The following is a 124,304-nucleotide window of genomic DNA, read 5'->3' on the forward strand; positions in this document are numbered from 1 at the left end:
TTTCTTTCTTTCTTTCTTCTTCTTCTTCTTCTTCTTCTTCTTCTTCTTCTTCTTCTTCTTCTTCTTTTTTTTTTGCGATACTGGGGTTCCTGGAAACCCTTCTACCTCCGGGCTACACTCCCAGACCTATTTTATAGGTATATATGTATATCTATCTATCTATCTATATATATATAATTTTTTTTGGTGGGGGTGAAACCCAGAGGCTTTCAACTTCCGGGCTATACTCCCAGACCCATTTTGTATTTTATTTGGAAACAAGGTCTCACTAAGTTGCTGAGGCTGGCTTCGAACCTGCGCGATCTTCCTGTCTCAGCCTCCCAAGCGCGGGGATTACAAGCCTGTGACACCATGCCTGGCTCTATTTTATATTTTTATTTGGAAACAGGGTCTCTTAAGCCAGCGAGGCTGGCTTCAAACCTGTGCAATCCTCCTGTCTCTGCCTCCCAAGTGCAGGGATTACAAGGGTGCACCACCACGCCCGGCTGCCCCAGCCCTATTTTTATTCTTTCATTTGAAACAGAGTCTCACTGAGTTGCAAAGGGCCTCACTAAGCAGCTGAGGCTGTCCACGAACTGTGATCCTCTTGTTTCAGCCTCCCAAAAGATGGGATTGCAAGCATGGGCCGCCATGCCTGGCTCCACACCCCCCTTTAAAAACAAAAAAACAAAACAGGATCTAAGTTCCTGAGAGCCTCATTACATCGCTGAGGCTAGCCAGAAACCTGCAATTCTCCTTTCTTATTTTCCCAAGTACTGAGATAACAGATATGGGCCAGCAAGCCTGGCTAATGCTGATTATTTCTAAAGGCTCTGGGGGGGCCGGGCGTGGTGACTCATGCTTGTAATCCCAGTACTTGGGAGGCCGAGACAGGAGAATCGCTGCCAGTTTCAGCTACTTAATGAGGGCCTCTGCAATTTAATGAGACAAAAAATAAAAATATAAAAAGAGCTAGGGATATATAGCTCAGAGGTAGAATTCCCCTGAGTTCAACCCCTAGCACAACAAAACAAAGCAAAAGTCTCTGGGGCAGGTCCTGCGATTCCCTCTCCTAGCTCGTGGTGTCTGCGAGCACCACGTGTTGTTCTTTGGCTTGTAGACTGACACTCCAACTTCCTCTTCCTGCTTAGTAACTCCTTCCTCATTTATGTCATATCTTCCTCTGCTTTTTTTTTTTTGACAAGGACACCTGTCATAGGGGCTAGGCCCATCCTAAATACAGGATGATTTCATCTCCAGATCCTTAACTTAATCACATCTGCAAAGATGCTTTTGCCACATCTGCAAAGATGCTTTTGCCAAATAGGGTCACATTCACAGGTTCCCTATGGATGGGGGCTCTGAGAAGTGCACGGTCAGCACACTGTATCGTTCTTGAGCGTAGCTTTATGGCTGGAATTCTCTCTAGTTTTTCTGAAGGACAGAGTTAATGGCTTGTTTGGGTCAATGTGTTAAGATGTGTACATTTTTGTTTTTGTTTTTGGTGGTACTGGGGGTGGAACCCAGAGGCTTTCTACCTCCGGGCTATACTCCCAGACCTATTTTTCATATTTTATTTGGAAACAGGGTCTCACTAAGTTGGTGAGAGCCTCACTAAGTAGCTGAGGCTGGCTTCGAACCTGTACGATCCTCCTGTCTCAGCCTCCCAAGCGCGGGGATTACAAGTGTGCGCCACCACGCCCGGCAAGATGTGTATGTTAAAAGTTAACACGTACTGGGCGTGGTGGCGCAGGCTTGTAATCCCTGCGCTTGGGAGGCGGAGACAGGAGGATCGCACAGGTTCGAAGCCAGCCTGGCTGGTTTAAGAGACCCTGTTTCCAAATAAAAATACAAAAATGGGTCTGGGAGTGTAGCCCAGAGCTAGAAGGGCTTCCAGGAACCCCAGTACCACCAAAAAAAAAAAAAAAAAAAAAAAAAAAAAGTTTCCAGATTATGCCTACTCCCACCTGAGATGTACAATTTCTGTTTTCTCTTGTATCACTGATTAATCTTGCTTAATGTTTGCCAAACTTATGAGTGAAAAAAATGGGTGATTTTAAGTTGCTTTTCCATGATTATTAGGGACATTAAGTTTGTGTGTGTGTGTGTGTGTGTGTGTGGAATAGAGGACTGAACCCAGAAGAAGTCTACCTCTGATCTACACCCCCAGTCCTATTTTTTATTCTTTATTTTGAAACAGGGCCTCATTAGGTTGAGGAGAGCCTCACTAAGTAGGTGAGGCTGGCCACAAATCTGTGATCCTCCTGCCTCAGCCTCCCAAGTACTAGAATTACAAGTATGCGCCACCACGCCTGGCTTAAACATATTTTAATTAATTAATTAATTTTTATTTTTGGTTTTGGGGATTGAACCCAGAGCTCTGACCCGGGCTCTTTTTTTTTTTTTTTTTTTTTTTTAAACAGGGTCTCACTACATTGCTGAGACTTGCTTTGAATCTGTGATAAACCTGTGATCCTCCTGTCTCAGGTGATCCTCCTATCTCAGCCTCCCACATACTGGGATTACAGGTGTGGGCCATCCCACCCAGTTGAAATTAAGCATTTTTTAAAATAAATTGACCATTTGGATATCTTATTTGTACATTTCACCTTTTTTTTTTTTTTTTTCTGTGCTGGGTGTTGAATATGGATCATTGTACCTCCAGGTTACACCCTCAGATCTATTTTTATTCTTTATGTTGAAATAGGGTCTCGCTAGTAGCGGAGGGCCTCACTAAGTAGCTGAGGCTGGCTTCGAACCTGTGTGATCCTCCTGTCTCAGCCTCCCAAGCACGGGGATTACAAGCATGCGCCACCACGCCCGGCTCATTCTTTATTTTGAAACAGGGTTTCACTGAGTTGCAGAGGGCCTCACTAAGTAGCTGAGGCTGGCCACGAATCTGGGTCCTGTCTCAGTCTCCCAAATGCTGGGATTACAAGAGTGTGCCACCATGCCTGGCTCACTCATAGTTTTAAACCCCATTTTATTATTATTTTACCGGCACTGGGGATGAAATCCAGGGGCATTCTACCTCCGAGTTACACCCCCAGCCCTATATTTTATCCTTTCTTTTGAAACAGGGTCTCACTGAGTTGCAAAAGGCCTCACTAAGTAGCCGAGGCTGCTGGTGAACTGTGATCCTTCTGTCTCAGCCTCCCAAATGCTGGGATTACAAGCATGGGCCAACATGCCTGGCCTAAACACTGTTTTTAAAAAAGTCCATTTATAGAAAGCCTTTTATCTTAGAGAAACAATGTGTTTGCCATATGTTATGTCAATTCTGTTGTATTGATTTTTTCTACTTTTTATAAAAGTTCCCCTTTTTATAAAAGAATAAAAATGTCATCTAAAAATTTCATAAAATTTACATAGACAAAATTTTTTTTTCTTCAGTGATTCTGGACTTCCTGTCTTCAAGTTTTTGCCTTACGATAGTATTATACCTTGAAATTTTTTTTCCTATAGAGCCGGGCATGGTGGAGCACACTTGTAATCCCAGAGCTTGGGAGGCTGAGACAGGATGATCGCACAGGTTCGAAGCCAGCCTCAGCTACTTAGGCTCTCAGGAACTTGGTGAGACCCTGTCTCCAAATAAAATATGAAATAGGTCTGGGAGTATAGCCCGGGGGTAGAAAGCCCCTGGGTTCCACCCCCAGTACCGCAAAAAAAATATTTTTTTTCCTATAGTGCCAGGCGTGATGGCACATTCCTGTAATCCAGTACTTGGGAAACTGAGGACGATCACAGGTTGTAGACAGCCTTAGCAAAACCATGAAAAAAATTTCCTCTATTTTTTGGTACTAGGGACTCAGGGCATTCTGACTTTGAGCTACATCTCCAGCCATATTTTAATTTTTGAAACAGGGTCTTGCAAGGACAATGAGAGTTTTACTACTTGCTGCAGCTGTAATGGAACCCTGGGGCATTCTACCGCCCAGCCACACCCCCAGCCCTATTTTATTTTTTATTTTGAAACAGGCTCTCGCTACGTTGTGTTGCTGAGGCTGTCCTCGAAACTCCGATCTTCCCGTTTCAGCTTTCCGAGCACTAGCGTTAACAGCCGCGCAACTCCACGCCCCGCAAAATTTTGGTTTTCAACGAGTACAATTTCAGCGTCTCGTTAAAGCAAGGACTATTGAAAATTCCTGGATGTGGTCAGACAACAGGTAAATACAGCAGGCAGAAAAGGCTGGGCAAAACGTAGGGCTCTGCAAACGAAGGTTAGCTGTCCTTATCGCAAAACAAACAAACAAACACCAAACATCCAGCGAAGGAATGCGGGCTGGACTTTTCCATTCAGCAGAGGCGCAATGCAGGACTGAACAGCCATCAGCTCGAGAGGCAGCCGACCCAGCGCCCCCATCCGCAGACCCGGCGCGCCAAGCACAGGGGCGGTGGAGACGTGGAGAGCCGGGGAGTCCGTCCCGCGCCGCGGAGCGCAGTGTCTGGGCCGGACGGCCCGCGAGCATCCCGCGGCGGCGGGCCTCTGCGGCGGCGAAGGCGGCACAGGTGCGGGGCCGGGGCTTCTCGGCGCCGCAGTCCTGCGCGAGCGGCGGGGGGGCGGAGCTAAGGCCGCGGCCGCGGCCCGCAGGGCGGGGGCGGGGCGGCGGGCGGCGGCGCGGGATTGGCTGGCGGCGGCTCGTGGGCGTGGCCTGCCGGGAGGCGGGAGCGCGCGCGCAGGCGCGGGCCCGGCGGCGGCGCGCGCGTGCTCCGTGTCTGTGCGGCGGCTGCGGCGGCGGCGCGGGCCATGGCAGTGGGCGGCGGGCGGGCGTAGCGCAGCGCGGGGCGGCGGGCGGCGGCTGGAAGGAGCGGGCATGGGGGCGTCGGAGCGGGGCGGCCGCTGCGGCCTGCGCTGCTGACCTCGCCCCCGAGCGGGCCGGCGGCGGAGCGGCGGGCGCCGGCAGGTGAGCGGCGGCGCGGGACCCGGATGCGGCGGGCGGCGGCGGCCCGGGGCTGCTGCGCGGCCCGCCGGGCTTTGGGGCGCGCGGAGGGCGCGGGCGCGGCGGCGCCTCCCCAGCCTCCCGACGGTCAGGTGCGGGTTAGCGCAGAAGTGCCTTTTTAGGGGCGGGGATGCCGGGCGCCGGCTAGGGGACCTGTCTTACCATCCCCAAAGCCGACGCGCGCCAGTCCTGGGTCCTTAGTGGGGATCAGACTCTGCGACTCGGGGTGATGGCGAGGATGGGGCGCCGAGCGGCCAGGAGCAGCCCTGCGGGGCGGCTCTGCGTGGCTCCTGCCGGCTCCGGGCCCCCGCCGGGGCTTGGGGGCGCTTTGACTTCCGAACTGCCCTGCTGTTGCAATAACCTCAACTGTAGTTGCTTAATATTGGAGCCTGTTATCTTACAGTGGCCGAAGTCGAGTTCTGTAGTCACTTCCTAGAACCTGTAGTGTGTCTGTCTCTCTGTCTGTCTCTCTCTCTTGGGAAGGACGGACTCGAAAACCTGTCTCAGGGTCCCAGTTGGAATCGCAGCTGTAAGGAAAACCCAGCGATTTCAGGATTTGCTCAGGATGGAAGGTGTTGGGACGCAGAAACTTGGAGGGCTTTGCGGTTTCCGTAATCTTAAGTGGCACTTCAACTGGGTACAGAGTATAAACACCGGGAGAGTATGGAAACTGACTCCTTTTTCTGCCTTGCTACATCCGAAGGGAGTGACAAGTGCTTTTGTAAACATTGTGGGCAGTGTTACTGTCTGGTGAAGTCATCACAATTAAATTAGAAGAGTACTTATTTTGAAGCGCTGAATGCATGTTTGGAAAGAGGATTCCTAATAAAATCATCTCCAGCGAGTCAGAGTTCTCAGCAGTTCATTAATCACTTGGGGATTTTCATGCTACATTGTAAGCTTTTATGGTAAAAGCAGAACTGTGTAAGTCTTAAAAATGTAGCTTAGGAAAGAGCGGTCAGGATAAGGATCTTATACTAGTTTCAAAATGCAGGTGTGAAACAAAGTAAAATTCTTTTTTTTTTTTTTTTTGGTAATGAGGATTGAACCCAGGAGCATTTCACCATTGAGTTACACCCCCAGGTCTATTTTCTGTTTGTTTTTTTAAATGTGGAAACACATTTTAAGAAGGGCCTTACTAAGTTGCAGAGGGCCTTGCTAAGTTGCTGAGGCTGGCCTTGAACCTACAGTCCTACTGGCTCAGCCTCCCAACTGCTAAGATTATAAGTGTGTTCCACTGGGCCCGGCTCCAAGTAAAAATTATTATTTTTTTCGGGTCTGGGGATGGAACCCAGGGGCATTCAGCCTCCGAGCTACACCCCCTGCCCTATATTTTTTCTTTATTTTAAAAGAGTCTCAGTAAGTTGCAGAGGGCCTCACTAAGTAGCTGAGGCTGTCTGCGAACCACAATTGTCTGGTCTCAACCTCCCCAATGTTGGGTTACAAGCATATGCCACCACATGCCTGGCTTTTAAAGTAAAAAAAAAATTATTATTTTTTTTTGGTGGTACTAGGGTCCCAGGGGCTTTTCTACCTCTGGGCTGTACCCACAGACCTATTTTATACTTTATTTGGAAACAGGGTCTCACTAAGTTGCTGAGAGCACTCAGTAGCTAAGGCTGGTTTTGAATCTGTTCAATCCTCTTGTCTCAGCCTCCCAAGCGCTGAGATTACAAGCGTGCGCCACCACTCCTGGCCAAAGTAAAAATCTTAAGGCTTAAAACTGGAATTGTATTCACTAAAGTCAAAATGATTTTAAGAAGTAATCTTTATACCTCTGATTCACACTAACTAGGACATTCTGCCATAAAGGTGTTTTTTAGAAGTAGAGAATATCAAGTTTGTAAACAATCCCCCCCCCCTGGGGTCTCACACCCAGCCCTATATTTTATTTAATTATTTTTGTATATGTGGAACTGGGAATTGAACTCAGAGGCATTCTACCTTTGAGCTACATCCCCCAGCCCAGTTTTATTTCTTATTTAGAAACAGGGTCTCTCTAAGTTGATGAGAGTCTCAGTATTTGCTGAGGCTATCCTCCAACCTGTAATCCTCCTGTCTCAGTACTGTGATTACAAGCATGCACTGCCATGCGCAGCTTCAAGCTGGGTTTTGATTTATTGACGTTTCCCACCTCTTGCCTTTCGGACTTTTTTTATGACAAAGATTCAACTCAAGACCTTGCACGTGCTAAGCATGTGCTCTAACTACTGAACTGCAACCCCTCGCTCTGCATTCCTGCTTTTCTTACAGACTCATACAAAGGCCTTTGTTCCTACTTGCTTTGTGAATGTCAACAAGTTTTATGGAAAAAAAAATTTAAATGAACCCTGTGTTGAAATTTTACTCTTCCTTGAGATCTTCTCTGTTGTAGTTTAGGTTGCTGAACTCAACAGTGGAACCACTGCTAGCCCCTGTGGAAAGGCGGGGGGCAGCAGTCTTGCCGGGTGTGGTGGTGCACGCCTGCAATTCCTGTACTCGAGAGGCTGAGACAGGAGCATTGCAGGTTTGAAGACAGCCTCTGCGAGTAGTGAGGGAGTTTTAATTTATGGAATTGGGATATGTACGTAGTAAGACCGTTTCAAAATGAAAAATAAAAAGGCTGGGGGATGTATCTTGGAGGTAGAATGCCCAGCACAATGGGGGGGGGGGATGTTCCACAGGGACTAGACCTTAATGGCTTCCTCATTTTTTTTCTTTTGTTGACATTACCTTTTCACCTTTAATTTGAAAGGTCTTATGTGTGGTACTGGGGATGGAAGCCAGGGGCATTCTACTATGAGAGGCACCCCCAGTTCTAATTTATCTACCTACCTTCTTTCTTTCCTAATTTATTTAATTAATTAATTTTTTTGTGTGTGTGTGTGGTACTGGGGGTAGAACCCAGGGGCTTTCCTACCTCCGGGCTATACTCCCAGACCTGTTTTATACTTTATTTGGAAACAGGGTCTCACTAAGGTGCTGAGAGCCTCACTCAATAGCTGAGGCTGGCTTCGAACCTGTGCGATCCTCCTGTCTCAGCCTCCTAAGTGCAAGGATTATAAGCGTGCTGTAATTCACCACACCTGGCTCCTTTTTTTTTTTTTTTTTATGTTGAGACAGGGTGCTGCTAAGTTGCTGAGGCTGATCTCAAACCTGCGATCCTGCTGCCTCAGCCTCCCAAGTACTGGGATTACAGATGTGTACCACCGTGCTAAGCTTTAATTCCCTTTTAAAAAAAAAGAGACAGTGTGGCACTAAGTGGCCGAGGCTGGCCTCAGACTTGTGATGTCTCCTGGCTCAGCCCTCACAGTAGCTGGAATTACAGGGGTGAGCCACCATGCCAAGCTCCCCAGCTTCTTTTTAAACTCTTGTCTTGGCACAGAGCCTGTTAGTTGTTGAGGCTTCACCATTTAGGTCCTCCCGCCTCAGCATCCTGAGTAGGTGGGATTGCAGGCTTGTGCCACCACACCTTGCTCCTATTTAGAGATACCTTAAATGACACGTGTCTGGGCTAGGGATATAGTCGGTGGTGGTAGAGTGCTTGCCTAGCATGCTTGAGGCCCTGGGTTCTATCCTAAGTACGGGGGGTTGGGAGACAAGTAGCACGCTTAAATGAAGCTTTTATTAGCTGAGCGTGGTGGCGTATGCTTGTAATCCAAGTACTTGAGAGGCTGACACAAGAGGATTCCAGGTCCATAGCCAGCCTCAGCTATTTAGCGAGGCCCTTTGCAACTCTGTGAGACCCTGTTTCAAAATAAAGAATGAAAAATAAGGCTGGGGGTATAGCTCAGAGGTAGAACGCCCCTGGGTTCAATTAGCAGCACCACCAGCAAACCAACGAAGTAGAAGAAGCTCTTGGCTTCCGTTCTTCCACCTATTCACAAGAGCAGTCTACCCCATTCCTACCCTGCTTAAGCGAAAAGTCTAGCGGCCATTCTTCCTTCATCTTTTGGTCCCTGGTTATGAGATCATCCTTAGCAACATAGATGCTCAGTAATCCAGCAAGACTCTGTTCTTTATTTTCTAATTTTGTGGCACTGGGAACTGAACTCATGGGCATTCTACCTCCAAGCTACAACCCCTGCCCTATTTTTTATTATTTGGAAACAGGGTCTCGCTGAGTTGCGCAGGGCCTCACTAAGTAGCTGAGGCTGGCTGTGAACCCTGATCCTCCTGTCTCAGCCTCCCAAGTACTGGGATTATAAGCGTGCGCCACCACACCCTTCTCCTCTGCTTTCTTATAATCAAGGCCTGTCTTCCTGCCTTGCAGCCATTTAGTTCAGTTTTACCATTTAGAATGGCTCAAAATTTGAGCTGAGTGCTGTGTCACACACCAATTCTAGCTCAGGAGGCTGAGGTAGGTGCATCCTAAGTTTGAGGTCAGCCTCCTTAATTTAGTGAGACCTGACTTAAAAGAAAAAATGGAGTTGGTTGTGATGATGGCTCACAGATTTGAGGTCAGCCTCAGCAACTTAGCAAGACCCTTAGCAACTCAGTGAGATTCAGTTTCTAAATATCAAAAAGGGTTGGGGTCTAGCTCAGAGATAGAATGCTCCTGGGTTCAGTCTCCAGTGCCCCCACCCCACCCCCACGCACACCAGGGCTGGCGATACAGCTCGTGGTGGACCCCTGGATTCCATCTCCAGCACAGAAAAAATATATAAATAAACTTGTGCATTTCCTCTTTAATCTTGCTTATGTCTCATAGTGCCTTCATGTTATCTCTAGGTTAAATAATCGGAACCACAAGCTTCTGGCCGGGAGAAGGAAAATGAAGTGTGTGGTTGGGATGTGTGTAGCGCAGTAGCTCTAGCTGACAGTTGCTGCCATAGCGCAGATCGCTGTCTCGAATTGAGGCTTTCTATGAGTCAATAGACTTGTTTTTGCTTCAGACGACTAAGGATTTTAATTAAAGGACATATATAAAAGGGAAGTGACCTTGAGTTTTGTAAAAATTACTTATAGTAATGAATAATGTTTACTTTTTTGATGTAGCTGGGGAGTTTCTTGTTCTGTATTTACTAATGGAATATAGAATAATGCCCCCCTCAGTTTTGGGGGTATTGGGGATCGAACCCAGGGCAGCTTTATTACTGAGCTATATTTCCAGCCCTTTTTGTTTTAAGGCAGGGTTTTGTTAAGTTGTCCAGACTGGTTTTGACTTAAACATGATCCTCCTGGCCCAGCCTCTTGAGTAGCTGGGATTACAGGCCTTCAGGACCACACCAGCTTCAGAACAATACTCCACCCCAAAGAGCTCCCTTGTACACACAGTCCTGGCCTCCATTCCTAAGCCCTGGAACTACTTGCTTTTAATTTTGTTTTATTTCCTATTGAGGATTTAACCCAAGGGTGTTCTACTATGAGCTATATCTCTAGCCCTGTTTAAATTTTTATTTTGTAACTGGGTCTCCCTAAATTGCTGAGGTCCTCAATTAGTTGCTGAGGCGTCTCACATCTGCTATCCATCCTTCTGTCTCAGCCTTCCAAGTACTGGGGTTGCACGCTTGCACCACCATGCCCAGCAATTTACTCTGTGTGTGAATGTGGGGGGGTTTACTGGGGATAGAACCCAGAAGCATTCTACCTCCAAGTTACACCCCTAGCCCTATTTTTTAGTACTTATTGTGAAACAGGGTCTTATTGAGTTGCAAAGGGCATCACTAAGAAGTAGCTGAGGCTGTCTGCAAACCCGATCCTCCTGTCTCAGCCTCACAAATGCTGGGATTACAAGTGTGTGCCACCAGGCCCGGCTTACTTGTTCTTATTAAAGAGAAACTTTCTCGTTAGTAGAGTGCCACAACTGGAATGTATATGTAATTCATTAACCTAATTGTTGGCTTCCTTCTATTCATTTATTTATTTATTTTTGGTTATGGGGCTTGAACCCAGGGACATTCTGCTTCTCAGATACACCCAGTGCTTTTTAATTTAATTTTATTTATGTATTTTTGCAGTACTGGGGATGTAACCCAGGGGCATTCTACCCCTGAGCTGCACCCCCAGCCCCATTTTTTATTCTTTATTTTGAAACAGGGTCTCAGTGAGTTTCAAAGGGCCTCACTAAGTAGCTGAGGCTGTCCACGAACCGCGATCCTCCTGTCTCAGCCTCCTGAATGCTGGGATTACAAGCGTGCGCCACCACACCTGGCTACTTTTTTATTTTGAAACAGGATTTCACTAACTTGCTGAGGGTTTAAGTTGCTGAGGTTAGTCTCATACCTGTAATCCCCCTGTCTCAGCCTCCCAAGTATAGGATTATAGGCTTGCTCTACCACACCTGGCGGGGCTTCCTTGTGGAAATATAAGTGAGAGCATGCCAATTCTTGACATGATGGGTTTATATGCAATAAAATAATTGACCTTGTAGACCCAGGCATGTTATAAAGACTTCAAATTAAAAACAGATTGTCATTTAAGTTCTGGAACTTGCTAAGCTAGGCAGATCCCATAATTTAAGGTATAATAGGGACCAGCTAAGAAATTTAGAGGACATGGCTGTGAAAAAAATCATATATAAGTTGGGTGTGGTGGTACATGCCTGTAATCCCAGAACTTGGGAGGCTAAAACAGGAGGACCCCAGGATAAAGGGCAGCCTCAGTAATAGGAAGTTCTTGTTCCCAAATAAAATAGAAGCTGGGCCTGGTGGCTCACGCTTGTAATCCCATACTTGGGAGGCTGAGACTGGAGGATCGCAGGTTCGAGGACAGCCTCAGCAAGTAGTGAGTCTCTCATCACCCTAGCGAGACCCTTGTTTCAAAGTAAACCTAAAATAGTCCTGGGGTGTAGCTTGGAGATAGAATGCCCTGGGCTCAATCCCCGGCACCAAAAAAGGAAAATAAAATAAATAGGGCTGGGGTGTAGCTCAGAGGTAGAATCTCTGTGGATTCAACTTTCAGTACAAAAAAATAAAAAAGAGAAATCATATATAGATGATTTCACGTGCCCTATTGTCTTTTGGTAAACTGGGGTTGGCCTGTTCTTTACTGCTAGCCAGGGCAGCCAGAGATGAGCCTGGCCAGGGGCTGCGTCCACAGGCTAGGCTCCTCCTCCTCTCGCCCCGTGGTCGCCCCGTGGTCGCCGGGCTCTGTTTATTCCAGCACTTAGTTCTAGGCACTCGGCTTTCTGGGCCCGCGGGACCCTGTGCTGGCTCTCCTTCCAGGTGCATTGCACGTGTCGCTGTCCATTACCTTGGGGCAGCCTAAAGCAGGTAATCTGGAAATTCTGTTACGTCCTCAGGAAGTTCACAGATCCTAACCCCGGCTTCACTGGAGCCCTGGCTCTAGGGGCTTTCTCTTCACCCGTCTTTCCAGTGATGTGTATCTCCTTATTTCTTTACTTTTGAGTGTTTTATGCTTCTGCAGTACTGGGGATTGAATCCAGGGCCTTGCTCCTGCTAGGCAAGTACTATGCCCCTTAGCTACATCCCCAGCCTCATTTCCTTACTAATTAGTTAATTAATTAGGTACTAGGAATTGAACCCAGTGAAATTCTATCTCTGAGCTACATTCTCAGTCCTTCTTATTTCTTATTTTGAAACTGGATCTTGCCAAGTTACTAAGGCTGTCCTCGAACCTGTGACCCTCCTGTCAGCCTCTCAGTACTGGGGTTACTAGTTATGCACCATTGTGCCCAGCTATTTATTTATTTATTTATTTATTTATTTATTTATTATTTCTACTGGGGATGGAGCCCTGGGGCATTCTCCCTCTGAGCTACACCCTCAGCCCCGTTTTTTATTCTGTATTTTGAAACAGGGTCTCACTAAGTTGTGGAGAGCCTCACTAAATAGCTGAGGCTGGCCACGAACCTGCCCTCCTTCCTCCTGCCTCAACCTCCAAGTACTGGATTACAAGTGTGGGCTGCCATGCCTGGTGGTACTCTCCTGTCTTGTGGCATTGCTGGAGCAGGACTCTGCAGCTCCAGATCCTCTGTGCTGCCAGCAGAGGGGGACTGAAGCATCCCTGGCCCTGCAGGTTGGTTCCTCTGGGGTTCTGGGAGACCACCAGGCAAGCGTTTATTTGCCTTCAAAGGAAATGCGATCCTGATGATCCCTGCTTGCAACAGGAGGATTATGTGGATTAAAAGAAATCCGTGGGTAATCCAGGAGCTTTGTATTAAACTATGGTTTAACCACATTCCTGACCACAGTTTGTCCTTGTATTCCTAATAACTAATTTATAATATTTGCAAATATACTCTTCCTGTCCTGGAAGTGATGGCAGTTGTGAAGTGGAGGAAGCTTGGAAGGGTCCGAGGAGTTGGATAATCGGCTGGTTTTGCGGAGGAGTCAGTGCTGACTGGGAAGCTTAACTGGCTTGTCAGACCTTGAAGACCTGAATTCCATGCATTCCTCACCTGCCAGCCACTGGCAGGCCTTCAGCACGGGTCCAACTCCATCTTGACACTTCGGAGCAGTTACCAGTTTCAGTGATTGCGTTTTTATGATCAAATAGCCAGCATTTCAGATGATTAGAATCAGAATTTAGGCCAGTTTGGAGTTGGCTTTACTGTTCGTTTATAAAATCGGATTGAGTTTTCATAGGAGTTGAATAACCTGAAGGCTGGAACATAAGAGATGCCCAGCTTATGTTCAGTTCACTACGGGAATCTCAGAAAAGATTCACATTGTAACGCAGGGATTGATTTCTATTAAATAGTTAAAATGTCATTTAAGGGGTGTGTGTGTGTGTGTGTGTGTGTGTGTGTGTGTTTGTTTTCTCAGTGCTGGGAATCAAACCCAAGGCCTCAAGCATGAAAGGTAAGGAGCTACTATTAAGCCCCAGTCTCAAAAAACTAATTATTTGTGATACTGGGGATTGAACCAGGGGTGTTCTACCTCCGAGCTACATCCCCAACCCTATTTCATTATTTTATTTTATTTTATTTTTTTGGTGGTACTGGGGTTCCTGGAAGCCCTTCTACCTCCGGGCTACACTCCCAGACCTATTTTATTTTTGGAAACAGGGTCTCTTAAGCCAGTGCAGCTGGCTTCCAACCTGCGCGATCCTCCTGTCTCCGCCTCCCAAGCACGGGGATTACAAGCCTGCGCCACCACGCCCGGCGCTCATTATTTTATTTTGAAACAGGGTCTCACTAAGTTGTAGAGGGTCGCACTAAGTTGCTGAGGCAGATCTCTCAAACCTGTGACCCCCAGTCTCAACCTCCTAAGTATTACAGGGTGTGCCATGACAACCAGCATAAAAGTATTTATTCTTAAATACAAGATAGTATTTAGATACTGTTAAAATGAGTGTTTTCATCATTTATAAACCATTACAACTTGCTGCTATTACAGCACATGTGGGCAAAGTTAGTTGAACATGTCCCTGCAGTTGCATATTTTAAATTTATTTTTAATATTTAGTGTTAATTTATTTTGGGTACTGGGAATTGAACTTAGGGGCATTCTGCCTCTCAGCTATACTTCTAGCCCTATTTTATTTTTATTTGGAAACAGGGTCTCAATAGATTGATGAGAGTCTCACTACTTGGTGAAGCTGTCCTTAAACCTGCGATCCTCCTGTCTCAGGCACCCAAGTACTGGGATTAAGCGTGCTCCACCACTCCCTGCTAGTTGTGTACTTTTTACTTTTTTTTTTTTTTTTTTTTTTTTTTTGCGGGTCTGGGGATGGAACCCAGGGGCATTCGACCTCTGAGCTATACCCCCTGCCCTATTTTTTTTATTCTTTATTTTGAAACCGGGTCTCACTGAGTTGCAGATGACCTCACTAAGTAGCTGAGGGTGTCCGCGAACCATGATCCTCCAGTCTCAGCCTCCCGAAGGCTGGGATTACAAGCGTGTGCCACCATGCCCGGCTAGTTGCGTACTTTTAGAAGTTAGGTTCCGACTGGGCGTAGTGGCGCACGGTTGTAATCCCCGTGCTTGGGAGGCGGAGACAGGAGGATCGCTGGTTTAAGAGTCCCTTTTTCCAAATAAAATATAAAATAGGTCTGGGAGTGTAGCCTGGAGGTAGAAGGGTTCCATCCCTAGTACCACCACCACCAAAAAAAAAAAAGTTAGGTTCCATATATATGAACTATATAGACATCATGCCCCTTAATAGAGATTCATTCCATAGAATTTTTTTTTTTTTTTTTTTTTTTTTTTTTTTTTTTTTTTTTTAGTGGTACTGGGATTGAACCCAGGGCATTCTACCTCAGAGCTACACCCCCAGCCCTATTTTTTATTCTTTTAATTTGAAACAGGGTCTCACTAAGTAGCTGAGGCTGACCATAAACCTGCAATCCTTCTGTTTTAGCCTCCTAAGTACTGGGATTACAAGTGTGTGCTACCATCCCTGGTGTAGTTTTTATTTTGCAACAGGGTCTCACCAAGATGCTGAGGGCCTACATAAATTGCTGAGGCTGCCCTTGAACCTGCAATCTTTGTGTCTCAGCCTCCCACATGCTTTGATTAGGGGCATGTGCACAACACGGCACATTTTATTGTTAATATTTTTTTTAGTAAGTTTTGTATTTTAGCTTCTCATTCTGCCTGCAAGTAGTGTCTACTGTTTTTGTAATTTGTAAATGATGTCTACCTTCCTTTGTTTTGTGTGTGGTACTGGGATTGAACTCAGGGAGTTCTACTTCTCAGCTATACTCCCAGCCCTATTTTATTTTTATTTGGAAATAGGGTCTCGATAGGTTGATGAGAGTCTCAGTACTTGTTGAAGTATCCTGGAACCTGGGATTACAAGCATGCATCACATGCCTGGCTCAGGCAGTTATTTTTGAATTGATTTTGGGGTGTGTGTGTGTGTGTGTGTGTGTGTGTGTGTGTGTGTGTGTTTATGTTGTGTTAGGGATTAAACCCAGAGCCTTAAGCATGCTGGGCAAGCACTCTACCGCTGAGCTGGACCTCTAGTCCCCTCTGTCCCTTTCTTTGTACTGGTGGTTAAACCAAGGGGCATTCCATCTCTTGAGCTATACTCCCAGCCTATTTATTTATTTATTTATTTATTTATTTATTTATTTATTTATTTATTTATTTATTTATTTATTGCGGTTCTGGGGATGGAACCCAGGGGCATTCTACCTTCAGGCTACACCCCCAGCCCTATTTTTTTTGAAACAGGGTCTCATTGACTTGCAAAGCGCCTCACTAAGTAGCTGAGGCTGTCTCAACCTCCCAAATGCTGGGATTAGAAGCATGCGCCACCATGCCCAGCTTATTTATTTATTTATTTATTTATTTATTTATTTATTTATTTTTTGTGGTACTGGGGGTGGAACCCAGAGGCTTTCTACCTCTGGGCTATACTCCCAGCTCTATTTTACCTTTTTTTTTTTTTTTTTTTTGGTGGGTCTGGTGATGGAACCCAGGGGCATTGGACCTCCGAGCTACACCCCCTGCCCTATTTTTTATTATTTATTTTGAAACCGGGTCTCACTGAGTTGCAGAGGGCCTCACTTCTCCGGACTCAGCCTCCCGAATGCTGGGATTACAAGCGTGCGCCACCACGCCCGGCTCTCCCAGCTCTATTTTATACTTTATTTGGAAACAGGGTCTCACTAAGTTGCCGAGAGCCTCATAAGTAGCTGAGGCTGGCTTTAAGCCCGAGTGATCCTCCTGTCTCAGCCTCCCAAGCGCAGGGGTTACAAGCGTGCGCCACCACGCCTGGCTTATTTTATTTATTTTGAAACAAGGTCTTACTAAGTTGCTGAAGGCCTTGCTAAATTGCTGTGGCTGGTTTTGAACCAGTGATCCTCTTGTCTCAGCCTCCCAAGCACTGGGCTTACAGGTGTGTGCCACCACGTCCGGCTTGGTAGTTTCTTTAGTTCTGTGTATTCTGGGTATTATTACCAGCTTTCCTTTTATGGCTTTTTATCATTTAAAACTGTGGCTACCTATTAGAAAAGCTACTAGAAAATAAAGTTAGGAAAACTCCCCTGAGTGTCTTACTGCATTTAGTATTAGCAGGCTGGTGATAGTAAACATTTTTCGGGTGTTTACTTAGGAGGCAGGCTGGGCTGAGTGCTCTGTATATTATTATGTCTTCTAACAACTCCTTAATGAAGGTGAACAGATGAGGAAAGAGATGGAGAGTGGAGAAAACCGGTTGGGTGCAGTGGCAGACACCACATCTGTAATCTCTGCTGCTCGGAAGCCTGAGGCCAGAGGATCCCAGGCTTGAGGTCACTGGGCAACATCGTGAGACCCTGTCTCAAACTAACAAGCTCGGCGTGGTGGTGTGGCCTGTAATCCCAGTACCTGAGGCTGAGCTGGGACATCACGGGTGAGACCTTGTTTCCAAATAAGAAATAAAATCAGGTTGGGGGTGTAGCCTGGAGGTAGAATGCCTCTGGGCTTAACCCCTAGCACCAATTAAATTAAATAGGGCTAGGAGTGGGTAGAATGCTTCAAGATTTAGTCATCTTTAGTACCAAAAGAATATAAAAATAATAAATAAAAAGCCTAAAGGTAGAAAGCTTCTGGTTTCAATCCTCACTACCAAAAAAAAAGAAAAAAAAAAAAAAGAGGAAACTGGTTTCAGAAGGAAGCTAACCTATCAGATGGCACAGAGCTTGTAAGGGGCAGTAAGGTTTCAACCCTGGCTCTGACCCCAGACTTTGTGCTTTTCATCCGTTGTTTCATACATTTATTTCTTAAGTCCTAAAGGTTGAAAACGACTATGTAAGTTTAATGTTTTGAGTTTTCTAGTATAATAACAATGGGCTTTGTTTTACAGTATCTTTGTATTTGGAAATAGGAAATAATTTTCCAGTCATTTAGCCATTAACTCCTCCACCCCCACTAGTGGGGCTTGAACCCACGGGTGCTCTTCTACTGGGCTACACCTGGCCTTTTTATTTCTTACTTTGAGACAGGTCTCGCCAGGCGGCCCGGGCTGGCCTCTAACTTGTGATCGTCCTGTCTCCTCTTCCCGAGTTGCAGGGAGTAGGGATGACAGGCACGGGGCCTCCATACCCAGCCTATTAACCGTCACTACTCTTCAACTATTTTATGTGGATGTGATCCAGTTTTAAGAGTCAAACAGTAGATGTGCTGTGGCTTTGTTTGCACATAGATGCTTTCGCCCCCTTGCCTTGTCTTTGTAGTTTTATTTAAACCTATTCACTTTTTATATTAAATTTAATTTTTAGCCAGGCATGGTGGCACAGTACTTGGGAGGGTAGGACAGGAGGATTGCAGGTTGGAGGCCAGCCTCAGCAACTTAAAACCCAGTTTCAAAATAAAAATAAACAAATAGCTCTGGGTGAGATAAAAATGTCCCTGAGTTCAATGCCCAGTACCAATAAAATTCTTTTATTTGTTTTTGAAACAGGGATGCACTCTATTGTTCAGACTGATGTTAAATTCCTAGGCCCAAGCGGTCTTGTTTCAACCTTCCCAATAGCTGGGCCTATAGGCAATGGGCTTGACATGTATGTATGTATGTATGTATGTATGTATGTATGTATTTTAGGTACCAGGGATCCAACTCAGAGTCCTGTGCCACTGAGTCCCAGTCCCAGCCCCTGCTCCCTACGCTTTTGCAGAGCTAGAGATCAGAGCCTCTGTCTGCTAGGTATTGTTTCTTTTCTTTTTAGAACTGTGGATTGAACCCAGCACTGTTCTCCCCCGAGCTACACTCCTATCCTTTGGTTATTTTTTGTTTTGAAGCAGAGTCTTATGAGGCTGAGGGTGGCCTCAAACCTGCAATCTTCCTGTCTACTCCTCCCAATACTAAGAATACAGGTGGGGGCCATCTTGCCCAGCCATGTTTTCTCTGTATGTATATGTGACTAATAAAAAGGCTTAATGTATTACCTAGCATAGTTAAGTGTTCTAGTAAAGCTTCTACAGATCATCTTTACAATTTTCAAAAAGGAAATTAAGAAGCTGGGTGTGGTGGTGCATACTTGTAATCCCAGTACTTGGGAGGCTGAGACAGGAGGCCAGCTTCAGCTACTTATGAGGCCCTCTGCAACTTAGTGAGACTCTGTTTCTAAATAAATAAAATAAATAAATAAATAAATAAATAAATAAATAAGGAAAGACGGGCGTGGTGGCACACACTTGTAATTCCAGCATTTCGGAGGCTGAGACAGGAGGATCGTGGTTCACGGACAGCCTCAGCTACTTAGCGAGCCCCTTTGCAACTCACTGAGACCCTGTTTCCAAATAAAGAATAAAAAATAGGACTGGGGATGTGGCTCAGAGGTAGAGTGCCCCTGGGTTCCATCCCCAGTACTGCAAAAAAAAAAAAAAAAAGGAAACCGTGTTATTTTTTCCTGTCTCAGGTAATTGGTTGGGTACATTTTGAAACATATCATTCAGCTTGATCCTAAAATATTGGCGATAGAGGAAGTGAACATGAATTTACTTTTGAATAAATGACCCAGTACACTGTACTGTGTTATCCTTTTACTAGCTTGGGTTGGGGCCCGGGAGTTTCTTCTAGAGAGGTTTAAGTGATTCTGATACTTGCCGAGCAGGGGCATTCTGTTTCTGGGCTCTACCTCCAACCCTATTTTTTATGTTTATTTTGAAGCAGGGTCTCACTAGGATGACGAAAGTCTCACTGCGTGCAGCCTGCGATCCTGTGCACGCTGGGCAGGGACTCCCAAATACTGGAATTATGAGCGTGTGCCACCATGCGTGGCTACTACTTGCTGAAGTTTGAGAATCCTACAGATACACATTAACTGAATAAATTTAAAAGAGCCCCCCTTTTTTTCTGAAACAGAATCTCACTAAGTTGATAAGTTTGGCCTCAAACCTGTGATCCTTCCTATCTCAGATTCCCAAGTGTTAGAATTATAGGCATGTGCTGTTGTACCCGGCTAGAGAACATTTATTTATTTATTTATTTATTTATTTATTTATTTATTACGGTGCTGGGAATGGAACTCAGGGGCATTCTATCTCCAAGCTACACCCCCAGCCCTATTTTTTATTCTTTATTTTGAAACAGGGTCTCAATGAGTTGCAAAGGGCCTCACTAAGTAGCTGAGGCTGTCCTCAAACCGCGATCCTCCTGTCTCAGCCTCCTAAATGCTGGGATTACAAGCGTGCGCCACCACGCCTGGTGTACAGAGCTTTTAGAAGATGATGAGGAGCCAGGTGTGGTGGCGCACGCTTGTAATCCCAGTATTTTGGAGGCTGACAGGAGGGTCGCAGGTTTGAGACCAACCTTAGCAAGTTACTGGGGCTCTAGCAACCTAGTGAGACCCTGTTTCAAAACAGAAAATACAAAATGGCTGGGGGGTATAGCTCAAGGGTAGAATGTACCTGGGTTCCACCTCCAATACCCACCCCCCACACACAAAGAAACAAAAATTAAAAAATGGGAACCTTGAAGCTGGGTGTGGTGCTGCAGGACTGTGATCACAGCAACTCCTGAGATTGAGGCTGAGGCAGGAGGCTCATAAATTCAAGGCCAGCCTGGGCCATTTAGCTAGACCCTGTCTTATAAGAAATAAGAAGGGAGCTGGGCGTGGTGGCATGCATTTGTAATCCCAGCATTTGGGAGGCTGAGACTGGAGGATTGTGGTTCACAGATAGCCTCAGCTACTTACTGAGGCCCTTTGCAACTCAGTGAGACCCTGTTTCAAAGTAAAGAATACAAAATAGTGTTGGGGTGTAGCTTAGAGGTAGAATGCCCCTGGGTTCCATCCCCAGCACTGCAAAAATAAATAAGTAAATAGATAAATAAATGAACAAAATAAAAAGGTCTGGGGATAGAGCTCAATGGCAGTGCTCCTGGGTTCAGTCCCTCTTAGTCCTACCCCCAGGGAAGCTGTCTGGTGGGAAGAGCCTGGCATCTTGCAGGAACTGACAGGAGTTGCAGCCTGAGAAGAGAGTGAGGAGGGAACAGGTGCGGAGCCCGGGTCTCTAGGAGCCAGGTCGGCAGCCATGGCCACCAAGAGTAGCCACAGTGAGGGGCCGCAGTTGGCGTCTGAAGGTGCTGGCATTTCTGTCCCATGAGGCATATTAGCTCAGGTTCCAGATGTTGCTTTGGGAGGGAAGAGTTCCAGCTGTGGCCGTCTCATGCCGTATGGGTGGGTGGGTGGTTGTCCACGTGGCCAGGCAGCCCGTTGTCTAGGTGACTGTCAGCTTCTCGGCTCAGGTTATGGCTTATGTTCTACGCGGAAGCTGCAAACAGTGCGAGTCCTGTCAACAGAGTCACATCGATCATAGATGAGCACTTCTTAGATTCACAAAATTGTAATATGGCAGAACGTACCACAACAGTTCTTAGTTCAGTTTTACCAGATGCACCATTATGTTTTTTTGTTTTTTCCAGAATTGAATCCAGGTGCACTCTACCACTGAGCTACATTCCGGCCCTTTAAAAAGTTTATTTTGAGTCAAGCTTGGTGGTATAGGCTTGAAATGTCAGTACTTGGGAGACTGAGACAGGAGGAGCTAGGTTCAAGGACGCCTCAGCAAGTAGCAAGACTCTTACCTACCTAGTGAGATCCTGTTTCTAAATAAAAATAAAATAAAGCCGGGCGTGGTGGCGCACGCTTGTAATCCCAGCATTAGGGAGGCTGAGACCTGGAGGATCACGGTTCGAGGACAGCCTCAGCTACTTAGTGAGGCCCTCTGCAACTCAGTGAGACCCAGTTTCAAAATAAAAAGAATAAAAAATAGGGCAGGGGGTGTAGCTCGGAGGTCAAATGCCCCTGGGTTCCATCCCCAGACCCGCAAAAAAAAAAAAAAAAAAAAAAAAAAAATTAAGGCTGGGAGTTTAGCTCAGGGGTAGAAGGCCCTGGGCTCAATCCTGTTTCATTAAAAAAAAAAAAAAAAAAAAAGTGTGTGTGTGTGTGTGTGTGTGTTTTTTTTTTTAATTTTGAGCGGCCTTCCTAAGTTGCTGAGGCTGGCCTTGAACTTGGATCCTCCTGTCTTCAGCCTACAGAGTGGCTGGGCGACGGTCCCGCCATTCCTTGCCCATTATTATTCTTTGTATCACTGCCAGCCCAGCATCACATTATATATGGTTGTCAGATTGCCATAGTCCCCTGTAACCTGGAGCAGTTTCTTTGCCTTTCTTTGTCTTCAGGCTGAGGCAGGAGGATGGCAGGTTTGAGATCATCCTTAGCAAAATAGACTCTCAGCAACCCAGCAAGACTGTTGATTTATTTTATTTTATTTTGTGGCACTGGGAACTTAAGAGCATTCTACCTCCCAGCTACATCCCTATCCTTTTTTGATTTTTATTTTGAGACAGGGTCTCACTAGGTTGATGAGAGCCTCACTATTTGCTGAGGCTGTCCTTGAACCTGTGATCTTCCTGTCTCAGCCTCCCAGGGTGTGGTGGCAAGTCCTTGTAATCCCAGTACTTGGGAGGTTGAGATAGGAGGAACACAGAGTTTTGTTGTTGTTGTTTTTTTTTTTTTTTTTTTGGTGGTACTGGGGTGGAACCCAGAGGCTTTCTACCTCCGGCTATACTCCCAGACCTTTTTTGTATTTTATATGGAAACAGGGTCTCACTAAGTTGCTGAGAGCCTCACTAAGTAGCTGAGGCTGGCTTCGAACCCGTGCGATCCTCCTGTCTCAGCCTCAGCGCAGGAATTACAAGCGTGCGCCACCACACCTGGCTGAACAGAGTTTTAAAGCCAGCCTCAGCTACTTCCTTAGGCTCTCAGCAACTTAGACCTTGCTCCAAACAAAATCTAAAGTAGGTCTGGGAGTGTAGCCCAGAGATAGAAGGCCCCTGGGTTCCATCCACAGTACAAAATAAAACCAACGAAAAACAAAACCACACACACAAAACAGACCAGAAATACTGTAATTACAAGCAGGCATGCGCCGCCACGCCCAGCTAAGACTGTTTAAAACAAAAAATAATAACCAAGTGTTGGGGCATACCTGGAACCCCAGTACTTGGATGCTAAGACAGAAGTATCGCCGTTTAAAGCCAGCCCCAGCAACTTAGCAAGGCCCTCAGCAACCTAGTGAGACTCTGATTCCAAATAAAAAGTAAAATAGGTCTGGGAGGGTAGCTCTCAGGTAGAATACTCGGGGTTCAATCCCCAGTACCCCTCTCCCCAAAAACACCTAGTAAAAGTTTAAATGACTGTCTTGCTTTTGCAAAATGTGGTAATGTATGAGCTAAGAAAATTATTTTAATCATTGCTACTTTCACAGTAGAATGCCTTTGGGTTCCAGCCCCAGTACAAAAAAAAAATTTTAAAAATGTAGTAACAGTATTTGCTATCTTGTTTCTAAATTTTCTAAAAAATAATTGTATTCTTTGCCAATATGATAGAGATCACCAGTGTGCGATGTTCAAAATTCAGACCTTTGGAATGTCACGTTGTGCGGAGAGGTTGGGACTTTCCTAGGTAAACAGCTGCAGAGACTTCCTGAAGTGCGTGACAGAGAGCCTCTGGGTTTGAGAGCTTTATTTTACAGTTGTGAATGAAGGCCCAGAGAAGGAGGCTGTCACTCTAGCGCGTGCAAGCTGCAGTGGCTGTGCACGCGCGCGCACACACACACACACACACACACACACACACACACCCAGGAGTAGTTGAGCCAGAGCCTTCTGTATGCTGTGTAAGCGCTCTACCCTTGAGCGAAGTCCCAAGCCCAGGGTTTTTTTCAATTCCCTTCCTCTCTTCTCTATTTATGGATGTATCTATCAAACCTGGGCCGTGCACGCTAGGCAAGTGCTTTGTGGCGTGCTGTGTCCTTTCCTTCTTTTTTTTTCTTATTTTAACGAGATGGAATCTCAAGTACATGTCAGTTTGTGCTCACGCATCAGTCCCCGGCTCCCTCCCTGACACCACCTTTTCTCTCCCACCTTTTTATAAACAGGTTAATGCTTTCCTGGCAGAGGTGGATACCTTTTGTTTAATCAGAAGACTAGAGCAGCAGAGTTTATTTACAGTTTCATAGAACTTAGGATCTGCTTTCCTTGTGCCCTCAGGGCTGAACTTTGAAAATGTCTGACCTGGTATTGTCATGCCAGGTATGAATGTATTCTTTATTCTACTTTGGCATTGTATTTTTATTCATTCATTGATTCACTTATTTATTTTGTGGTACTGGGGATTGAACCCAGGGGCATTCTAGTTTGGAGCTAGACCAAAGCCCTGTTTAATTAATTAATTAATTTATTTATTTTTTGCAGGTCTGGGGATGGAACCCAGGGGCATTTGACCTCCGAGCTACACCCCCTGCCCTATTTTTTATTCTTTATTTTGAAACCGGGTCTCACTCAGTTGCAGAAGTCCTCACTAAGTAGCTGAGGCTGGCCGAGAACTGCGATCCTCCAGGTTTCAGCCACCTGAATGCTGGGATTACAAGCGTGCGCCACCACTCCCAGTTTATTATTTTATTTTGAAACAGGGTCTCACTAGGTTGATGAGAGTCTCACTACTTATTGAGGCTGGCCTTGAACCTGCCATCCTCCTGTCAGTCTCCCAAGTACTGGGATTACAAGCATGCGCCACCACGCTCAGCCTGGATTTTTCTTTTTGTTTTATACATTTCTGTTAGCTAAAGAATTGGCCATGGAAGAATCTGCTTCATTCACATGTACCTTCAATATTACGGCATGAAAATATTTTTCTATATTTGCCATTTATTCATAGTACATTTATTGAGAGAGTCTGTGGTGTGTGTGGGGGGGGGATGTAGTACTGGGGATTGAACCCAGGGGCATTCTAAGTCCATGCTCTACGCCCAGCCCTATTGTGTTTTCATTTTGGAATAGGATCTTGCCAGGTTGGTAAGTCTCAGTACTTACTGAGGCTGTCTGGGAACCTCCGAACCTCTTGTCTCAGCCTCCCGCGTACTGGGATTTTAGGTGTGTGCCACCATGCCCATCTAGGATGTGCTTTATGCCAGTGTGAGGTGCTGGGGATGCAGAGTTGAAGAAGGCTCTTGACTCAGGGGCTTCAAGGAGCTTTCGGAGACAGGAAAGTAAACAAAGCTGGTAAGGTGTGTAAGTACAGATGAGAATGCCTGCCCAGGTCACTGCGGGAGCAGAGAATGGAGCAGTGATTGATTCTCGACGTGTGGAGTGGGGACCCCTAGAGGCCCCTGAGCTTGCCTCGTGGGGGCCGCGAGGATAACTTTCATGATGACCCTAAGACGTTACTTGTCTTTGTTTGCTCTCCTCTCACAGGTTCACAGAGGGATTGGGCAGCTGCAGTAAAACCTCCATCTCTCAGTAGATGGTAATCCAGTGTAGTTGTCTATTAAGCCAGACATTAAGGACATTTACAAAAATATGTTACTTTACTCACTAAAGACTTCGTTTAAAAAATATAGCTTCTAAAAATGTTTAAAAATGAGTTGCTTTCATATAAAAATTTAGAGCTGGGCATGGTGGCACATGCCTGCAATCTCAGCTACTTAGGAGGTCTAGGCAGGAGAATCCCTTGAACCCAGGAGTTTGAGGCCAGCCTGGGAAACAAAGCCAAACTGTCTGAGAGGAAAAAAGAAGAAAAAGGATGTATATCTCTGTCTCTATATATGTATAGGCTGGATGTGTAATTCCAGCTACTTGGGAGGCTGAGGCAGGATGATTCCAAGATCAAGGCCAGCCTTAGCAACTCAGACCCTGTTACAAAATGCAAAATAGAAAAAGGTCTGGGAGTTGGGTGTGGGATTGCTGATTTGAGGCCAGATTTACCAATTTAAGAAGACTCTTAGCTATGTAGCGAAATTCTGTTTCAAATAAAAAGTAAAATAGGGCTTGGAGTTTAGCTCAGATGTAGAACTTCCTTGGGTTCAATTCCCAGTACCAGAAAAAGAAAAAGAAAAGCTGGCCATGGTGGCATACGCTTGTAATCCCAGCATTCAGGAGGCTGAGGCCGGAGGATCACAGTTTGTGGACAGCCTCAGCTACTTAGGCCCTCTGCAACTCAGTGAGACCCTGTTTCAAAATAAAGAATAAAAAATAGGGCCAGGGGTGTAGCTCGGAGGTTAAATGCCCCTGGGTTCCATCCCCAGACCCTTAAAAAGAAAAAGCAAGCAAGCAGCCTTGGAGGTGTGGTGCGGCGGTGTAACACCATTGGGTTTAATTTCCAGTATTAACATGCGCACGTGCGCGCACACATCTCATAATGGAAATAGCCCGAATGTCTACTAGTAAATGGGTAAACAAAATGTGGTTTAGCTATACTATTGAATAATTCAGTAAGAGTAAAGAAATTCTTTTAAATAAATGCCGTATCACAGATGAAACTTGAAAACATTATGCTAAGTGGAAGGGCCAGCCATAAAAGACTGTATTACTTGGTTTCATTCGTGTGAAATCTCACACAGGCAGATCCAAAAAGCAAGGTGGATTCGGGATGGGCCAGGCTGAATAGGATGGGGAGCTGCTGAAGACCAGGAGTCTCCATCCAGGGTGACGGACGTGTTCTAAAGCTGATAGTGATGGAACATGTACAACCTTATGAACATACTAAAACCCACTCAAGTGTGCAGTTGAAAAGGTCTCGTAGCCAGGCATGGTGGCGCACATTTGTAATCACAGCACTTAGGAAGCTGAGAAAGGAGGATTGCAGGTTCACAGCCAGCCTCAGCAACTTAATGAGATCCCACTTCAAATAAATAATAAAATAGGCTGGACATGGTGGTGTGCACTTAAACCTCACCACTTGGGAGATTGAGACAGGAGGATTGCAGGTTTGTGGCCAGCTACTTTGTGAGGTGAGGCCCTATTTCAAAATAAAGAGTAAGTGGGGATGTAGCCTCTGGGTTCATGTGTGTGTGTGTGTGTGTCTGTCTGTCTGTCTGTCTGTCTCTCTCTCTCTCTCTCTCTCTCTGTCACACACACACACGGCTGGTGGTATGGCTCAGGGGTCTCTTGTCACACACACACACACACACACACACACACACACACACACACACGGCTGGTGGTATGGATCAGAGGTAGAATGCCCCTGAGTTAAATCCCCGTTTACCACATACACATAAAAAGGTGATATTTTGGTATATGATATAATTTGGCATGTGATAATTCATGTACTCACAATCACCTATTTTTCTATGTTTTAGATACCAGTCTTTTATCAGATATGATTAGCAAGTTTTTTAGGGGGTTAAATGTAGGGTATCAAACAGGCTAGGTAAGTGTTCTACCACTGAGTTATATCCCCAGTCCTTTTTATTTTAAGATAAGGTCTTGCAAAATTGCCTTGAATGTGTGATCATTCTGACTTAGCTTTCCAAGAACCCGGGATTACAGATGTGAACCACGACATCTGAGGAGCCCTGCTCTTCAACCTGTATATGTATAGGCTTCAACCTATATTTTAAAACATGTAGGATTGAGCTGGGCGTGGTGGGCACGCTTGTAATCCCCGCACTTGGGAGGCGGAGACAGGAGGATCGTGCAGGTTCGAAGCCAGTCATGCTGGCTTAAGAGACCCTGTTTCCAAAAAAAATATAAAATAGGTCTGGGCGTGTAGCCCGGAGGTAGAAGAGCTCCATCCCCTGTACTACAAAAACAAAAACAAAAACAACGTAGGATTGAAAACAATTTAAATATCGTCTAAGGACTGCATTTTAATTTTTCCCATTTAGATTAATAGTTTCTGTTCAACCTTTTTTTATAGTGTGTCCTCTAATCTGATAAAGTCTTCCATGAAAACATCACTTTTAAAAGAATGAAATGGGAAATATCATTTTGAGGTATGTATCATTTATATATATATATATATATATTTTATGGCACTGGGGATTGAACCCAGAGGCATTCTACCCCTAAGTTATACCCCCAGCCGAGTTTCTTTCCTCCCTTCCTCCTTCCCTCCCTCCCTTCCTTCTTTCCTTCCTTGGAACTGAGGATTCTATCCTCTGTTCCCCTGAACTCAGGGGCATTCTATCTCTGAGCTACACCCCCAACCCTATTTTTTTATTTTTTATTTTGAAATAGGGTCTCGCTAAGTTGCAAAGGCCTCACTTAAGTAGCCGAGGCTGTCCTCGAACCTATGATCCTCCTGTCTCAGCCTCCCAAGTACTGGGATTACAAGTGTGCTCCATCATGCCCACCTTTTATTTCTTCTTTGGAAGCAGGATCTCCCTAAATTGCCAAGGCTGGCTTCAAACCTGTGATCCTGATCCTTCAGTCTCAGCCTCTCAAGTGCCAGGACTACAGGCATGCACTACCACGCCCGGCTCAATTTTATATTCTTAACTACTATTACTGTTTAGCAAGTTAAATAGGAAGGAATGTGTGACTACTGGTTAGATAATAAGTCTTTTAATTAACATGTAAGGTAGGGTGCGGGGGATTCTATCCCTCACTTTAAGATAGTTTAATGTTAACGGGACGGGGTGGTACATGCTTGGAATCCCAATACTTATGAGGCTGAGTTGAGAATTGCAGGTTTGAGGACAGCCTCAGCAAATAGGGAAACTCGTTAACCTAGCAAGACCCTGTTTCAAAATAAAAATAAAATATAAAATAGGGCTGGGAGAGTAGCTCGGAGGTCAGAATAATCCTGGGTTTGATCCTCAGTGGCCCCGCCTCCAAGAAAAAGGAAAAGATAGTCTTATGTTTAGATTGTACAGAGTTCTGGACAGAGCTGCATGAAGGAAAAGGAGGGTCAGTTGTGTGAAAAGCTTTGCAGACAGGCTATCTGGGAACAAGATACAGGTTTTGAGTTTGGCAGTCAGGAGGTGCCGATCGCCTGGCTGGGTGTGTTCCAGGAAGACGCGTATGGATGCGCTGCCTGTGGTGGATTGGAAAGTGAGGCGGTGACAAGCCATATTTCAGTATTTCAGTTCTCAGGTGTTTTTGTTTTTGGTGATACCGGGGATTGAACCCAAGGCCTCCCGCAGGTCAGGCAGGTGCTCCGTCACTGAGCTACATTCCCGGCCCTTTAATCATTTAAAAAATTTTTTTTTGAGACAGGCCTTGTTAGCAAGACCTTGCTGGCCTTGAACTTTCCATCCTCCTGCGTCAGCCTTCAGGGTTGCTGGGATCTGTAGGCATGCTATCATTCCCGGCTCCCCTGAGTTTATTCACTGAAGCAGTGTGTGTGGGGTGTAGTTAGGGTGCTGAGGTTGTTCCTCTGAGCACTGGAGTTGTAGTTGGGGCGACTGTGCATCCTGGTTCAAATCTCTTACAGGTCGGTTATGCCCAGTGTTTTTTTTTTTTTTTTTTTAGTACCGGAAATGGGACCCAGGGACATTCTACCTTTGAGCTACACCCCCAGCCCTATTTTATTTTATTTTATTTTATTTTATCTTATTTTATATTTTATTTATTCTTTATTTTGAAACGGTCTCACTAAGTTGCAAAGGGCCTCACTAAGTAGCTGAGGCTGGCTGTGAACCTGCGATCCTCCTGTCTCAGCCTCCCAAGTACTGGCATTACGGGCGTGCGCCACCATCCCTGCTAAGCCCAGTGTTTCATGCTCATTTTCACTCTCAGTTCTACTGGTTTAGACAGTAAAGACCACGGTCCCCTCCAGTTATACTGTTCACAACACACACGTGTTCCTGCCATGGTCATCTGGCTGGCTAGGAATTTGGCACTAGCCAGTAGTATATTTTAGGTAAAAAGGAATGATCCATTAAATAGTTTAAATATTAAAAGAAAATGATTAATTTCTTACCGTAAGGAGGTAAAAAAAAGTTTAAAATCAAATACATGATCAAAGGGCACTACCCTTACAAAGGAGTAGCAGCCCTTCTGCTTGGACATCAGAGGGTTGGACGAGAGGAAACACTTTCAAGGAATTTTTAGGCAAAGAGGAAGAACGCTAGGATTCCTTATTCTCGTGTGTGTGTGTGTGTGTGTGTGTGTGTGCACACGCGTGTGCGCACGCGTCTGTATGTTGCTGGGAATCTGAACCTAGGCCTGGAAAACTACCACTGAGGTCTAGCTCTAGCCCTTTTATCTCACTTTTTAAAATAAGATGACGTAGCTGGGCGTGGTGGTGCATGCTTGTGGTCTCAGTACTTGGGAGGCTGATTCAGGGGGATCCCGGGCTCAAGGACAGCCTCAGTAAGTGGTGAGTCCCTGCTGTAAAATAGAGAATAAAGAAGAGAGTCCAGTGTGGTGGTGCACACTTGTAACAGGAGGATCACAGGTTTGTGACCAGACTCAGCTACTTAGTGAGGCCCTCTGCAACTTAGTGAAACCCTGGTTTGAAGTAAAGAATTAAAAAGGGGGGGGGCTGGCATGGTGGTCACTCTTGTAATTCCAGTGTTCGAGAGGTGGAGATCAGAAGATTGAGGTTCGCAGACAGCCTCAGCTACTTAGTAAGTCCCTTCCCAAGTCAGTGAGACCCTGTTTCAAAAATAAAAAGACTAAAAAATAGGGCTGGGGGTGTAGCTTGGAGGTACAATGCCCTTGGGTTCCATCCCTGTACTGCAAAAAAAGAAAAGAAAAGAAAAGAAGAAAAGAGGCTGGGGAGATAGCTTGGAGGTAGAATGCCCCAGGGTTCAGTCCTCAGTACCACATATGCACAAATAAAATAAAATAAGGTTGATCAGAGGGGCAAAAGGCATTTGGGAAAAACACTATGCAATGATCAAATTGACAAGTATTTATTGGACACTTGTACTGTGCCAGGCACTCTTGTAGGCAGAGTGTTCTCTAGAGCTAATTACTGAAATGAACAAAGGAAATACCAACTTGAAATCAATATGGAGAGAAAGAAAATAGGCTGGTTGATAGTGACTGGTTGACTAGCCAGGAAGTGACATTAAAGCAGTGTGGGAGACAAGCACCAGCCACTGGAAGGTCAAACTAAGTAAAAAGCCCAAGGTGGACATGGGCTGGATGTGTCCGATGCCTGGAAGGAATCCCAGGTGCCTCACCAGGGGAGGCGAGGGCCAAAATGTCACGAGATAGAGGCTGCCAATCGGCAAGGCCAGGGCAGCCCTGTGGCTGTGGTAAGGAATTTAAACCCAAGACAGGACTGGGAGATCTTAGGCATAAAAGTACGAAGTGTTTTAAGAAGCCCATAGGCCGCTTTATTGAAGGCAGCTCACAGGCGCAGTCAAGCAGGAAGTTCTGCTAGCGGCACACTTGGCCAGGGCAGAGATGATGGTGTCAGTGTAGAAGAAAGATTGCTGAGCAGTAGGAAAACCTGGGTTGAGGTGACCTAGCAGGAGATCGGAAGCAGAGTGAACGAACGTATTTGCCAGCATAGAAATCCACCATGCCTGGATTTCTTTTTTTTTTTTTTTTTTTTTTGCAGTACTAGGGATGGAACCCAGGGGCATTCTACTTCTGAGCTATACCCCAGCCCTTTTTAAAATTAGTCAATTAGTTTTTATTTTTGCAGTATAGTGGGGACTGAACCCAGAGGCCTTCTACCATTGAGTCATGACTCCACCCCTTTTTATGGTCCAATAATCTTATCTCTTGGTATAGACCCAAAAGAATTGCAAGCAAGGACTCAACTAGTCTTTTTTCTTTTTTACGGGATGGGAATGTAGCTGCATGATGCTATAGAGAGGTTTTTGAAGCCTCCCACCTTGTTTACAATTAAGGGACATTTTCTAGGGTGAGCCATATTATTATCATCACCACATTTTGGAAGTTGGAGATTGAACCTAGGGGCTTTGCAATTTAGGCAAGCATGTGCTCTGCCACTCAGCTGTCACTCAGATATACCCCTGACTGATGCTGTTGATATGCCAACTTTGGCAGATATGTGAGTTCTTTATTTATTTATTTATTTATTTATTTATTTATTGGTATTGGGGACTGAGCCCAGGGACATTTTACCTCTGAGCTACAACCCCAGTACTCACCCCACCCTCCTTCCTTTCTGGAACAGGGTTTTGCTAAGTTGCTGAGGTTGGCCTTGAACTTGTAATACTCCTATTTTACCTCCCAAGTACTAGGATTACAGGTGTATGCCTATCACTACACCTGGCCTAAGTGATATGTTTTGTTTTAGTACTAAGAATCAAACCCAGGGATAGTCTACCTCCGAGGCATACCCCCAGCCCTTTTTTATTTTATTTTTTTTAGTGTTATTTATTTTTATTTATTTATTTTTTGCGGTACTGGGATGGAACCCAGGGGCATTCTACCTCTCAGCTACACCTCCAGCCCTATTTTTTATTCTTTATTTTGAAACTGGGTCTCCCTGAGTTGCAAAGGGCCTCACTAAGTAGTAGCTGCGGTTGTCAACAAACTGTGTTTCTCCTGTCTCAGCCTCCTGAATGCTGGAATTACAAACCGGCGCCACCACACCCGGCTTTTTTTAAATTTTGAGAGAGGGTCTCTCTAAGTTGCGCAGGGTCTTGCTAAATTGCTGAGGCTGGCCTTGAACCTATGATCCTCCTGACTTACCTTCCTAGGTACTGGGATTGTAGGTGCACTACTGTGCCTGATAACATATTTTCATTTGTAAAAGCTTTATTTAGAAATTCTTTCTCTCTCCTTTTTTGGAGCTAGGAATTGAGTTTGGGGATATTTTACCCCTGAGCCACACTCACAGCCCTATTTTATTTTTATTTATTTATTTATTTATTTTTTTGTGGTACTGAGGGTGGAATCCAGGGGCTCTTCTACCTCCAGGGTATGCTCCCAGACCTATTTTATACTTTATTTGGACACATGGTCTCCCTAAGTTGCTGAGAGCCTCACTAAGTAGCTGAGGCTGGCTTCGAACTTGCGTGATCCTCCTGTCTTAGCCTCCCAAGCGTGGGGATTACAAGCGTGCGCCACCACGCCTGGCTTTATTTTTATTTTGAAACAGGGTCTTACTAGGTTGGTAAGAGCCTTACTACTTGCTGAGGCTGTCCTTGAACCTGTGATCCTTCTCCCTCAGCCTCCCAAGTACTGGGATTGTAGGCTTGCATAGGATTACCATGCCCGGCTCTTAGAAATTTCTTACTATGTTACATGAACTCTATGAAGAAACCAGGTAGTATAGTTTAAACTTGCCTTCCCGTTCTTACCAGCTCTTTTTAGTGTGCCCCCCAGCCCATTTTACTTATTTTATTTTGTTTGTTTATTTTTTTTGGTGGTACTGGGGTTCCTAGAAGCCCTCTACCTCCGGGCTACACTCCCAGACCTATTTTTACATTTTCATTTGGAAACAGGGTCTCCTAAGCCAGCGCGCGTGGCTGGCTTCCAACCTGCACGACCCTCCTGTCTCTGCCTCCCAAGCGCGGGGATGACAAGCGTGCGCCACCACGCCCGGCCTGCGTGGAGTCCTCAGACCTGTGCTTCTCCTTTCTCAGCCTCGAGCGCTGGGTCTCCGAGCGCCTCCGCCCCTGCTGCTTCAGTGCTTATTGCTTTGGGCTTTTTCATTAACATGATTGGATGTTTATGCAGTGAGAAATAATGCTCATAAAGAAGATGCGCCGAGTGCCTGCTGTTTCTTGTCCTTTGATAATGTGATTTGCTATTTGCTTTTGCTCAGAAAATAACTGTGTTCAGATTGTCATACAGTCGGCCACAGACAGTCAGGACATTGTGAGAGCAGCTCGGCCGTCTGCAGAGCGTGACCTTTCGGAACTGTTGTTTTTTCCTTCTGTGAGCTTCTCAGCCTTTGACCGCCATATGATAGAGGAAGTAACACACAAAGGCAGCTTTGGTGGCTGCATTATTACGCTCAGAAGAAAGCATGTTCAGTGGCCACATATACTATTAAATGCATCTTTGTTTATGTGGAAGATTATTAGTTTTCTTTTTTTTGTTGTTCTTTTGGGGATTGAACAAAGTGCCTCTCTGTGGTGTACAAGTGCTCTACCACTGAGCCGCATCCCAGCCCTAGAATTAGTCATTATATACTACAGTGTTTATTTGTGTGTATATGCAGGGGAGGTCACTGGGGGCTGCATCCAGGGCCTCGCTTTTGCCAAGCAGACATTCTGCCACTGAGCTTTATCCTCATTACTTACTTACTTATTTATTTATTTATTTTTATTTTTGTGGTACCGAAGATTGAACCCAGAGGTATTCTATCTCCAATCTCTACCCGCAGCCTTTTTAGATTCTTTTGTTCTTTATTTATTCATTTATTTATTTTTGTGGTCCTGGGGATGGAAGCCAGATGCTTTTTTTCTATCTCCGGGCTACATTCCCAGACCTCTTTTATTTTATTTGAAAACAGGGTCTCACTAAATTGCTGATAGCCTAAGTAGCTGAGGTTGGCTTTGAACCTGTGATCCTCCTGTCTCAGCCTCCCGAGTACTGGGATTACAAGTGTGTGCCACCTACCCAGCTTGTTATTTTTTTTAAAACAGATCTCAGCCAGGCGTGGTGGTGCATGTTTGTAATTTTAGCATTTGGGAGGCTGAGACAGGAGGATTGCATTTCATAGACGGCCTCAGCTACTTAGTGAGGCCCTTTGCAACTCTGAGACCCTGTTTCAAAAATAAATAATAGAAAATAAATAAAAAATAAAACAGATCTCAGGTGGGCATGGTTGAAGCACCCTTGTAATCCAGTACTTGGGAGGCTGAGACAGGAGGACTGCAGGTTTGTGGCCAGCCTCAGGTACTTAGCTAAATAGTGAGGCTCTCCACAACTTAGTGAGACCCTCTTTCAAAGTAAAGAATAAAAAATAGGGTTGGGGTGTAGCTCGGAGGTTAGAATGCCCCTGGGTTCAATTCCCAGTACTGCCAAAAAGAAGTAGAGGAAGGGAGGAAAGGAGGGAGGGAAAAGAAAAGATATCTTGTAGGTCTTGTTAGGTTATGAGAGTCTCACTAAGTTGCTGAGAGGCTGGTCTCAAACCTTTGATCTTCCTCTCTTAGCCTCCCAAATGCTGGGATTACAGGTGCATACCACCATGCCCAGCTTTTTTGTTTGTTTATTTTTGTGGTACTGATGGTTGAATCAAGAGGCATTCTACCTTTGAACTAAACTCCCAGCTCTTTTTAAAAAAATTTTTATTTTGAGACAGATCTTGCTAAATTGCTACATTGCTGAGGCTACCCTGGAACTTGTGATCCTCCCGTTTTAGCCTCCCAAGTACTGGGATTACAGGTGTTGCTGCCATGCCTGGCTTATTTTGAGGCAAGCTTTCCTAAATGCCCTGTCTGCCCTGGAACTTGTAATCTTCTCGCTCAGCCTCCCTAGTAGCAGGGATTGCGGGTGTGCACTACCATGCCAGTACTGGCAGAGAGTGTATTTTAAGTTGTAGATTTATAAAATGTATAATACACGCTGGGCACGCATACTTTCTGAATAGTGAAATGGCGGATCTACACTTGACCTCATGCAGTGGGTCACCCTGAAGAATCACCTTCAGGCTGCACGCATAGAGGTATAGAGGAAACGTGGGTGAATTTTAGACTCATGTCCCATTCCCAAGACATTCCACTTTGTGTATGTAAACAGGAAAAAAAACTGGGAAAGGCTTTGATTTGGCTTGCTTCACACACCAGAGGTCCTGGGTTCTCTACCAGAATAACAACAGAAACAGAACGAGAAACCTGAAATTCTTCTAGTCCTAAACACTTCAAGTGAGGGATGCTCAACCTTTGTTTAAAATTAAATATAAAATTGCTTATGTCAGTTTCAAGAAGGATCTAGAAATTTGGGGTGAGGGCAGTGGGGACTGAACTCAGGGCCTCACACATGTGATCTCAGCCCACTGCCCCTGAGCTGTGACTCCAGTTCTCTTACTTTATTCTGAAAATAGGGTCTTTGTTTGTTTGTTTTGGTGGTACTGGGGATGGAACCCAGGGGCCTTCTACCTTCAGACCTATTTTATATTTTATTTGGAAACAGGGTCTCTTAAGCCAGCACAGGCTGGCGTCGAGCGATCCTCCTGTCTCCGCCTCCCAAGCGAGGAATTACAAGCGTGCGCCACCACGCCCGGCTTGAAAATAGGGTCTTGATAAAGCAGTTGCCCAGGCTGATCTTGAATTTGGGACCCTCCTGCCTCAGCCTTAAGCAACTGGAATTACAGAAATTTGCTACTGAGCCTGGTTAGGATCTATATTTCTCATTCAAAAATGTAAGGACTATTAATGAATAGAGCATAGTATATAGCTCATGACTACAATCCATTGTTTTTGTGTGAAAAGATCTTGGAGGCTGTTCCTCTGCTGATCTGAGCGCCCAAGGGAAGGTGCTTTAAAACTTCAGACAGGGGCTATGGGTGTAACTCAGCGCCGGAGTACTGCCTAGCGCACCTGAGCACAAGGGTTCAGTTTCTAGTACCACAAAATAAAGTAACATAAAATGAAGGACGGGCCTGGGCAAAATGAGTAAGCGCCAGCCTGATGCTGAGCTGTAATCCTTATTTTATGTGTGTGTGTGTGTGTGTGTGTGTGTGTGTGTGTGTGAGAGAGAGAGAGAGAGAGAGAGAGAGAGAGAGAGAGAGAGAGAGAGAGAGAAAGACAGACAGACAGACAGACAGGGGATTGAACCCGGGGGCATTCTACTTCCGAGCTACCCTCTCCCAGCCCTATTTTAGTTTTTGTTTTGAAACAGAGTCGACAGGTTGATGCGAGTCTCACTATTCACTGAGAGAGCTCTCAAACCTGTGATCCTCCGGCCCAGCCTCCCACGTACTGGACTGCGATGCCAGCGAGCCACACCCCTGGCTTTAGTCCTTCCTTTACCTCGGCGGCTTAGCTCTGCAATGTGCTCCTCTAGTCACCGTTTAGCAAGTAGTTCCCGGGAGCCTTTTCGTGTCAGGCATGGTGGGGTCCTTGAGGAACTCGGAGCAGATCACCAGCGGAGCCGGGACGGAGGTTAGCAGGTCGCAAACTCTCGCCCTAGCCCGCGTCGCTCCCTCCTGGAAGCCAGAGGCCGCCAGGGCAGGAGGTGGCAGAGACTGTCAGGGAGCGTGCTACAGCACGAGCGGCTGCGAGGACGAGAGAAATCCTCGGTGGGGTTCGGTGGTCACAGCACCACGCCCGCGGGCTGAGCGCGAAGGGACGGGCCTCCTTAGAAGAGGCTCCCCACGCGGCCGGTGGCCTCGCTCTGCCATCACGACCCGATCCTGCATGCGGACTGCAGATGTAGGGAAGGTGAGCAGGATTCAGACCCCAGCAAAAGTAAGCAGACCTTTGTGTACTAGCGCTGGCCAGGCCCGTCTCGGCGCCTCCATCTACCAGGCCTCTGCCCTTCCTCCCAGGGACCTTTAGCTAAATTTCATGTTATTTTCTTACCTTTGTTTATAACTTCACCACCTGGGATTGTACCCCTAAATGATACTCAACTTTGTTACTTATAATTAAGTGAAATCATATTGTATATATTGTTTCTCTTAATTAGGTTTCATTAATGACGATGTATGTAGTTATACTTTGTTAATTTTCCATATTACAAAATATTCATTGCAGTTTGTTCACCTATTAATGTACATTTGAGTTGTTCCTAGTTTTTGGTTATTCTAACCAATTCCCCATGCGCCGGCGTGGGGAGCCTCTACTAAGGAGGCCCGTCCCTTCGCGCTCAGCCCGCGGGCGCGGTGCTGTGACCACCGAACCCCACCGCGGATTTCTCTCGTCCTCGCAGCCGCTCGTGCTGTAGCACGCTCCCTGACAGTCTCTGCCACCTCCTGCCCTGGCGGCCTCTGGCTTCCAGGAGGGAGCGACGCGGGCTAGGGCGAGAGTTTGCGACCTGCTAACCTCCGTCCCAGTTTTTTTTTTTAAATCCTACCTTAAACCTTCATGTACATTTGATATCCTTGGATAAAAGTTTTCCTAGAATATATACCTACTTGATAATGGAATTACTGATCGTAAGCTCTTTTCGTAGCAGGTTGAATAAGTTTGTTCTGTTGCCAGCAGTGAATCTATGAATCTCTGGGTTTGGGGAGGGGGAGTACTGGGGATTGAGCTCAGGGGCATTCATCTTCATGCTACACCCCAGCCCTTTTTATTTTTGTTTGCACATAGTGTCTGTGTGTTGCTGAGTCTGTGCTGCTGAGGCTGTCCTCAACCCTGCGATCCTCCTGTCTCAGTCTCCCAAGTACTGAAATTACAGACATGTACACCCTTCTCAGTGAGGCTTTAATTTATGTTTACTTGGTAGATAACGACAATTAAAAAAAACACATTTTTGAGGTTTCTGGGGTTCACTGAATTTTTTCTCATTTTTTCTGTTGGATTCACACTATGTGTGTATGTTTGTGTGTGTATGTGTGTGTGTGTGTTGTGTATGCATTTAACCCAGGGATATTCTACCTCAGAGCTACACTCCTGCCCTATTTTTATTCTTTATTTTGAAACAGGGTCTCACTAAGTTGTGGAGGGCCTCACTAAGTAGCTGAGGCTGGCTGTGAACAGCCATCCTCCTGTCAGTCTCAGCCTCCCAAATGCTGGGATTATAAGCTGCGCCACCAGCCCAGCCCTATTGTGTTTTGAAACAAAGTTTTACTAAGTTACTCTGTGCTAACCTCAAACCCTAGGTCCTTCTGCCTCAGCCGTCCAAGTGCTGAATGTACAGGCGCGCCATGCCGGCTGGACTCATATTCTTTACTATTCATTTTCGCTCTGTAACTTCTAAAGGTTATTTTATCTGTGTGTGTACGTTTTTCCTTAACCTTAATACTTCTCATTGGCTCTCTTCTTGTTCTTCTCCATCAAGAGCAGCACTTCCTCTGGCGGGTGTGCCCAGTACCTTCTGCTCTTTTTCTGTCTCTGTGTTCTGGTCCTGATGGTCTTTGAGTTGCTGAAATTAACTTCCCAGATCTTCACACACGTTCTTTCTCTCTCTGCCTCGCTCACTTCAAGTCAAGATCGTATTCGCTGTGCCTCCTTGGTTCTTTCTGAGAATGCAGTAGTCCCAGTTAGAAGATATGATGAAGACAATGACAGCCATCTTCCATGAAGCACTGTCAGCCTGTAATCCCAGTGCTTGGGAGGCTGAGACAGGAGGGTCACAGGCTCCAGGGCAGCCTCCGCAGCTCAGAGAGCCCGTTAGGAATGTAGTGAGACCCTGCTTCAAAATAATAAAATCCAGAAAGGGCTGGGGGTGTAGGTTGAAGATTGATTGCCCCTGGATTAATTCCTAGTACCCAAAAAGAAAAATCATTGCAAGACGGACGTGGTGGTGCATGCCTGTAATCCCAGTACTTGGGAGGCTGAGACAGGAAGATTGCAGGTTTGTGGCCAGCCTCACCTACTTAGTGAGGCCCTCTACCACTTAGACCCTGTTTTTAAAATAAAGAATAAAAATAGAGTTCCCCCCAGGGTGGGTAGAACCTAGGCAGAATGCCCCTGGGTTCATTTCCCAATACCACACACACACACACAAAAGAATCATCATGCAAAGTAGCAAGGAAGAGCTGCTGAGCTCAAGCAGGAGCGGTTCGCGGGGGCCAGAACGGTGGTTTCTTCAGTGTTGTTTCCCACGCTTCTCCAACATTCTGTTTCCTGTTGGGTAGAAGAGGAAAACGCTGGAGTGGACTGATGCGGCGGAGGGAGACGGTGCGTGTTAGTGATGGCCTTGCCGGGCCTCGGCCCGGCACGGGCACGGCGCACGGGCGTCCGTGTCCCACTCTGCGGCGGTTAATTCGTTCGGTCCTCACTGGCAGCGGTCCCAGCCGCATTGCTCTGTCTGTCTTATAACCTTGCACCGTCTGACCAGTGCGAGAAGGATGAGATGTGCTGTCTGCACACCATTTTCCTTAAAAGCCCTGACTGGAAGCCGTGGAGACCTTTTCCACTCAACCTTCCAGGAGAGTTCAGTCATGGCCACCTCTGCCTGCACTGGACATTGGATGTGTGCTCTGCCAGATGCCCAGCCCCAGCTCCGTAGCTGGCAGAGGAGACACAGTCTCTGCCAGACTTCGACAGTCATCCTATTTCTGTATGTCTCAGCTTCAGATTTGTCAGATGAGGCATCTAAAGATTTTAGCACACACACACTTCCTCTGAGTGATTGCGTTCCAGTGATGGGAAGTGTTTCTATCCGCCTTGTTCTAATTCAGGTGTTTTTGTTTTGTGGTACTGGGAATTGAATCCAGAGCATTCCATTTCTGAGCCCTTTTTATTCTTATTATGGAACGGGTCTTGCTAGGTTGCTGAGGCCGTCCTCAACCTGGGCTTCTCCGGTCTCAGCCTCCCGAGTGCTGGGATGACAGGCCTGCACTACCACACCCGGCTTCCAGTCAGTTTTGAAGGAATATCAGATGCTGCAGGCAAATCATTTGGGGCCTGTGTTATATATAGTAGACTTTTGAATCTGAGCGTTAAACCTTGGGTCATTCTACCTCTGAGCTATGCCCCCAGCCCTATTTTATTTTGAAATAGGGTATTGCTAAGTTGCTGTGGTGCTGAGACTGGCCTGGAAACTGCAATCCTCCTGTCTCAGCCTTCCAAGTACTGGGGTGACAGGCATGTGCCACTGTACCCAGCTATCTAATAGATTTTAATCCTTTGAGTAAGTCCCCATACTTTCCAGATGGTATTGGTTTTAAAGCTAAAAGTAAAGTCAAGCGGACCTTTAATAGTTACTTTTACTTTAAGGAGAAAAAGTATAGGTTGGTTTTAATAGCTAGATTCAATCTGGAAACTTTTGATTTTTCTAAGCTATTATATTAGTGGTGTAAAATAGAGCCTAATGTCCTTTTCTAGCTTATTTGCCCTTATTCAACAGTTCATTTGTGAAAATAAGCAGTGTGGGTGGTATGAATAAGTAAAATGAAAACCTTCTTCCCCAACAAAGCAGCATTTGAGACGATATGTTAAGAATTAGGAGAAACAAAAATTGTGCATTTTAAAAAGATATATTTGAGGTTTTGAAACAAAAATAGGGCTTATTAGATTAACTATAGGATAATGCTATAAATTAAATGCAGGCAGTATTCAAAGGCTGAGTTTAAAGTGTAAGCAGAAAGGTTTTGGGTCTGAGGGGAGAGGACTTGGGACAGGAGGGGACACGGTACGTTCCAGCCCTGTCACCCCCATGAGCGGGCCGTAGCGGGCCGTTTCCGACAGCAGCTGTCCTGCTGCCTCGACACATCAGGCGACTGCCTTAGTCCATTTTCAGTTGTTATAATAAAATACCTGAAGCTGGGTAATGTTGAAAGAAGATATTTTGCTCACAGTTTTGGACACTGAAACTTGAAGATCAGGCAGCCGATCGTTTTGGCCCGGGGCACGGCGCCCTTGGCTGTGTTGCCAGCGGCTGTTGGCATCGGTGCCGGAGCACCTGGGAGGGAGAGGTGACCCGGCCAGACCGGAAACCTGAACACCAGGAGAGCAGACTAGCTGCCTTGTAACAGCCGACATACAAGACATCACCAGGGCCCCAAGAAAATGCCGTCGGCTCCTCAGACAGTGGCCCCCAGTGACCTCCCGCCAGCTCAGCCACCTCTCCACCTCGGCACAGTGGGGGCTCAGCTGCAAACACAGAGCCCTCGAGGGGCGGGCTGCACCCGGACCACAGCAGCGAGGGCCCGGCCCCGCTCTGCCATCCTCCCACCTCGAGAAGTTCAGGCTGGGCGCCTACCTCTTTCCCAGTCTCCCTCCCTGTGGCCCGTCGGGGACATCTTCATCTCCCCGCGCGTCCCCACAGCAGGCTGAGGACCAGCGGCCTCTCAGTGAAGCGGCCCGACGGGCGCCCACATCTTGCAGAAGGCTTCGTGCACCGCGGCGGGCTCGGTGCAGAGCGGGCGGCCCTCTCCTTTGAAAGCCTCCACCAGCTGCGTGACGTGGTGTCTTAAACGGAAGGACTACTTGCCCCTCGTTTACCGCCAGTAGTAAGGGGAGAAGTGAAGCTGCTCAGCCATTTTGCCATTCCTGACTGGACGGCTCGGGGGAAATTGGTCTCCACAGGAAGACTTAAAACCGACAAGCAGACAGTAAACACATGTGCAGGCCAGACTTGAATCCGTGTGCCGAGGAGGGCTCCTGGAACGGCTTGGGAGGAGCGCCAGCCTTTGTAGGATGCTCTTTTAATTTTTGTGTATTATAACTTATTTTCAAAATGACAGCAGACAGAAGTAACCGAAAGGTTCGGAGCCCGGAATAGAGCTTTTCTACAGCTGTGAGCTGTTTAACATTCTGCTCGTGTCACTGTTCGCTCTCCAGATGGCTTTCTGGCACTGGCTCAGTTCCTAGATGTGAGGCCCGTTGGTTCCTCAGCAGCAGCACCACGCACTGTGCCGCGCGGCCCCGTGCTTCACCGCCATCCCTGGCTCCTGGTGTCCTTGTGACCAGAAACCACTCAGAAAAGACTTGTTGGCATTCAAAGGCCCACGCCCCAGAGCCTGTCAGGTACAAAGGAGCCGTCAGTGAGACAGCGGACCTTTGTCTCCGCGTGATAGGTGCGAGAGTAGGTCGGAAGAGCACACTCCTGTGATCCCGTCTGCTCTGGAGGCTGAGGCAGGAGGATCACAAGTTTGAGGCTATTTTCACCAACTTTGTGAGAACTTATCTCAAAATAAAAATTTTTGAAAGATGGGCACCAAGCCGGGCGTGGTGGGCACGCTTGTCATCCCCGCGCTAGGGAGGCAGAGACAGGAGGATGGCGCAGGTTCGAAGCCAGCCACGCGCGCTGGCTTAGGAGACCCTGTTTCCAAATAAAAATGTTAAAAAAATAGGTCTGGGAGTGTAGCCCGGAGGTCGAAGGGCTTCCAGGAACCCCAGTGCCACCAAAAAGAAAAAAGAAAGATGGGCACCAGGTGCAGTGGTGCACACCTGCGAGGCTGAGACAGGAGGTCAAGGATTGCTGCAGCAAGTTAGCAAGTCTTTTAGCAGCCTAAAATAAAAAAGGGCTGGGGTGGAGCTCAGAGGTAAATGCCCCTGGGTTCAATTTCTAGTACCACACATACATAAAAAGTGTGTCCAGTGAGCCAGAATTATTTAGATATTTGCTTTGTGTCTGTTGCTACCTACAGTGGCAGAAAAGCAAAGCAGAGACGCTTTGCATAGGAGCGTGCTGGTGGTGGGGCTGGTGCTGCTGTCTGCAAGAGACACCGGCAGCTCCAGGTGTCGGCAGTGCCCTTGTTCCCTGAGGGATGGCAGTGCGCTTTGCACTGGGTGCTTGCTTTACAGTAATTTATTGAACTGTACAGCTATATGTTCAGTATTTTCATATATACATATATATATTTGTGGTACTGAGGATTGAACTCAGGGGCATTCTACCTCCAAGCTACACCCCTAGCCTTATTTTTTTTTTTTTGGCGGTACTGGGGTTCCTGGAAGCCCTTCTACCTTTGGGCTACTCTCCCAGACCTCTTTTATACTTTTTTTATTTTTGGAAACAGGGCGGCTGGCTTTGAACCTGCATGATCCTCCTGTCTCCGCCTCCCGAGCGCGGGGATTACGAGCGCACACCCTGGATTTGATCCGTAGCATCACAAAAAAGAAAAGTAGGAAGAAGATGCCATAAGAATATTACTTCGCCTTCTGTGTGTTTTGCCATCTTTGGAAATTGAGAAGTGTGTGTGTGTGTGTGTGTGTGTGTGTGTGTGTGTGTGTGTGTGTGTGTGTTGTGTCTGAAATACAGCAGAGATATAGGGAAGTGCCCAAAACATAAACGTTGGCGCATTATTCTGAAACGAGCACTTGCCTCCCTTCCTGGTACTAGGGATTGAACCCAGGAGTTTTCTACCTCCGACCACACCCCAGCTCGTTTGTATTTTTTGTTTGGAAACAGGGTCTTGCTAGGTTGCTGACAGTCTCACTAAGTTGCTAAGGCTGCCTCAACTTCCCAAGTACTGGGATTATAGGCATCTGCCACCATGCATGCTTCCTTTCTTTATGTTAACAGTAAGAATTAAGCCGGGCGTGGTGGCACACGCTTGTAATCCCAGTGCTTGGGAGGCTGAGACAGGAGGATCGCACAGGTTCAAAGCCAGCCTCAGCTACTTAGTGAGGCTCTCAGCAACTTAGTGAGACCCTGTTTCCAAATATAAGATAGGTCTGGGAGTATAGCCCGGAGATATAAGAGCCTCTGGGTTCCACCCCCAGTACCAAAAAAAGAAGCCGGGCGTGGTGATGCAGACTTGTAATACCAGTACTTGGGAGGCTGAGACCAGAGGATCTCAGGTTCACAGACAGCCTCAGCTACTTAGTGAGGCCCTCTGCAACTTAGTGAGACTCTGTTTCAAAATAAAGAATAAAAATAAAAATGGGGCTAGGTATGTAGTTTGGTGGTAGAATGCCCCTGGGTTCAATCTCCAGTACTACAAAAAAACTTGTTACTTGACATTAGGGGAGTCCTCCGGCCTAAGTAAGTTGGGGGCGTTCTGTAGCCCGTGAGCACACAGTCTACAGTGGGGCGCAATTGGAAACAGCAGTTTGGCAGCGCCTATAGACGGCCGCGCCGGCGGGGCGGCGCAGTGAGGCTGCGCGGAGGCCCGGGCAAGGCCTGCTTCAGCCTCATCGTGACCAAAGCCAGCTCCCAGCTGTGCCGGCCTGCAGAGCCTGCGCAGAGCAGCCAGCGAGGCAGGCACAGCTCCTTCTACTTTATTCTTTTATGGAGAGATACATGTACTGAAAATAGAGATGGAAGTTAAACTCCAAGTGAATAAACTAGAATGTTCGAGTGAAATCACTCCATTCTTCCTAGTGGAGGGAGTTGAGATCTGTCTGTGGCCTGTCATGTCTGTGGTGGTCAGAACTGCTTGGCTTTCACCTAACTGTGTCACTTTGAGCGCTGTTTATATTTCTTAGACTACATTGAAGGCCACGTAATTAAGTTTTTCCCATTAAGCATTTTTTTTTTTTTCCGGTACTGGGGCTTGAATCCAGAGGTGTTCTACCTCTGAGTTATACCTCCAGCCCGATTTTATTTTTATTTTGAAATAAGGTCTTGCTAGGTTGATGAGAGTATCACTCCTCATAGAGGTTGTCCTCGACCCTGCGATCCTCCTGTCTCAGCCTCCCAAAGAATGAGGCATGCGCCACCATGCCAGCTCCAAGCATGATTTAAACTTCACTTTCAGTATCCAAAATAATTGTTCTCCCAGCAAATTCTAGAGAATTCTTCATTAATTTCCTTATTTAGCCATAAATAGGATTTGTTGAGGGCCTGTTCTGTGCTTAGGGCACATGGAGTAGGCTCAGGGAGATGTCCAGGGATGCGGACAGTCAGAGCATTTCCGGAGACCTGGAGGCGCAGATATCCTGAGGAGGGAATTAGATGATGGGGGGAGGAGAGAAGAGGACCGCCTGGCAAGCACCAGTTCGGCGTGCCTGGACTAAGGATCATGCGTTGCGTGGAATGGCCGGTTAGGGGATGGAAGGGGCTCGGTCCTGGTTTCTTCTCGTTGTTTTATTTTGCAGTGCTGGGGTTGAATTCAGGGGTGCTTTGTACTAAGCTACATCTTCCGTCTTCTAAGTCCTGTATTATGAGAAGGTGGCCTCACACTTGTGATCGCCTTGCCTCGCTCTCCCCGGCTGCTGGGATTACAGCTGTGCACCACCCAACTTGGCTGTTGATTTATTTAATGGTCCCGGGATTGAACCCAGCTCCATCCTACCTCTGCGCTGTACTGCTGACTCTTTTATTCTAAATTTTGAAACAGGGTCCCTTAGGTTCCGAGAATCTCACTGAGTTGCTAAGGCTGGTCTTGAACCTGCAGTCTTCCCATCTCAGCCTCTCAAATAGTGGGATTATAAACACACGCCACCATACCCAATTCCATGATTTATTTTAGACAAAACCATTTTTTTTTTTTTTTTTTTTTTTTACCAAGAAATCCTTAAATCTACTCAGACCTTTTTCCTCTTATCTCCAGAAGTTTCGGATTGCGGTGTGAGGTCTTCCGGCTCTGATGGAATCACTGCCCAGGTCTCCATGCCGAGGGGGGCCTTACCTTTTCTAGCAGTGTGGGAGAGTGAGGGCCCAGAGTTTTTGTTGTGTAGTTTCATACTTCTCTGATACCACTGTTACTCACTGACTACCTTGGTTTCACTTGTGAGAGTCTTGCCAAAGACCTGCATTGGAGAAACCGGAGGCGCGTCCAGGTCTGTCATTCTGTGACCCACGGGTGGAGTTCCGTACGCCTGCGCAGTCTTAGATGCCGGCTCCTGGTTTTCCGTTCAGCGTTGTTGGTAGCTCTTGGTTGAGATGTGGTGCTTGCTGGGACTTGTTCCGGAGCTTCCGCCCTGTCTTCCGCCTTGCCTTTGCATGGCGTGTTTGCATATGGGCAGAGCATGGTCTGTTTTTGTTTGTTTGTATTTTTTTGGTGGTACTGGGGTTCCTGGAAGCCCTTCTACCTCCGGGCTACACTCCCAGACCTATTTTTTTTTTTTTTTTGGAAACAGGGTCTCCGCCTCCCAAGCGCGGGGTTGACAAGCGTGCCCACCACGCCCGGCAGAGCGTGGTGCAGGTACTTACGAGTGCCTACCACTTGCAGGTTGAGAAGCTCCCCATTGAGAACTTCCAGAGGCTGCTCCAAAGGGAGTCGCCTACAGGAATTCTTGGTCTACATTATGACATCTGTGGCGGCTGCTCGAGTGTTGTTCTTGTCAATGAGATTTATCAGTTAAAAGTTCCTAAATACATAAGAACATGTTACTATGCTGTAGTGAGAAGCAGCCCCTTCCTTTCTTCCTTCCTATTGAACCCGGGGCATTCTACCTCCAAGCTCCACCCCCGCCCTGGATTGTATTGTTTATTTTGAAACGGTCTCATTGAGTTGCAGAGGGCCTCACTAAGCAGCTGAGGCTGGCCATGGACCCGTGGTCCTCCTACCTCAGCCGCCCAAGTACTGGGATCACAAGCATGTGCTGCCACACCTGACTTCAAAATGGTGATTTCTGGTTAAAAAACAAAACAAACAAAAAAAGAACTCATCCTCATCAGTAGTTTGTTTGCTGTGATTGCATTAGTCCAGCAGGTTGTGTGTTTGATTTTCCTCCCCGTTATTCATCAGTTTTCAAAATCGCATCTCCAGTAATGACCAGTGAAGGATTTGGTGTTTTGTATCACTATTAATTTTGGGGGGAGGTACTGAGGATGGAACCCAGGGTCATTCTGCCTCTGAGCTATACCCCAGCTCTATTTTTTATTCTTTATTTTGAAACAGGTCCTCACTGAATTGCAAATGGTCTCACTAATTAGTATCAGAGGCTGTCTATGAACTGTAATCCTCCTGTCTCAGCCTCCCAAATGCTGGGATTACAAGCATGTACCACCACGCCCACCTACTATTCACTTTTTTTTTTTTTTTTTTTGGTGGTACTGGGGGAGGAACCCAGAGGCTTTCTACCTCCGGGCTACACTCCCAGACCTTTTTTATATTTTATTTGGAAACAGGGTCTCACTAAGTTGCTGAGAGCCTCACTAAGTAGCTGAGGCTGGCTTTGAACCCATGTGATCCTCCTGTCTCAGCCTCCCAAGCACGGTTACAGGCATGCGCCACCACGCCCAGCCTAACTTTTTTTTTTTTTTTGTACTGAGTATAGAACCCAAGGCATTTTACCTCTGAGCCACACCCCTAGCCCTTTTTTTTAAATTCTTTATTTTGAAACAGGGTCTCACTGAGTTGCAAAGGGCTTCACTGAGTAGTAGCTGAGAGGTTAGCCGCAAACCATGATCCTCCTCTCTCAGCCTCTCAAATACTGTGATTACAAGCATGCGCCACCACGCCCGGCGTATTAACTCATTACCGGAGGATCGCAGTTTGCAGACAGCCTCAGCTACTTAGTGAGGCCCTTCATAACTTAGTGAGACCCTGATTCAAAATAAGAATAAAAAAATAGGGCAGAGAGTATAGCTCGGAGGTTGAATTGCCCTGGGTTCCATCCCCAGTACTGCAAAAAAAAAAAAAAAAAAAAAGCCGGGCGTGGTGGCGCACGCTTGTAATCCCCTGCGCTTGGGAGGCGGAGACAGGAGGATCACGCAGGTTCGAAGCCAGCCGCGCTGGCTTAAGAGACCCTGTTTCCAAATAAAAATGTAAAAATAGGTCTGGGAGTGTAGCCCGGAGGTAGAAGGGCTCCCAGGAACCCCAGTACCACAAAATAATAATAACAACAACAATAATAATAATAATAATGATAATAGATTTGATATGTTTTCAATTCACGAAAGTCATTGTTTCTAGTCCCCAGCAATGCTTCACGTTGATTCGTGTCTCTTGACCTCGTACCCATTAGTGGAGTGTAAATCTTGGTTATTGAGAGAGACCGAGGACAGGCAGTGGGCAGACGCTGGGGTGACCTCGGGGGCACGCAGCGTCGAGCTGCATGTCTAGCCCTTTTGATTTGAAGTCAGGGCTGCTTCTCTGGTCTCAGCCTCTCTAGTTGCTAGTATTGTAGGCATGCGCTACTGCGCCTGGTTCTTGTTTATTTACCTTTAATGCCTGTGTCTTTTCAACTGTTATTTTTGTGTGTCCTTGAAGGAAAAACTCAAGGAATAGGTGAGACTTAGGTTTGACAGAGGAAGGGTGCTCTTGTCGGGGTAGAGGTTTGTTATGAGGAATGTTCTTCATGTGAACAAGGTCTAGAGTAGGAAGATAGGAGACCCTCGTGGGACAAGGCCCTGGGCTAGGAGCCACGGGAAAGCAAAGACAAACAGGGCGGCGCGCAGCATAAAGGGCACTGTTGGCTCATTGCGGAGTTTGGTCTTCTTAGGTGAAGGCGGTAGGTCACGATATCGACAGGAAGCTAGTCTCGTTGATCCAGGGCTCTCTTGATTGCCATTTCCACCGGAGTTGACAGAAAAACTCAGCCTAAGAATCGAATACTTCCTAAATAAAGTCAGGAGGAAGTCCGGAGAATGGTTGTTAATTGAAGGTCTTAAAACTCTAATCCTTTCAGCCGGGCGTGGTGGCGCACGCTTGTAATCCCCGCGCTTGGGAGGCGGAGACAGGAGGATCGCGCAGGTTCGAAGCCAGCCGCGCGCGCTGGCTTAGGAGACCCTGTTTCTAAATAAAAATATAAAATAGGTCTGGGAGTGCAGCCCGGAGGTAGAAGGGCTTCCAGGAACCCCAGTACCACCAAAAAAAAAAAAAAAAAAAAAACTCTAATCCTTTCAGATGTCATATTTATCTTGCGTTTGTATCAGTGTGGTATGTGTGATTTTTGTAGTCACAACTAAAGTTTGTTTGTTTATTTGTTTGTTTGTTGGCACTGTGAATTGAACCTAAGAGCATTCTACTTCTGGGTACACCCCCAGTGCTTTTAATTTTTTGTTTTGAAACCGGGTCTCACTAGGTTGATGAGAGTCTCACTGAGTTACTGAGGCTGTCCTCGAACCTGTGATCCCCTCTCTTAGCCTCCCAAGTACTGGGATTATAGGCACTTGTCATTTAGGGTTTCATTAATTTGCTAAGGCTGGCCTCGAACTCCGGATCCTCTTGTTTTAGCTTCCTGAGTACTGGGGTTGTAGTATGTGTCACCATGTCTGGATAAACAAAGTGTATTAATTGATTGATTGATTGAAACTGGGGCTTGAACCCAAGGGCATTCTATCTCAGACCTACACCCCCAGCCAATTTCAATTTTATTTTGAAATGGGGTATCACTAAATTGATGAGCATCTCACTGTTTGCTGAGGCTGTCCTCGAACCCATGATCTCCTGTCTCAGCCTCCCCAGTGCTGGGATTACAGGTGTGTGTGCCACCATATCTATCAACGTATCTTTAAATAATTTCTGCTTAGTGACTTAGCTCTTGCTTTTAAAAAATCACATTATTTAGCCGGGCGTGGTGGCGCATGCTTGTAATCCCAGCCTTAGGGAGGCTGAGACCGGAGGATCGCGGTTCGCGGACAGCCTCAGCTACTTAGTAAGGCCCTCTGCAACTCAGTGAGACCCGGTTTCAAAATAAAGAATAAAAAATAGGGCAGGAGGTGTAGCTTGGAGGTAGAGTGCCTCTGGGTTCCACCCCTCAGACTCGCAAAAAAAAAAAAAAAAAAAAAATCCCATTATTTAATTGATCTCCTATTTCATATTGACTCTGTTCAAATCTGAGGGCTAATTATAGATGGGTGGGCTTTAGAAGGCCTGCCTGCCTGCCTGCTTGGCTAGCATTTTTTCCTGGTCTCGGATATTGAATCTAGGGGTGCTTTACCACTTCAGCTGCACCCTGGACCTTTTTATTTCGTTTTTTGAGACAGAGTCTTGTTAAATTGTTCAGGTTGGCTTCAGCCTTGTGTTTCTCCCTCCTGTCTTCCTGCCTCAGACTCCTGAGTACCTGGGATTATGAGTGTACACCACCATGTACACCACGAACTCTCTCTCTCTCTCTCACACACACACCCTTTAATCTTTTCCATCTGAGACGGTTTCTGGCTATGTTTCCCAGACTGACCTTGAATTCCTGGCTGAAGGGATCCTCTTGCCCTCAGCCTCCCAAGTAATTGGGACTGTAAGCCTGAACCACCATGCAGAGTTAGCCTGCCTGCCTGCCTGCCTGCCTGCCTTCCTCTTTCTCCCTTTCTCTCTCTCTCTCTCTCTCTCTTTCTTTCTTTCTTTCTTTCTCTCTCTCTCTCTCTCTCTTTCTTTCTTTCTTTCTTTCTTTCTTTCTTTCTTTCTTTCTTTCTTTCTTCTGGAGATTGAACTCAGGCATTCTACCTCTGAGCTACACTTGCACTCAGCTCTATTCTATTTTTTATTTTGAAACAAAGTCTCAGTTAGTTGCTGAGAGCCTAGTTAAGTTGTTGAGGCTGGCTGTGAACCTGTGATCCTCCTATCTCAGCCTCCCAAGTACTGAGTCTGTGCCTTCAAGCTCAGCCATCCCCAGACCTTTCTATGTTTTCTTTTGAAACAGTTTTCCACATTGCTGAGGCTGTCCTCAAACCTGTGATCCTCCAGTCTTAGCCTCCCAAGTACTAGATTCCGGGCGGATGCCACCACGCCTGGCTAGCTTGTCTTATTTTAAGGTAAATTTGGCTAATTCTGTCTTCTCTGCCTTGTTTTCCGTTTCTAGGGCCCCGTGGTTATGAATGCGCTTCAGCTTCGCAATGCCTCCTGCTATGGCAGACATCCTGGACATCTGGGCAGTGGACTCTCAGATCGCATCCGATGGCCTCATACTTGTGGACTTTCTTTTGCCCACTGGGATTTATATCCAGCTGGAGGTGCCTCGGGAAGCTACCATTTCTTATATTAAGGAGGTATGTTCTTAGATTTTCTAAAGATTTAGTTTCCTCTTCTTTCTTTGTGGTAGGAGGTGGTACTGGGGATTGAACCCAGGGGCTACACTCCAGCCCTAATTTAACTTTTTTTTTTTTTTTTTGGTGGTACTGGGGTTCTTAGAAGCCCTTCTACCTCCAGACTGCACTCCCAGACCTATTTTATACTTTTTACTTGGAAACAGGGTCTTTTAAGCCAGTACAGCTGGCTTTGAACCTGCGCAATCCTCTTGTCTCTGCTTCCCAAGCCCCAAGTGTGGGGATTACAAGTGTGCGCCACCATGCCTGGCCTATTTTAATTTTTTGGTGGTACTAGGGGTAGAACCCAGAGGCTTTCTACCTCCGGGCTATACTCCCAGACCTTTTTTTTATATATATATATTTTATTTGGAAACAGGGTCTCACTAAGTTGCTGAGAGGCTCACTAAGTAGCTGAGGCTGGCTTCGAACCCATGCGATCCTCCTGTCTCAGCCTCCCAAGCGCGGGGATTACAAGCGTGTGCCACCACGCCTGGCTTAATTTTTATTTTGAAATAAGGTCTCACTAAGTTGCTGAGGACCTCGCTAAATTGCTGAGGCTGGTCTCAAACCTGTGATTCTCCTGTCTCTGCCTCCAAGCTCTGGGATTACAGGTTTGTGCCACATGCCTGTCTAGGTTACTTTCTAGATCACTGCAGAGGGAAATGCCATTTTATTATAGGAAATATAATTAATGTAAATCATATGGTAAATTTGAGAGAAGTTTAACCTTTTGGTAATTTCACTTTAAAATTTTTGTGCATGCCTTGTCTTTTATGGACATAGCAAATATGCTTGCTCTCATTCATGTTTTTAATCTGTATAATAGCTAAATTAAGAAAAATTGGCTTATGAGAGTTTGAAGTACAAACTCCTGACTTTGGACGTACCTCTTAACTTTTTTCCAACCTTGTTCATTATGGAGACATGGGAATTCTGAAACTGCATGGACTTTGAGTGAAAGGAAACCACAGAGTCAGTTTAGGCGTGGTCTGGGGACAGAGCACTATCGTTTTGTAGCCACCAGTGACAGCTGTGGATGCGGCTGGCTGTACTGGGCACCGCTGGACTGATACCTTCCTGCGTATTTATTTATTTATTTATTTATTTATTTATTTATTTATTTATTTTGGTGGTACTGGGGTTCCTGGAAACTCTTCTACCTCCGGGCTACACTCCCAGACTTATTTTATAAATTTATTTGGAAACGGTCTTGTAAGCCAGCGCGGCTGGCTTCAAACCTGCGCCATCCTCCTGTCTCTACCTCCCAAGTACAGGGATTATAAGTGTGTGCCACCACGCCCGGCTAATTATTAACTTTTTGTGTTACTGGGTATTGAATCCAGGGCACTCTGCCACTGAACTACCTCCTCAGCCCTTTTTATTTGTTTTAATTTTGAGACAGGGTCTCATTAAGCTGCCCAGGCTGACCTCGAATTTGCCATCCTCCTACCTCTCAGCCTCCTGGGTCCATGGGATTATAGGCACGTGCCACCACCCCCATTTTTTTTTTTTTTTTTTACTGTGAAATTGACATAAAATTTTACCATTTAGACGTTTTTAGGTACACTTTTCCATTGCTGTGCCGCCATTATCACTATCCGTGTCTGGCGTCTTCCCTTTTCTTCAGCTCCTGATAATCTCTATTCTAATTTTTACTAATTTGAATATTGTAGCTACCTTTTGGAAGTAAAATCATACCACAAATATTTATCATTTTTGTGTGACTTATTTCACTTAGTTTGCCATGTTTGAGTGTTTAATTTCGCTTATTTTTGAAGCAGAATAATATTTTATTACACGTATTCTTACCATATTTTTTTTTTTTTACCTATCCATCTGATTCAAGTGTGGTAGACATTTGAGTTGTTTCCAACTTTGGGCTACTGAAAATAATGCTGCTGTTTATATTCATGTATAAATATCTTTTCCAGTCTCTGCTTTCAGTTCTTTTGTTAAAAGTGGGATTTGTTGAGTTACACTAATTCTCCGTGATGTTTGTTTTCTGGCCCTCGGCGCCCCTCCATGCTGAGGCTGGACACCAGGGCCTTCTGCACGCGGCCAGGCCTGCCGCTCACCTACACCTCTGTCCTCTGCCAATCCTGTGCTCTAAGTTTTTGAAGAACTTCTGAACTGTTTTCCACGTAGCTGCCCATTTTACATCCTCATCAGAAAAACATAAAGGTTTCAGTTTCTCTCTAACCTGGCCGGCACTTGTTATTTATTTATATGTTTAAATAGCCATCCTAATGAATGTGAAAGAGTATCTCAGGTACTAGGTGTGGACCAAGGACCTTTTGCCTCTAGGCTATAACCTCAGCTGTATTTTATCTGGAAACAGGGAGTTCCTGAGGCTGACTTCAAACTTGGGATCCTCCTGTCTCAGCCTGCCAAGTACTGGGTTTACAGGCGCCTACCACCTCGCCCAGCTCAGTGTGGTGGTTTTTTTTTTGTGTGTGTGTGGTACTGGGGTTGGAACCCAGGGGCACTCTACCTCTGAGCTGTACCCCCAGCCCTATTTTTTGTTCTTTATTTTGAAACAGAGTCCCACTGAGTTGCAAAGGGCCTCACTAAGTAGCTGAGGTTGTCCTTGAACTGCGATCCTCCTGTCTCAGCCTCCCGAATGCTGGGATTACAAGCGTGCACCGACACGCCCGGCTATTTGTTTTTTAAAAAGCAGTTTCAGTGTGTTTGGGATGGCTTTCTGTGTATTTCCTTCAAATGTATTTCTTTGTGATTTTCACAGATCGACAGTACTCTGTAATCCACTTAGCCAGTCTCTCTGCTAAGCATGTGATTGGTCTGGGGAAGGATTTACCCACAGGGCTGCCCTGGTCATCTGTCACTCCTGCCGGTGTTCCAGCCCAGATGAAACCTTATAATTTCCTCTTGCAGATGTTATGGAAGCAGGTCCACAGTTACCCAATGTTCAACCTCCTCATGGAAGTCGACTCGTACATGTTCGCCTGTGTGAACCAAACCGCCGTGTACGAGGAGCTCGAGGACGAGACGCGGCGGCTCTGTGACGTCAGGCCTTTCCTTCCTGTCCTCAAGTTAGTGACGAGAAGCTGCGACCCGGGGGAAAAGTTGGACTCAAAAATCGGAGTCCTCATCGGAAAAGGTGATTGAAACGGGGCCTCTGTTGTTACATGAGTAGACGTGTAGTACGTGTGTTCTCAGACACTGCTTTTCAGCGTGTCGTCCACACACCGAGACTGGTGACCGCTTCGAGGCGGGGTGAGGACAGAATTCAGAGTGAGTGTTAAGTACCTTCTTCAGCAGCGGGATACTGTCACAGCATCCAGGGCTTATGTTTTCTGTGTCTTTATTTTAGCTAATGATTTGTTTTTATTTTTTAAAAGTATGGGTCTTTGGTAAGTTAGAAAGGTAACAAGTGTTTTCCACTCTGGTAGTTTGATATCTTTTCTGAGATTCCTAATTTTTATGAATTGTTCCTGTAATATGAATGTATTCTGTGGACAACTCTATAAGTCAGTTTGATATTTTCAAATAAAAGCGTGATGTTTAATTCATGCTTTTGACAAATTTTACCTTTTATCTGAAATTATCTTTATTAGAAGGGTTTTTTTGTTTTGTTTTGTTTTGTTTTAAGCTGGGCGTGGTGGCGCACACTGGTGATCCCAGCATTTGGGAGGCTGAGACCGGAGGATCGCGGTTCGTGGCCAGCCTCAGCTACTTAGTGAGGCCCTCCGCAACTTAGTGAGACCCTGTTTCAAAATAAAGAATAAAATATAGGGCAGGGGGTGTAGCTCGGAGGTTGACTGTCCCTGGGTTCCATTCCCAGACCCACCAAAAAAATAAGTTTTGGGGTTTTTTGTTTTGTTTTGTTTTGTTTTTGGTACTGGGAATTGAACCCATGACCTCAGGGGTATTTTTTTTTTTTTGAGTTTAATTTTATTTTTATTTTTTTTATTTACTTTTTTAATTTATTTTTTAAATTGGTGCATTGTAGTCATATATCAATCACATTGGAGTACAAGACTTGAGAGGATATACAAGCACACATCATCCAATTAGCCCTCCTCCAGCCCCCGTCCCATTCCCTCCCCCTCCCTCCATCCCACACTTCTTTGGTGATTTACTTTGATACATTTGTTTATGTACCTCCTGCGTTTTAAAGAGGCTCCGTCCTCCAGTATTACATACCCTCTGATTGGTCACATTAGTTGCTTCACTATAGGGCCCTTTCTATAGCTCAACCTCTTCCTGTTGCCCTTTTCCTCCTAGTTATTGCTGATTAAGAGAAGCGTCTGATTTATATTTTCTGCGATATTTCTCTGTGCATGCTGCGTTGCAAGTACCAATCCCACTCTTGATGGTCCCAGTAGTGGCCTGGCTACTCAGTGGACTGATCCAGACCTCGCTGGCTCAAGCAGCGGCCTTGCCTCATGGGAGGCCCCAGTTCTGGTCTCACTGGCCCCTGAACCAGTCTAACCCCTAAGCTGGCTTTGGTCCCGGCCTTGGAGGCCGCAGGAGTGAACTTGCCTCACGCCAGGCTCCGATGCTGGCCATTGGCCCCTGCACCGGTCTAACCCCTTGGCAGGATTCCAATCCCGGCCTCGGAGGCCCCAACACTGGTAATGCCTCACGGCAAGCTCCGATGCCGGCCTCACTGGCCCCAGCACCGGCCTAACCCCTTGACAGGCTCTTATCCTGGCCTCAGAGGCCCCAGTACCGGCCTTGCCTCAAGGCAGGCTCTGATGCCGGCCTCGCTGGCCCCAGCACCGGCCTAACCCCTCGGCAGGCTCCGATCCCGGCCTTGGAGGCCCCAGCACTGGTCATGCCTCAAGGCAGGCTCCGATGCCGGCCTCGCTGGCCCCAGCAGCGGCCTAACCCCTCGGCAGGCTCTTATTCTGGCCTCGGAGGCCCCAGTACCGGCCTTGCCTCACAGCAGGCTCCGATGCCGGCCTCGCTGGCCCCAGCACCAGCCTAACCCCTCGGCATGCTCCGATCCCGGCCTCGGAGGCCCCAGCACTGGTCATGCCTCACGGCAGGCTCCGCTGCCGGCCTCGTTGGCCCCAGCACCGGCCTAACCCCTCGGCAAGCTCTTATCCTGGCCTCGGAGGCCCCAGTACCGGCCTTGCCTCACGGCAGGCTCCGCTGCCGGCCTCGCTGGCCCCAGCACCGGCCTAACCCTCAGGGGTATTTTATCTCTGAGTTATGCCCCCAGCCCAATTTCACTTCTTATTTGGAAATAGGTTCTTCCTAGGTTGCCGAGAGCCTTGCTAAGTTTCTAAGGCTGGCTTTGAACCTGCAATTCTCCTGCATTGGCTTCCCAAATACTGGGATTACAGGTGTGCACCATCACGCCTGGCTTATTTTTTAAATTTTGAAACAGGTTCTCACTAAGTTGCTGAGGCAGGCCTTGATGCTGCAGTCCTCCTGTCTTAGCCTCCCAGGTACTTAGATTACATGTAGATGCCCCAGTGCCCTGTTCTTGTAGTTATTATTATTATTATTATTATTATTATTATTAATTTTTAAATTTTATTTATTTTTTTTGTGGGGGTCTGGGGATTGAACCCAGGGGCATTCAACCTCTGAGATACACCCCCTGCCCTATTTTTTATTCTTTATTTTGAAACTGAGTCTCACTGAGTTGCAGAGGGCTTCACTAAGTAACTGAGGCTGTCCATGAACAACAAACCGCGATCCTCTGGTCTCAGCCTCCTGAATGCTGGGATTACAAACGTGCACCACTATGCCCAGCTTTTATTATTATCATTATTATTATTATTATTATTATTATTATCATTATTATTATTGGTACTGGGGTGGAACCCAGAGGCTTTCTACCTCCAGGCTATACTCCCAGACCTGTTTTATACTTTATTTGGAAACAGGGTCTCACTAAGTTGCTGAGAGCCTCACTAAGTAGCTGAGGCTGGCTTCGAACCTGTGTGATCCTCCTGTCTCAGCCTCTCAAGCGTGGGGATTACAAGCGTGCGCCACCACGCCCGGCTTTATTATTATTATTTTGAAGCAGAGTTCTCATTAACTTGTGGAGAGCCTCACCAGGTTGCTGAGGCTGGCCATGAACTTGTGGTCCTCCTGTCTCAGCCTCCCAAGTACTTGGATTATAAGCGTGCACCACCATGCCCAGCCTCCACTGATGTTTTTATTTTTATTTTTTGTGGTACTGGGGATTAAACCCAGAGGCATTCTACCTCTGAGTTATACCCCTGGCCCTTTGTTTTGTTTTGTTTAAAGCAGGATCTCTCTCATTAGGTTGCTGAGAATCTTCCTGTGTGGCCGAAGCTCTTCGTGAACCTGTGATCCTCCTGCCTGAGTCTCCCAAGTACTGAGATTACAGACATGGGCCACCACACCCAGCTATAGATTTCTTTTACATGCATTTTATTTATTTTAAGGGTTTGGGCCAGGCATGGAGGTGCCAGTGACCAGGAGGCTGATGCAGGAGTGTCAGATGATTAAAGCCAGCCTTGGGCAATTCAGTGAGACCTTGTCTCAAAATACAAAAGAAAAAGGTCTGGGGATGCGGGAATGTAGCTCAGAGGGCCTCTGAGTTCAATATTTTATACTACCAACAGAATTTTTAAAATTTGTTTTTGGTTTGTGGTTGAAAATACATAGCTAGTGTGAATTTTTTTTTTTCTTTTGTAATGAAAGGAAGCTGACCAGAACCACACTGATTGTTTAGGAAATTAAAATACTTGAAATCCAGAAAGTACAACAGAGGGAGCCACACTTGTCAGGGCACCGAGCTTCTCTGAGGTGTCTGGATGACCCTCCCCGCCGCTGCCTCGAGCTGGCTTGCTCGCCACCATCTCCCCACCCTGCCTCGCCACCGAAGCCGGAGGAATGCAGGGAGCCCCAGCTGTTACCTGGGGGATCTGAGCGAACCCACCGTTCACTGCTTATCTGAATTTCAAATTGAACTGATGGACCTTATTTTTCTTAATCTGTTAGCTTAACCTTTACCACAGCATAGGGGTCTGACACAGGAATTGAATTTCATTTTCTATAAATAATATGGCATATGTCTTGCAGCATCCTGAAGCTTTTTATATAGAGAATTCTTTTGTAGTGTGCTCTCCAGTTTGAATGATGAAAATACAGAGTATTTTATAAAATAAGCAGCCTGCATGCTGTTAACTGGTTATACATTGTACCGTCAGCAAATCTAGAAGAGCGCATTATGATTGTGTACACAAATAGCTATTCACCTTGGAGGGTGAGCGAGTCTGCCTTACACTTAGGATGCATTTCCCCTTGTGATGCCTCACAAGCCAGTTTTCGCAGCTGCTGGGGAGGCTGTGCTGAGCGGCCAGGCCTGGTGAGCTCACGGCCTGGGAAAACAATAAACAATCCCTTCAGTTAACTTCAGGAACAAGGTTGCTGCCTCCTTTCTCCAAGGAAAACAATAGAACTTTTACCACCGAGCGGCCCTGACCAGGCTAAAAATACCTTTTCCTGAGAAATGATGTACCCGGTCGTTCTGTTTTCTGTATTAATTTCACGTAATTATTTACAGATTGGTTTCTGATTATTCCCCTAGTGAAAGTATATACCACCACGTATTAATAATTTACCTCCAGTTAATCAGAGGGTTTTATCAGCATTCTGAAAAAGTATTTGAAAACTCCCCTGTTGCTCCTGATTTATCCAGACCTATGGGGTGTCTTTTCTTTTGTAGTTCTGGGGATTGAACCTAGGGCGTCGCCCTTTCTGAGCAGGCTAGCAGTCTCCACTGAGTTACGTCCCCAGGCCCCTGTGGCGGACCTGAAAGAAAAACAAAAACAGAGTTTGTGTTTTGTTTTGTTTTTGTGATCCTAAGGATTGAAAGCAGGGAATTCTACGTCTGAGCTATATCCCCAGCCCTATCTTTTATTTTTTATTTTTGAAACAGGGTCCCACTAAATTGTGGAGGGCCTCAGGAGGTGGCTGAGGGTGGCCATGAACCTGCGATCTTCCTGTCTCAGCTTCCCAAGGACCGGGATCATAGCATGGGCCATGATGCCCGGCCTAATTTTTTTTTTTTTTTTTTATGGTACTGGGGGTAGAACCCAGGGGCTTTTTTCTGCCTCTGGGCTATACTCCCAGACCTATTTTATACTTTATTTTGAAACAGGGTCTCACTAAGTTGCTGAGAGCCTCACTCAGTAGCTGAGGCTGGCTTTGAATCTGTGCGATCCTCCTGTCTCAGCCTCCCAAGCGCAGGGATTACAAGCGTGCGCCACCACGCCCAGCTTAATTTTTATTTTTAAGAGATTCTTATAGTGGTTCCCAAATTGAGGCTGTTTTGTTTTCTTCAAGGCAGACTCTCAAAGATGTTGTCTGGGATGTGTTGATAAAATCTGTATTTCTTGGGTAATTCTAACAAGTTATCTGAACAGAATTCCATATTTATAATATATCTTTAAAAAATTACCAAAACCGTGGTGATTGTTCTTGGAACTATAGCAATGACCTTGGCCTTTGCTTAGAATTCACTACCTTGTGAGAGATAGTGGAACAGCAGGCAGCCAGGTGTAGGTGTGAGGCAGTGAAGGAGCCTCCGTGCTGAGCCGCAGAAGGCCATCTTCACTCAGCCGAGTCAGGGATGGCCTCTCAGTTGAAGGATGCAAGAGTAAACTAGAGCCGGGCCTGGGGGCGCACACTTGTGATCCCAGTACTTGGGAGGCTGAGTCAGGAGGATCGCAGGTTCAAGGACAGCCTCAGCAAATAGTGAGACTCATCAACCTAAGGAGACCCTGTTTAAAAATGAAAATTAAAAAATAGGGCTGGGGGTGTATCTCAGAGGTAGAATGCCTCAGGGTTCACTCTCCAGTGTCACAAGGAAAGGAAAGGAAAGGAAAGGAAAGGGGAAACTGAACCTTCAGCGCTGGGGAGGAGCTCAGCTGCTGAAGGAGTGGGAAGGCCCAGTGAGGGAAAGGCGTCTGCAGGGCGCCCACCCGAGCAGAGTGCAGTCACGGTGGGGTTAAGGGGCCGCCTCTCTGCGCCTCTCTGGAGTTGAGAGCTGGTCTGAGTTTTTTTATTTTTTTGTGGGGGGGATGTCTTTTTTCCCCCTTTGTACTGAGGATTGAATCGAGGGTTTGTTCTGTCTCTGAGCTACGCCCTCAGCCCTATTTTTTTTAATAGGGTATTAGGAGCTGGGTGTGGTGGCACACACCTGTAATCTCAGTACTTGGGACACAGACAGGAAGACACAGGTTCCAGGCAGTGCAGTGCGACTCTCAGCAATCTAGTGAGACCCTGTTTCAAAACAAAAATATTAAAAGGGCAGGGGTATAGCTCAAAGGTAGAATGCCTGGGGTTCAACCCCTATACCAAAAAAGAGAGGGATGGAACGGAATGGAGCTGAGTTGCTGAGGGACTCACTAAACTGCCAAGACTGGCCTCGAACTTGTGATCCTCCTGTTTTGGCCTCCAAAGCACTCGGATCACAGGCTGCAGCACCGTGCGTAGGCTCTGTTGCCGCTGCTTATCACCATTATCATCGTTAGTACTTTGGTACTGGGAATTGAGCCTGGGGCATTCTACCACTGAGTTACAATCTCAACCCTCTTTATTTTTTTATTTTGAATTAGAATCAGTAAGTTGCTGAGGGTCCTGCTAAATTGCTGAGGTTTCCTTCAAACCTGCATCCCTCCCGTCTCAGCCTCCCAAGTACTCAGATTACAGGCATGTGCCACTCTACCGCCTAATAATTTTATTTTTTATTTTTATTTTTTTTTGGTGCTGTGGGTGGAACCCAGGGGCTTTCTACCTCCAGGCTGTACTCCCAGACCTATTTTATACTTTATTTGGAAACAGGGTCTAAGTTGCTGAGAGCCTTACTAAGGAGCTGAGGTGGCTTTGAACCTGTGCGAACCTCCTTTCTCAGCCTCCCAAGCACAGGGATTACAAGCGTGCACCACCACGCCCGGCTAGATTTTATTTTTTAATGACAGTTTTAGGTTCACAGAAAAATTGGCAAAAGTAAAGAGATTTTTGTTTTATGTCCTCTGCCCCGACACATGCATAGCTGCCTTCATAGTCTACTACATTTTAAGTTAAATAATTTCAGTTTTAGGTTTCTTCTAATATAATACTGGAACAGCTTTCAGATTGTTAGCTTTTCTCAGGTATTTTAAATGTGACTTTCCTGGTTTATGAAGAAGACTATATCTTTTATATGTAGTTTTACTTCATTTTTTGGTACTGGGGATTGAACTCAGGCCATTCTACCTCTGAGCTACACTCCTAGCTCTCCTACTTCTGTCTGTTTGTCTGTCTGTCTATCTATCTATCTATGTATCTATTTATTTATTGCGGTGCTGGGGATGAAACCCAATACCCCCAGCCCTATTTTTTATTCTTTGTTTTTGAAACAGGGTCTCACTGAGTTGCAAAGTAGCTGAGGCTGACCATGAACTACATCTTCCTGTCTCAGCCTCCCAAATGCTGGGATTACAAGTGTACACCACCACACCCAGCTTCCTCCTACTTTTAATTTTGAAACAGTGTCTCACAAAATTGTTGAGACTGGCCTCAAACCTGCAATCTTCTTGTCTTAGCTTCCCAAGTACTGAAATAATGAGTGTAGACCGGGCGTGGTGGCGCACACTTGGAATCCCTGCGCTTGGGAGGCTGAGACAGGAGGATCACACAGGCTCGAAGCCAGCCTCAGCTACAGAGTGAGGCTCTCAGTACCTTAGTGAGACCCTGTTTCCAAATAAAGTATAAAATAGGGCTGGGAGTACAGCCTGGAGGTAGAAAGTCCCTGGGTTCCACCCCCAGTACCACACACACACAAAAAGAAATTATGAGTGTGTACCACCATGCCCAGCTTATACAGTTTTAATTCTATCAAGGCTTATTTTAAATATTTCCTGATATATCTCCTCCCTAGGTTTATCTGCCTTTGATAAAAGCCAAACATTCACACTAATTTCTGTTTAAAGGGTTTTGTGTTTTCTTTCATTACTCTGAGCTACTGAAATGACACCTTTGCAAAATGCCTTTAGGTCTGCATGAATTTGATGCCTTGAAGGATCCTGAAGTGAACGAGTTTAGAAGGAAAATGCGGAAGTTGAGCGAGGAGAAGATCCAGTCCCTGGTGGGGCTGTCCTGGCTCGACTGGCTGAAGCAGACGTACCCGCCCGAGCACGAGCCGTCCGCCCTCGACAACCTGGAGGACAAGCTCTACGGCGGCAAGCTCATTGTAGCGGTCCATTTTGAAAATTGCCAGGTATCACACTTTTCAAAGAAATATCTTGTAATAAGTCTCTGATTTTTACCAGAATGTCGCTTCATTCTTAGCAGTTTTTTCTGCTTGCCTAGTGAGCACTATTAAAAAGAAAAGTTTTATATTTAAGATTGGAGTATATTCAGAATTATGTCTAACAATGTAAAGTGATATCTTTTGTGCACATAAAATTACTCGATGCAATGGCATGATATTCAGAACAGGGTTGTCAAAGCAGTGTTTCACTGATTTTTTTTTTTTAATTTTTATTTTTTGGTGGTACTGGGGGTGGAACCCAGAGGCTTTCTACCTCCAGGCTATACTCCCAGACCTATTTTATATTTTATTTGGAAACAGGGTCTCACTAAGCTGCTGAGAGCCTCACTAAGTAGCTGAGGCTGGCTTCGAACCTGCGCGAAGGGATATTTTCAAAAAGAGGAGGAAAAAGGACCTGACCAAAATGATCTGCGGGGGTCTCGGTGGTGATGGGCCTGCAGCATGCGGGGCAGCAGGAGAGGCAGGGAGGGAGCCCAGCACGGCCAGCGCTGCGGTGTGCGGGGCACCGTACATCCAGCCACAGCGCATGGCAGTGTGGGATCTGGCATTACGCTAGAGTAGAACGCAGCGCAGCGTGCACTTCTCAGCTTTCAGAGCAGTTACACCACCGTCATGCTCTACCACACGGCGAGTGTGGTCGCCTGTCTTCTAGGGACGGCCTTAGGTCAAGGGAGGGATTCAGGGAGGACTATCTTTGCTTTGCTGTTGTAACCACAGCAGTGACAACAGCATTACTAGCCGCTGTCCCACAGTGAACCTTGTATCATGGAAAGCGTTTTCGTGCCTTCTTGGGTTTCCTTGACAACCTTCTGTAAAGTGATGGTCCTTCCCTGGAGACAGTGAGAAACTCAGAGGGCAGAGGGCGAGCTGCTCTTTTGTGCCAGGCCTCACTGCGGTCACTTGTAGGACCATGATTTTATCCTGGTGTCTGCTTTGCCCCTTTTTTTTCCCTCCAGGCTATACCTCCGGCTATATTTTACTTTTTATTTGGAAACAGGATCTCACTAAGTTGCTAAGAGCCTCACTAGGTTGCTGAGGCTGCTTTGAACCTGTGATCGTCCTGTCTCAGCTTTTGTTAGGACAGGTGTGAATAAAGCATCCTGCCCTCAGGCATGTCCCTAGACAAGAAAGTTTGTCTAGGAAAAGGCCAGGGAGGCGGCACGCGCCTGTGCTCCCAGTGGGGAGGGCGCTGAGACAGGAGGGTGTGAGGTTCAAGGCCAGCGTGTGCTAAGGGGTGGCTGAGGGTATAGCTCAGATGGAGAACACTCCTGGGTTCAGATCCTCAGTACCATAAAAGAGGAAAAGAAAATTTCTCTAGGACATAACTGTTTGTTATTCTATTCTGAGATTTACTGAGATAAGAGTTTATTTTGAGTCAAGATTTAAGTATCATAAGTGTCAAGATCAAGTTTGAAATACTATTTGGGAACCAGAGAGGTGAAATAAGGAAGTGTTGAAACGTGTTTAAAATTCAACTTGGAAACACTGACTCAGAGCAGTTTGCCTATCTAGGTCGGTCTGAATTTTATTACAGATGGGTAACATCTCTACTGGGATATACAAATTTTAATGTAAGCAAAGTATACGTGAAAGGAAGTAACCCCAGTACTTGGGAGGCTGAGACAGGAGGATTACAGGTTGGAGGTCAACCTCATCAAATTAGTGAGATTCTCAGCAACCCAGTCAGACTTTTTTTAAAACAAAAAATTAAAGGGCTGGGAGTGTAGCTAAGAGGTAGAATGCTCCTGGGTTTAATCCCCAGTACCAAAAAGAAAAATTTCTTACCAGTAGTATTTTATAAGTGAATAAACACCCCCCCCCACACACACACGCACGCACACTGAGAATGACACAATATTAGAAGAGAAGATACCCGGAAACTGACTCCATCATATATGCATTGTCTGTTCTTCCGTGTGTGTGTGTGTGTGTGTGTGTGTCACTGGGATGGAACCCAGGGGTATTCTAACTTCAAGTGACACCTCCAGCCCTATTTTATTTTTATTTTGAAGCAGGGTCTCCTTAGGTTAATGAGAGTCTCACTGTTTGCTGCAGCTGTCTTCAAACCTATGGTCCTGTGTCTTGGCCTCCCAAGAACTGGGATTGCAAACATGCACCACCACACCTAGCTACTTACAAATTTAACTGGATTAAAATAAAAGTGTTGCCGGGCGTGGTGGCGCATGCTTGTCATCCCCGCGCTTGGGAGGCAGAGACAGGAGGATCGCGCAGGTTCGAAGCCAGCCGCACGCGCTGGCTTAGGAGACCCTGTTTCCAAATAAAAATGTAAAAATAGGTCTGGGAGTGTAGCCCGGAGGTAGAAGGGCTTCCAGAAACCCCAGTATCACCAAAATAAAATAAAATAAAATAAAAGTGTTTTTTGTTTTGTTTTTGCGGTACTGGGGATGGAACCCAAGGGCATTCCACCTCTGAGCTACATCCCCAGCCCTCTTTTTATTCTTTATTTTGAAACAGGATCTCACTGAGTTGCAGAGGGCCTTACTCAGCAGTAGCTGAGGCTGTCCTCGAACTGCAGTCTCCTGTCTCAGCCTCCCAAATGCTGGGATTACAAGCGTGCGCCACCATGCCCGGCTCCTAAAATAAAAATTCACTTCTTCACAGTAGCATCAAGTGCTCAAGAGTCCCTTGTGGTATTAGCTGTTGTATTGGCCAGCACAGCATAGTGTATTTCCATTAGTGCAGAAAGTTCTGTTAGATAACACTATTTTAGACAGTTGTCATCTTTTATATTGGTTTTTGGTTTTTTGGTGGTTTTTTTTTTTTTTGGTGGTGGTACTGGCGATGGAACCCTTCTACCTCTGGGCTACATTCCCAGACCTCCTATCATTCATATATATGTGTATATGTATATATATATATAGTGTGTGTGTGTGTGGGGGGGGGTACTGGGTTTCCTGGAAGCCCTTCTACCTCCGGATACTTCCAGACCTATTTTATTTTTGGAAACAGGGTCTCTTATGCCAGCATGACTGGCTTTGAAACTGCACGATCCTCCTGTCTCTGCCTCCCAAGCGCGGGGATTACCTGAGTACACCACCACACCTGGCAGTATATTTTTATATTTTATTTGGAAACGGGGTCTCTTCAGCCAGGGAGGCTGGCTTCGAACCTGTGTGATCCTCCAGTCTCCGCCTCCCAGGCGTGGGGATTACAAGCATGTGCCACCATGCTCGGCTTTTATATTGGGTTTTTAAAAAGCATCATATCTACTTGCGACTTTCCTTTTATTTATTTATTATTTTTTTTGCATTACTGGGGATTGAACCCCAGGGGCATTCTACCTCTGAGCTACATCCCCAGTCCTATTTTTTATTCTTTATTTTGAAACAGGGTCTCATTGAGTTGCAAAGGGCCTCACTAAGTAGCTAAGGCTAGCTGCGAGCCTGTGATCTTCCTGTCTTAGCCTTTCAGGTACTGGGATTATAGTGTGCACTACCATGCCTGGCTGCGACTTTTCTTTTAAAGACAGTTTCTTTCCTTCCTTTCTTCCTTCCTTTTTTCCTTTCTCTTTCTTTCTTTTCTTTGCTTTTTTTTTTTTTTTGTGGAACTGGGTATGGAACGCAGGAGTCTTCTATCTCTGGGCTGCACTCCCAAATCTATTTTTTATATTTTATTTGGAAACAGGATCTCATTAAGTTGCTGAGAGCCTCACTAAACTGCTGAGGCTGGCTTTGAACCTGCATGATTCTCCTGTCTCAGCCTCTCAAGTACTGGGATTACAAGTGTGCACCACCCACATCTGGCTCTAAGACGATATTTTCTTTTCTTTTTTTTTTTTTTGTGGTACTGGGGGTGCAACCCAGGGGCTTTTCTACCTCTGGGCTATACTCCCAGACCTATTTTATACTTTATTTGGAAACAGGGTCTAAGTTGCTGAAAGCCTCACTAAGTAGCTGAGGCTGGCTTCGTCGAACATGTCCAATCCTCCTGTCTCAGGCTGCCAAGCGCTGGGATTACAAGCGTGCACCACCACACCTGTCTTAAGACAATATTTTCTGAAAGGGTGAATTTTTTGTGAGATCAGAAATATCAGAGGTAAAGGGATGAGATAGAAAACTGTGTTGCTGTTTAGGAGACATACAAAGAGTCCACAGCAAGAGAGTCATGGGATAGAGAGAAGCAATGGCCACAAACCATAGGCTGTAAGGAGTTGGTATTCTAGTGGGCAGGGAAGGCGGTGGGTGAAGGGGAGTCTGGCGCCTGCTCACCGTTACTCCAAGGACCCTAGCTTGTGTGCTTTGATTAGCGCCACACCATCATCTGTTCAGGCTGCTGTGCTAGTGAACCAGAGGCTGGGCAGCGCATGAACAGGGATGTATTTCCCACATCTCTGAGTATGGGAAGTCCAAGTTCAGGTGCTCCCAGAGTCAGTCTGATGGGAGCCAGAGTCTGCTTCCTGGTGCGTAGACTCAACTCGACTCGACTGCCTTCTTACCATGCCCTTACCTACTGGAAGAGAAGAGAGAGCGCTGTGGAGTCTCCTTTATAAGGGCACTGATCCCACAGTGACTCGATCACATCTTAAAGTCCCCATCGTCCAGTACCGTCATATAAGGGGATAGGTTTCTGTATATGAATTATTTTATTTTAATATTTGGTACTGGAGGTCGAACCCCAGAGGCATTCTGCCTCTGAGCTACACCCTGAGACCTATTTTATTTTTTATTTAGAAATAGGGTCTCGCTGAGTTGCTGAAGTTGACCTCGAAGCTGCAATCCTCCTGTCTGCTTCCCTCCCAAGTCTTGGAGTAACAGGCGTGTGTCTCCATCCTCACATGTAAGTGAATTTTGATGGGATACACTTAGTCTGTGGCAGGCACCAACTCTAATATAGAAAACGTAAGAGAAGAAGGCAAAATACTAAAGAAAAGAGACATGAAGCCTAGTAAATGTAGCTCTAAGACATTTGAATTTGATATATGTTGTAGGAAAGGGTGGTGATTTAAATTGCAGAATCAATGTCTAGTCAGTATAGAGTTCCTTCCTTCCTTCCTTCCTTTTTTATTCAGTACTAAGGATTGAACCCAGGGTCATTCTATCTCCGAGCTATACCCCAGCCCTATTATTTATTCTTTATTTTCTATTCTTTTTCTTTCTTTCTTTCTTTCTTTCTTTCTTTCTTTCTTTCTTTCTTTCTTTCTTTTTTTTTTTTTTTGTGGTACTGGGGTTCCTGGAAACCCTTCTACCTCGGGCTACACTCCCAGACCTATTTTTTTATATTTCTATTTGGAAACAGGGTCTCTTAAGCCAGCACAGCTGGCTTCGAACCTGCGCGATCCTCCTGTCTCCACCTCCCAAGCGCGGGGATTACAAGTGTGCGCCACCACGCCCGGCTCTTTATTTTTGAAACAGGGCCTCACTAAGTTGCAGAGGACCTCATAAGTAGCTGAGGCTGACCACAAACTTACAATCCTCCTGCTTTCAGCCTCCAAAGTACTAGGATTACAAGATTATACCACCAGGCCCAGCTAAGAATTTTCTAAAAATTCTTGTTATTCAGAGTAACAGTTGGCTGTCTTGGGTCTTATTTTTTGGTTTATTATTACCATGTGGTGGTAAATTGCTAAACTATGAGAGGTCATGTATTATCAGAGTATCTACAGTATTTCTTTGTATTATAAGGTTTTGTGATGAAGAAACATGGTAAGGCTTCATCACCATATGTCATTTATTAAGATTTTGGTGTATAAGCCAAGAGTGGTGGTGTATTACCTCTAATCCCAGTACTTGGGAGGCTGAAACAGGAAGATCGCAGATTCATGGCCAGCCCCAGCAACTTGGTGAGGCCCTTCACAACATAGTGAGGCCCTGTTTAAAAAATTATACATAAAATAGGTCTGGAAGAATAGTTGAGAGGTAGATTGCCCCTGGGTTGACTCCCCAGCCCCTCCCACCGCCACACAACATTTATTTGCACTTATGCACGGCCCAGTTGTAGATCCCTTGCTTAGCACTGTGAGGTTTTTGGGTCCCCAAAACTGTATAGATTTATAAAATTAAATAGAGTTGCTAATTTATGGTTTAATTGTTGTGTGAAATAGAGTTGTTAATTTATGGTTTAATTGTTGTATGGATTTTTTTCTTTTGTGGTTCCAGGGATGGAACCCAGGGTTATTCTTTCTCCCAGCTACACCCCCGGCCCTGTTTTATTCTTTTATTTTGAAACAGGATCTTACTAAGTTGTGGAGGGCTTCATGAACTTGCTGAGGCTGGCTGCAAACCTGTGATCCTCCTGTCTCAGTTTCCCAAGTACTAGGATTACCAGTGTGCACCACCATGCCCGGCTATAAAATACGGATCTTTTCTTACCAGTGATCAACACACACACATCTCTCCTTAGTGTGGACTTAAATTTGAATTTTTGTTTGTTTTATTTTGTAGTGCTCGAGGTGGAACCCAGAGCCTCAGGAATGCTAGGCTCTACCACTGAGCTATATCCCCAGCTCAGATTTTATAACTGTTTGGAAAATTTATGCAATCTATTATTACTTGATAGTAAACTTCAGCTAAATATTAATCTTACCTGAGGGATGTGTGGCACTCTTAGACAGTAAGATGACTTGCAAATTATCAAAGTTTTTTTTGTGTGTGTTCCTGGGGATTGAACCCAGGGTTACAACCCTAGCTAGCCCTGTTTTGAAACAGCGTCTTGCTATATTGCTGAGGCTGACCTCAAACCTGTGATCCTCCTGTCTCAGCTTTGCAAGTACTGGGATTATAGACATATGCCACCACACTTGGCTAAATAATCATAAATCTTAACAAATTTCACTTAGAATATAGAAAATATTCCTGGACAATATAGTATAAAGGATATATACATGTAAATGGTATACCTGTATGCATATGGTATCACATAATGATTCTAATTATGTTTTTTTCTGCTTCTGTTTTCAACCTTCTCTCTTAGGATGTGTTTAGCTTTCAAGTATCACCTAATATGAATCCTATCAAAGTTAACGAATTGGCAATCCAGAAACGTCTGACTATTCATGGGAATGACAATGAAGCTCGCCCCTGTGACTACGTGCTGCAGATCAGTGGGAGAGTGGAGTATGTATTTGGTGACCACCCACTCATTCAGTTCCAGGTGTGTATGCTGACATCAGTTTATCAGAAAGGTGGGTGGGTATGGATTTAATTTGTATTTCTGTTTTGTAAAAGGTATGGCCATAGGAACACTTGGAACCTACAGAAAAGTATAGAGAATTAAAGCAATAAGTAATCTTATTCTAGCTCTGAGATTATCATTAACATTTTGGCTTTTTTTTCCTTTTCTGCCATTATGCGTATTTTTGGCCTAATGACTGTGCACTATTTCTGTATGTATAGACTTATTGGTACTGGGTATCATGCCCAAGAGCATTCTACCCTCAAGCTACACCCTAGACTTTTTTTTTTTGGTACTGGGGATGGAACCCAGGGGCATTGTACCTCCGAGCCACACTTCCAGCCCTATTTTCTATTCTATATTTTGAAACAGGGTCTCACCGAGTTGCGAGGGCCTCACTAAGTAGCTGAGGCTGGAAGTCGCAAACCGCGATCCTCCTGTCTCAGCCTCTCAAATGCTGTGATTACAAGTGTGTGATTACACGCCCGGCACACCCCAGGTTTTTTAGCTAATTATTATTATTTGTTTTTGGCGGGGAGGGAGATAGCATTTTGCTGCAAGTCTTACAAAGTGGCTGAGGTTGGTCTCAAACCAGCGATCTTTCTGTCTCAGCCTCTCAGGTACTTTGTCTAAAGGTGTACGCCACCATGCCTGGCATATTAGGAAATTTTGACACAATTTGTTTTGGCTGCCTGCTCTTTCCCCACATAAACATGGTTTAAATGTTACATATTCGGCTGGGCGTGGTGGCACACACTTGTAATCCCCGCACTTGGGAGGCGGAGACAGGAGGATCACACAGGTTTGAAGCCAGCCACGCTGGCTTAAGAGACCCTGTTTCCAAATAAAAAGTATAAAATGGGTCTGGGAGTGTAGCCCGAAGGTAGAAGGGCTTCCAGAAACCTCAGTGCCACCAAAAAAAAAAAAAAAAAAAAAGTTACATATTCTATGGTAAATAAAACATTTTAAACATTTGACAAAATAGTCACTTTACATTGCATAAAAACTTATTTATCAGAAAACTTATTTATTGCGAGGTATGATGCCGCATACCTGTAATCCCAGTACTTGGGAAAATAATAAAGGAGGATCATGGGTTTGAGGCCAGGGGGAGCAATGTAGTGAGACTGTTTTTAAAAAGAGGGGGAGGGGTGCATCTTGAAGATAAAATGTCCCTGGGTTCAATCCCCAATGCAAAAAAAAACCCAAACAGACAACTTATTTATTTGTATAAAAACAATATGGGCTAGCTAGCTAATTTGTTTTGTTTTGTTTTAGTACTGGGGATTGAACCTTAGACCACCACTGAATTACATTCCCCACCTGATAGAGTAGCATTTAGATTTTTCTTTTCTTTCTTTTTTTTTTCTTGGGGTACTGGGGGTTGAACTCAGGGGCGTTCTACCTCTGAGTTACACCCCAGCCCTATACTTTTATTTCTATTTTGAAACAGGATCTTGCTAGGTTGATGAGTCTCACTACTTGCCGAGCCTGTCCTTAAACCCGTGGTTCTCCTGTCTCAGCCTCCTGAGCGCTGGGCGTACTGTTGTGCGCACCACGCCCGGATGTGAACTGGAAACGTTTAAACCTCACTCTGTAATATTTACGTGTGCTTATATTTTGTTCTGTATTTTGTTGCTTCTTTTTTTGTTACCTCTGTATGTGGTACCACTTTTTCAAGCATTTGGTCCTCAAAAACTTTCTTTAATCTTTGATATATTTATTTTAATTTAATGGTGACTTCTTTGAGTATAGACTTTGTGCAGTGCATTAAACTGGTTCAGATTACTTTTGGAGTAGAGTTTGTTTGTTTATAGTACTGGGGATTGAACCTAGGTATATTCTACCTCCGAGTTACAACCCCAGACCTATTTTTTAGTCTTTCTGGTGGTACTGAGGGTGGAACCCAGGAGCTTTTCTACCTCTGGGCTACACTCCCAGACCTATTTTATACATTATTTGGAAACAGGGTCTCACTAAGTAGCTGAGGCTGGCTTCGAACCTGTGCGATCCTCCTGTCTTAGCCTCCCAAGTGCGGGAATTACAAACATGCGCCACCACGCACGGCTGTTTTAGTCTTTGTTTTGAAACAGGGCCTCACTAAGTTGTGGAGGGCCTCACTAAGTAGCTGAGGTTGGCCATGAACCTGCGATCCTCCTGTCTCTGCCTCCCAAGCGCAGGGATTACAAGCGTGTGCCACCACGCCCGGCAGCTGTTTTGTTTTAAACAAGAGGGACATAAGCATGCCAAAATAAAATGATGACTGAGCCGGGAGTGGTGGCGCACGCTTGTCATCCCAGCATTTGGGAGGCTGAGACAGGAGGACTGTAGTTCGAGGACAGCCTCAGCTACTTAGTGAGGCTGTCCACAACTTAGTGAGACCCCATTTCAAAATAAAGAATATAAAGTAGGGCAGGGGGTGTAGCTCAGAGGTAGAATGTCTCTGGGTTCCATCCCCAGACCCGCAAAAAAATTAAAAAAAAATAAAAAGTTTCTCTGTACTTAGATGTTCAATCAGTGGTTGCTGTTTTATGTGTTGTGACATTAAATTGTCATTTTCTGCCGGGCATGGTGGCGCACACTTGTAATCCCCGCGCTTGGGAGGCGGAGACAGGAGGATCGCGCAGGTTCGAAGCCAGCCGCGCTGGCTTAAGAGACCCTGTTTCCAAATTAAAAAAGATGTAAAAATGGGTCTGGGGGTGTGGCCCGGAGGTAGAAGGGTTTCCAGGAACCCCAGTACCACCTAAATAAATAAATAAATAAATACATAAATAAATACATAAATAAATAAATGGTCATTTTCTTCGAGTCATTGTTTAAGATATACTTTTACTGTGCACGTAGTGTAGTGTTGTTCAAATTAATTTTATTCTGTTTTAAGTGTTTGCCTGAAAATCCTCACACCTTCCTTTTTCTTGCCACTGTAGTATATCCGGAACTGTGTCATGAACAGGACCCTGCCCCATTTCATACTCGTGGGGTGCTGCAAGATCAAGAAGATGTATGAGCAGGAGATGATTGCCATTGAGGCTGCAATAAGTCGGAATTCGTCCAACCTTCCTCTTCCTTTACCACCAAAGAAAACGCGAATTATTTCTGTAAGCTGTGTGTGTGAACCTTTGGTAACCCTAAAGGCATGTGATCTTGTTAGGTTATGTGCCAAGTCTCCCACACGTTTCCTTTATTCACTTCTCATTCTGTGAAACCCAATGTTCATTTTCCCAAAACTCATCATCAATTGCTTAAAAACTAGCTTTCTCAGCTGAGCATTGTAGCATATGCCTGTAATCTCAGTACTTTAGAGACTGGAATGGGAGGATCACGGGTTCAAGGCCAGCCTCTGCAACTTAGACCCTGTTTAAAAAATAATAATAGAGCTGGGCGTGGTGGCGCATGCTTGTCATCCCAGCATTTGGGAGGCTCAGACAGGAGGATCGCTGTTTGTGGACAGCCTCAGCTACTTAGTGTGAGGCCCTTTGCAACTCGGTGAGACCCTGTTTCAAAAATAAAAATAAAAAATAGGGCTGGGGGTGTAGCTCGGAGGTAGAATGTCCCTGGGGTCCATCCCCAGTACTGCAAAAAAAAAAAAAAAAAAGAAGAAGAAGAAAAAGAAAATAAATGAATAATAAAGGCCGAGAGTGTAGGTAGAATTCTTCTGAGCTCAGTCCCCAGCCCTGTATGCCTTCTAGCTATTGTTTTCCCTTGCTCTAGGTACAAAGAAGTATAAATATTCTAATTATATTTTAGTGTAAATAATGCAATCAGAAATTGTACTTTAAACCTTTTTTTTAAAATCGTACTAGGGATTGAGCCCAGAGGCATTCTACGTTCGAGCTACACCTTCACCCCTATTTTTATTTCTTCTTTGGAAACAGGGTCTCACTAGGTTGATGAGAGTCACTACTTGCTGGGACTGTTGTCAAATTGCAATCCTGTCTCAGCCTCCCAAGTACCGGGATTGCAAGTCTATGCCACTGTGCCCAGCTAAACCTAAAACTTTAATGAGCAATTTGAAATATTCTAGTAAAAGATTAGACGTTCAGAAATAGTTGAACTAGGAGTACTTTTGATTTCTATCAGCTTCATCAAAGTAGTGTTCTGGGTATGGTTTGCCTGTCTTCCTAATACTGAATTCCTTTGGTATTAACCATGTGTCATAGGCTCTCTTTTCCCAGAATATATTTATATACAGTAAAAGCCAAGTCCTAATGATCATAATGTTCTGCTTAATGCATGTGACTTTTACTTGTTAGTTCAGAGCTCTGGTTTTGCAGTTTTGCCGGTGACTTGAGAACTCACAGATGACTTCATTGCTGTTACGTAGCATTTACTTCTTCCATTAAAACACCTCTGTTTATTTCATTTTTTCGCAGCATGTTTGGGACAATAACAACCCTTTCCAAATCGTCTTGGTCAAGGGAAATAAGCTTAACACAGAAGAAACTGTAAAAGTGAGTACTTGACAAAATATGAACTTGCCATTTGTTCTGCTACATGAACAGCTCAACCTTTATGCTCAGTGCTGTCACATTGGAGATAAAATCGTATCCATTGTTAATAAAACTCATTAGTATTTTTTTTTTTTTTTGGTGGTACTGGGGTTCCTGGAAGCCCTTCTACCTCCGGGCTACACTCCCACGGGCTACACTCCCAGACCTATTTTTTAACTTTTTTATGTGGAAACAGGGTCTCTTAAGCCAGTGCGGCTGGCTCTGAACCAGCACGATCCTCCTGTCTCCGCCTCCCAAGCGCGGGGATTACAAGCGTGCGCCACTGTGCGCCACCACGCCCGGCGCGGGTATTTTGTTTTTGAATAGAGATCTACTAGGAAGATTGACATTGTTATTTTATTATATTATATAGAAAAATTGTGTTTCTATCGGGAATTCAGCAGTGAAATGGAGGCCCAGACTGCAGCGCTGCGGCAGGCTCTCCTCAGCTTTGCCCAGAGCTGCGTCCGCCGCCACTCTCAGCTTTTATTTTCCCCTTCCTTTAAACTTGCTGAGGAAAGAGAAAATGTAATAGCATTCCCTGGAAGCAAATGGATGACTGCATTGTAGACCACAAGTTGTTAACCCGTGGGGATTTATTGCACAACCCCGTACAATTAAATAAAGACTTAGTAAGGCATTTTGCTTTAAAGGGTAGAGCACGTGCTTTCCTTCTTTTACTGGGCAGGAAATGAAGAGAATCATTTTGTGATCCATGAACAAAATTCAGTTCCTTTGAAATGTTTATTGGCATAAGGATATATTCAGGGGTACTTTTATGAAATTAATCAATAATTTTTTTTACATGAAAATTAAAGATTCCTTGGGGGGGAGAAAAGGTGCTTACTAGGAGTGAAGGAATAGAGAGATGAGTGATTCTGGAGACCTAACATACAACGTAAGGACTATGGTTAATGTACTTTATACTAGAAATGTGCTCAGAGTAGTTTTGAGGCACTATTGCCAAAAAAAAGAAAAATTATTTATGATAATGCATATGTAAATTGACTTGACTACTGAATCACTTTACAATGTATAAGTGTCTAGAAACATGTTGTGGCTGGGCTCACTGGTGCAGATATACAATCCCAGCACTTGGGAGGCTGAGACCCGAGGATGGCAGGTTTGCGGCCAGCCTCAGCCTCTTAGTGAGGCCCTCTGCAACTCAGTGACGCCTTGTTTAAAAATAAAAAAATAGGGCTGGAGGTGTAGCTCAGAGGTAGACTGTCCCTGGGTTCAATCCCCAGTTCTGCAAAAAACAAAAACATGGTGTGTACATCAAAGAGGTTGCTTCTTTTATTTGTTGATTGGTTTGTTAAAGAACAAAGAGATAAGACTATAAAGTTATTCTGTAATCTGATTGATTGTGGTTTTTTTTCAGTTCTGGGAAGTGAGCCCAGGGGCATTATACCTCTGAGCTACATCCTCAGTCCTATTTTATTTTTTATTGGCTCTCACTAAATTGCTGAGGGGCTCTCTCAATTGCTGTGATCCTCTTGTCTTGGCCTCCCAACTACTGGGATTTCAGGTGCGTGCCATCATGCCTGGCTATTTATTCACTTTTTAATACATTGTGGACAGTCCTATAGATTAGTAAATATTCAGTAGAGTTCCTCGGGGATTTTTATTCTTAATGATAGAAATCACATATAGTCAGCCGGGCGTGGTGGCGCACGCTTGTAATCCCCACGCTTGGGAGGCGGAGACAGGAGGATCGTGTAGGTTCGAAGCCAGCTGCCCTGGCGTAAGAGACCCTGTTTCAAAAATATAAAATAGGTCTGGGAGTGTAGCCTGGAGGTAGAAGGGCTTCCAGGAACCCCAGAATCACCCCCCCCCCAAAAAAAAGAAATCACATATAGTGGAATCTACCTTTAAGTCATATATAGGTTTTTATCCAGTGGTTTCTGTGCACAGGTGTGTAACATAGCAATGAATGGGAATTTCTAATTTTTTTTTCCAGTTTGTGCTTTATCATGACTGTCTTTCAAAGATAACTTGCCACTTTTTTTGAGGGGGGTGTTACGGAGTGAACCCAGGGCACTTCATATTTGAGCTATACCCTCAGCCTGATTTTATTTTTGATTTTCAAATAAAATAAGCGCTCTCCCTAACTTACCATGGCTGGCCTCAAACCTGCGATTCTCCTGCCTCAGCCTCCCAAGGACTGGGGTTATAGGTGTGCACCGCAGTGCACAGCTCTTCCTTTTTTCTTTTTCTTCTTCTTTTTTATTTTTAGCAGTTCTGGGGGGTGATCTGGGGCTTTGCACATGCTAGACAAGCACTCTATCACCTAATCCCAGAGATAATTATTTGTTTTTTAGTTCGTTTTGTAGTTGGGGTTTCTCTGTAGCCCTTATTATTACTCAGTTTTATCCTCAAGAAGACCAAAGAAGCCTTCGTTCCCTGGCTTATTTATTTCCACATTGTGCTTTATTTGCGAGTCACAGAATACCTAAAATCAGTGTCCGTAGGTTTTGCCAGTTTCCACCAGCTGCCAGGCTGGATTCTCTGGTCTGTGTCGTCTGCGCAGAGGAGTGGGGGTGAGCGGCACCTGCTGTGTGCTGTGCCCGCACCCCGTCAGCGCCCTAGTTCTCTTTCCCCCGTCCATGGTAGCACGTACTTGAATGTGAGTGAGTTCAGCGCAATTAGGACATGACTTCCAGTAGGTGGCTCTCACTCTACAGGGTAGGTGCTCCCGTATGATATTAAAGAGAAGTCTGAAAAGGTCTCACTCACTTGCGGAGGCTGTTGTGGAGGCTGGCCACAAACCTGTGAGCCTCCTGTTTCAGCCTCCTGAGTACTGGAGTACAGGCATGAGCCGACGCGCCCTGCTTTGACTCCGTTCTGGTTTTGTTCTTTCCATTGGTGCATTGTAGCCATCCATCGTGACGGTGATGCAGTTCAGGGTGATGAGGTTGAGCCTCCCCTGGTCCCACCCGCTGCCTCACCTCCCATGCGCAGCGAGGGATTGGCTTTGGTGAGCGCGCGTCCATCCCGGCACTGAGCTGTGTCCTCCTTCAGGCCTCCCGCCCCCTCAGCAGCCCTCCACCACCGAGGGTCCTCCTGTGTCTGCAGTCCGCCCTGCGGGATTTAGTTTTAAGAGTTGGAAATCGTGTGGCACTTCTGAAAGAAGCCCCGGTTGGTAAAGATGTGTTCGCTTTTTCATGTGTTCCTTAATTTGTTTTATTACTGTTTTATTATAGATTTTCGTGTCTGCTCATGGAAAACATTGCTCTACACTCTTCTTTACATGTAATGTCTTTCTCTTATTTTTGTGCCAGGGTGATTTTGGTGCTGTAAATGAGAAGATTTTCTCTCTTTTCTTTTTCTTATTTTCTTTTTTTCTTTGCGGTACCAGGGATGGAACCCAGGAGCATTCTACCTCTGAGCTATACCCCCAGCCTGGCTTCCTGTCTATTTTCTAAACAAACTTATGTAATATTGGTATAATTTTACCTTTATGTTTGATTGAATTGATTCTAAACCATCTGAGCCATAGGTTTTTCTTTGTGGGAAGAATTTTTTTTTTTCCCCTGGTACTGGGGTTCCTGGAAACCCTTCTTTCTCCAGGCTACACTCCCAGACCTATTTTATATTTTTTTATTTGGAAACAGGGTCTCTTAAGCCAGAGCGGCTGGCTCCGAACCTGCGCGATCCTCCTGTCTCTGCCTCCCAAGCACGGGGATTACAAGCGTGCGCCACCACGCCCGGCTGTGGGAAGAATTTTAATTAGAAATTTAATGTCCTAAGTAGATATGTAGGCAATCAGATTTCTCTGCATGTGTGTGCACATGGATGTGTTTTGATAATCTTTGTCTTCCAGATGATTTTAAAAACTGATTAGATTTATTGGCATCAAGTTTGTGATGGCCCTTTGATTTAAAATCACTTCAAAACTGGTTAGATTTTTTGGCATCAAGTTTGTGCTGTATTGCTCCGTAACACATAGCTACAAATTCAGCAACTTAAGCAATATTTAGTAGCTTACCAGGTGCAACCTTCCGTGTTCTCTGCCTGGGGTCTTTCAAGGTATCCACGTATTGTGTCCAAAGGAACTTCGTTTCTTTCTGAAGGCTCGGGGATGGATCTACTTCCAAGCTAATGCAGGTCATTGGAGGATTCTCTTCTTCATGGTTGTAGGAAGGAGTACCTTCATTTCCTTGGGGGCTGTTGGATAGGAGTTGCACCCTTTACTAAAAATTGCTCTTTGATTCTTTCTTTTTTCTTTCCCTGCCTTCTCTTTTCTCCCCCCCCCCCCCATGGTACTGGCGATTTTAACTAAAGGGTGTCTGTCCTACCTCTGAGCTACATCCCCAGCCCTACTTTATTTTATTTTTTATTTTGAGGACCTTGCTAAGTTGCCAAGGCTGGCCTTGAACCTCTGATCCTCCTATCTCAGCCTCCCAAGTACTGGGATTACAGTTGTACACCACCGCACCCAGCATCAAACACTGAATCTTTTTTATGCCTAGAATCTTTTGTCAAGAAGGCACCAATCCCTTGAAAGGGATTCACCCAATAGGTTGGGCTCACTGAGGATAATTTCCATTCCTTGAGCCACCTGTATGATATAGTATAATCTGATCTCAGGAGTCCAGCCCATCATATTTATAGACCCAGAGCTTATACCAGAAACACGACTCTATGAGGGCGGAAATGAAAAGCCCAGGTGTCCAGATTCACCACGCTGCCTGTCTGGCCTTGAATGTCTTTCATCCCTGGGAGCCCGCCCGCGGCTCCCCGGGCAGTCCTTCCTTACCTTACAATACTCATCGTTCATGTATACATGTTCATATTGGGCAGAAGCTGAACTTGGCACTGCCCACCATCTAGAAGATGGCATTAGTCCACCCGAGAGAGCACGAGAAGGAACTCTGTGGTTCTTCCTCTAGCGGGAACGGGGTCTCCAGCTTCAAGAGTATATTTCAGCCTCGATTCCTGCTCGCTTTGATTAGTTTTCTCTTCGCTTTCTCTTTTGCCCCCGTCTAAGCACTGCTGTGGCAGCAGCAACAGAGGTCACACAGCAGTGGGGACAGGCAGGGACCTAGAGCTCAGAGTGGAGCATTCCTCTTTAATAGAGACGTGGTCCCAGGGCAGCGGAGGAAGTCCTTGGCAGCTTCCGTCCTCCCATTGCCATTGCGTTGCGCAGCATAATTTGCAGGAAATCCCCACGAGAAAAGCCTCAGCCCCCGCCGAGTGGCCAGCGATGGCCCAGGCTATCTGAAGATGGCAGAGAGGGAGAGGCTGGAGAAGCATCGCCTTTAAAGCGTCTTAACGCTTACGGTCTAATTTCTGAGCTGTTCATTCGAGCACCCGAGTCTTAACAGGCCACACACTTTGGGACGGGAACTTCGACAAGAGCCACCTCCCGAGGCTTAGACTGCTCGTGCGTGGCGCACACGGAGAGCAGGCGCAGAGCCCGCTTCAAACCCAGCGACGACTAAAACCGCAGCTCGTTGGAAGCTGTAACTTGAAGCTCACCTTTGTCCCCAAAGCCAAAGTGTGACACCCTCCGCAGTATGTAAGTCAGACCCTGAGTCCCGAGGCATACTAGTCAAAATATCAGGACTGCAGTTGAGAATTGCCTGGTATGTAAAGGACCAGGACAGCACCAAGTTGGAAGTGTGGAAGTGCCGATCAGGAGTCAATGCCCAGCTGACTCACACATTGACTCACCTCACAGAGACCCCAAACCGTTACTGATGTGCTCTGATAGCTGGCAAGCATGACAAAGGAGCTCTCAGCAAGAAACAGGAGGGACGCGCCACTGAAATCTTGGTCCTTGTCCTGACGCCAAATAGAGTAAGGAAAAAAGAAGCTTTATTGATTTGCTAGCAAACAGGGAAAATTCAGTGAACTGACCTTCAGAAATGGCTGATTTTCCCTCCTCCTAAAGGGAATGCCAGGATTCCTAAAAGAAACTCAAAGACTAAGCTCCAGGTATGTTCTTTAGGAAACAATTCATGTCCAAATGGTGTCCTCAAGATGGCGTTCTTCAGTGCTGAGTGTGGTGGCGCACACCTGTGACCCCCGCACTTGGGAGGCTGAGAGGAGAATCACAGGCCAAAGCCTCATCATCCTAGTGAGACCCTGCCTTAAAAAAAAAGTATTTAAAGAAATAATCACATTTTTTTTTCCATTTTGGCAAGAGATGTAAACATACAAATTTAAGAAACCTAAAGTAACCCAAACATGATAAACCCAAAGTAGCACAAGCTTAGACATGTTTGGTATTACATGATGATACTTCATAGCCTAGTTACAGGGGTCTCAGCACCCCTGTCCTATTATTAAAAAAAAATACACACACACACACACACACACACACACACACACACACACACACATGTTGAAGAAACTATCTTAATTTTATCTCATTTCAGTGTTGAAAGGCTAAATAATATTTGTGCATTGAGGTGAATACATTTAATGTAATGGTCTCTGACATCTTTATGTGTTTAAAGGTCACACTGCATTCTTCCTATAAGTCAGAACAAATCTTTACAAAATTGACATTATAAGAAATATGTGATTGGGGTATGGAGCTCCCAAACCCCTTACAATTCCACGAGTGATAGGAGCATCTTTTATTATAATATTTGATATAGTCCTTGGTTCCTGACATAAGAGCTTCTAAAGTCCTTGGAATCTGGGTTGAGATAGGAATATATGTTTAAAAATATATTAATGAAATTATTGGTGGCTAAAAGTCTCTACATAGCTTCAGGATAGCGCCTGGTTACCAGAGATATCAGTCATGTGAATTAGAGGATTCGAACTTTCATCCCTACCCCCTGACCGCCAGGTCAAGAAAGAGACCAGAAACCAATGTAATCACCAGTGGCCAGTGACTTAGGCAGCCACGCCGACTCAGTGGAGCCTTCATAGCCTGCAGTCAGTGGGCTCAGGGCTCCAGGGTCGGGAATCATCCGTCCAGGTACAGCCCCAGCTCCGTGGTGATGGAAGCTCCTGTGCTTGGGACCCGCCGGTCCCTGTCCTACGTACCTTTGTATCAGCTCTTCATTTCTGACCTGTGTAAAATCCTTCATAATAAGCTGAGAATCCTCTTTCCTTGGGTTTGAGAGCCACTCTGCCACATTATTGAACATGAGGAGGGGGTTGTAGGAACCTTTAGTCAGATCGATTGATCCATAGTGGAGATGATGATCTGGGCTTGCGGTTGGCATTGAAATGGGCAATGGGCATGGTCTTGCGGAACATGAGCCCACCCTGATTCCGGGTGACTCACGTCCAAATTGAACTGTAAGACATCTAGTTAGTGTCCAGGGAATTGGTTGGTGTGGAAAGAACACTGGTGTCTGCCATTAAGTGTAGAGAAGCACTTTTTCCCTTTAATAGGCAGTCAAGGGTGCAGAGTGGCACACTTGATGAAAACATGGACTTCAGCCTATTCATGCTACTGATCTCTTTTTGTGTCTGACATCTAAAGGCATAAATGTAGTGGATTTGGCCATATTGTGGAACAAGAAGGAAGTTAAGGTGTTGATGTTGTGAAAAAAATTCCTATCTTGCCCAACACAGACCATTTTTAATTGGTGAGTATAGGAACGCAGTGTGTGTGTTGGCCGGCACCTCCCTGTCCTGGCACAGCAGCAAGCCCTGCATGGCAAAGCCTCCTCTCCTGCTTCCTGCTGTGGCAGGGCTTCTGAGAAAGTCTCTGAGACTTACTAAAGTTGGCCCATTAAACCTGTGACTGCTGGAAGCATGGGGACTTTTACAACTCATACCTTTTCACAAGACTCCAGGTGATGGCGCCCAGGAACCGGGGCAGTTTCCCAGAGTCTCATGGGATATAAGAATGGATTTTCTCACTACGTCTCAAAAAACTTTTATGTTCACGATTGTGAGAGATTTTAAATTCAGAAAACAATTTTATCATTTTGTTATAAATGTAGATTTCCCTATTCTTGTTTATTTTTAATCGTTTATCAACTGAAATCATTTTAGTGAATCGCCAGGAGATTTCTTAGGCAGAAAAAAGTCTTAATGTCTTGATCTTAAGATAAATTACAATTTGACTATTAAAAATGGGCTTTCTTTCCTTAGCAGATTTCCTCGGAATGAGCAGGTCTTTTGTTGTGACCGAGCCCGAGTGCTCAAGGCTTTTGAACATCATAGCCAGTTCATCTGTACACACCTTCATTCCGTACATCTGCGTCTTGTCATAAGTGTGTTCTGAGCCGTGGCTAGCACTTGTTACAAGCTGAGCATGGCGGCGGCACACGCCTTAGTGTCAGAGACTCATGGGGCTGAGGCAGGACTGTAGGTGTTGAGTCAACCTGAGCAACCCAGTGGGAGACTATGTTTTAAAATAAAAACAAAAAGGGCTGGGATGTACATTAGTGGTAGGCCACCCTTGGGTTTCTTTCCTAGTACTGTAAAAACAAACAAAAACCTAGCATCTTTTTGTTCTTGTTTTCAAAATATTATTAGCTGATATTTACTCATTCTCATGTGGTAGGTACTTAGTTTTATCTCTCAAAGATTGTAAGTAAGAAATGCGAAGCAGTTTATTGCAAGTATCTCATCTTTTCTCACCAAAATTTGAAAAAAACATTCATTTTAACTCCTAATTTTTAAAATGTACTATGTAATTTTAAAAGTTCTTTTATCGTGTGGTGCTGGGCTGAGTGGGTAGAGAAACGGCGCGTGGGCTGATTGTGAACACGGAGGCCTTAATGCGGGCTGGGCTCCCCTGTGGAAAAGTTGGGCTCAGTTGGAGGAGACGATGCTGACAGTGAGACTGGAGAATCACCTCCCTTACACCCGGGACTTCTCTAAGCTGAAGACAGTGCTAGCGCTTTTATTTATTTACTCATTTATTTTGTACTGAGGATTGAGCCCAGAGGCATAATACCTCTGAGATACACTCCCAGCCCTGAATTATTATCTTTTTTATTTTGAAATAGAATCTCACTAAGTTGTTGACTCTTTTGCTAGAATCCTGAGTCTGGTCTCGAACCTGCAGTCCTCCTGCCTCAGCCTCCCAAGTACTGGGATTGCTTTGGACTGGGTTGCAAATGGCACTGCCTTTGTTGCTTCTCCAGCCCAAGCACTCTTTTGACGTCTAGGACCTTCCTCAGCCTCTAGCTGCCCTACACCAATTTTCACTCTTAAGGAATCCCAGGAGGGCTTATAAAGACCAGTAGAAAAACCTGAACAGTAATTTATTTATTTATTCTTTCTATTTTATTTTTTATTGGTACTAGGAATTGAAACCAGGGGCATTTCACCTCCGAGCTACACCCTAGCCCTATTTTATTTTTATTTTGAAATCGTCTTGCTAGCTTGATGAGCTTCCCTACTTGCTGAGGCTGTCATTGAAACAACTGTGACCCTCCTGTCTCAGCCACCCAAGTACTGGGATTACAGGTGTGTACCAACGTACCAGGCTCTCTTTTTTTCTTTTGCAAGTCTGGGGATGGAACCCAGGGGCATTTGACCTCCAGGCTATACCTCCTGCCCTATTTTTTATTCTTTATTTTGAAACCGGGTCTCACTGAGTTGCAGAGGACCTCACTGAGTAGCTGAGGCTGTCCGCGAACTGCGATCCTCCGGTCTCAGCCTCCCAAATGCTGGGATTACAAGTGTGCGCCACCACGCCCAGAAGATTATTAATTTTTTAAAGAAGGTCATTTATGAGGTTAACAAGTCACTGATATTCTTGCCGTCCTAGTATAAACTGTTTTGTTCATATTCTTTTCCATCTCCTGGTCACCGTGTAAGTGTACTTTTGATAGTATTTTGAATTATTACATTCTTCATTTAAGATATCATAAATCTGTTTTCCTTTTATATTGATATCATGGTAGATTTAAATTACAAGACAAAGAGGTGTCTAAGTAGATTGTGGTGCCATTTTCATTTTAGTTAAAAAAAAAAAAAAGGCAACTGTTAGCCTCCAGGAGGTTTTTTATTGAGTATGGTATGGGAAAGATTCAGGTCTGGAGCCTGCAGGCCAGGGAGATGTTCCCAGTGCAGAGGGGCAGGTGTGAGTGTGCTCAGCACTGTACTTGGGGGGTCGGAGCAAGGGGGGACCAGGGCACTAGAAAAAAATGCCCTCCTGAAGTCAGAGGGAACTAGGTGATGCAATCAGGTCCAAGTCCTAGTGACGCGTTTACAGGTGTTTTCAGGAGTCCTTTGTCATCACTGTTGCTTTCATCTTTACTGTTTAGCAATCCATGTTTGAATAATCAGGTTTTTTCTCCTCCTCCTCCGTCCTCCTCCTCCTCCTCCTCCTCCTCCTCCTCCTCCTCCTCCTCCTCCTCCTCTTCTTCTTCTTCTTCTTCTTCTTCTTCTTCTTCTTCTTCTTCTTCTTCTTCTTCTCCTCCTCCTCCTCCTCCTCCTTTCCTCTTTCTTTCTTTCTTTCTTTCTTTCTTTCTTTCTTTCTTTCTTTCTTTCTTTCTTTCTTTGTGGAACTGGGGATTGAACCCAGGGGCATTCTACTTCCTAGCTATACTCCCAGGCCTGTTTTTTATTCTTTATTTTGAAACAGGGTCTCACTAAGTTGCAGAGGGCCTCACTAAGTAGCTGAGGCTGTCTGCAAACCTGTGATCCTCCTGTCTCAGCCTCCCAGGTACTGGAATTACAAGCGTGCAACACCACACCTGGCTCCAGTTTTCTTCTTTTACTGTTAACAAATATAAAAAGAAAAAATCCTCAAACACAAAGTTCATAGCATAGTTCATAGACCTTTCCAAACCTGCCACCCAACACCAATAGTTATTCTGATAACTTGTTTTTCACCTTTAAATGATTTAAAAATACTTAACCCTTTAATCCATCTATGATTACTTTGCTTAAATTAGATAAAATGAATTCTATTTATTAAGCAAGCTATACTTTCCCCGTTATGTGTCTTGATGACTAATATAGTTTGATTTCTGCCAAGAGAACAGTTTTAATTACTTTATTAGGTTTTAAACTCATATAATCATAATTAAATATTTATAAGAATTCAAAAATCGATAGTAATATCTATTTACAATTTTATATTACTATTTAATATATTTCCTGTCTGTAAATAAAGTCTGGATATTGGTGAGTCTTTATCTTCCTTCCCCAAAATTGGGGTAGTAACACTTAACAAGTAAAAAACGTTTTTATTGGTAAGCTTTTTAAAGTGAAAAACAAGGCCAGGTATGGTAGTGCACACCCATAATCCCAGTACTTCGGAGGCGACACAGGAGGATCATAGGTTCAAAGCCAACCTCAGCAACTTAGTGAGACCCTGTTTCAAAATAAAGAATAAAAAGGGCTGGGCATATAGCTTAGCTGTAGAACACTGCAGCACTCAATTTCCATTAGCACTAAACAAAATAAAATAAGTAAGTAAATAATTAAAACAAGGTAATTCCATGTATGTAGTAAGTCATTGATTTATTAACACCATATGCTAATGTCATATCTGAATAATTTGCCACAAAAACTTCTGACCATAAAAGCATATTATTGACTCAGTTTCTGTCTCTTAGCATTGTTTTTAGTTTTTCCCATTCACTTTTAAATTGGAAATAATTAGGTCATAGTAAAAAAATACATTTGAGCATGGTGGTGCACTCCTGTTCTAGCTACTCAGGAGGCTGAGGCAGGAGGAGCACACATTTCAGGCCGCCTCAGCAACTTAACAAGAGCCTGTTGCAAAATGAAAACCAGAAAGGGCTGAGGACGCAGCTCAGTGGTGGAGCACTCCTGGGTTCAATCCCCAGAACTGCCACACACACAAAAAGTTACACAAGTGATGGAGTCAGCTTTTCTGAGCCCTTTTTTTTTTTTTTGGTAGTACCGTGGATGATCCCAGAGGCATTCTGCCTGTGAGCTACACATCAGCTCTTTAATCTTTGAAGCAGGGTCTCACCAAGGCACCGCAAGCTGGCCTTGGACCTGCGGCCCTCCTCTCTCAGCCTCGCAAGTACTGAGGTGCTGGGCTTGCGCCACTGTGCCTGGCTCCCGAAACACTGTGTTCACGCCCCTTGCACCCTGGATATGGGCCTTCTGAACGAACAGGAAGGCTGGTGAAGTGTGGGACAATCATAGATAGTGACGAAATATCTTTAGTTGCCACCTGTATACAAGTAAAAAGAAACTTTGGAATCTTCTCGTTTATCCCCCTGCCCAGCAATACAAAAGAGTAAGACAGGCCCCAAGTAAGTGAAGTCAGTGGGAATAAGCATCTGCTGGTAGTTTTTATACGTGCTGTCTTGGTTTCATTAGGCCTCTTTAAATAAACATCAGGAGCCCTGGCATTTCAACCAGTATGCAGCTTTTTAGATGGCCTGCTTACTAAGTGAAAGCCGGTTTAAACTAACCACAATTTAGGGAACCTTACACTGATTAACGATATTCTCGTGGCTTTGGGGACAAAGTAGGCCTTCCCAAGCAGGTGCGCTGCTTCCCCAGACTGTACTTCTCCATTCTCCAGAGTGGAGATGTTTCCGCGGCACGATGCTCACGATTTTGTGTTTGTTTTTCTCTCCCCTCTACAGGTTCACGTCAGGGCTGGCCTTTTTCATGGTACCGAGCTCCTGTGTAAAACCATCGTAAGCTCAGAGATATCAGGGAAAAATGATCACATTTGGAACGAAACACTGGAATTTGATATTAATACTTGTGACTTGCCAAGAATGGCTCGATTATGTTTTGCTGTTTATGCAGTTTTGGATAAAGTAAAAACAAAGAAATCAACTAAAACTATTAATCCTTCTAAGTATCAGACCATCAGGAAAGCTGGAAAAGTGGTAATATCCTAACTTCCGAAAATTGTTTATATAATGGATTAATTTTAAACTGTTGGAAGTTATGAGTAATATAGGTTAAATCATATCATGTGACCTTGGTGCCAACGAGCTGATTTCAAGAGCTAAATTTCCATGTTTTTTTTTTTTTTTTTTTTTTTTGCGGGTCTGGGGATGGAACCCAGGGGCATTCCACCTCCGAGCTACACACCCTGCCCTATTTTTTATTCTTTATTTTGAAACAGGGCCTAAGTGGCTGAGGCTGTCTGCGAACAAGGATCCTCTGGTCTCAGCCTCCCGAATGCTGGGATTATAGGGGTGTGCCACCATGCCCAGCTAAATTTCCATGTTTTTGCCTTACTCATTCATGTGTGAATTTGGCAGATTTATTGTAGTAAATTGGCAGATTAATTGTAAATTTTATGACATAAGTGTTCTATAAAAAGTGAAATGCTGTTTAGAAGATAAAGGTAAAAAGGCATGAAGATTTCTCAAAATAGCTGGTTCAAAGTCCCTTACTTTTAATTCCAGGTGCCCGCTATGTTTAGAGAACTCTATCAGATTTGATTTCGCTGAGTGCACCTTGTGCGGTCTAGGGCACAAATGTGTGTTTGGAGCTAGGCGTGTGAATGTTCCCCACTGGACGCGGCAGATGAAGACTCTTAGCCCCGTTTCATCTCTGACCAGGTGTTGAGTCATGGTAGTTATGAACAAGCTTAGTTTTCAGAGTGTCTTGGATTTCACAATCCTAGATAAAAAGTCATGGGCCTGTTGTCTTTTTTTTTTTTTTTTTTTTTTTTTTTGCGGGTCTGGGGTGAACCCAGGAGCATTCAACCTCCAAGCCACACCCCCAGCCCTATTTTTTATTCTTCATTTTGAAACCAGGTCTCACTGAGTTGCAGAGGGCATCACCAAGTAGCTGAGGCTGTCCACGAACCATGATCTTCTGGTCTCAGCCTCCTGAATGCTGGGATGACAAGCGTGCGCCACCACGCCTGGCTTGTCTTGTTATTTTTGAAGTTATTTTTAGCAGGGTGAAGACATGGAATATATGTATTATGTGTAATTATTTATATATAAAATTTATATATTGTTATTATTATTTGTGGTACTGGGGATGGAACCCAGGGATATTCTACCTCCGAGCTACACCCTCAGCCCTATTTTTTATTCTTTTGAACAGGGTCTCACTGAGTTGTGAAGAGCCTCACTAAGTAGCTGAAGCTAGTCACAAGCCATGATCCTCTTTTCTGAGCCTCCTAAATGCTGAGATTACAAACATGGGCCACAATGTCCAGTTGGATTTTATATTTTTTAAAACCTAGTTGCTCTGTCTTGCTATGTTAACTTGTATCACTTTTTTTTTTTTTTTAACATGGGAATGTGTTCCTTCGAAGCCTACTTAGTGAGGCTCTCAGCAACTTAGTGAGACCCTGTTTCCAAATAAAGTATAAAATAGGTCTGGGAGTGTAGCCTGGAGGTAGAAAAGCCCCTGGGTTCCACCCCAGTACCACCAAAAAACAAACAAACAAACAGACCAGAAAATAAGGTGTGTGTATAGGGGTGCATGTGCTGGGATTGAACCCTCGGGTGCTTTATTTCTGAGCTACACCCCCAACTGTTTTAATTTTTTTACTTGGAAACATGCCTTAAACCTGTGCGCCTCTGCACTCCCAAGTGCTGAGGTTGCAAGCCTGTGTGGCATCCCACCCAGCTCATTTTAGAGTATTAATGGCTATAAAATCATAGGAGGGTTAGTTCTTAGTTGTTGTTTTTTAATCCTGAGATGGAATCTTCCTTAAAATACTTGAGTATTGATAATGTTTTTTGATATACTGTGTCCAAATTAATTAATGTTTAAATGTCTAAGTAAAAATTATAATAGCTCAGTGCCCCCATTCATCCGTGTATTTATTTATTTATTTATTTATTTATTTAGTGTGTACAGGCATGTGCGTTACTGGGGATGGAACCCAGGGGAATTCTACCTCTGAGCTATACCCCAGCCTGATAGTTTTATTATTATTATTATTATTATTATTATTATTAATTTTGGGGGGCTTCACTAAGTTGCTGAGGCTGGTCTCGAACCTGTGATCCTCCTCTCTAGTCTCCAAGTACTGGAATTACAAGTATGTGCCACCAGCCTGGCTTCAGTGCCTCCATTATAGAGATATAAGTAAATTCTGTGATCCCCAGAGACATTGGCTCTGCCTACATGAAGATTTCTATAGGCTGAAAGTACTTAAAATATAACCTATACTGCAGCGCACATCCTAAAAATTTCTCCTCACTTTCAAAATGTTTAATCTCCCTCTTTATGGATACACTTTTATTGTGGCATAAGAGGTTATCCTTACACATTACAAAGATAACTGAGTAAACCAGGCATAGTTTTGCACACCTGTAATCCCAGTACTTGGGAGGCTGAGACAGGAGGATTGTAGGTTCAAGGTCAGCACTTAGCGAGTCTCTATTTTGAAATAAGAAATAAAAATAGGGTTAATAGGATTGAGAGGTAGCTCAGAGGTAGAATACTGTAGATTCAATCCACCAGTAACAACCTCCCCCCAGAAAAACTGATGTTGAACATTTTCCCACGTACATCTTGTTTGCATTGTGTACGGCTTTGTAACACTGAAACAAAGGGCATGAACACATTGGCACTGGGAAGCTCCCTCGTGTGCACTTAGGCTGTCACCTTCTTTCCCACAGCATTATCCCGTCGCTTGGGTCAACACGATGGTGTTTGACTTTAGAGGACAGTTGCGGTCTGGAGACGCGGTACTGCACAGCTGGTCTTCGTTCCCCGGTGAGACTGCACCCCGGTCCTTAGGGTCGAAGAGCAGCTCGCTCTCGGCTGGGGACGAGTCAGTGTTTCCTTATGACTCACCATTCTTGGCTTTAGTAAATCATTGTTTTATGTTTTTATTACTCCAGACCAGACGGGCACAGATTATTTTAATTTGTAAAATGATTTGTTTCTGGAGTACATATTTTATTTTAGCAAATATGTTCTGAAACTTTTTTTTGGGAGATATTTCCTAAGGAACAGTGTCTGCTTTATAACAGCCTTTATTGCTCCTCATTGTATTAACTAGTACTAACCAGTAGAATGAGCATTCACTACCATGGGGGATAGTAAGAGTACTTACTCTTCAGGTGGCTTCAGCTTGAGGTTTAAGGTGAGGGAGGGCCTTGCACATGGCTGTGATTCCCAAGTGTTACTTACAGTACCCTCATCAAATGACATGGCCGCTCGGGACTGAGCCCAGGGACGCTCCACCACTGCGCTCCACCTGCAGCCCAGCCCCCTAAATACACTCCTTCTCAGTGTATTTATGCATTTTTACCTGTTTGCAGCAGCATTATCCGGTAGCGTGGGTCAGTGTCAACTCCTAACACAAACACCTTCTCCAGCAGTCCCTGCGACAGCCCTCCCGCCTACCCCGCCCTTTCCTTCTCCAAGGCCCTCCTGGGAGGCCTCCTGCCTGCCTGCCTGCGGTCCGCGCACGGACTTGTGCGTGGAACCTTAGAATTGCAAGAAAACCTTGCGGTTCACACAGTTCGGCTTACTAATTTCACAGAGAAGGGAGAAGAATAAACTTAGGAGTGCAGTCTAAGGCCTTCCCACTCTGAAGAAATGTCTTTTTTTTTTTCTTATTCTGATTTTTAGAATAGCTGTTTGTGTGTTCTAAGAAAACACTGAGGCCTGTTATCTCTGGGCCTAATGTCCATAAAGTCGGTACACTCTGAGTCATTTTCCAGAGCCACAGCCACACACGGAGCACTGCGATCCCAGCGACTCAGAGGCAAGAGGGTCACAAGTTCAATGCCAGCTGGGGGAACTTAGTGATACCTTGATTTAAATATTTAAAAAGGGTCAGGCGTTAACAACATTCAATTTAGCACAAGAAGTGCCATTGAGGACCGTCAGAATATGTTTTTGGGTACTGTGAAGATCATGAAACCCAGATTACGTGTGCCTAAGAAATTCACCTACAGTGTTGAAACAGTGCTTCCGGACCACTTGACTTTTATAGAGGGAGAGCTTTCCCAATTAAACTTTTTTTGGTATTGAAAATACGTAATCAAATTTGAAGAAAGAAGTAAAGTAGCCATTAATTTTTGTTAACTTTTTCATTTTAAAGATGAATGCAAACTCACACTGAAATTTTATTCTAAGCATTAACTAGAGGCTTACTGATAGAATTCTTTCCCCAACTTTCTTCGGTGACACACTTTTTATTTTCATGGAAGGAAATCTATCACTTTTTTGTAATTTAGTTTTAAAAACATTTTCTTAAAAATAAAAATTATTTGCATATTTTAGATGAACTTGAAGAAATGTTGAATCCAATGGGAACTGTTCAAACAAATCCATATACGGAAAATGCAACAGCTTTGCATATTAAATTTCCAGAGAATAAAAAACAGCCTTATTATTACCCTCCCTTCGATAAGGTAAGCTAAGTATTTAAAGGCTGCTGTGTGTGAGGTACTGGCTTATCATTCCTGTCGTGCATGTTGACGTTCACGATGTCTGGTTCGCTTTGAGTCCTTCCGTGCGTGCGGTGGCAGCGTGGTTCAGTGGCAAGGCCACTACTGTGTTAGAATTGATATTCAAAGAAGGGATTGTTTATGGTATCATATTTATGCTAACTCTTAGTAGTAGGACTTGGGGTGAGGGCCGCTGAACTATTTCCAACCTTTTAGTAGGACTCCCCTCCCCGCCCCCATCACTGGGGATTGAAGCCCGAAGCATTCCACCTCTGGTCTCTACCCCAGCCCTTCTTTACTTTTTATTTTGGAACCAGATCTCACTAAGTTGCTGAGAGCCATACCAAGTTGACTGTCCTGTCTCAGCTTCCCAAGTACTGGGACCCCAGGTGTGTATCACCATGCCCGATCCCTTTTGCTTTAAAGATTTACGTTTCGCTGGGCGTGGTGGCGCATGCTTGTCATCCCCGCGCTTGGGAGACGGAGGCAGGAAGATCGCGCAGGTTCGAAGCCAGCCGTGCTGGCGTAAGAGACCCTGTTTCAAAAATATAAAATAGGTCTGGGAGTGTAGCCCGGAGGTAGAAGGGCTTCCAGGACCCCAGTACCACCAAAAAAAAAATAATAATAAATAAATAAAAGATTTACGTTTCCATTATAGAGCATGAAAGTGACCTAGCTAGTCCCTTGTAGTCTTAAGTACAAACATAATCATTTATACTTAAATTCTATAAATACGGCAGTAATTTTTAACCTAAATTTTTCTGAACAGATTATTGAAAAGGCAGCTGAGGTTGCAAGCAGCGATAGTGCCAATGTGTCAGTAAGTATCGAGCTGTACGTGGCTTTCTTACTGTAGAGCTGTGTGTATCATGTGCGCCTGTCACTCACGGGAGGTCATAGCTCACCGCAGGCAGAGGCTGTGAATGTGGGTACGCATGCACATTGTATTAAATGGCAGTGTGGTTTGTGGGTGGTCTGTCCAGCTGATAAGTCCTTTCCTGATTCAAGAACAGATTCAGACCCGGGCGCAGTGGCGCACGCTTGTAATCCCCGCGCTTGGGAGGCTGAGACAGGAGGATCGCACTGGTTCGAAGTTAGCCTGAGCTACTGAGTGAGACTGTCAGAAACTTAGTGAGACCCTGTCTCCAAATAAAGTATAAAATAGGTCTGGGAGTATAGCTGGAGGTAGAAAGCCCCTGGGTTCCACCCCCAGTACCACACATAGGCGCGCGTGCGCGCACACACACGCGCGCATACACACACACATTCAGCAGTCCATAGGGCTGCTGTTGTGCTCATAGATTCACACACACACACACACACACACACACACACACACACACACACACACGTTCAGCAGTCCATAGGGCTGCTGTTGTGCTCATAGATTAAGCATGTTGTCTTATACCAAGGCATAAGTCAAGCAGGCCCCTGTTTATTACTTTTATTTTACACATTATATGTTTGGGTTATCTAAAGTTTTTTGTTTAGAGAAGTTGAAAGATAAAGACAGAAATTCAGTTCAAATAATAAATGGCTTTGTTTTAAAACCAAAAGCAATCCTGCCACCTAGTGTTTGCACATGGATTTTATAAAACAGTATTTTTTTTTTAGAATGGTTTTAAGAATAACACTTTTTCTTTATCCCTTATATATAAATTTAATATTGAGCAATGAGAACTTTTTTTAAAGGCCCACTTTATTCATCTTTGCTGTTGTTAGTGGTAGTGGCGGTGGTGGCGGTGGTATTGGGGTTGAACGGAGAAGCATTCTACCTCTGAGCTAGAACCGCAGCCCTATTTTATTTTGAAATAGGGTCTTGCTAAGTTGCTGAACCAGCCTTATTCATCCTTTGAAGGAATTATATTTTTGTATTTCACATGATAAAGCTCCTAAATTCATTGTATGTAAATTTGCCCGTAAAGTTTACATAATTAAATTCTATAAGAAGTATTTTATTTTATTAGAGTCGAGGTGGAAAAAAGTTTCTTGCTGTACTGAAAGAAATCTTGGACAGGGATCCCTTGTCTCAACTGTGTGAGAATGAGATGGATCTTATTTGGACCTTGCGACAAGACTGCAGAGAGAATTTCCCACAGTCGCTGCCAAAGTTACTCCTGTCAATCAAGTGGAATAAGCTGGAAGACGTCGCTCAGGTGACTAAAGTCATTTCCATAGCTCGGGGTTACATGTTAGTTTGTCCATTTTATGTAGAATGTCCTTCCCTGATAGGTATATTGCTGTATGTGAATATTTTTCTGCAGGAGAAATGTTGAGGTTTTAAACTCTTACATACTGTACATAATGGACCAGGAAATTTGGAGCCTTAAAAATTCTGGGTTCTAGGTGTGGTTGTCTTACCTTTCACTGGGGACAATTGAAGCATTAGTTTGGGGATGGTCATCTATGAAAAGAAGCTCTTGTTACGTCGCACACTTTCTACCAGCTTCATCAGAGAACTCCAGAGTTTTCTGTTTGTTTTTATTGTTGTTTGTTTTGCAGCACTAGGGATTGAACCAGCGGTGCTCTACCACTGAGCTACATCCCCAGCCCTTTAAAAATTATCATCAGTATCACTATTATTCTGTGTGTGTGTGTGTGTGTGTGTGTGTGTGTGTGTGTGTGTGATGCTGGAGATTGAACCCAGGGGCATTCTACCATTGAGCTATATCCCAGCCTTTAAAAATTATTATTATTAATATCATTATTATCATCATCATTATTTTTGTGGGGGGGGTGCTGGAGATTGAACCCAGGTGTATTCTACCTCCAGCTACACCCCCAGCTCAATTTTTTTTTTCTAGTACTGGGGATGGAACCCGGGGCATCCTACCTGCGAACTACGTGTGCACCACCATGCCCCCCAGTCCAATTTTTTATTTTTTATTTTGAAACAGGGCCTTGCTAAGTTGCAGAGGGCTTCACTCAGTAGCTTAGCCTGGCTGTGATCCTGGATCTTCCTTTCTCAGCCTCCCAAGTCCTGGGATTACGAGCGTGCGTCACCACGCCAGGCTGTTAATTTTAATTTTGAAGAGGGTCTCACTAAGTTGTCTGTGCTGCCCTTGAACTTGCAGCTCTCCTGCTTCAGCCTCCAGAGCAGGTGGAATCGCAGATGTGTGCCACCACACCTAGCCAAACTCCAGACTTTCAATCTTAACATTCTTTGCAGCAACTGTTCTAAAATGAATATAGTTTGGAAATTGTGTGGAAAAGCTGCAGAAGGGTACCCTCCATAACTGACAGGGAAATATCTTACTGTCCTAATACAATAGAGGGACTTGAGCGTACCTCTCTTCTTCTTACAGAGCCGGTGGTCTGTCTGCACTGCTTTCCTGTCTCTTTAGCCTAATCGGATTCCATAGCTTTTTCTTTTTTGGTGGTACTGAGGATGGAACCCAGGGGCATCTACCTCTGAGATACACCCCCATTCTATTTTTTATTTTTTTATTTTGAAACAGCGTCTCACTGAGTTGCAAAGGACCTCACTATGTAGCTGAGGCCGTTCACGAATCGTGATTCCCTCGTCTCAGCCTCCCAAATACTGGGATTACAAGTGTGCGCCACCACACCTGGCTATAGCTTTTCCCCAAACTAAAGTGATAAGTTCTGATAATTTATTTTTACACATATTATCAGTTTTCATTAATTATAAAGTTTTTACCCGACGTAATTCTTTTCCCATGATAGGATTGTTTCTCACTTACAGCATGACGGAGCCTCTAGTATTATAAAATGTCATGACTCTTTCAGTATTATTTACGGGGCGGTGTATTCCGAATGTTAAATGTGGTGCTAGGAGTTTTTTTATTACCATTTATTACTGTTCCAAACCCTCAGGAAATGGCCCCTCCCCGATTCCGCAGTTCCTACTGAAGACTGCTAATATCGTGGGGCCTTGAGCAAAGTGGGCTGAGGTCCCATCAAGTGAGGAAAGAGGGGATGGGATAGATGCTTCGCTCTTAAAAATTTTAAGTTAAATTTATTTTTACCCGATACATACAAATAGTACATATTTATGTGGGACTATCATGTTTTAATGTATGTTACATTGTGTAATATTTAAATCTGAATAAACATTTTTGTCCCCTCTAACATGTATCTTTTTTTTACAGTAAAAACACTCAAATATATTATCACGATTTGTATTAACCCTCTGTTAACATACCAGAACTTACTCCTGTCTGAAAGTAACTTTGTATTTATTAATTAATCTTTTTCCTGCAAACTCTTCCTAGCCTAACCACCATTCTACCTTCAACAAAAACTACTCTTCCTCCTCCTCCTCTTCCTCCTCCTCCTCCTCCTCTTCCTCCTCCTCCTCCTCCCTTTCATAGAAGGGGCATTCTACCTTCCAGCTACACCCCCACTTCTATTTTTTATTATTCATTTTGAAACAAGGTTTCACTGAGTTGTGGAGGGCCTCACTAGGTAGCTGACACTGTCCTTGAACCAGTGATCCTTCTTTTTCCCCCTTTTATCATTAGTGGCTAATGATTCTACAGTCCATATACTCAGGGTCTTCCTCTGTTTTGAGATACGTATTTTATAGTTATAGCATTTTAAACCTACATATAAAATAGTTCAGCAATAATAATCTTAGGTAGTCTGTTTTAATCTGAATGGATTTTTGAGGCATCAATAATTGAAAGCATGTTTTTCCTTCCTGATTCATCTCTGTGCTTTTATGTGCCAAGGAAAAAGAGATGCTTCTGTCCTCCAGCATTTCTCAACCAGTTTCCATTTTTAAACAGCTTCAGGCACTGCTTCAGATTTGGCCTAAACTTTCCCCCCGGGAGGCCCTGGAGCTTCTGGATTTCAACTATCCAGACCAGTACGTGCGGGAATACGCAGTGAGCTGCCTGCGACAGATGAGGTATCTCCTGAAGGCAGCCTTCTTTGGGGCAAGGAGGGGCGTGGGGGTGGGGAGGGAAAGGGCTTCTCTTTCATCTTCTCATAAGCAAGAAAAAGCTCGACGTGTATGAGGTTCTCCTCATCACACCTACTCCAGAGGCTGAGGCAGGAGGAGTCCAAGTTTTAGGCTAGCCTGGGCAACTTAGCGAGACCCTATCTCAAAAATACAAAGGTCTGGAGATGTAGTTCATTGGCAGAACTGTTGTGCAGCAATGTGTGACCCAGGGTTCAGTCCCTGGCACGCACACATACACACACGTGCACAAAAGGAGGGGGAAAGCAGGGGGCCCAGTTGACTGCATGATGTCCTACAAGCACCGTGAGTCAGTATAATCCCCACTTCCAGGCATTCGTCTCCTTCCCCTTCGCACTATTCCAAGTTAAGACTTAAATCGCTCACTGATCTGGTAGAAGGAATTACTTAGCTCTAATAACAGCAAAGCAAGATAAATTGCTCAAGCACTGATGAAATTTTTGTTGCAAAAATAATTGTTTCACCAAATATCTGTGATTTTTAGCATGATCAGAAATCGATATAAAAATAACTCATGGTGATGATAATTGTAGTCATTGGTTGTTAGCAGGCTCGTGCATTTGATGAAAGGGCCCGTGTGTCTGTTCTCTGGCCTTTGGGCTCTAGCGCCACTTCCGAATGCAGGCAGCTCTTGCTGTTCTCTGCGGCAGTGGGCCAGGGAGCGTCAGCACCGGCTAACTCGCCTCAGAGGCCATGTGTTGCGATAAGTTAGTGTTTCCCAGCTTGCTAGGAAGGGATCTTTCTCCGGTACAGATTGTTGAGTTGTTCTGTCTTTTGTGTCTTTCAGTGATGAAGAACTCTCTCAGTATCTTTTACAACTGGTGCAAGTTTTAAAATATGAGCCTTTTCTCGATTGCGCCCTCTCCAGATTCCTGCTAGAGAGGGCACTTGCTAACCGGAGGATAGGGCAGTTTCTGTTTTGGCATCTCAGGTAAGTCTTTTCTGTTTCCCTGTGAGCCCATCATGTGCTTGGTGAATAGAATCCAGATAAAATGAGACATTTACTGCAGCAGGCACCATGCCAGTGGTTTCGGAGCCTTCTGTTACACTTGCACTGCTCTTCCTGATACTCTTCATTTTGTGATTTGGCGGAGCAGCTCAAGTGTGTTCCTCTGTGCCTGCTTGATTTTGGATTGAAAATAATAATGGTATTAGTATGACTACTTTTACTGAGTAAAAATGAGGTTTTACGAGCCAGGCGTGGTGGCACACGCTTGTAATCCCCGCGCTTGGGAGGCTGAGGCAGGAGGATCGCACAGGTTCTAAGCCAGCCTCAGCCACTTAGTGAGGCTCTCAGCAACTTAGTGAGACCCCGTTTCCAAATAAAGTATAAAATAGGTCTGGGAGTATAGCCCGGACATAGAAAAGCCCCTGGGTTCAGCCCCCAGTACCACCAAAAAAAGAGGTTTTACTGTAACAATAGCAACTTTAATTTCAGTTTTCTTAAAGTTTTTTTTTCAAAAATATGAGTCTTATTTGATGATCAAGTTCATACAGGACTAAAATCAGGAATGAGAAAGTTACTCTTTTGTTTCCTAGGAAAATTGTTGAATTCTCATTTCTGAGTATACTCAGACTTTTTTCTGAATTAAGTCTGAATTGAGAACAATTGAAACTTATTTTTATCAGGAAAGAAATATTATCATGCTTACCAGAAAAAAAAAATGATCTCTCTAAGCTTGGTTTCCTTACTGGTAGATTTTACTTTTCATTCATTCGTTCGTTCATCTGTTTATTTATTTACTTTTTTGTTTGATTTTTGTGGTACTGGGGATTAACGCAGGGGCGTTCTATCTCTGAGCCACATCCAGCCGTAGCCCTGCTTATTTTTTATTTTGAAACAGGGCCTCACTAAGTTGCTGAGCTGGTCTCAAACCGGCCTCCTATCATAGCCTTCCTATCATAGCCTCCCAAGCACTGGGATTACCAGTGTGCATCACCATGGCCTGCTGATTGTTCTTTTATTTTTAAGTTGTATTCTTTTCTTATTCACTCCAATTTTATTTTTAAACCCCGCAAGGAACAACAAAATATTTTTTCTTTTTTCAATTATGTATACTGCTCTTTAAGGAAAAATTTGAATAGAAGTTGATTGAGGCATTCGTTAATTGCATGATTTCAGTCACATTTCATAGATCTCTGTTCCAGCTAATTGTCTTTGAGTTAATGGAGTACATTTCCCCCTCCCAAAAGCAAATCAGGTAAATTGTGAGTATTTTAGTTTTTTTTAGAAGAAAGATTAATAGTCTTTCAAAAAAATTTTTTGTGTGTGGTGGTACTGGAGATTAAACCTAGGGGAATTCTACCTCTGAGCTATACCCACAGCCCTTTACTTTATTTTCTTGTTTTGAACCAGTCTCTCACTTGGAGAGCCTCACTAAGTTGCTGAGGTTTTCTAAACCTGTGGTCCTCCTGTCTCAGCCTCCCAAGTACTGGATTATAGGCATACACCCCCACACCTCGCTTATCTCATAACTTTTTGAATTTTGAAATTCAATAAATTTAGCCAGGCGTAGTGGCACACACTTGTAGTCACAGCATTTGGGAGGCTGAAACTGGAGGATCGCGGTTCTCGGCCAGCCTCAGCTACTTAGTGAGACCCTCTGCAACTCAGTGAGACCCTGTTTCAAAATAAAGAATAAAAAATAAGGCTGAGGGCATAGCTCGGAGGTAGAATGCCCCTGGGTTCCATCCCCATACCGGCAAAAACAAACAAACAAAATAAAGAATAAAAAATAGGGATGAAGCCGGGCGTGGTGGCGCACATTTGTAATCCCCACACTTGGGAGGCTGAGACAGGAGAATCGCACGGGTTAAAAACCAGCCTCAGCTACTTAGTGAGGCTTTCAGCAACTTAGTGAGACCCTGTTTTCAAATAAAATATAAAAAAGGTCTGGGAGTATAGCCCGGAGGTAGAAAGCCTCTAGGTTCCACCCCAGTACCACCCAAAAAAAAAAAAAAAAATAGGGATGAGGGTGTAGCTCGGAGGTAGAATGCCTCTGGGTTCCATCCACAATAACACACACACACACACACACACACACACACACACACACACACAGAGAAATTCAATAAATTGGAAAATTGGCCGTCTAATATGATGCATGAGATAACTTGTTCTTCACTTTGGTTGGCCTCAGAAGTTTATTTCGTAGTAGAATAAGGAAGTCGGTATTTTTGGTCATTGCAATGTTGGATCCGCACACCACGTGACGTTCCCTTTGTGCAGGTCAGAGGTGCACATCCCTGCCATCTCCGTGCAGTTTGGCGTGATCCTGGAGGCGTACTGCCGGGGGAGCGTGGGGCACATGAAGGTGCTCTCCAAGCAGGTACCGCTTGCGTCTTAACACTCATTCAAACCGGTGCATGGTGTTTGATCTGTTTTATCAAATGCAATTTCTTCCACCACATGATTTCACGGATTTTAGTAATAGCCTAATTAATATATTCTTTGATGAAAATGTAAGTCAAGATTGGAAGTTTCAATCAATTTAGCAGAAAACTAATAACCCAAGGCTCCGTGGAACATAGCCAGGATTCCTCATGTTTTCTCTATTGATAGCATGCCTTAAGTTTTTAATGGATCATGCCTGTTTAGACATGTTTGACTATTACACATTCAGAAGCCAGGGTGTCGGCAGTGGGACAGATTTGAGCCTGACCTCCTCGAGTCTGAGCTCCGACTGGTGGGCCCCAACGGCATTTGGAATCTGGAAATGAGTATTGATTCAGAGCCAGGGTTCAGCAGTCCTCCAACAGTCTGATCGCTTCCTTTTTCCCAGTGTAGTTATTTTGTTTTAATGTCATAAGTCTCTTTGGGGAAAGCTGGAATCCAGAAAGAGTATGATTCTCATGTAGGAGAATTCATGGGTGTCAGCAGTACTGATGAAAGTATTTGGGAAATTGCCACCTTCGGTGTGGCTAGGTCTGTGGGTACAAATTGGAGGTGAATCCCAAAGACTTACACACACACACACACACACACACACACACACACACACACATTTGTATATGTCATTACAATATATAAATTTTTTGTACTGGGGATTGAACCCAAGGGCATTCTACCTCCCAGCAACACCCCCAGCCTTTTTTTTTTTAAACAGCGTCTCCCTAAGTTGCAGAGGCTGTCCTCGAACCTGTGATCCTCTTGTTTCAGCCTCCCAAGTACTGAGATTACAGGTATGCGCCGCCACACCCGGCTTCATATACTTATTGTTGAGATGGGCTAAGCATCAGTGCACAGTGTATGTGACTACTAGATATTATCAGTGTAGGTTCAGCTTGCTGATGTATTCTGAAACCAGTATATTCAGTCCACTTAGCTGAAAGTTTCTGCAATATTAAACTGTCTGTTCTAGATTTTGCTGGCACCTCATTTTAGCCTGTGGCAAAGGCTCCCCTGCTTGGCTTCTCTTCTAACCTGTTTCTCTCATTTGAAGTCTTTTACTTCCTCATCTTTCATCTTTTACTAATCCTGTGCTCTCCGGAGTTCAATCCCATCTTTATATCAGAACCCTATGGCAGTTTCATTAGACTATACTTTTCTAACTCCTTTGTATTGCCCAAGAAATTCTCTTAGGTTTCCATTAGTTTTTTGTTTGTTTTTTTTGCGGTACTGGGGATAGAACCCAGGGGCATCCTACCTCTGAGCTACACCCCCAGTCCTATTTTTTATTCTTTATTTGGAAACAGGGTCTGACTGAGTTGCACGGGGCCTCAGTAAGTAGCTGAGGCTGTCTGTGGACCGTGATCCTCCAGTCTCAGCCTCCCGAATGCCAGGATCACAAGTGTGCGCCGCCACACCCGGCTACTAGTTGGTTTTAATGAGTGTCTCATGTTAAGGCAACGCTTTCTGCATTGTTCTCTTGGAGAGCGCATTGGTGATGGCAGTCGGAGCTGACACGGATTCATCACTGTGTGTGTGTGGGGAGTCCTGGGGATGGGACCCAGGGCCTTTTACCTCTCAGCTAAACCTCAGCCGTATTTTATTTTTTATTTGAGACGGGGTCTCACTAAGTCTTGAGGGCCTTGCTAAGCTGTCTCCTGTCTCGGCCCCCAAGTGCGGGTCGCAGGCGTGTGTCACGGTTCACCGCTCCTCCTCGCCGCGGCCTGGTCCACGTCCTCAGCCCCCTCGGTGTGTCGACTCTTAAGCAGACCTCACAGCAGCAGCGCCCCGTGTGCGTGGCTCCCGCCTGGCGCCCAGCGCCCTCTCCCGTTCACACTGTGCTCACCCCGCTCTCGCACCCCACCCCGCACGTGCTCTCTACAGCTAGTAAAGTGACTTAGTGTGAATTGTCTCGTCATTTTTCTTTTTAAATCCCTGCAATAATTTGTCATTATACTCAAAATCCAGACTTTCTCCCAAAGCCTGTAAGATGCTACTTGGCCCTTCTTAGTTGGCCTCATCATGTAACCCGTGTCTCTTTCTCATGATCAGTCCACACGGTATACTTTCTTGCTTCTCTGGGAACCTTAGCCTGACTTTTTATAAACAGCAAAGAGATAACTTAGTGACATTAACAAATGATTTTTTTTATACTTGTAATACGTGGCAGTGAGGTTCCACGTGCTGCAGACACGCACGCCCACAGCCCCTGGGGTGTGGCTCTGCACACACACCCCAAGCACGTTAGTGAGGTGTAGTGAGACCTCCATGTCCGCAATGCCATCATTGAACCGTTTCCTCCCTCAGCCCCTTCCACTGTTCTCCTGGTCTCTCCTTACTTATCTGAAGGAGCTCTGCTTTCCTAGTTTGTCCGTAGCTTCCACATATGAAAGAAAGCCTCCGACCCTTGACCGGCTGATCTCACTCAGCATCGTGTCTCTCGTTCCATCCATCTCCCTGCAGATGACACAATTTTGGCCTTTTACGACTGAGGGAAATTTCATTCTGTGCACATACCACCTCTTCTTTATCCGCTCATCTGCTGATGGACATGTGGGCTGCTTCCATATTTGGCCACTAAGTTGTGCTGCAGTAAACATGGGTGTGCGTGCTTGCTGTCGGAGCTCCTGCCCGGCTGCGCCCTCGCCAGCACCTGTTGTTGTGTTAGTTCTGAGTGTGGCATACTAACTGACTGGAGTTAGATGAGATCGCTCTGGGTTTGATTTGCATTTCCCTCATTGCTAGTTATGTTGACCATTTCTTCATGTATTTGTTGGCCATTTGTATTTCTTCTTTTGAGAAGCACCTATTCAGTTCAATTGCCTATTCTTTGGCTGAGTTATTATTTTTAGTGTTTTTTTTTTAGTTCTTTATTTCTCTATCATAAGAGTAGCTGGCAAAGATTTTCTCCTGATCTATAGGCTGTCCAGTCTGCCTGCCCTTTATTCCTTCCTTCCCTCCCTCCCTCCCTCCCTCTTTTCTTTCTTTCTTTTTTTCTTTCTTTCTTTCTTTCACCTCTATAATATTAACACATTTGGAGCATTTTTCTGTGACCATTCAGGAAACAAATATTAGCACCATTAGAGATGGGCATAGAAAATCTCAACTGTCCAAACAGAAGAAATTCATATTTGAGATGCTTCAGGCCAGGCATGCTGGCCCATGCCTATAATTCAAGTACTTGGGAAGGCTGAGACCCAAAAATCTCAGGTTTCAGGACAGCCTCGGCAACTTACACCATGTTTCAAAGTTAAAAATAAAAAGGGCTGGGGGTGTAACTTAGAGGTAGAATGCCCCTGGGTTCAATTCTCTAGTACCAAAAAATAAAGAAAACCCAATATACTTATAAAATGCTCTATCTGATTTATTGTTGGCTGAGGCTGTTGTAGCCTTATGAATTTTATATAATATGCCATGAAAGACCCTTAGTTATTCAACAATAAAGTTTTTTTCAGTACTCGGGGTGGAACCCAGGGGCATTCTACATCTGAGCTAAACCCCAACCCTATTTTGTGTTCTTTATTTTGAAACAGGGTCTCACTGAGTTGCAAAGGGCCTCACTAAGTAGTAGCTGAGGGTGTACACTAACCACGATCCTCTTTTCTCAGCCTCCTGAATGCTGGGATTACAAGCGTGCGCCGCCTGGCTTAATGTTGACCTTTAAACAGTGTTTTTTATTTAGTTGGCCATTGTTGATCCACTTTGTTCTACTTGCCTAAACTTTATTTGCCCAAATTGTGATCATCAGTTACCTTACTATAAAAACAAATTAATGTAGACCTAGACAGCAAACCCTTTGCACAGTGATTCTTTCAGTCCAGCTATCCTGTCAGTGGAAAAGGGATGTTCTGAGCTCCCGCACAAGAGCAGGACAAGAAGTCGCTGCCAAGACTGCGTGTCGGAGCCTGGGGTTGCTGCCACACAGGCTTTCCTCTGCTGGAGGGAAAGACCAAGCGAGAGGCGGTCACGTGTAGTTTAAGGCTCATACTTATCTTCTTTAATACCCACAACCTATGTCTGTTGACTTTTCCCCAAATTAAAAAAGACTTAAGAAAAGACTTAAAGATTGAAGGTAATGCTTTAAGTAACAAGTACTAAAAATAGTTTTTAAATTTTACTTTCTATACGTGGCTTGTCATCAACTTAACACTGTGTGTGTGTGGTGGGAGAATGGTATTGATGAGTGAGATCACATGATACTACAATTATTTTAAACCATAAATGAGTTTTGATGGTGGGGAAACTTATTTTTCAGGTTGAAGCACTCAATAAATTAAAAACCTTAAACAGTTTAATCAAGTTGAATGCAGTGAAGCTGAACAGAGCCAAAGGGAAGGAGGCCATGCACACTTGTTTAAAGCAGAATGCGTACCGGGAAGCCCTCTCTGACCTGCAGTCGCCTCTGAACCCCTGTGTCATCCTCTCGGAGCTCCAGTAAGTGACCGGTGCTGGTCGGCGCCCCCGGGAACACAGCAGTGCAGAGGGCGCGGACCACCGCCCCTCCCAGAGGGAGAGATCTTGACCGCTCTCACAGGCATGATTGCGTCCAGCCAGACATCTGCCTGTGAGCTCAGTGCTTCATAAAAATTATTATGAGTTAATTTTCTTTCAGTTGTATGTAATTAAATTTATTTCCTAAGAAATTGTTTTTCAAGAGTTGAATTTTTTTTTTTTTTTTTTTTGTGGGTCTGGGGATGGAACCCAGGGGCATTCTACCTCCAAGTGACACCCCTAGTCCTATTTTTTTATTTCTTATTTAAAACAGGGTCTCACTGAGTTGCAGAGGGCCTCACTAAGTAACTGAGGCTGTTTGCAAATGGAGCTCCTCCTGTCTTGGCCTCCTGACTGCTATGATTACAAGTGTGTGCCATCGTGCCTGGCTGACTTTTTTTTTTTTTTTTTTTTTTTTGGTACTGGGGATGGAACCCTTCTGCCTCCAGGCTAAACTCCCAGAGCTATTTTATACTTTATTTGGAAACAGGATCTCTTAATCCAGGAAGGCTGGCTTCGAACCTGCACAATCCTCCTGTCCCTGCCTCCCAGGCGCGGGGATTACAAGCATGCACCACCATGCCCAGCGTTTATTTTTTATTTTGAAAGGGTTTCACTGTTCCAAACCTGAAGTCCTCATGTCTCAGCCTCGCAATTACTAGGGTTACAAGTGTGCTCCACTGCACCTGGATAGAAAGAGAAATTCTCGGCAGGGGCAGTGAAGAGGGCGGCTCCAGGGCTTGAGCCTGGCAACTGTGGCTTCCATGTGCCAACCAAGGCTGTTCTCATGGTGCCTTCTCTTCCAAGAGAAACGCTCCCAGCGCTGACTTCCAGGAGGGTTTCCCCAAGCCTAATATACCAAGCATAATCAGTCTTGACTATGGCACATTGAGATGAGCTCATTTTTCCTTCTGATTGATTTCAGTGTCGAAAAGTGTAAATACATGGATTCCAAGATGAAGCCTTTATGGCTGGTGTACAACAACAAGGTATTTGGAGAAGATTTTGTTGGAGTGATTTTTAAAAATGGTGATGGTGAGTACTGAGGCTCTTACGGTGCCGAATTCCATGGAAGTTTCCACATGTTGCTAAATTTGATTAATCTGAAAGGCAGCTATAAACGCATAAAATTGGCCATCAAGAGTGACTGTCAGTGGTCATAGGTCACACATAGCACGCCCTAAATCTTTTTTTTTCTTGGAAAATGATTTCTATAATTCACTTGTAGTAAATCTTCCCTTTCTTCTCCCTACAAAATACAAACATTGTCTACCCCTTTGATTAAAAAGCTTGTGAAATATGGAATATTTAAATAATATAGTCAAACATCCTGTTTCAGTATAGCATATTTATTCTACTGTGGTAGTTTTATATTTTAATTACAATATCTGACTGACTCAAACTTTAAAAAGGAAATAGCTCGGAAGGCAAAAGGTGGTCATGTCTTGATAGTTAGGTCTACAGATGCGTCCGTAAAGCTCCTTGTCTAGAGAGGACTGTAGCATCCATCTGCCAGGGTCACTAGGGGATCCAGTGAGGTAACACAGTGAATGTGTATGTGCTAACAGCTTCTTTATGCAAACCTGCATGTTTTACCAGATGTTTTACCCCACTGGACCATACCAGTATTTAGCAATAAAAAGATTGTCAGTACTTTCGTACATCTTTTACCTGAAAGTACTTTTGGAAGTGATGATGAATAATTCGGCTCTTACTGTCTTGTGGACCTATGGTGCATCTGCTTGTGTTCCTATTAGAGCACTAAAACAGACAAGGGGGAGTGACAATATAGTGTCATGTAAATACATCACGACCAACAGCGACAGCACCCGCCAATTAGTGTAGCAACTCACATGGGGAAATAAGTGTTTTAAACTTTACTTAATTTCTTTTTCTTTTTTTATCCTTCTTCTTTTTTTTTTTTCTTTTTCTTTTTTGTGGTACTGGGGTTCTTGGAAGCCCGTCTATCTCTGGTCTACACTCCCAGACCTATTTTATTTTTGGAAACAGGGTCTCCTAAGCCAGCGCGCGCGGCTGGCTTCGAACCTGCGTGATCCTCCTGTCTCCGCCTCCCAAGTGCGGGGATTACAAGCGTGCGCCACCACGCCCAGCCCCAGACCTATTTTTTGTACTTTATTTGGAAACAGGGTCTCCTAAGCCAGCGCGACTGGCTTCGAGCCTGCGCGATCCTCCTGTCTCTGCCTCCCAAGCGTGGGGATTACAAGCGTGCCCACCACGCCTGGCTAAACTTTACTGAATTTCTAAAATGAATATGAGAACATGCTAACCAGTGAGCCTCTTTGCTATACTGAATATGATCAACATTAAAATTGTAGAAAAATATTAGCACAGCATTTGTAACCATTTTAGTGAAGTTGACGGAGTCACGTAAAATGAGAAGAGTGCTTAAAACTAAGCAAGTCTTTCCCCGTAGATCTACGGCAGGATATGTTGACACTCCAGATGCTGCGCTTGATGGACTTGCTGTGGAAGGAAGCCGGGCTGGACCTCCGGTGAGATTTCTAGTGAATGTATTTAATTGTGTCATGTTATATTCCCCCCCAGCTATTTTTCTTTTCTTTTCGTGGTACGGGGGTTGAACTCAGGGGTATTCTGTCACTGAGCTACGTATCAGCCATTTTTATTTTGAAGGAGGGTTTTGGTATGTTACTGAATGTTGGCTTTGAACCTGCAGTCTTCCTGCTTCAGACTGCCAAGTAGAGAGATTACAGGTGCCACCACTGCTGGCTCCGTAGCAAAACTTCTAAAACTTCTTACTGATTCCTTCACACATATCTATTGTTACTTCTTGTTGTTCATAATAGTATTTAACATAGCACTTTACAGTGTACTTTCAAATACATTATCCTATTTAAACCTCCTCAGATTTAAACTCAAGAGATTTAACACCATACATGTACCCGAGGTTCCAGAAAGAAAAGATGGGTTTGGACTTTAATAAGATGTGTATAGAGGTCAAGAATCACATTCCAACCTATGGTTGTAAAAATTACATATTTTTTCCTTGAAGCAGTTGATATATTTATTGACAGAAGGATTATATTAGGTTCTTCACATATGTAATGTCATAAAAGCTTTACAATTCTGAGATTGTACATGATCTTTTTATACATGAGAAAATTAAGACCCTAGAGATTTTAAGACAAGATTTACAAAAATATTAAGTAGCAGAGCCATATTCAAATCCTGGATTCTTAGACTCTAAGTTAGCGTTTTTGTTTTTTTGTTTATACTGAGATTGAACTAGGGACATTCTACCTCTGAGCTACACCCTAGCCCTATTTTATTTTTTATCTGGAAACAGTCTCACTAAGTTCTGAGGCTGCCAGTGAGCCTGTGATCCTCCCGTCTCAGCCTCTGAAGTCCTGAGATCACAGGGGTGCGCCACACACCCAGCTGTCTCTCTGCTATTTTACCAATCTGAGTGAGAAAACAACTATGGTAAGACTTGGCCAGGAACCTTTGCTTATCAAAGTATGACGCCCCAGATATCTAATTTTTCACCTTTTTAAAAAGGAAAAGAGTTTCCTATTCTTGGGTCGTTCCAGAGCTCAGTCTCCCAGTTCTGTTAAGGTAGAAAGAGCTGTTTGCTGTGGGTGGTTTGTCTCTCTTGGGACTGTTGATGTCAGAATAAGGAAGAGAGTGGTCGTAATTCATCTGAGGAGGCCCTGGAGTCTCCATAAACGACAGATCTTTGCCCTTAAATTCTGAAGGTATTTCTGATAGAGCTCTTTAAAAACACAGAATGAGTAAGAATAGTAAGTTTTTGTTAAAGCACTCCTAAGGAGTACCACAAAGCTCAGAGGAGTGGGTTCTTGTAAGAAACCCTCTGCTGAGAACATGAACCCAGTGGGGTCTCGTCTCCCTTGTTTGTGTGTTTTCATGATACTGGAGATTGAGTCCAGGGGCATTTTACTTCCAGCTTATACCGCCCGTCCTAATTTTATTCTTTATTTGGAAACAGGGTCTCACTTGTTGAGAGCCGTACTAAGTAGTGGAGGCTGGCCGCAAACCTGCGAGCCTCCTGTGTCAGCCTTCCTAGTACTGAGATTACATTACAGGTGTGTACCAGCACGCCCAGCAAGGCTGGTTTTTTTTTGTGTGTGTGGTACTGGGGGTGGAACCCAGAGACTTTCTACCTCCAGGCTATACTTCCAGACCTTTTTTATATTTTATTTGGAAACAGGGTCTCACTAAGTTGCTGAGAGCCTCACTAAGTAGCTGAGGCTGGCTTTGAACCTGTGCAATCCTCCTGTCTCAGCCTCCCAAGCGTGGAGATTACAAGTGTGCGCCACTACGCCCGGCTAGGCTATCTGTTTTTGAAGTCCATTTTGCTAGCACACACAGCCATTTGTTTACATTATTGTCAGTGGCTACTTTTGTGCTACAACAGCAGAGTTCATCTGCACTGCCTAAAATGTATTATCTGGCCCATCCTAATGAACGTTTGTGGACTCTATAATAGAAACCCCTAAGAAAATGTGTTTACTGATTGAGCTCACAAAAAAAGAGGAGAAACTTCAAGCTAAGACTTTGTAACTTATTTCTTCCTTCCAAAGTTAGCATGTAGGAGCCAGGCGGTGGCACACACTTGTAATCCCAGCATTCGGGAGGCTGAGACAGGAGGATCGCGGTTCGCAGACAGCTCAGCTGCTTAGTGAGGCCCTCCGCAACACAGTGAGACCCGGTTTCAAGATAAAGAATAAAAAGTAGGGCTGGGCTGTAGCTCGGAGATAGAATGCCCCTGGGTTCCATCCCCAGTACTGCAAACAAAACCAACGTTAGCACATAGGCTACAGTGATCTCTTTTGCTCATAGCAGGTTCTGTCCGCGTGAGGAGCGTTGTTGAGTGGTGAATCCTGAGCTGTTGACTTGGCCCTTGCTTCCTCAGCTCTTCAGCCTAAGTGGAAACCCAACCGAGCTCTTTCCTCCTGGTTTTGACTGTATTCATTCTCTCCCAGTATGAAGCACATTTAGCACCCAGTGGAGCTCAGCGTGGGAGCGCTAGAGGGAACCCAGCGCTGTCCAGGGGAAGCACTGTGGCTAGCAAGAAAAAGGAACTTGCCTGTCCAGTGGGATCTTTGATGACTTTTTGTCCTTTGACCCCATGCTTTAAAAAAATAGGAAGGTCTTTAATTCTTTTTTGAGTTCATTTTCAAACCGATGCCTTTTTCTCACCAAACCTTTTTTTACTGTTGCTATAAATATATGTACTCCACTGTTCTTACTGTGTTTGTTTTTCTTTTAGCCAGCTGTTCAGGTTGCACTGGGTCATGTAGCACACGCGCTCTTAAGTTCAATCCCAAATCTTTGGGTACCATTTGTACATTACTATTTTAGGACTTGTAACAGTGCCATGTTTGTGTAAATGGAAATTCATATCACTTATTTTAATTTCTCTCTGATGTCTCCATAATGCCATTTCGGTATCTCTTGAGTCAAATTAGAATATTTATAAGCCATCAATATGCTGAGACACCTTGACCCCCTTTGATCAAAACCCTTTTTTAACCAAAGGCCACAGAGTGACCTGTGGTCAACAAACGGTCACTTGGCCTTTTCTCTCATGTCTAATAGAAACTGAGGCCAGCCAGCCTTTCTGTCGGCTCTGATAGGCTGTCTGCACGCGCGTTTGCTCTGGCAGCTCCGACAGGCCCTCGAGCTGTCAGCCCCCCCTGCGCACGGTGGGACCCATCTCTTCATGGTTGTCTCCATTCCGTTTTTGGTTTTATTGGTGCTGGGGACTGAGCCCGGGGGCATCTACCTCTGAGCTATACCCTCAGACCTTCTTGGTTTTTTATTTTGGAACTGGGTCTCTAGGTTGCTGGGAGCCTCGCTGTGTTTCTGAGGCTGGTCTGGAGCCCATGATCCTCCTTTCTCAGCCTCCCAAGTACTGGGATTACAGGCATGCACCACCATGCCTGGCTCCATTTTGTTTTATATCTGAGTTGCACTAATAGAATTTGCTTTCCTTCCGAGACACCCACGAGAAGTAATATATCAGGTATTTAACGATCAGTCTTGGAGAGGTGAAGAGAGAATGTGAAAATAATTCAAGCATGAGATAAAGATTTACACTTTCCCCCCTTGGTGCCACTCAGACTTGGGTCAAACCAGCCTGGTGGTGCACACCTAGGATGCCCATAATTAAGGAGGCCGAGGCGGGAGATCACAGTTTGACCCAGCCTGTGCAACCTAGCAAGACTCTGTCCCATATCACACTTAAGGGGCTGGGATGCTCAGTGGTACAGCCTCTCTGGTTTCAATCCTAGCACTGCAAAAAACCAAAAGAAAGCCCTTGGGTTAATGTGTCCGAGTTGAGACCAGAGAACACTTGATACATAGCGTTTAGAGCCCCAGTGCTGTGGGCTTGACTTCATTGTCTCTTCAGTGTGCTCCTGGAATCAGAGTATGAGAAAGGAAGGCAGCTGTTGCTGAGGTGCTGCCATGGCCTTCACAAGAGGTGTACAAGTTCACTGCAGAGGCGGCCAAGATAAGACGCCCTGCGCTCCAGGAGTCTGTCCCCGGCTTGACTTCTGTCAAACTCTCTGACAAGGATGTTTTTTCCTTCCCGTTGCAAATGCTCCATCCTTGCGGCTCTGACTGCTTTCATCGTTGTCTGCTTTTGAAGAGGAAGTTGTTGGACTTGTGCCCAGTGTTGCTGCAAGTGGGGAGGGAGGAGATGCAGGAAAGTGGGAGAGCGCACTTTAACCTGCGGCCTTTGCCTGCGAGTGTTGGGTCGCGATAAGGACGAGCGAGCGTGTCAGTGGGAGCGGGCTCGCTCCAAAGCCGCTCTTATCAGGAGGTGGATCTCTAAGGAGAAATGAGTGAGTAATGCAGCTGTGAAGCAGTCCGCGGTATACCAAGTAGGTCTGAACGTACCTTGCCAATTCTATTCCCAATCTTATTTTGCTAGAACTGGAAAAGTTCTTATAATGAGGTATAAAATAGCTGGGCATGGTGGCGCACACTTGTAATCCCAGTACTTGGGAGGCTGAGACAGGAGGATCGCCACTCACAGCCAGTCTTAGCTACTTAGTGAGGCCCTCTGCAACCTAGTGAGACCCTGTTTCAAAATAAAGGATAAAGCCAGGTGTCGTGGCACACACTTGTAATCCCCGCGCTTGGGAGGCTGAGACAGGAGGATCGCACAAGTTCAAAGCCAGCCTCAGCTACCGAGTGAGGCTCTCAGCAACTTAGTGAGACCCTGTTTCCAAATAAAGTATAAAATAGGTTTGGGAGTGTAGCCCAGAGGTAGAAAAGACCCTGGGTTCCACACCCAGTACCATAGACAAACAAACAAACAAACAAACAGGGCTGGGGGTGTAGCTCGGAGGTAGAATGCCTCTGGGTTCAGTCCCCAGTTTTAAAAAAGAAGCAGCATAAAATAGTTGAAGTTTCTTGGGAAGGAATTTATAAAGTAATAGACTCTCCTCCTAATGCCTGTTGCACATGCAGCATATTATTTAGCACGTCTCTTCCCCAGCTCCACCCCTCTGTCTTTCCTGAGCACTGTTGCAGTGTTTTCAGGGCACCAGGAGTGCTCACGCGGCTGCAGCCGTGGTCCTCCCGGTGCCCCTCCTCGGTCCCGAGCTGCCCTCGCTCCCCTGCAGCCTCCTGCCCTCTCTTCTCCGGGACACCCTTCATGGCTCCTGCGCGTGTCAGCATCCCACGCAGAGATCACACGCACGTCACGTCGTGCATTCGTGCTCTGCTCGCTCAGCGGGAGTGGGGATTGCCTGCTTCTGTCTCACCCGATACCTGACGAGAGGCTCGGCTCGGGGCTGCCCCCAGCTGTGGCGGTGCTATAAATTCTGTCCCGTGTTTCTGTGGGAACCTGATCTTTATGAACCTTCTAAGGTATTTCATCCCATTTCAAGTTACTCTTTTATAATACAGTCTTTAGAAATTTGGGGAAAATATTTGCAACCAAAACAAGAAGAAATATTAGTACATATAGAGCTTGTGTACATCATTAAGGAAAGTATGTGAAAGTCCAGTAAGTAGGCAAAGGACGGGGGAATAGCTCCCACAAAAGAAATTCTCGCCCTCGCCCTCGCCCTCTCTCTCTCCTTCTCCCTCTCCCTCTCTGGTACTGGGGATGGAACCCAGGGGCATTCGACCTCCGAGCTACACCCTTTGCCCTGTATTTTATTCTTTATTGAAACAAGGTCTCACTGAGTTGCACAGGGCCTCACTAAGTAGCTGAGGCTGTCTGCTGGCCACAATCTTCCGGTCTCAGCCTCTCAAACGCTGGGATTACAAACGTGTGCCACCATACCCGGCAAATAAGTTTTTCTTTAAATGGCCAAAGAGATCTGAGGAGATTTTTATCTTTACTAGAGATCAGAAAATACAAATCAAAGCAAAATGCCGTTTCTCAGTTTGGCAAAAATCATTTCAGTTGATAACCTGAAACATTTTAGAGTATTGTATTGGTAGCCAGTCTTAATATCTAACTAATGAGAATGTCACTAGCTGACAAACTGCCAGCTCTTTCTACATTTTCAGTTGAAGTTGTCTCCTAGGAGTTTGTAATCCAGCTGGGAGGTAAAAGTCAACATGTAGCGTTGGGTGTGGTGGTGCACCCCTGTAACCTCAGGACGTGGGAGACTGAGACAGGAGGATCACGGTTCGCAGCCAGCCTCGGCTGCTTAGTGAGTCTCTGTATAACTCAGACCCTGTTTCATAATAAAAAATAAAATTGGGGAGCCGGGCGTGGTGGCACACGCTTGTAATCCCAGCATTTGGGAGGCTGAGACCGGAAGATCGCGGTTCGCCGACAGCCTCAGCTACTTAGTGAGGCCCTCTGCAACTCAGTGAGACCCGGTATTCAAAAAAAGAATAAAAAATAGGGCAGGAGGTGTAGCCCGGAGGTCGAATGCCCCTGGGTTCCAACCCCAGACCTGCAAAATAAAATAAAATAAAATAAAATAAAATAAAATGGGGCTGGGAATGTAGCTCAGAGATAAATACCTCTGGGTTCAATCCCCAGTACTGCAAAAAAAAGAAATAAAGAAAATAAAACTAACATGCAGACTGTTTGGTGTCACATCAGTGTCCAGGTATGTGTGTGTGTGTGTGTGTGTGTGTGTGTGTGTGTGTGTGTGTGTGTGCGCGCGTGTGTGTACGCGCTCACTACATTGCCGAGGCTGTCGTTGAGCCTGCAGTCTTCCTGTCTCAGCCTCCCATGTACTGGGACGCCTGGCTGCCGGTTTAACTATTTGCTTGTTGCGGAGCACACACGGTTCTTCACCTGCATCAGTAATTCTTTATCCACGTCAGTTTTCCTACTCATTTTTGTTTACATAAGAATCAGCCTGTTACAGTCAGTGGAGGCTGTTTTAGGCTAAAAAGATGGTTTCAGAGCCACATACACCTCTACTTAATTTGATGTGTGACTTTTGAAAAGCTACTTACATTCCTTATTTGTAAAACTAGGACCTTACCTTATAGGGATTTTGTTACGAGATTTATTAATTCAAAAGTATTTATTGAGCATCTACTTTGTGCCAGGCACATTCTCAGACACTGAGGATACCGCAGTAATTAAATATCCCTGCCTGATAAACTTGTATCCTAATATTGGAGAACAGAGGAAGAAAAGTAAAATGCACAGGATACTGGAGAGTGTTGGGTTGTATACAGGAAAACAAACAGGGAAGGACAGTGGATATTGTGTTCGGGACAGTGCTGCCATTTTCAGTAGGATGACCCAGGAAGTTCTAAGATGTTGACATTACTGCAAAGATTTCAGTGAAGTGAGGGAATAAGCCATGTAGATGTTTGGGGGAGGATTATTCCAGGCAGAGAAAGTAACATATGCAAAGGACTGAGTTAGTACTGTTCCTGATGTGTCTGTGGAACAGCTGGAGGCATGTCCTAGGATCAGCGCCAGCAGTGGGAGAGAGACGGGCCAGACTGAAGCAGCCTGAGCCAGGCCCGCTGTCGCTCCCACTGGGTGCAGGAGGGCGCGGGGCGCTCCCACTGGGTCCTGCTCCGTCCCACTTAGAAGACGAGGATGACAGATCAGTTAGGAAACTGTCAAATAACTGAGATGAAGCTTAATAGACGAAGGTGTTGGCGGAGGGAAAGTGGGAATGGAGAGGTATTTAGATTCTAGATACATTTTCAAGGCAGATAAATTAAAATACCGGGCCTGAGCAAGAGAGGAGTCAAAGATGGCCTGAAGTTGTGGGTTTGAACAACTGGCAGGATGAAGCTGCCATTAAGAAGAGTAACATACACAGCGCTTCTCCGGGTGTGGTGTATGGTGCCTGTTGGCGCTCCTCAGAAGATGATCCCCTGCCATGAGATTTAGGGGGAATGAACAGCTTTTTTATCCCCCGTGCTTCTGTCCATCTCCACAAGCAAATGCAGTGTCTTACAGAATAACTACATAACAAAAGATATGCAGCTGGGTCGTTGGAGTCTTGGTAAATCATTCCGTCTGGCGGCCAAGAGTTTTATTCCCAAACAAGATAGAGCTTGTGTTTTTCCGTGGTAATAGTACAGGCACGGGCAATGCAGGAATACCAGTGATGATAGTTTCTTTAAATCAAAGGAAAATGTTATTAACTAATGTTTCATTTTTAAGGAAAATATGACAGCGTATGCTCGATTTTTCCTTTCAGGATGCTGCCTTATGGCTGCCTAGCAACAGGAGACCGCTCCGGCCTCATTGAAGTCGTGAGCACCTCTGAGACGATCGCGGACATTCAGCTCAACAGCAGCAACGTGGCGGCCGCCGCCGCCTTCAACAAAGACGCCCTCCTGAGCTGGCTCAAGGAGTATAATTCCGGGTTAGTTTGTTCCGCTCGATTATTAGTCAGACAGTAACTCTTCCCCAGTAGAGACCATCCGTGTCTTCGAGGAAAGGTGACTGCAGTCATGCTTTATTGCAGGTTAGAGCAGCGCGGCCATAGGCTCCCACAACCTCAAGAGTGCTTGGCGTTGAATTCTACTCCATCTAGATCAAATTATAGAAGCCCTGCAATAAGCTTACAGCCTAATGACTTAGCTATTTTTGAGGTAGCAGATTTAAGCTTTTAAGCATATCAACTAAGTAAGTTTCAAATAGACTAATTTTAGGAGAAATGAGTTTGTAAACTGTGAGCTCTTCAGACTAAAAAGTGCCCTGCTTGGAGTCATGTTATTTATGTTGTGATGTTGGAAAAGCATTAATGTATAGGAAATAAGGGAATTTCAGTGGAGGGGAAGAGCTGTGCAGGTGTTTTTTGTTAGAGACTTCTAAGTGAGATTCAGATGCTGTTATTAGCAATATCCATGTGATCGTTGCAGGTGAGAGTCAGTTTCTAAAGTTTGATTTGTGGCCTTGTCTCCAAAGGGTCTCTATTTCTCACCTCTAATTGAAGGCAGTGACTTCAGTGGCTGCAAACACAGCATTTAACTCTTGAGTGTAGAATTCTCATCTTAGGCCCAAACTGACAAAAATGTCCCCACGCCCAGCCTGCACCAGCAGTGCCCATGGCTGCTCCTCGCTGAATGTGCGTGAGCTGCTCCGTCCCACTCGGCCGCGACTCCTGGGACGGGCCCCACCCGTCATCTAACGTTTCAGAAGCCAGCCTGGCCCTGCCCTCTGGCTGCTGACCATGCCGTGCTCCTGTGGTTCGGGCCCCTTATGTCTACGTTCTCCACACAGTTAAAAGGACGCAGGTGTGGTCCAGCCTCGGCCCCTCGCTTGGCAGCTAATGCGCTGTTGTTCCCACCTCCTCCTCTGCAGGGATGACCTGGACCGAGCCATCGAGGAGTTTACCCTGTCCTGCGCTGGCTACTGTGTAGCTTCTTATGTCCTCGGGATTGGCGACAGGCACAGCGACAACATCATGGTCAAGAAAACGGGCCAGGTGAGCCGCGCGCGGGGAGCGCGGGCCGCGGAACGCACTCGTCTTGTCTTGCCTTCAGTCTTCCCCTGGCCCTTCGTCCCCATGCCATCCGCTTCCACATTTGTTTGCTTAATGTTAGGTGGGAAGCATTTATTTAAATGTTAAAAAATTATTGGGGTCACGTGGGGGGTGCTGGGATTTGAACCCAGGGCTTCCCCTGAGCTACACCCCGTCTCACTAAGTTTCTGAGGGTCTCACTGAGTTCTTAGCTAAAACTGGCTGCAAACCTGTGCTCTCCCTGCCTCGGCCTTTCAAGTGCCGGGATTACAGGCATGCACGACCACACCCAGCTTATTGTGCTTATTTTAAAGTGGCCTATTCTTTTACTAAGAAATTTAGCTGGGCGTGGTGGTGCCTGCTTGTAATCCCAGCATTTGGGAGGCTGAGACAGGAGGATTGCTGTTTGTGGCCAGCCTCAGCTACTTAGGCCCTTTGCAACTCAGTGAGACCCTGTTTCAAAATTAAGAATAAAAAATAGGGCTGGGGATGTCGCTCGGAGGTAGAGTGCTCGGGCTCAGTCCTCAGTACCACAAAAAACAATATGAGAATATGTTACGTGAGATTTAGGAGGCGGGATGGAAAGGGGAGAGCAGTAAAGTTCCCTGGCCCTGCACAGGCTAAAAAGCAGCCTGCCCAGAGAAACCATGCACTACCTTGGCCAGTGGAAAATTAATTTGGGATTTTTAGAGAGTTCAGGAAGAATTAGTGAAAGGCTGATAGAAGACTAAGCAAAATGAAAACAGGAGTTTTCTTAAGGAAAAAATCAACCAATTAGCAGGAAATGTCGTTCTAGTATACTACTACCACAGGTTCAGCTTTGAAACATACTGTGATGTGCACAACATACTGTGATGTGCACAGGGCGCCGGCGCACACCCGGGAGGCTGGGACAGGAGAGCCCAGGTCTGCCGCCAGCCCCGGCGGCGTAGCAGTGCCATGGCAACTTGGTAGGCCCTGTCTAAAAATAAAACATAAGGTAGGGCTGCGGGTTTAGCTCAGGTAGAGTGTTTCCGGGTTCAATCTCTAGTACCACAAAAACAAAAACAAAAAACCAGAACAAACACAAAACCTCAGTACTAATGTAGCCAGAAGTTAAGACAGTGCTCTGCATTATGTAACATTATGTTAGCACAAGAGTCATCTAAACTCGGGAGGCAAAAATGAGTAGAAACGGTATGTTGAAAATGGAGGCGGCAGCGGGCAGCTCGTGAGTGTGGAGAAGGCCTCGGCGCTGGTCCGGCTCGGGAGCCTGTGCGGCAGGAGACACTCTAGCTGTTGTGTCTGATGTTTTATCAAAGCATTTGGCTTTGTAAAGGTCAGACATGTTTGTTACTTGCAAGTCTCTAAAGATTCTCCTCTGCCGTGTGCAGCTCGATAGCAGGGCTATTTTTGAGTGCGAAAGAACCGCGAGTATTAGCAGTGCCGGCCCCTGCGTGGCCCATGGGCTGTGGACAGAGCAGGGCAGGCGGGGAGCCCAGGCCCGGGGAGCTGACCTTTCTATGTGAAAGCCATCACAAAATGAGGGGAATTGAATCCCATTTGCTTTCCAGCTCTTCCACATCGATTTCGGACATATTCTTGGAAATTTCAAGTCTAAATTTGGCATTAAACGGGAGCGAGTGCCTTTTATTCTTACGTACGACTTCATCCATGTCATCCAGCAGGGGAAGACGGGCACCACGGAGAAGTTCGGCCGGTGAGTACCGCGCGCGTCCAGGGCAGCCTCGGCTGGCGCTTGTCTGTGCCGCGTGGCCTTACTCGGGGATATTTGGATCTGGGAGATAATTCAGTGTGATACAGGAGGTTTTGGGGATTCAGACATGCTTAAGGGAGCCGGGCGTGGTGGCGCACGCTTGTAATCCCGGCATTTGGGAGGCTGAGACAGGAGGATCGCAGGTTTACGGACAGCCTCAGCTACTTAGTGAGGCCCTCTGCAACTCAGTGAGACCCTTTTTCAAAGTAAAGAATAAAAATTAGGCTGGGGGTGTAGCTTGAAGGTAAAATGCCCCAGGGTTCCATCCCCAGTACCACACACACAAAAAAAATTTGAGATAGGTTACTGTATTTTATTTTAATAGTATGCCAACTTTTACCTGTTACAGAACAATTCTCTAAAACTGTCAAAACATTTGACTGGAGCCGGGCGTGGTGGTGCACGCTTGTGATCCCAGCATTTGGGAGGCTGAGACAAGAGTATACGGGTTCACAAACAGCCTCAGCTACTTAGTGAGGCCCTTTGCAACTCAGTGAGACCCTGTTTCCAAATAAAGAATAAAAAATAGGTCTGGGAGTGTAGCTCGGAGGTAGAAGGCCCCTGGGTTCCATCCCCAGTACCGCAAACAAAAACAAAAAGAAAAAAAAAATTGACTGTAAAATGCGAAGAGAACAGGTGTTCTGCTGTCATTCTGTGTGGAGATCATGGGTTCTGAGACCAGCTCTCTAATCTACTCCTTCCTACATGCATGTTCTTAAACATATTACTTGTCGGGCTGGGATGTAGCAAGACAAAAAAAAGACCCCCATTAAACATATTACTTGTCTTCTTGCTTGTGTTTCTTTATCTCAAAATATGGGCAGACGTAACTTGATTTGCGGCCCTTGTGGCAGTTAGAGCTTTGTACCCTGTGGCCCAGGCAGCGCGCCCTAACAAATAGCTGCTGTCACTGTTCCTGGGCTGCCTGGGTTTCTGCTGCGTGGAGTTGTGAGGATGAGTTTTCTAGCAGACGAAGGGCGTAGATTTGCTGGAAGAGTGAGGGGGGGAGGCGAGGCGGCGGGAGGAGCGAGCAGACGTGCACAGCGGGCCAGTGGGGAGGTCGCGCCAGGAGAGGCCGCGAGCCCGGGAGAGCATCCAGGAAGACTGTCGCCTGTTCGGCAGTGAGTTCTCAGAACTCATAAGAAGTCAGAAGCATAGCTGGCTATGTGGCCTTTTATCATAGGAGTTTCCCTTTAGTTTTGTTTTCGAAAAATACTCGTGTGATTTTAGAGAGCCTGATTAGTTTATGCAATTTTAGACTCAGGACAGAAGTAAAAATCAGCAGTGGACCTTGATTGTCCGTGTTCCAGAGCTAAGGGGAAGCTCACACTTGCCTCTTGTCTTCCTATGAATGCGCTCTTCCCAACCCCGCGGTGCTCGGCCACTCGCGGCGCCTGCGCAGCTTCCGCCAGTGCTGTGAGGACGCGTACCTGATTTTACGGCGGCACGGGAACCTCTTCATCACGCTCTTCGCACTGATGCTGACCGCGGGGCTTCCGGAGCTCACCTCAGTCAAGGACATACAGTATCTCAAGGTACGGACTCCTTTTCCTCGTATGTTGGACCTCGTGGGCTTGGAGCTCAGACGGAGGCGCCTGTGTTGCTGGGCTCAGAGCTGCGCACCTGTGATCCCAGGACTTGGGAAGCTGAGGCAGGACCACGGGTGCTAGGCCAGCGTGTGGTAACTTAGCCCGTTTCAAAGTAAAATACAAAAACGGACTGGGCATGGTGATACGTGTATGAAATCCCAGTACTTGAGAGGCTAAGACAGGAGGACTGCAGGGTCAAGGCCAGCCTCAGCAGCTTGTAAGACCCTCAGCAACCCTGTTTCAAAGTTAAAAAAAAAATTAAAGGTCTGGGGATATAGCTTGGAGATACCGTGCCACGGTTTAATCCCCAATACCTCAAAAGGGGTTCTGGGTTAGTGTTAGAGCACCCCATGGGTTCTGTCTCCAGTACTACCACCAAGTAAGTCTGATTTCATTCTATTGTCCCAAAGGGCATGAGTTGGTCTGTGTTGGTCTTTAGCCAAGAGGAAAAGAATCTGGGAAGTTTGCAGGAAGGAGCAATTTTGAAAGAGGCTCTTTTAACCCTGATGGTTCTCTTATCAGTAAAAGGAGCAAAAAGAGGGCTGTGTTGGGCAGTGGCCTTGCAGCCACACACAGGAAGACCAAGGAGGAGCCCTGGGCAGCCCCTTGCGTCTCGGCGCCCACGTCATACTTGCCAGGGCACTCGTGGGCCTTGAGGCGTCTGGCGAGGAGGCAGCTGAGTGAGGATCCCGGGTCCTCAGAAGCACTTGTGGCGGGTCCTGCTCTCGGGCCCCCTCGGTGCTCACACCCCGACCTGCGAATGACATCTCAAAAAGAGCCTGAGATGCCCCGCGGGGGGCCGGGAGGCGCGGCAGGCCCGCCTCTGGCCATCGGGATGTTTGACGTGTCTGCTGAGGAACCATCAAATGCACGTTTGTTTGTCCCCCTCCCCGTCATTTTCAGGACTCTCTCGCCTTAGGGAAGAGTGAAGATGAAGCGCTCAAACAGTTTAAGCAGAAATTCGACGAGGCGCTCAGGGAAAGCTGGACGACTAAAGTGAACTGGATGGCCCACACCGTGCGGAAGGACTACCGGTCCTAGCGGCCTCTGCGCCGCGCCTCTTGGTCTTGTTTCATTTTGGTTTGCACTTGCACTAAAGCGGATGTGGCCCTGCCGGAGATGCCGTAAAGGGAATGAAATCTGGGGCTCCATCGGCCTCAGAAGCCCGCAGTCCACAGACGCGAGCGACCCGAGCGGCCCCCGAGGACCGCCTCTGCTTTCTGAATGCCTCCGAGGCTCGGCACGAGTCCTCTCAGCGTTACGGATAATCATTTCCTGCTGACCGCACGCCAGGAATGCTACTAGAGACTGGTGTTTTCTCAAGTGTTCGGGTACTTTACCAGAAAGGTGTAAATACTTGTTTTCAGTGTTGTGACCAGCTGTGACCACTCGGCCAACACCTGCCCACACCTGGGGCTGGGCGTTCTTACTTTCTAAGTAAGGTTGCAAAGAAAGTTGTCTTCCTTCTCTTTTTAAAAATTGTGTAAACTACAAATTATAATATAATTTGAAATTATGATTATTTTTGAAAAGAAATCTTTTAAACCTGTGGACACTCATTAATTCTTTTGTTAATATTTATTTACCATGATTGCATCATTCCAACCAGACTCGCTGAAAATCTACTGGTGAGGCAAATATAATATATATATAAATATGCTGCATATATATTTATAAAAATTTCTAGTGGGAGTTCTATATAAAACGATGTTTCTTTGGTATTCTTCAGCCTGTGTTTTGAAGTTTTACAAAAGGTGGCGCTTCCCTCAGCGTCCGTCCAGTTACCTGTGCGATCCAGTTCTTCCTCTGCCTCTAGGGAGGCGCGCACTAGTGCAGGTGTCCACGGCCTCTGTGAAAGCGCTCTCTCCATGGAGCGCAACACTAGCAGTTGTAGCCCAGAAAGCACGACGCGGAAGGAACCCATTTATGGAATCCACTCCAGACCGAAAAGTCAGTATTTTAGTAAAATGCCAGCGGTTCTTACTGTATTTATTAAAACTTGAAATAATGTGATTTTTTTCAAGGATTCGTTCACATTGAAATGGTTTTATGCCACATGGAGATCTTTAATTTATTTGTTGAGGTACCATGTACTTAGGGTGCTAGGTGGCGGGCAGCGCTCACGTGTGCAATAGGAACTCCTGGTCTGAACGTGCCCGAGGATGCCCCTTCTGAACCCCGCGGCGTCTCACAGCTCTCTCGTCTCCAAAGAACACTGGAGCGCCGTCCTCGGCCGCAGGGAGAACACCGCCGAGGACCTGCCCGGGACCGGGCTCTCTGTAGGAATTTATTAAAGGCTGTTTGATTTTGTCGTCCTCAATGTTCTCAAATAAACGGGTGAGCTGGTTTTGGCTGTTCGTGGCTGTGTGAGCCTCTTCTTTGCAGGCAGCACAGGCCTCCAAGATGTGGCCAAGTCCTTCAGCAGGAGTCCTCCAGCCCCAGGAGCAGGCTGAGGCTCAGGGCCCCTCCCTGCCGAGGCCCCATCAGGAGTGTGGGAGGCCTCTGGGCACTGGCGGAGCCTGGGGTGAGGGGCGCCCTCAGTAGGAGGTTCCCCGACACCGCGTCATTTACTTGGCATCTGAGCCAAGGCCGGCTGCGGCCACTTGGAGGTGTCTCCCAGTGGACAGGTGCCCAGAGCAGGCCTGTTTCTTGGGCATAAGGAAGCTGAGGGTGGGGGTTGGCGTCTGAACTCCCCATTTCCAGGGCTGGTCCAGACTCAGTGAAAGTACCAGGAAAAGCCCATCGGAGCACAGGCGTGTCGGGGCAGTGTCCAGCAGCGGTCCATCACTGTTCACCGACAGGCCACGACGCAGGACTTTGGAGAGTAGCGAGCACTGCCAGGAAGAAGCAAGCGCCATCGTGCCTAGCAGGGTGTCCACCCAGAGGAGGGTCTGGGTGAGCACGTGCCAGGCCAAGGAGCGGTCCCAGCCACTCTGCATTCACCTTTCAGCCATCAGATAAAGCAAAAACTGGAGGGAATTGGCATAAATATCTAACGACAGAGATTCTTTGGCACCTCAGATGGAGATCCCAATAAATCAAATGTGTTTATGCTTATTTTTTCAAATTACTCAAATTCCACAAGTGACAACCCTGAGAGGGGGCTGGGAGTGTGGCTGTTTGCCAAGCGCATGCTTAGAGGTGTGGCCCTAGATCCAGTTCCCAGGGGTTGGAGATGGGAGCTCTGAGAATCATGTCAAGGCAAATCAAAGAGGCCAAGTTAGTATCACAAGTGTGAGGCCAGCCTGGACGGCTTAGCAAAACCCTGTCCCCAAAATAAGAAAAGGGCTGGAGGTGTAGCTCAGTGGCAGAGCACTTGCCTCGCTTGGCAAGGTGCTAAGTCTCTCCTTAGCACCACATGTGTGCGTGCATGCACGCGCGTGCACACACACACACACACACACACACACACACAGCGTGTAGTAGATGTGGGAGGTTCCTGGCCCATATCCACTCAGTCTTCCAACTACTAGGATTACAGGTGTGCACCACCATATCTGACCAGGCATTGATAGGTTTGTTTTTGGTTTTTAGTTTTGTTTTTTTTGTTTTTTTTTTTTTTTTTTGGTGGTACTGGGGTTCCTGGAAGCCCTTCTACCTCTGGGCTACACTCCCAGACCTATTTTTACACTTTTATTTGGAAACAGGGTCTCCTAAGCCAGCACGTGCGGCTGGCTTCGAACCTGCGCGATCCTCCTGTCTCAGCCTCCCAAGCGTGGGGATTACAAGCGTGCGCCACCACGCCCGGCTAGTTTTGGTTTTTTTTGCACGTCTGGGGATGGAACCTAGAGGCATTTGACCTCCAAGCTACATCCCCTGCCCTACTTTTTTATTGTGTGTGTGTGTGTGTGTGTGTGTGTGTGTGTGTGTGTGTGTTGCTAGGGATGGAATTCAGGGTTTCTCTACCTCCGGGCTATACTCCCAGACCTATTTTATACTTTATTTGGAAACAGGGTCTCTTGAGCCAGTTAAGGCTGGCTTCAAACCTGCGCAATTCTCCTGTCTCAGCCTCCCTAGCAAGCGCGCGCCACCACGCCCGGCTTATTCTTTATTTTGAAACAGGGTCTCACTGAGTTGCAAAGGGCCTCACTAAGTAGCTGAGGCTGGCCTTGAACCACCATCCTCCTTCTCAGCCTCCCGAATGCTGGGATGACAAGAGCATGCCACCACGCCCAGTTGAGCCCCACTTTAAAGGTCACCACTTCTTGACCTATTGCCAGGCTAGAATAACCTTTAATATGAGAGGAATCTCACAACCCCATGGCTGCAGTTTAGGGGATCAAATCCCTACTAGAGAAGCTAGTTCTGGGGATGCCTGGTTCTCCACTTTGGAGAGGGACCATGGCTGGAGTCGTAGGAGTGGGGAGGGCGCCCCGGAGCTGATGGTATTCGTCCATCCGCCCTCAGGGCTGGGGATGCGGGGACACTGGTCAGCACGGCGCTCTAGAGAGGATGTGACCACAGTTTGCGCAGTCTCTGACTTCGGCTCCTGCCACGCAGGTCCCCAGCTCTGGGCACACGTAAGCCCCGGCTTCAGCTGGTGCGGTGGTGCACACTTGTAACCTAGTACTTAAGAGCCTGCGACGGGGATCGCCGGTTCCAGGCCAGCCCCAACACCTGAGCGGGACGCTTAGCACCTCTGTGCGACAAAAAAAAAAAAAAAGAATTTATTAAAGAAGGAAAGAATGCTAACTCGCAAGCACAAAGCCTTGTTTGGATCCCAGCACTGCACACACATGCTTCTAAAAAGTGCACTAAGAGCCAGGCGCGGTGGTGCAGACTTATAATCCCAGCGTTCAGGAGGCTGAGACCGGAGGATCGTGGTTCGCAGACAGCCTCAGCTACTCAGTGAGGCCCTCTGCAACTCGGTGAGACCCGGTTTCAAAATAAAGAATAAAAAATAGGGCAGAGGGTTTTTTGGCATCTATCTCCGAGGTAGATGCCAAAAAATTGCATTTCCCTGATTGCTAATAATGTCGAACATTTTTATTGGCCCTTTGTATTTCTTCTCTTGTTATCTATTTAGTTCAATCACCCAATCATTTCTTGACTGGGTCATTTTTTTTTTTTTTTTTTTTTTTTTTTTAGCATTAAGTCCTTTAAGCACGTTGTGTATTCTAGATCTTAGCCCTCTCTCAGGGGAGTAGCTGCAGAGGTCGGCTCCCATCCTGTATGCTCTTTCTTTAGGCTCCTGGTGGCTCCCCCTGGTGAGCAGAAATTTTCTAGTTTAATGCCATCCCATCTATT

General features: G+C 45.5%; 1 protein-coding gene across 2 annotated transcripts; it reads left to right on the forward strand.

The window, feature by feature from the left end:
- Positions 1–50,612: 50,612 nt before the first annotated feature.
- Positions 50,613–120,098, forward strand: PIK3CB (phosphatidylinositol-4,5-bisphosphate 3-kinase catalytic subunit beta; the record flags this gene model as incomplete). Of its 2 annotated transcripts, XM_080695846.1 has the most annotated exons (22): positions 50,613–50,783; positions 53,715–53,940; positions 61,811–62,034; positions 69,019–69,198; positions 72,147–72,317; positions 73,593–73,670; positions 86,216–86,467; positions 89,180–89,276; positions 90,798–90,928; positions 91,734–91,784; positions 92,932–93,120; positions 95,716–95,837; positions 96,697–96,840; positions 99,139–99,238; positions 103,553–103,731; positions 104,714–104,823; positions 106,223–106,301; positions 114,444–114,611; positions 115,553–115,676; positions 117,266–117,411; positions 118,871–119,003; positions 119,961–120,098. In XM_080695846.1, the coding sequence occupies 22 exons, from the start codon at positions 50,613–50,615 to the stop codon at positions 120,096–120,098; spliced, it is 3,213 nt and encodes a 1,070-aa protein (XP_080551972.1). The 2 variants fall into 2 exon arrangements, with proteins under 2 accessions (XP_080551972.1, XP_080551973.1); XM_080695847.1 differs by lacking the exons at positions 50,613–50,783; positions 53,715–53,940; positions 61,811–62,034; ... (4 more) ...; positions 89,180–89,276; positions 91,734–91,784 and having other exon boundaries at positions 90,812–90,928.
- Positions 120,099–124,304: the final 4,206 nt, after the last annotated feature.

The sequence above is a fragment of the Muscardinus avellanarius genome, assembly GCF_963383645.1.
Source record: "Muscardinus avellanarius genome assembly, chromosome: 5".
Taxonomy (NCBI): domain Eukaryota; kingdom Metazoa; phylum Chordata; class Mammalia; order Rodentia; family Gliridae; genus Muscardinus; species Muscardinus avellanarius.